Genomic DNA, 144,179 nt, shown 5'->3' with positions numbered 1-144,179 from the left:
TAATCAGAAACCCAACTCACAGCGACAGTAGTAATACATACCGACTGAGTTTGTTTACATTTTGTGAATAATACCTTACATTTATTACTGCATCGTACCAATCATATGACCAACTGCTGTCTTCCACTTAATGGCGGCCACAGGTAAACAAGGATGCGTCTTTAAAGAAATTAAAAACACTTGTGAGTGACTGACGAGGCTCAGTGGGCCACGAAGAGAGCGTCTTATCATTCCGGGTGGAGCGCTCCACGTCCAATTGTTGTGGCGCTCCGAGCGGGCCACCTGCTCTCAGACCCCACTGATCAATGAAGATGATTTTTTTTTTTTTTTTTCTTCCAGTTGTTTTTGTTTTTGAGGGGGGGGGGGGAGGTTGAGGGTGACACGACCCAAAAGAGGCCGTATTGACATTTGAGGCTCGACTGGGAATCGATAGCGAGCGGTCAAGCCGTCTGACTGAGCACATGCAATGAACGTGGAGGCCTCTTGAAGACCATTGATTGATGCTCGGCTTGGTAAATACACTCTGCGGACACTTCATTAGGTACACCTGCACCTTCTAATCACAGCCGAGACAGCAGTTCTGCCTTCAAGATAACAATGCTCATTTTTGATGAACATTTATTGTTACAATATGTTCGTAATAGTTTGCTCCGCTTTACACACACTTTCATCTATCGTGGTCTTGTATTGGATCGCATACTATTTCATGACTTTCATCTTTCTTAGTTGCCATGTTTGTAGCTGACTGACCGTTCATAGTTTACTGTATATTAAGATGTGTAGCAAAGCCTGTTTTTTTACGAAGTGGTGTCTTTATACCCGGGGTGGGCTCAATTGCTAGTGGCGGGTCAAAGGTGGTATCATGGCCATGAGGAAGGAGGTTTTTCATTCATGACGTCACGAAAAGCCAATGTTTGAGCGTCTCTTCTGTCAAAAGCGGAGCAAAAAAGAGTTGGAGATGATAGATTTTTCTTGCGTTTAGTGCTTATAAATAGGGTCTAGGGCAGGAGTATCCAAGCTTTTTCCACCGAGGTCCGCAAAGTGAAAAATCAAAGGATGCAGAGGCCAGGCAGGCAGTGGTTTGCCAGTGTGACCCCTCATGAGGAAGGCCGTGTCGTCGGGACACGCCTAGGTGCCTGGCCAAGGGGAAATTGGAGCCGAGCAGCCGCAGGACATACGCAATTGCTGCAGGAGAGCAGGTGAGCATCTTGGGCTGACGTGGAGCCAGGGGAGGAACTGGTGCCGGCTGGGGCATAGACGGGACAGAAACTGGAGACGGCTGCTCCGTGTGGGCGACGACGGGACAGTAGATGGATGGAGCAGAAACAGGAAGCGACATGGTCTGGCGTGGAGCTGAAGCAGGAAGCAACTTGTCATGGGCCTGACATGAAGGCGGCTCGTCCGCCTGGCGTGAAGGCAAAGCAGGAGGTGGCCCGTCCACCCGGAGTGAAGGCAAAGCAGGAAGCAGCTCGTCGGCCCGGCGCGAAAGCAAAGCAGGGTGTGGCTCGTCTTTGGCCCGGCATGAAGGCGGAGCAGGAGGCGGCCTTCGTCGGTCTGGTATGAAGGCGAAGCAGGAGGCAGCTTGTCGTTGGCCTGGCATGAAGCAGCAGGAGCGAGCTGTGCTAGCACCCTTTCCAACGACGGAGTCCAGACATCCTTAACTGCCAAAACTGGAACCAGGCACGAGTGGAGGCTTCGGCCTTGAACCGGCGTGGAGCAGGGGCTGACGAGGAGCAGACACAGGAGGCGTTGGAAGCTCGAGACGGCATGGAGCGGGCATCGGAGACTAACGTGGAGCGGGCACCGGGGGGCGTCGGAGACTTGATGAACAATGCTCCAACAAAGGAAAGACACCAGCTACTAAAGTGAATAATCGCACACAAATTAGCGGCAGGTGCGTAAAAGCAGAAAAGCAAAGGCAGCAGAAAACAGAACGGAACTAAACAGGAAGTATGGCAAAATAAGGGCATGAAAACCGGACCAGAGACATAAACAGAAAGAAACAAACTAACGCAGGGCGTGACATTTTGTCTTAATTAAGGTGATTTATTGGTTCCTTCTTTCATATCATATAACCAATAGCAGGGGTGCAGCGAGGAATTCTGGGCCCCCTGAAAAAATTTAAAAAAAAAAACTTTTTATTTTTTAATAATTAACTATTTTCTGGGCCCCATGGCAGTCAGGGGACCTTGGAATTGTCCTAACTTTCGCTAGGTTTTTATTCACTTCATATTTTGACTTTATTATTGTAATATTAAAACACAAGAGATGGCCAGAGGCACTTGAGCTGAATCAACGGAAGAGCCGCTTCAGTTGGGCAACCCAAAATGAAATGAACGCTGGGGTTACTAGACAAAACACAAAAATGACAGTATTAGGTAAGTAAAAAAACACATCGGGAAACTGCTACTGCTATGAGGAATACAACTACATTAACTCTAGACATGTAACTTTAGCAACGTTTAACAAAACAAGTCCCGCAAGGCATGTTGGGAAGCCAGAAGCCCTCCCTGCGACACTACAATATATTTGAATATTTATGTTGTTCCTGTTTTTGGAAAACCTAAAACTCTTTTTTGTGGAATTCGTGATTTAGCCCAGCCTCATCCAGACCTTGAGACCCCTAGTCTGGGGACACATACTACAGTTAGAACATTAAAAAGTCACTTCTGCAAAAAAAATGATATTATTAAACTATTATGCCGTTAACGGCTTTAGTTTGAATATTCCAAACCCCGACACGTGATTGGCTGCCGGTGTGTGAGCCCGTCCCGCCAACATGGCCGCCACAATATGTGACAGGTCCGATTTGGCGGTGGCGCGTGTGCTCGCTAATCAGAGTGACTCTCTGCTAAATAAAGCATGAAAAAAAGCTTTTTCCCCGTGAACAGTGTGCTGGAGCGGAAGCCATCTCGCCTGCGACGCCCCGTGATTCATCAACAGATCTCGTCCTGTGGCGTGCAATTTGCCTTCCCGCCAGTCGCTGCCTTTAGATTATTAAAATAAAGGAGCTTCATTCTAAGAGGTAATAAAAGCTCAACTGACGAACTTTTATATATATATATCTATATATATATAGATATATATATATATATTTACATATATATATATATATATGTATATTGGCAAGAGATGAGAGCTGCCAGGTAGTATCAGCACATGCTCCACATCCTGACTGTCAGCTGGCCTGCTAAATGCTGCCCAGATGTGTGTGTGTGTGTGTGTTTGATCTATGCGGGCCTGTGCATGCTACGGTGGATAGGAAGTGGTCATCCGCCGTGCTTCCTTTGAGCTAACAGAGCGTGGCAGTCGTCTCTCTGCACTCGCCAACATGCTGCACCAGTCACTGATGAAATGTAGCATGAAATGTCTGCCTTGGTTTATGTTTTTTTTGTTTAGTTTGTTTAGGACCTGCTGTGACAGGAAGTCAGCAGAAAAAAAGTAACTTTGATATGCGAATGCTCGCTTTTGATTGACAGTGTCAAATAAACGTGATGTTTTTGGGGTTTTTTTCCCGTGCTTGTGGTTTGTCTCCTAAGCCACAAACACCGCTCCAAATTTGACCAGCATTTGTGGGAAAATAAAACCGGCACATAACTCCCGATCTTTCACTGCCCTCGTGCGTGGCGTGTGGCACGGCCACAGTGCACTTAGTATGAAAGGATCAATTCGGCACACGTTTTGCTTCTTCTTTGGCTTTTTTCAGTAGAAGTAAGTTAGCTCGTGTTCAAAGCAGTAAGACTCCAGCTGCGCCTTACGCCATCCTCCCTTGTTAGCACAGTTAACATTTTATACTATTAACACTGCTTTGCGTCTTTTTACACGTTTTACACGGGTAATGTTAAAAAAAACCTGTATTTTACTCTATTAGAATATCGTAGAAGACAATAAAGTGTCAATCAAAAGTGAAGATTATTACAAAGTGAAGTAAAACAGAAATGGTCGTCATTTCTATTTTCCATGCTGTGATGCAAGTGTCCGGTCATTTCCTTGCACCTCCAAGGAAGACGTGTTCCATCAGTCTCAGGTGGCGGCAGGTGGTCCATATTTCACCTGCTGGGGGGTAAAGACAGGGTGGCGGCAAAGCGGGGACGAAGCGAAAGGGGGGAGACAAAAATGACACACGCAAAGGTGGCAGCTCTTCACACCTGGCAATAAATGGCGTGGAAAGGCGTCCCGGCTTGTTTGGATGGCCGGCGAGCGGACACGGGCCAGCAAGGTGTGATAATGTACGCAATTAGCTCATGGCACCATAAAGGACCCGGGGCCTTCGCAAGCTGGGGCGCATCTAAACTCTCCCTCTTACCAGGAAGTGTGATGAAGCCTGGACACACAATACAGCAAACACAACCTGTTTTGACACTTCACACACAATTACTGCAGCCTGGAGGCCGGCTTGTCCACAGACGCCTTGTGCTCAGGCGTGGAAGACGTGACGCGCTAGCATCGTAGCCCGTTAGCTTGTTTAGGGGTTGACGCTGCTACTTTTGCACTGCAGCTATCACCATCACTACCTCGTGTGCAACTAAACTCAGTGCTTTTTCACAATGAATACTCTTCACAACCTGAATTTTTGGCCTTTTTTTTAGACGGCCTAAAATAGTACAATTTGCACCATTATTTTTTTATACTTACTAGAATTTAAAATGCAAAGAAAGCGTGTTTTTATTAATTAAAAAACATTCTAGATAATATAGTGTAATAATAATGAAAACAATAATACCAAAAAAGGGTTCACCAATGACGCAATTGTTTTTCGCTACTAAAACTAAAAATATTTTTATTTCTAAAATTAATGTTGACAAAGAAAATAATAATTCAATTTTTTTAATTATTTTTTTTATTTTTATTGAATTTATCTCAAATGTCATAACTGCACTTTTTCACTAGAAACACGTAAATTACTAGCATTGCACACGTCCCACCTCACCTGTGAGGCAGCAGAATCATGTGACTTCGGAAAGCTCTTTTTCAAAGCTGTTGATGCACACAATCAACAAATGTATATTGTGTTAAACACAAGTACAGTACTATTGTAATTTAGCAGTAAATTTGATGGGAATAAAAAAAAACAACAACTTACTTTAATGTATGTGGACAAGACACACGACCCAGCGGGCACGTCCAGGCTGGCTTCAGGTTGGACCGTACCGGACGAGGGCGGCTGGGGAGGGTTCAGAGGTCGGGGGTGAAAAGGTAGCACCAGCGGGGATGTCGGGTCAAGCTATTTAAGTCAAGATTCCCGCCTCTGTCTGACAGCCGCGCTAACACCTTCCTGATGCATGGCCCACGCGAGGAGGTATCTCATCAGCAAGCGGCGGGAAGATGGCTGCAGGGGCGCCGGCATGCGTCCGAGGGTCCCCGCGGAGCGGCCATTACAGTCAAGGACTCTGCTGTTGTTGACCTCGCCCCGGGCCGCCAGTGTCACTAGCGTAGCCATCAATAGCTGCTTCACGTCACATTTGCACTTCAGACAACAAGGTTAGCGCCTCTCAGGCGTTTGTACACTACTTTATGCTGCTAACTGCCCTAAATAATTGTCAACGACATTGATTACACTTATTGACGGGAGAGTATTAACAATAAGCTAGCGTTGGCAGTGTTGTGATCCCATCAACAATATTAGCGTCATCAATATGCTAACAGTGACTATATTGAAGTGTGATCCATGTGCTAGCATCCACAATGTGTTAGCGTTGACAGTGTGATCGCGCCAACAATCGACTAGTGCCGACATTGGATTAGCATTGTCATGTTGTTCTATAATTTATTAGCATTTTATAATGTCGCACCGTGTTAGTCTCATCAATAGGCTAACATTGACAATATGCTAACAATGTTCTAGAACAATAGCTCCCACCCTGGCGGACAGCCGGACATGGTAAAAAAAAAAACGGTACTAGTGTGCCAAAATTGAAATCGTCAAACAACCTGCTAGCTACGTGACTGTGCTAGCATCTACAATATGATAGCTTCCGGGGATTTATTGAATGGTGATGATGTAACGTTGACATTGTACGCGTATCAGCAATGTGCTAGCATTGACAACTTGCTAGCTCATCAATGTACAACTGGCAACAATTGACGAGAGTCGACACTGTATTAGCATCATCAGGTTGTAGCATTGATATTTCTTATGCACGCACATCAACGTGCTAGCATAAACTATTGGCTACCAGTGAGAATGTTGTAGCAATTACAATTTGCTAACGTCACTGCGTTAGTATCATCAGTATGCTAACATTGACAATGTGCTAACTTCAACAGTGTTCTAGAATGATAGCTCCCAATCAGATTTACAACGGGTCGTGGTAAAGAACAGTACTAGCGTGCCAAAAATGTAATCACCAACAAGTAACTAACGATAATGTTTTAGAAAGTGCTAGCATCTCCAATATTGCAGCTTCGGGGGAATTATTGAATGGCAATGGCAACGTGCTAACATTGAGAACATGCTAGTTCGACAATGTATTAGAATCATCTAGTGCTAACACTGACAACGTGTTAGCATCAACAATTTACTCGAATCAGTGTTATGCTAGCATTGATAGTGTCTTATCTGAACAATGTACAGTAGTCAATATGGTAGGGTCAATCCCAGTGTCCCCTTCCCATCTGCTAAAATGTCCTCTATCAATATTTTAGCACATCAATTGTAAGCTGTGCTAAACACATCTCCTCCCGAAAAGTCAATTGTCAGTGGACAGTCACTGGGGACACAGCGTCTGGCCTCTTGTCAAGATGTCCTGGTGTCTATCTGGTGTTTGCTTTATCTCACACACAATGTCAATTCCATGGCAACACAATCCAGCGGAGGATTTTCCCAACTAAACAATGCCCCGGGCACTTTGTATCCTCGGGAGATGCTCAGAATTATTAACACACTGCACACAGGAGTTAGCATCCACACCGGCGCGGACAAGAACCGTGTCGCTTTTGACTTCATTTCTTGAATTCTATTGATTTGTTCCGTCAACTTTAAAGCCAACAAAAACATAACGCCTTAGCTGATGGAATGAGCTGTTTTAACAGAAAAAGTCGCATCTTTTCGAAGTATTTGGGCCGAGAAAAATAACCTGAACGAGATGCACATTTTGTCCAACGATGGATTGTGATGCAACATTTTGTACGAGACAAAACTGTTTCAGATTCGTACCATTCTTATGTTCAAGTGCGAGGTTGAAGCTAGCAGTTAGCGTGCGTAATTTAGCATCATGACAAGAAGCAGCTTGGATTGTGTCATTTTATTCATCTTGATTATTATGCTGTACTGGTAGCTTCCACAGTACATGTTAGCCTGGACCCAAAGGCATATTTTTAACTTAATCTCTTATATTTAATTAAACGCAAAGCTCTGATTTCATGAAACTAGTGTTGGGACATTTACTCAACATTCTTATAGTTGGGGGCTAACTGTCAGCGTTGCCAACTCGGCAACTTTGCCGCTAAATCTGGTGACATCTTGGTGACATATTTTCTCAAAATCGACTAGCGACAAATCTAGCTGCTTTTTCTGGCGTTGTTGGAGAGTTTTCTGGCATATGGGAACTTAAAAGGGATAGCACGTGTAGATCTGCAGTTGCTGTTCTCCCTGAACAGCAGCCGTCAGCTCCCACGGCACACTGAGAGCATAGTGGACCTCCACGCATCCATGAATCACACATGCGTGGAACGTGTGATGGGAGAACGATGTGTGATAAGTTAAACAAGTCGTCCTAACTGCTAAGATAAAATGTGGACGCTGGAGGCGAGTCCGGATGTAACTATTACTACGTCTAGACTTCGTTTATTTGTAGTTCTAACCATAATTGAGGTGTTTTTACTCACTTTGTTGCCTCTCCTACCAGGTAGTGCTTTTTTCCTACAGCATCTCTTCCAACATCATATGCAAATAATATGCAAATTAACCGATGACGCCATCTAGCGACTTCTAGGACAGCCAGTAGCTATATTTCTTATTGAGGAGTTGGCAACAGTGCTTGCTAGCTGTGAGTCCAAAGCTGGCAGTCGATTATGCAAATGATGTCGATTATGCTAGCCGTGGGCTATATTGATTTGGGAGTTGATGTATTTTGTTGGTATATTTTGTTGTTTGATTGAGTTGAACTAATGAATTCAATTAATAATCAATTTAAACGCAGGGAATACGTGCTGGCTATCGCCTGACCTTTTTTTTTTTGCTCGTCAGCTAGCAATGTTAGCATGATAACAACTAAACAGACATCTGATATTGTTCTTCGTAAGCATGTTGAAGGAATATATGAGTCAAATGCTTTCATGCTACCTCGTAATACACTTCATAAAATGAATGTATCGATTTTTCGTACCACATTTCTTCATGCTCATTATTATATCGAAACATAGGATACAACTGTGATTGCGTTACTTGGTGGCCTGCTTATCTTCATAACAGTTAAGCCTGGGCCCGTATGGTCAGGCTTAACGTCTCGCACGATACAAGCAACCGTAACACTAGGATGATAAGAGGTATTTAGAAAAACCCCAGATTCAGTCCTTTCTGAACCAGGAGAGGACACATTGCCATGGGAACCAAAGCCGTACAAAGTTGTACAACGTAGATTTTTGCTGCTTCAAATCAACCACACTGCGAAATTAATCAACGATGAGCTACTCAGAGTCTTATTACGCATATCGGTAAACGAATACGCTGAAGGGTAATTCCGGGCCTTCCAGAATCAAGCTGTTGTTTCTCACTTTAATTTATCGTGTATATGTTCATAAAAAGTAATATTTTAAGATGTATTTACATATAAAATACACATATCATTAGCTTTAGCAATTAGTGTTATTGTTTTGTTCTTCGGTAAGTGTAGAGTATCGAACTTGGTGGTGATGTTCGTCCGAGTGTAACGTTCCTACAGGCACTCTGTAGCTGTTAGCACGCACAGACGTTAGCTTCCTTCGTGTTTGTTTGCTTCTGCAAAAACAGAGCGTCTGGTTTCATACTTCTGTTTTTGTCCACTCAAAACTGACAACTGAAGTGTAAATGCTAGATTCCTTGAAGTTAAATCCTTAAACCACCACGTACACAATTGGTTTGGAGGCAAAAGCGGCAAAGATGTGGGTGACAATTACTCAGAAATATCGCGAGCAAAAACATCCTAAAAACTCCTATGAGTGTTTATGAAAAGAGTGAATCACGTCTTAGAAAAAGCATCTTGACAGCCACCAGCGAGGCTCTAATCGGCAAACGGAAACTCCTGACGCGAACCGCTGCACATGAGCCAAGTGCCGAGGGGGACGCTACCAGAAGCGGCGCCGGCCTCCAAAGTGACGCCAAACAGCGAGCAAAGGGGGGCGGAGGGGGGCTGTGACGTATACCTCGCGGCGCTTAGCTCCGACCTAGCTTCTGTCCGTCTTCAATGGAATGGAAAAAGGAAAGAAAGAAGGTGAAAAAGAAGAAGAAGAAGCACAGCCAGCTCATCCGTCATTTCTTGAAAAGGTCAAGATTTTGTTGGCGGAAAGTGAGGGGGGCGGACACGGCAAAACAGCAGGGTATTTTCCGCTGCCATGAGCAGCTAAGGAGCGCTGCTTTAGAGCACATCTGCCAGTAAACATTTTGGCCTGACTTCGGGTCATCTCTCCTGTCTGGACCAGCACGGTCGGCCGAGCGTGAACGAGTACCTGCGCTAAGACTTTCCCTTTAGCCTCAGCGCTTCCTAACTGCTCCACTTTTTACATCCCCACTTTCTACTAGGCATGGAAAGTTACACGCTCGCTCTCAGATTCAGCTTCAGATACATTTTTTGTCCCTGGAAGTTAGTCATAAACAGTCCGGATAGCCATAGCTACATGCAAAACCTGGCCAGACCAGAACTACGAGGTTCTTCTTCACTTTCAACCCCTCTAAGGGACCAAATTGCAAAAAATGCCTCCTTCAAACCAAAATGGCAGATTACCTGTGCATCTTCATGTGTTCTTTCATCGTTTCCAATGCATCCTGTCATGATGATCATGTGTACCGGATTTTATGGCACTCTAACACACTGCTGGTGGTTGCTAATACGTTACGGCCATTAAGGGGGCACTTCGGATTTCAAGGTGAATCAGCAGACTTCGCCACCAAGCCCCAACCACACTTTACAAAAAAGAAAAGGCAATTTTTGCAACTTATCCTTCGGGGTTCAATTTTGTTAGCTTGTGGAGTTATGAGAGCTTTGTGTTTCATGGTGGTTGGCACCTACAAACCAAAATGGCCGACTTCCAACATAGCTTCTTTCATGATTCTCACCACTCCGGTCATTATGATCATGTTTAGCGGGTTTTGTGTCAATCGGGTACACTAGTGACAGATGCTAATACTTTACAACCCTCCAGGTGAGAGTTTTGTGTTTCACGATGTATCAGCAAACGTTGGCTTATGGCAAAAACAATATTAGCAATATATCATTGGCCACCTGTCTAGGGTACAGGACGCCATTTTGGTGACGATGGGCTAGCTAGCTTGTGGAGTGTGTGACTAGACTGATGATAAGACTTTGGAATTTATTGAACGCCAACTTGGTTTGGTTTTGTATTTTTTTAGCATAATCCTGTTGTTGTGTTATTGTCTTACGGTATCAACTTATCTTCTCTGACGTTAAGAAAAACATTCCTAGTTAGCTAAGAAGCTAAGAAGTATAGAATATTTTTCTCGGGACGATGCAGTAGTAGCAAGAGCATCTAAACCAGGGGTGTCCAAAGTGCGGCCCACTGGCCATTTGCAGCCCGTGTCTGTTTCATTATTGTCCTGTGATACATTTTAAATATAAAAATATAATAATAGTAATTTACAAAAATACAGTTTTACAAGAATAAAAGCAAAATAGTAAAAAAATAAAGTTGGAATGTAATGAGAAAAAGTCATAATTTTATGAAAATAACGTAATATGATGAGAAAAAATATAGCATATCATTAGCATAGCATAGCATATCATAGCATATCGTTACAAAATATCGAAGTGGCCCTTGCATCCTTTCATTTTTCAGTATGTGGCCCTCGCTGGACAACGTTTGGACACCTCGATCTAAACAAACAGACCCAAAGAAGAAAAGCTTCACAGCAGCCTCATCTGGGATGAGAACGACGTAGTTGACAGAGAAAAGTTGTGAGTGAAGGAAAATGTCATCCCAAATGACACGTCATTATCCGACTTGGTTTGGGAAAATGGAGAGGAAATGGGCCAAAGAAATCAACGTCAAGGCCTGGTGACGTGGGCCCATCAGCGGCTAAGTGCCTCTTTACCTCCTTCAAACACTGCACACGGAGGGCAACCTGACCTTCTGCCATTATGGAAGGAGGGGTGGGGTTGGGGGGGGCGCAACTCATAAGTCGGGAAGCACTTTGCGTTCCAGGGAAGGATGCGTTGATGTGGATGTTCTCCCAGCGGGCTGGATGATGGCAGGTGGGACACATGTGGACTTGTGTCAGCGTCTCATCTCGGCCCCCTTTCCCCGAGCCACAACCCCCCCGGGGCACATCCAAACATCTGGACAGAATTGCCAGTGGGGCTGTTCCCGCTCCTCCAGTGAGGAAAAATAACGAATCTTTCCACGGAGATATAAACACAAATGACCATCAGCTAGCGAGCATGTTAGCATAGCTCAGCTTTCACCCGCCACGACAAACACAGACAATCTAGAAAGTGACGCGCTAGATGATGCCCACCAACCAGCCCAAACACCTGTTTAAAGGCAGTGGGATGCCAGTATTGCGTTGCTATGGTGACATACATTAAGCATGAATCGTCGCAAGGACGCAGACGGCGGCTGGGTCGGCAAGGGGACAGATCTGCAGATTGTTTAGAGCTCAGTGATTTCAGATTACCACCCCTGGGGGGTGGGCAGCCTGAGGGCATTTACTGTATATGATGAGCTTACCAAGACAGCACCATTATATCTTCAACTGGATTTAACATCAACTTTGGCCTTTATCACACAGGGAACCACATTTGGTAACTTAAGTGGGTGGGAACCATCATTTGGTAACGGTATAATATTATTTTTATGATGAAAAGTAGGGATGAGCGAGTACACCACTGCACTGCAACGTATTCAAACCTATTCAAAAAATCCTCATATTGTAGGTAGCACGCCTGTTTTATGATGACTTCATGGAAGAAGACAAAAATACATTTGAAGGAAAAAAAGCGGTCATGCTACCCCAATTGAGTTGCATAAGTGAGTGGCGCAACACAAGCCTGCACAGCGCTACACATCTTGTCAAATGCACCGCGTACGTAAGTTTACCAAGTCACTTTAGGTACAAACCCAAATAGAGGTGAGCCGAGGAAAACCTAATAAAGTGGCGGCAGCGGCCAACGCCACACGAGCCGTTTTCAACTTGCCAGTTGCGCCGTGTACGTGAAGGAGGAACCGATCAACTCCTATGTGGCTCCAGCCTGCAGGGTCCGTCTCGGCAGGTGCGGTCGCTGTGTGACTGGCCAATCATATTTTAATTTTTCTTGATGTTTTTAAAGTGTGAGAATATTTTGTCACCTTAATCAAATCTACTTTAGAGCAAGGAGTCATATTTGGTAACTTTTAAATGTGAGGGAACCATATTTGGTTCCCTAGTTAGTAATGGACCAGAGGTAGCAAAAGAAAAATGATCATAAAAGGAATATCCCGCTTCATTTTCTTGATGTTTTTTGACATGCTAGAATGGCTTGTCACTTTAATCAACTTGGGAACTTAGATGAGTGGGAACCATATTTGGCAACATCAGTTCAAAAAGGACCCCAATAACAGGCAGTAGAACCACGTTATGTTGCAATGGTTATAGCAGCATCATTTCAAAGGAGACATATTACATCTTCCAGTGGCTTTAACATCACATTATAGCTTTAGCTCACCTGGAACCATATTTGGTTACTTAAGAGGGAGACCAGAATACCTCACTGTCAACAATCTATTACTATAATGAAATACAACATAAAAATGGCAACAAATGCCATCTTAAAAGGGTGTCTTTGGTTTCCAATGGTGGTGACCTCCAACCTCAGACCGCCACCACTACACAAGACAGCCCCACCCTTTTCCCCCCAGGCCAGACTAGCCGCCCCCGAAGGACCTCTTCATTATGTGTCATTAAATGTTTTTAAGTTTGCATAATTGATCGCCTCCAATAAGTCCTCATTGATTTATGGAGGTCTGTGCTGGTTAAAAATTCATAACCTTCTCCGTGCGTCTTCCAATCCATTAGCCGCTCCCGGGCCGCGCTCCCGCCATTGATTGACCTCACGGCCACAGTCTGACGCGCTGCACGTTTGCTTGGTGGGAAGAGTTGCGCTCCGACTTTGATTTATTTTTATTTATTTATTTCCTCCTTTCCCCACGTCATCTTACGTCCGTCCGTCCGTCCAAAGTGAAGCGCCGGCTCGGAGACGATGAATAAATAAATAAAGCTCTCCATAAACAGCTTTCCGCTATTATTTAAGCTTCCAGGAGCTGACAGCCCGGCCTCCCCACCATCAAACTCAAGTGTGTAAATTTTCTAAAAGGTTCTGAATGTTTTATGATGATTTCAGGGAATGATGGAGTAATAGCTGAATAGGGAAGCTATTACTTTTAATATTTATATTGAGTGCTTTGAATCATTCATGTGACAGGATGTAAAATCAGAGCTGCGGGACGTATGTACCGCTCCAACGACCACGTTTTGGACACAAATATTTGTTTCCCTTCTCTTAACTCTTTTCATTTCAATCTTAAAGACTCTTCTTGAAAAGCTTGGACTGTAAACGACCCAATGACAACATATTTTGGAGCTTGGCTGGAGGGCGTACGGAAGCCCAGCAGGAACAAAAACAAAGAACCGGGGAGGCAAACTTTGGACACTCAAAACAGTAAAAAAAAAAAAAAAAAAGCAATATTTATGACATAAAATCATATAGTTTCAAATATATATCTAGTAATGTTTGCACAAATTTCTTAAAAATGATTAAACAATGTTTAATGAGGATATGTGCACGAGTAGTGACAAACATGCTAACATAATCACTGATAATAAAAATGAAAATAACAACAGAAATACTAATGTTTGCACAAATTCCTTAAAACTGTTTTCAAAATGCCCAATGAGTGTATGTGCAGTAGTAGTGACAAACACGCTAACATAATCACTAATAGTAACAATAATAATAATAATAGAAAACGTCATAAACACAAATAAAAATTGTGTAGTTTGCACAAATTCCTTAAAAATGATTGACATTGTTTTTAAAAAGTTCGCTGAGGGCATGTGCAGTAGTAGTGAAAAGCATGCTAACATAATCACCAATCAATAAATAAATATATATATATTTAAAATATATAGAATATTTTATAAATATATTACAAATATGTTATACTGTCCACATTGTGGAGTGTTTAGGGCAAATTAGTGTGGAGGATGTACGGAAGCCCACCAGGAACACAACCAAACCAAGTCAAAGTTTGGACACTTTTAACACCACACAGTGATAAAGTGCAATATTTCTTACACGCACCCTTACAGTTTTTGCATGTATTCAGACTTATTCACACTTTTATTGGGGAAGGCCACAATTATACGAAAGCAGAATCGCAAGGTTTTTGCGATCATAATCACAAAAAATCACAATGCATAATGCGTGAACGGCGGGAACTCATTTATTTAATTAAGTACTTTACATTTTTTTGTGTAGTAGCTTCTCTGTTCCGGAAGCACAGCGGAGCGTCCCCACACAGTCACACAGAGTCTAATGCTCGTTGAGAACTTCATTCTCACCTGAACGCATCAACAGCAGTACAAGTCCAACACCGTATTGTATGTATCTCCAACTCACACACGTCTCTAGTGCGTTCATCCTGGGAACGACACTTTCTCATTCGCATTACAAGAACGCGAGGCGCATTCAGGGACACTCCAAACATCGCAAAAACGTTTTTTATAATCCGTGTGTGTAAATAAACAGGAAGATAAAGCAAAACATTGAGTAGATATTCTTATCGCTCGCTTCGGAACTCTTAATTTGGATGTACAATTTGCTACACTTAAGTATGCTGGAAAATACACTGAAAACAAGTAAATGTACCTTAAATTACGTGATGTCTTTGAACGCAAACCCTCATTGCTCATAATAACACGGTTTAAAGTGTGAATCAAATGTTCTGCTACAATTAAGTCGCAGAATTAAGTCGACTTTTAGACTTGTGTGGTATCTTTTAGCTTGTTTGACATATTCAGTTCATTTGGAGCTGTTAATACATACAAATATACAGTACGTCATCCTCTCCCATCTCCACTCCATCCTCATTTATATTTCTGCTCATCAAAGACAGTATAAATGGGCATATTTCAGACATAGTTGCTAATGGTGATTAATCATGATTAATTCATTTTAAAACTGTGATTAATCTGTGTCAGGTTGCTGTGGATTGTGTACCTAATGAGGTGTCCTCCAGGTGTCTAAATATATGTAGATAAAGTCAAGGATGGTTTTTAAAAGGCAGGTTAGCTGCAGTGTAAAAGGTGAGAGAGTTATGTTGCTGCTGTTGTGTGTGTGTGTGTGTGTGTGTGTGTGTGTGTGTGTGTGTGTGTGTGTGTGTGTGTGTGTGCTTGAGTGTGGAGTCTTAAAGGCTTGTTTATCCTTGAGGGTCTCGGCCAGCGTTGTCCTGGGGGAGCGTCCTCTTTCATGCACACTTAGTGCACTTGACTCAGCATGGAGACGCTCTCAGATGGAAAAGCCATGTTTAGAAGATGTCTTATGAGACATTAGAGCACTACTCGTCCATTGTTTTAGCTCTTCTTAAATGTCACTTCCCTCTCCTGAGTCCGCCCGGGCCCTGGCCGTGATACGGCGTCGCGGAGAAGAGCTTTCCACTCAGCGTCCATTTGGAACGTTAGCGCTCCGCCGCAAGAACCATTATGTCCCGTCTCATATGGTTACTTGCTATGCAAAATGTATGCACCCAACAACATGACAAATCAGGCACATTGTTCCATAGCCGCCTCCCCACTAGCTAGCTCACAAATTCTAACAGCGACAATAATCACTTTTTTTCACAGACAAATGTTAATTCCCTCAGAAATTGCTCATTCGGGATGAAATATATAAAGAAATAAGACACTGAAGATAACATACACTCGTGGCTGTAAAAGGTATACGATTGATTCGACAACCGCAACAGCAACAATTCAAGTACGCAAAAATTGCTTAAAATAACAAAAACTTCAATTAGGATGTTGCACACACAAAACAGAGACAGTAACAGTAACAGACACAGGAGAGGGAAGTGACATTTAAGAAGAGCTAAAACAATGGACGAGTAGTGCTCTACTGTCTCATAAGACATCTCCTAAAACAGAGGCACTACCTCCAGTGAAAAGCATGGATATGGATGTTTTTTCTCTCTTTAAAAAAATAACAAATGAACAAATCCCTCAATTATTCTGTATGTGCATATTTATTTTAGACTGTGATGATAATAAATGTCATTGTAATCCAATCAATTCATTTGTAATTGTATGAAGTAAATGTAAATACAGCAAATTAAATGTGCACAAACCCCAGTGTTATGTAAATGCTCACTTTCTCCTTGCCTTCATAACAGTAGTAGTACTACTACTACTAATAATAAATATGATTATTTTTATTGTTAATGTTCACAATCTAATCTCTAGCATTTTTCTTTTTTAATTTAAAAACATAATTTTTGGGGGGGAAAAATGTATGATTACAAAATAATAATATACAATAATACATAATATTATTAAATAATATCAAGTAATAGAATTACAAGATTTTTATTATTATTAAATAATATAATTACGATATATTATTATTATTATTAAATAATATAATTACAATATCCATCCATCATTTTCTATGCCGCTTATCCTCACTAGGGTTGCGGGCATGCTGGAGCCTATCCCAGCTGATTTCGGGCGAGAGGCGAGGTACACCCTGGACTGGTCGCCAGCCAATGGCAGGGCACATATAGACAAACAAGCATTCACACTCACATTCATACCTATGGACAATTTAGAGTCACCAATTAACCTAACATGCATGTTTTTGGAATGTGGGAGGAAACCGGAGTACCCGGAGAAAACCCACACACGCACGGGGAGAACATGCAAACTCAGAGATGCCCAACGGAGATTTGAATCCAGGTCTTCCCTATCTCCTGGCTGCGTGGCCAACATGCTAACCACTAGGCCCTTAGTGGCCACTAGGCCACCGTGCTATTGATTACAATATATTATTTTTATTTTTATTTTTATTTTTATTTTTATTTTTATTTTTATTTTTATTTCTTTTTTGATGAAAATTTGGATCAAAACCATCTGGATCCGAAAATAAAACGATGGACAATTTTTTTGTTTATTGAATATTACAATTAACAAACTAAAAAATAAATAAATACAGTAATTATAATTATTATTATTTTTGGAAAAAAACAAAAGGAATTTTTTTTTTTTTATTAAAAAAAACCTATAAACTAATAAAAGTGCCAGGAGGGCGTAAATGTTTCCATAATAGCATGTTTACTTATAATGTAATTTATTATTATAAATATATTTTTAAATGTTTGTTTATTTTGGTAGAGAAAACAAAACATTTGGAGATACATGCTTTTCACTGGATGTTATTGACTGTTATCTGTTGATGATTATGATTATTGTTATTATTGTTCTACATGTAGAAAAAGTAACTAAATCAAAAAACAGCTTGTAACATTTCCCATAAAAATTGAAATAAAAATATTTTAAAAAGGTTTATAAACAGCTGTGACAAACATAACCACAAACAAATATAAGAATAAAAACAGAAAATATGACAAAGCAAAGATAAATCTTGCAACGCTCGCAGAAATTCCTTGAAAAAGTTGAGTGAGGCTGCGTGCAGTGGTTGTGACACGTTGTGACAAGCGTGGTGACATCATGGCAGATCTTCATCATGTTTCCATGTCAGCACTAATTTGCCTGTTTAATATTCACGTGCCGCCAACAACGCTGCGTCAACCCGCCGCCCCCCACATCGATCTGCCGCATGTGATACAGGCGGCAGGCGCCATTGCGGGGCCGCGGTCCACTGTACCCGACCACATGATTGACAGGCCGCTGTATTTCCTCAGAAGTGTGTGCAGCACAAAATCTTCTTAATAAAACATTAGAGGGCAGACCCGAGAGGCTCGCTGAAACACGTGGTGGGATGATTGGGGGGTGTAGGCCGAGGTCACGGGTGTTCAAACCGCCATACACCACCAAGGTAGCCTCAGAGCTCCCCGCCCTCCAAAGAGCATCACAGGGGGTCCATGTGGCCTCATTAACATCAAGGGGGTCACATGTTAGGACCAGAGGAGGTTCTTCTTTGTGGGAGAACACAAGGAAGCACGCCTGTGGACACCTCACACTCCCTCCTCTACGCCACATCACTTGCTTCCAATCATCTCAGCCACAATTGTAGAAGATAGACATTTGTATCATAATAATCTTATTGTAAAAAAACAATAGATGGACTTTATTTCGTTATTGATTGGTTGGTTGATTGCTTATTTTCATTTTATAATTAACAAGTAAATTCATAAATACACTACTAATAATACGCTTATACACTAATAATAATAACAATAATAATTAGGATGATGATGGTTAATATTATTGTTGTAAAAAACAAAATTAAGATATTTTTGTAATAAATTAATAACTATTATAAAATGTTAAAATAAAAATAATAATACAATAGTTGTGCAAAATAGTAATAATAATAATAATAAGAAGAAGAATACATTATTATAATAATAATTAGTATTATTAATTGAATGGTGTAATTAATAATAAGTGCTTTTTATTATTATTATTAATAATAATAATAATAATAATAATTGAGTGGTCTAATTAAAAATAATTTGTTATTATATTTTTACAAAAAATTATTTAATAGTGGTAATACTACTACTACTACTACTACTAATAATAATAATAATAATAATAATTTTATTATTATTACTCTGAATTAATAAAATACTACTATTATTATTGTTATTATTATTATTATTATTATTATTACTATCATTATTATTAAACATATAAATATAAATATATAAATCATAATTATATGCATAAATAAATATGCATATTATTATTCCTGAAAATAAAATAATATATTTATTACATAACATATTTTAAAATCGAGATTACACATTTAGGAGCAATGTAAATGCAAAAATCCCAGTATTTATTTATACTTATTATTATTATTATAAATAATAAAATATTATAAATATACAATATATAGAAATATAGGAATTATATATACTTTATTTTATTTTAATTTTTCTGTTTTTTGTTGTTTTAGTTTTTTTGGATGAAGACTATCTGGATCTGATCAAGGCTATGTTCACAGTGCAGGTTAATTCCGACTTCAAAACGACTCAGGCCTCATTCGTATGTGGATATAAATCCGATATGTATGCGATGCGACTGCAGTATGAACGGTAAAGTCGCATATATCCGTCCTATATGCCATCGAAAGTCGTTGATTGTCGCGCTTACTCGATGTAGGCAGTCATTGAAAGGCGTGGTTTATCACGCAAGACTTGGATAAACGTACTCACCAATAGGAGTGTGACAATTTCTCGATATGGCGATAAATCGCGATATTTTATCTCCCGATCGATTATCGATATGCACCCGCAAAGTATCAATAATTTTGATTTACATACGTTTGCTATAAACTGCCTCACTCATTATTAGTTCATTTTGTGCAATTCCTTGGTGGCCCGCCAGGGGGCCGCTTCGCGGGGGCAGCGGAAGAGTCGGCGAAAGTCGGCAAGCGAAGTAAACGCACAAAAAGAGAGAACATGGCGGACACGAGCGGAAAACGGTTGAAAGATGCACCGGCAGCCTACAAGTCAAAAGTGCGGATGCATTTGGGGTTTGACAGTACTGATGGTGGAACAAAGCTGGACAAGGACTTTGCTACATGCAAGAACTGTTTCACAAAAGTTACGTATACTGGAAGCACAACGCAGCCACTTGCAGCGCCATCACCCAGAGCTAGTTGCCAAAAAGTCGTTGCCACACCACCGTGGGGGCTCTACTTCAAGCAAAACTCCCTTTCAACTCCCCCAGGTCAAAGTCGATCACTCACGGCATATCTGTGTATATTTGCAAGGATCTGCAGCCATACAGTACAGTGTTGTCGAGAATGATGGGTTTCGCTTTTTGATGCGCACTTTGGAACCACGCTACGAAATATCAAGTCGAAAACATTTCACCAAAAGCTTGTTTATCAAATTTTGTTGGTTCCCTCAAAATGTGCAGGTAGGTGCCTTGCAGTAAATTTGCACTTCACAGCAGTGTTACACAAAAATGATGTCACTGTTTATAAAATAAGCTGTAGGTTTGTTACTGAAATGCTGCACTACAATAGTGACTGTGTCAGAAAGACACTCATTTGTTTACAGGAATATTGCAATAAGTGTCTTAAAAAGACATTTGTTTACAGGAATATTGCAATAAGTGTCTTAAAAAGACATTTGTTTACATGAATATTGCAATAAGTGTCCTAAAAAGACATCTGTTTACAGGAATATTGCAATAAGTGTCTTAAAAGCCATGCACGCTTCTATCTCGTCACGTCTGGACTACTGTAATGCCCTTTACTTTGGAATAAGCCATAAATTACTCTCTCGCTTACAGTTAGTCCAGAACTCTGCAGCACGGCTTTTAACAGGAACCAAAAAGAGGGAGCATATTACCCCAATTTTAGCTTCCCTGCACTGGTTGCCTGTGCATTTTAGAATTGATTTTAAGATTTTATTGTTTGTTTTTAAGGCTTTGAATGGGCTGGCCCCTCAGTACATCTTGGACCTCATCCAAATTTACACTCCAGCGCGCACTTTGAGGTCCGAAGGCCAGCTCCAATTGGTGGTGCCTAAGACCAGACTTAAGACCAGGGGAGACCGGGCCTTTTCTGTTGTCGGCCCAAAGCTGTGGAACACTCTCCCCCCTCATGTAAAAACGGCCCCCACAATTGAAAGCTTTAGGTCTCGTCTTAAAACCCACTTTTATTCTCTGGCTTTTAACTCGGCGTGAGTCATGTGGTCCTCTGTGTCTTTTATTATTTATTTAGTTTTTATTGGTTCTATTTATTTTAGTTTTTAAATTAAATTTACTTATTTATTTTTTACCTACTTCTTGGACTTTTGGCTTTTATTGTTTTTCGATTTCTTGTTTTAAATATTTTATTGTAGTACGTTTCTTTGTTTCTATTTGATCTTTTAGTTTTTATTGTCGTAATTTTTACTTATTATTTACATTTACATTCCTTTATTTACTTATTATTTATGGTTTTGCTAGTCTGTGCAGCACTTTGGAAACAGTGTTTATAAAATGTGCTATATAAATAAAGTGGATTGGATTGGATTGGATTAAAAAGACATTTGTTTACAGGAATATTGCAATAAGTGTCTTAAAAAGACATTTGTTTACAGGAATATTGCAATAAGTGTCCTAAAAAGACATTTGTTTACAGGAATATTGCAATAAGTGTCCTAAAAAGACATTTGTTTACAGGAATATTGCAATAAGTGTCCTAAAAAGACATCTGTTTACAGGAATATTGCAATAAGTGTCCTAAAAAGACATTTGTTTGTAGGAATATTGCAATAAGTGTCCTAAAAAGATATTTGTTTACAGGAATATTGCAATAAGTGTCTTAAAAAGACATTTGTTTACAGGAATATTGCAATAAGTGTCTTAAAAAGACACTTTTGTTTGCAGAAATATTGCAATAAGTGTCCTAAAAAGATATTTGTTTACAGGAATATTGCAATAAGTGTCCTAAAAAGACATTTGTTTACAGGAATATTGCAATAAGTGTCCTAAAAAGATATTTGTTTACAGGAATATTGCAATAAGTGTCCTAAAAAGACATTTGTTTACAGGAATATTGCAATAAGTGTCCTAAAAAGATATTTGTTTACAGGAATATTGCAATAAGTGTCTTAAAAAGACATTTGTTTACAGGAATATTGCAATAAGTGTCTTAAAAAGACACTTTTGTTTGCAGAAATATTGCAATAAGTGTCCTAAAAAGATATTTGTTTACAGGAATATTGCAATAAGTGTCCTAAAAAGACATTTGTTTGTAGGAATATTGCAATAAGTGTCCTAAAAAGATATTTGTTTACAGGAATATTGCAATAAGTGTCTTAAAAAGACATTTGTTTACAGGAATATTGCAATAAGTGTCTTAAAAAGACACTTTTGTTTGCAGAAATATTGCAATAAGTGTCCTAAAAAGATATTTGTTTACAGGAATATTGCAATAAGTGTCCTAAAAAGACATTTGTTTACAGGAATATTGCAATAAGTGTCCTAAAAAGATATTTGTTTACAGGAATATTGCAATAAGTGTCCTAAAAAGACATTTGTTTACAGGAATATTGCAATAAGTGTCTTAAAAAGACATTTGTTTACAGGAATATTGCAATAAGTGTCTTAAAAAGACATTTGTTTACAGGAATATTGCAATAAGTGTCCTAAAAAGACATTTGTTTGTAGGAATATTGCAATAAGTGTCCTAAAAAGGTATTTGTTTACAGGAATATTGCAATAAGTGTCTTAAAAAGACATTTGTTTACAGGAATATTGCAATAAGTGTCTTAAAAAGACATTTGTTTACAGGAATATTGCAATAAGTGTCCTAAAAAGACATTTGTTTACAGGAATATTGCAATAAGTGTCTTAAAAAGACATTTGTTTACAGGAATATTGCAATAAGTGTCTTAAAAAGACATTTGTTTACAGGAATATTGCAATAAGTGTCCTAAAAAGACATTTGTTTGTAGGAATATTGCAATAAGTGTCCTAAAAAGGTATTTGTTTACAGGAATATTGCAATAAGTGTCTTAAAAAGACATTTGTTTACAGGAATATTGCAATAAGTGTCTTAAAAAGACATTTGTTTACAGGAATATTGCAATAAGTGTCTTAAAAAGACATTTGTTTACAGGAATATTGCAATAAGTGTCCTAAAAAGACACTTTTGTTTACAGAAATGCTGCACTAAGTGTGGAAGTGATGGTGCCAAATAAACATGTTTTTTTTTCTCTTTTTAAAATATCTGTTTTTCTCTTTTAATAGTCGCATCGCAGATTTCTGTAGATTGATTTCCTGACCAATATATCGATAATCGCTGTATCGCCATATCGTGAGATAATCGTTATCGTGAGCCTTGTATCGTATCGTATCGTGAGGAACCCAGAGGTTCCCACCCCTACTCACCAATGTAGGCAAAAGTTCTTCTTCTCATCTGAAAATGACTTTTAAAAGGTGTTAGTGAAGCACTCTCGTGTCTCACCACTCCTGCCTCAGACATGCAGGTCACCCACACGCACCTTGGAACACTCATGACAGCAAGTTGTCAACAAACTGCCTTAGCCGTCATTCTTGCCCTCTTTCTTGTTCATCTCCAATCATCGGGTTGAGAAAATATTGACTCCTGTTGTACAAAATCCTTGAAATTGCCGCAGGCGCCGTAAGGAGAGCACGCTAGTAATGTTGATTCTGATATGAAAATATTGATACTTTTGATGCTTCAGATATATCATTTAGTTTTTTATGATATTGTATATCAGCTTGGCTAGATTTTTTCAAACCCCGCTACCTCAGTATTCCTACCGAAGGGCTAAAAATAAATCAATAAATTACTATGATGTCTTGTATTCTTTATGATGATTTGAAATACTGTAAACTACTTTTTAAAAAATAAAATTTACCAGACACATTTGCACACAGTATCGGATCGGTATTGCCGATACCAGCCTGAGTTTTACCCAATATCGGCTCGGAATTGAAATCAATGGTTTCGCACTTCACTAGAGTACACAACGTAGCAATCGGAAATGCGAGCAATGTCGTGCTTTTCCGCATGCACGACACTTTCCACACGCTTTGCCTTCACGTTAACAAGCCGCATATGTTTGGTAATGTGAATGACCACATAAAAAATGGAATTTAAACAAAAAATCCAAATCGGGCATCATACCCTGCAGTGTAGACATAGCCCTAGATTACACATTTAGGAGCATCGCAAACGCAACAATCCCATTTTACATGTCCAGACACTTAAATCTACATCAAATCTCATTTGATCAGGTTGTAATTTGCTGCGTTTTTTAGAATCTTATCCGCTAAAATGACAAAAACAATGTTCCAGCATGTAAAACTGGAACAGCTACATATGAAGTAGGTGACAGATATTTAATCGGGTACTTTCGAATACTTATTATGCTAGCAAAGACAGATTACTATGGTGAGAATGACGCAGGTGTGCCTAATGATGTGCCCAGATTGTCCTCCTTATGTACTGTATTAGTCCGACTATTTATTTTTCATGTTGTCGCAATCATTGACATGGCTGATTGTGTGAATAGTGTGCACGGGGGTGTCTGCTGGTGGGGGTGAGTGTGAGCTGTTAGGCCCATTTTCTGAGTCATTGCGTTTCATCTCCCGCAGCCTTTTTATTCACGCAATTCTGTTGGACATCTTCCGAGTCGCGTCTTCAAGCTTTTGCTAGCACGGTGGCGACAGTGTGGCTGTCACTGAGGTGTGTGTGTGTGCGCGTGTGCTTCAAGCTAAAGGAGCGTTGCGGCATGGCTAATGAATGCATCGCTGGTTGTAAACATTCTCAGAGAGCCGACGCCCCCTCTGGTCGCAGGTGGTACTGCTCTCACCCTCCAGGGCGTACTCTACCCAGCAAGAGGAAATGACATAATTACAGTATCTAACAAAAGTGACTACAGTTCAGTTCAAGTAAACTTGTTTATCTTTCAGAGTAGTCAGTGTACAGCTTGTGTGGAGTCGAGCGCTTACACAAGCTTGTTTGTGTGTTTATTGAAGGGGTCCAAGGGTTCGTGGTGAGTGGAGGCTCATGAAGCCCCAGCCGGTTGACTCGGGGATGCTGCACAAAGCCTGACACAGGAGGCCGGGAACAAACGTCAGGTGACAGTGATGCTACGGTATGTCACTTGCTAACACACACACACACACACACATGCATAAAGACACGACATCATGGAAGTGGCATGTGCCCTGGGAAGGGAGCGCGGCGAGAGGAGGAAGCGGCAGCAGCAGCAGCAGCAGAGAGGTAATTAGGACACGGATGCAGACTTTTAGAGGCTCTCGCACCGAAAGTCACCTCCAGCCCGCTTCCTTCCTGTCACTGCTCCTCGCCAAGATAGCCTCCAAATAAGTGCTTGCTGTGACAAGCTTACTTTAACTGTGCGTGTGTGTGTGTGTGTGTGTGGATACGTGTGAGGCATTACGTGAAAACGCCGCGCCTCCAGCTGTTAATTTCCTCATTAGCCAATTAGCACGGCGGCGTTGAAGCGCGGACGTTGACGCCTGCCGTGACAGTTAAGGCGGGTAGGCGTGCGTGTCGCGTGCTGTCCACAGGGACGTATTTTAGTTCACGTGTGACATATTTTGGAGCGCCAGGAAACATATGTGGAGGCTGCTGCGCAGAGTGCGCTTTATTTCCTTCCCAATTATGTTTGTGTCATTGCAAACGTCAAACGCAAGCATGACAACACAACATCTCCTGTTGTTTGGGGGACAAGTAGTCATTCATTCGGTTTTTTGTCCTTTTTGGGCAAATTTGGTGGTTTGACGTCTTAAACGTGGCGCTACACTGGAACCCGTTTGTGTGAAGCTTACTTAGCACTGAACAGGAAGTCGCTGTGTGCATGTTTTAATGCTGTGTAACTAGTTACGCTGTCTCACACACATAAAGAGACCCATTTTTCATATTCAGTAAACGACCCCTTTGGCTCCCAAATTTCATGTCAACAAAAGCAGTCGACCGTGTATGGTGACTTCGATTTCGTAAGAAGACCTCTCGTCACTCATCATTGCCAAAAAAAATCTTTAATAAAGATAAAAGCAATGTTAAAAGTTCACGTATGCATTTCATGCGTCATTTTTTATTATTTTGCCATTGCACTTTCCTTGTCGTATATTAAAAGTGTTTTTTTGTTATTATTTTGGGGGGTTTGAGGTATCTGGAAAAAATTGGATTTACAGCAATCCAGGGGTGCCTAAAATGCGGCCCGGGGGCCATTTGCGGCCCGCAGCTGTTTTTTTAATGGCCCTCGGCACATTCTGAAAACAAAAAACAAAAAATGGAAGACAAAAACAGTAATTTTACAAGAACAGTCAAAATGTTAGGAGCATAATAACTTTCTCACCTGTACGGGCCGATGGGGGCTTTTTTTGTGCTGATAATCCTCCTGATCAGAGCAGCCATTTGAAAGAACGGTGCAGCAACTAGCAAGTCATGTGGCCTCCTTGGACCTTTTGCCGCTGAGAGGGTCGGGATGGGTCCTTCGTCTTGATGACGCGCTTAACAGAGACACTGAACAGGAATATAACAGGAATACTGAATATAGATGAAATACATGTTTAAAAAAAAACGCAAAAGCGGAAAAATTAGCAAAAACATGCAATGTAAGACGAAACAGTTCTTATAAAAAAAATTCAAATTCACATATAACACAAAGTTTCAGATGGAGGCTGTTTTTTCTTTAAATATGTATAACATGGGTTGGTTTACTAAATGTAAAATGGCAAAGTGGACCCCGCATCCTTTGAATTTTCAGTATGCGGCCACCCCTGCAGAGCATAGAAAACCTGTTGGCGACCTTCTAAATACAGTTTGTTATATTGGAGCCCTCTAGACATATAGTCACCTTTACACTGCTAATACCCAATATAGTAAAGATAATAAGAGAAAATAAGACATTTAAGACATAAATAAGCTTGTGTGTGTTGCTGTAAATGTGTTCTGCTGACGCTCAAAGGATGTGACGTCGGGGGTTCCGAGTTTTAGCTTGGCCCATGTTAGGGATTATTGTGCCTGTTGTGAGATCATTCAAACCTGCAACAAAAGCCTGTTGTTGCGGCAATCAAGTCTGGTGCTTGTGTGTCTCACCCAACATTACAGTAACATTACTGACACCTAGTGACCGGTGTACAATACTACATATCATCACAACGTCTTTGAATGCGTCTTGCAAATGCCTTATATTTTACTTCAGTTAGCAAATTTTTATGCTTGAAAATGCTTCACTGAAGCAACAAATATATAAAATTTGCTTAAATATGAATATTTTATGACTAATAATAGGCCGTATTCAACCACAAAACAGCATGATTTCTTTATTTAAAAAAAAAAACTGTATTGGAGTGAAGCTGCGAAATTTGAAGTGTGAAGTGGTGAACGATTATTGCACTTTTTTTGTTTTTTCCTTCAGCCTTTTTGAACACATTCATGAAAACCAAGGTAAACCTGTATTTCCTTTCATGTCAAAACTATCGATATTTGGATCCATCCACCCGGTTTTTCAAATTCCGTCTAAAAGGAGTGAGCGCTCGCTGCACTATTTAAGCTCCAAGGTGCGAAGACGGCAGTCTTAACGCCTCCGACTCGAGGAAACACCTGATTAAACACCACGTACTTCTCAAAGCGGCAGCTGCGAGACGCACTTCATTTAACTCAGTGTTATTTACATTAGCGTAGCACGATAGCTAAAGTCACGTGAAGGCTGCTTGTGACAAATAACACTCACTCTTTCCCACTGCAGTGAAGGATAAACTTCACATCTAAAAGGAAGAAACCAAGATTCAGATTCATGTCCACGCGGCCACGGATATTTGAAAAAGGCAGTTTTTTTCTACGCATGTTGGCCTTTCGTCCACACATGGGTGTAGGGCAGGGGCGTCAAACCGGTTTTCACCGTGGGCCACATCGCAGTTATGGTTATCCTCAGAGGGACACTTTTTATAATTCTATTTTAGACATTTCTTAATTAATTATTACATTCATTTTTCGTTAATAACTAATAAAAAAAATAGTCATTTTACATTGGATTAGACAACAAAAAAAAAGTGTTTTTCTGTCAATATTGACAACAAATACATTTAGCAAGAAAGATTGTCTTTTTGATTTAAAAAATATACATTTTTAAGTTTTTTGTTAATAATATTTAGTTTTTACTTTAATAGATTATTTTATTATTTATAGTAAACATAACGGTAAATGTTAATTACTGTAAAAGCTATTTTTGTATATTCAAACTGTTACTTATTTAAATATATTTATATTAAGTAAAAAAATATATTAAATTACAGCATACATATAAAAATACAAAAGTGTAAATATAATTTTACAATAGTATAAAAGTAAAAGAATGAAAAATAAAGCTTAAAAAAGTAAAGACAAAATTAATATTAATAACAAAATTACAATATATATATATATATATATATATATATATATATATATATATATATATATATATATATATATATATATACAAATATATTTTTTAAAAATAATATTAAAATAAGTGTCCTTTTGACATGCATTATTTCAAAGCTTTCGCGGGCCACATACATGATATGGTGGGCCAAATCTGGCCCCCGGCCCTTGAATTTGACACCTGTGGTGTAGGGTTTTGTCTGCCTTCATTTGGTACTGTACTGCATGAGAGGGCGCTAACTTTCGTATGTGCTCTTTCTGCTCTGACGTTACAAACCACAGTCCGCGTAAGACACACGCACACGCATGTTATGTTTGTTGTCAGCTAATAACAGCAATTTGGCAAAGTTTAGCTACAAACACAAGCTATCATTGACTGTGTAGTGCAGGCGTCCAAAGTTTTTCCACTGAAAAATGAAAGGGCCACTTTGAAATTTTGTAGACAAAGCCCATTATTAGTAATATTTGCTTGGTTTTCACATATTTGCTGCTTGTTTTTTTTTTCAAATATTTTAACATTCTTGTGAAATAATGTTTGTAAATGATCTTCATGAAATATTATGACTAATATTTTGACTTCATTCCCGTAATATTATAACATTTTCCTCAACCTAATTTTCCAAAAATGACAACTTTATTTGGTTTTGTTTGTTTCTCAAACTATCACGACTTAAAAAAAAAACTTTACTATTTCAAGTCTGTGCTACTAAAATGATATTATTTTTTCTCATAATGCTACGCCTTTATTCTCGCAATATTGTGACGTTTTTCTTGTCGGAATACAACTTTTTTCGTTTAATATTTTGCCTTTGTTCCCGTAAGATTGCAGCCTTTTTTCCATTTCTGGTGTTGTTGTATTTAAGTATTTCATCTTTCTTTGTGTCATTATGACTTTATGACCATAATATTTTTACGTGATTTATGTGACATTATAACTTTTTCCACAACCTGACGTTACGAAAATGTCAACTACATTGTTTTGTTTGTTTTTCACAATATCATGACTTTTTTATATATAAAATAACATGTTTCTTTAATATTTCAACTACTAAAATGATGGGTTTTTTGGGGGTTTTTTTTAGTTTTCTTGTTCAATGATATTTTTAGGATATGCTGTGGGCCACAAATGGCCCTATTTGGCCCTATTTTTTTAGATTTTATATAGCTTTGGATACCTTTTCAAGGTATCCAAAGCGCTTCACAGCGAAGTGAAGCCATTATTCAGTCACTCCTCAGTCCCACACTGGTGGTGGTAAGCTTGCACCAAACATAGCTTTTGTCCTTTCTATGTCATTGCAACAGAAAACCTGTGCAGAAATGACCATGACCACACACCTGAGCATCTGATAGTAGGCAAAAAAGGGGTTCTATTTGACATTAGAACCATTGTGCTAAAATATGCAAATAAAAGGTTTTGTAGGATTTTTCTCTTGTTACATTGAGGGAATCAGAAGGCGAGTTGCCTTACCTGGCTGCCCTGGGGTGGTCTGACACAAACGTGGCTGCCAATTCACGCCTACGGCCTCTCCGACCACCACCAAAGAGTCTTTCACCAGTGTGTGCAGCACTGTAGGCAAGGTGGGTGAAGTGTTTGCCCAGGGACACAACAACAGTGACTGGGGGAGGGAGCAAGGATCGTACGTTTCTGGACGACCTGCTCTACCTCCTGAGCCACTGCCGCCCCGCAGAACTAAACATCCATTAGCGTTAGTATTATTGGCTATATTCTGTCATTCATGCAAGAAATAACAATACCTGATTCATATGAAGTCCACTCATCAGTAATGTTCAAATGAGTAACAATGCTAAGTTAACATTTACAATAGAAGTTAAAAACAGTAAAAAAGGTGAATACAAATGTTCCAAAAAATTGTTGTTTTAATTGTTTATGCCGCTCCAAACTGTCTGCCACTGACACCGCACAGCACATGTATTGTTGTTTGCTTTCCATCGCCGTTCAGCAGCATGATCCTGACACCGGGTCCCGCTCACCGAGGCAACATCTGTCTTTTGTGCGCCATGGAGAGACACCACATTCATTATACATGACGCCGTGTACGCCTGCCAAGGAGCCGGCCTGCACGCTCCCCGATGAGGGCGAAGGCGACGTAATAACACGCTCTTTAGCTCGTGTTTACACACCGTCGAGCAGCGCAAACACTGGATCGCATGTCACAGAGGCTCTGGTGCGCTCTGGAGTGGAGGGTGGAGTCAAGTGGGTCACTTGTGACGTCCCACCCGAGTTGTCAAAACAACACCAGCACTGCTAATGAAGCATGTTTGCACTGCTGTTCAGTTTGGATCGATAATCCATGACCAGTTTCCAATGAACACACTTTTGGAGACTCTGGCATCGCTCTTCTCAACGAACAGCGGGTCCTGCCGTGTCCCATTTTGCACCCCATCTGAAAGCACTCATAGGCGACTTGCTTCTGACATTAAAAAGAAAGTTAATGTATATTTCTAGACATATTTGTTTTGCTTTTCATGCTTTTTGGGGTTTTTTTGTAAATGTACACTCATATTCTCTTGATGTTTGCTGCTCTATGTGCACGGTGCTATGCTCCCTTTGTGGTCTAAAAGAGTACAACCTGAGTCTAAACGTGAACGTGGAAAAACATTGCGATGCATCGACACACCAGTGTCTGCGTAGATTCCTTCAGGGAGAGAGGGGGCGGGGTTAGCGATGCTGCACTCGCCATCTGCTCGGTGACTGTTGTGTTAGCAGGAGCGCTGCCAACTTCGACAAAACTCGCAGCGGGAGGTCCGAGCAGATGTTTGCTTGTTTGTGCACGCAGTGTGGCGCCCCCCACAGGTCAGCTGCGTGTTGCATCCAACACAAAACCCATGGCTTTGTTTGTTTGCTTTATCTTAACTTCAAAGACGGTAAAAGGGCGGGAACTTGCTTGTGGTCGGCAGGAGTGTCAAACGTAAGGCCTGCAGGCCAGATCTGCACTGACGGTTGTGCAGAAAATGTGCATTAAAGCCATTCATGTGCAATAGTCCAGCGGTTCTCATTTTGCGGCTTCACTCTATAACGTTTTTTAGAAAATATCTTAGTTAATAAATCATGCTGTTTGTGGGTGAATACGGCCTATTATTAATACAAAAAATATGCATATTGAAGCACACTGTATGTATTTTTTTGTAAAGTAAAGCATTTTCAAACATAAAAATGGCCAAATGAAGTCAAATACAAATATAAGGCAAATATAAGAAGACACGTTCAAAGATGTGATGATATGTAGTATTCTACACTAGTCACTAGGTGTCAGTAATGATACTGTAATGTTCAGTGAGACACACAAGCACCAGATCACCGGAACAACAGGCTTTCATTGCAGGTTCGAATGATCTCACAACAGGCACAATAAAGATAAAGCTGAAACTCAACTCTGAACGCCTGATGTCACTTCCTGTCCGTGCCGTCCCCCAATTCCACTACACATTCATAGCAAGACACACAAGCACGAGTCTTATTTATGTCTTAAATGTCTTATTTTCTCTTACTCCACTATATTAGGTAACAGGAGTGTAAAGGTGACTATGGGGTCATGTCTAGAGGGCTCTAATAATGTCAATAGCCATAATTAGAAGGTCATAAACAGGTTTTCTATGCTGTAACTACAAAAATATTCCATTTAGAAATAAGGAATCCTACTTGGCGGAAATTCACTTATCACAGTGACGCCTGGAACCAGTTAACTGTGATAAACGAGGGATTATTTTGTACTACAATTGTACATTTTTTTCATGAGCTAGTTGTATTAGCCACTTCTTCTTCTTCACGCACTAGTTTGAACCTACTTGTGCGCTCAAAAGACCAATAAGGCTGGGGCTGTGTTCCAAACTGCGCACTTCCACACTTACACTTCAGTCAGTATACTATGTACACTGCATACTTACTTTCTGAGGATGTCCCAAAATCATTCCTGTCGTTGTGCACTTACCGGAAATGACAATCGCAACGTTTATCTGCTTCTGCTTCACTCCTCTTTAATTTTGAATTGCAACCACTGAAGTTAGTCCCTCCCCTTCCACTACGTACCCAAGATGGCGTTAGTGTCCATTGCTGCACACTCACCATTTGGGGCGTGTTGAGTGCAACATCCGGGTACTGACAGTGCACTGCATTTTGCCGTACTTCTGTGAATGCACTTATGCACTCAAAATGCTAGGTGGAAGTGTGGAAGTGTGGAAGTGTGCGACTGGCAACACAGCCTGTATTTCTATTGGCGCACTTACAGTATAATGGTAACAAAGGTGAGTGTGCCTCAACAGTTGCGATCTTGGCTATGTAGTGGAAGGGGACAACTCGAGTGGTTGCAATTCACCATTAAAAAGGAGAGATTTCTGGTAAGTGTGCAATGGCAGCCATGGATTTAGGATAGCGCTACACTGTCCAAATTTACATAGTCTGCTTACTGAAGAGCACCGGTGGAAATATTCCATTTGAGACTAAGTTTGTCAGAAAGACAAAAGGCCTGCTGGGTCCAACATCAGCAGCGGTCCAACACGACGGTCCAGACGGCCCCTTGATGAAAGCCAGCACTCGTATTAATACGACGGTGAAGGAGCGGTCGGGGTGGATGGTGGTATGTAGGAGGGGGGTCCACCCCTGGGTCTCCTTCACACATGCAGCCATCACTCGGGAGCGACCTGATAAATAAATCAACTTAGCTTAGCCCAGCCAGCTTCTCTATGATGCTGAGGCATGGCGAGGTGGTGCTTGAAGGGATGGCGGGGGGGTTACGGGGGGGTTGGTGAAACTTTGACTTGTTCACGCCTCGGTCCCAGTGGGCGCGAGGACGAAAGACGGCAAGTCTGTGATTCTTTGTAACATTAAACATATTCACTTCTTCTTCTGACTTAAAAGTGTCAGGACTTTCACTCCCATTGGCTTTCCATCAGCAGCACTTTGAAAAGTCCTGCTTAATGATTGCAAGCTCTTTTAGAACTTACTTTGGGACAATTTCTCCACCGGCCCTTTTCATGTGGAGATGAGTGGAGAACATCAGGGAGTTTGGAATTATCCGACTTTAGAAAGAACACAGCTTCTTTGGGCCTAATTGGACACCAGCGACGCCAGCAGAGCTCTTTGGTTTTAATCCACTCCCCCTTTTATTTGTGCTCTGACTTATTTATCACACACGTCTTACATTTGGCTGCCAGCGTCTTTGCAGCGCAGATCTGCCGATTGATCCGGAAATGATAAACATTTCCTCGCCAATTCATCAAAATGTCGATATTTTGTCACGGGACTCCGAGCTAGTATCTATCCGTCTGACAGTTAGACGTTTTTGATACAACCATTGCTTGAAAAGAAAAAATATCAAGTTAAAGTCCACATTTGCCCTGTTGATTTGTTCAGAATTAGAATGAAATTGGCAGGAAAATATGGTTTGTTCTTGAACTTATGACATGTTTTGTATCCATTATTCCATTTGATTTGCTGAATATTAAGCCTTGTTTACACTTGCACGCTCTTTGTCCCCACTGTGGTACGCAATTTTGCATGCCAATGGCGTGCCAATGAGTACATCGGTTATTAACAGGTGTGAAGTATGCATAAACTGTGCTAGTGCGCAAAGATAATTTTAAAATGTTCAAAATTTGTGGCACACATAATTTCCGTGAACTAGTTTTGAATGCAACATGAACGCACCGCGAACGTATCAAAGCGTGCCTCTGCATGCCTCATTCACATGAATGGGCTAACTTTTTCACCACCTCTTGGAGCAAGTCGGGGGGGAATTCTCAAGGAAATTCTTTAGCATCTTGGAATTTCCTGTTCACTAATCATCACACCCAAAGCGATGTTTTCTTGTCAGCAAGTCCCTCTCCCACACTGTCCGTGTCTCCTTCCTGCTCTTTGCACATTCTTTACCTGCAGCTGCGAGACAATATACAGCGGTTTGTCACACTTAAATGTTTCAGATCATCAAACTAATTTAAATGTTAGCCAGTGACAACACAACTAAACACAAAATGCAGTTTTTAAATGAGACTTTTTATTATTAAGATAGAAAAAAATCCCAACCAATATGGCCCTGTGTGAAAAAAATGGATTGCCCCCCTTGAAGGAGAATGTCCGGCCATCTGTTGGTGACCTCAAGCTGAAACCAACTTGGGTTCTGCAGCAGGACAATGATCCAAAACACACCAGCAAGTCCACCTCTGAATGGCTGAAGAAAAACAAAATGAAGACTTTGGAGTGGTCTAGTCACAGTCCTGACCTGAATCCTATTGAGATGCTGTGGCATGACCTTAAAAACGCGCTTCATGCTGGAAAACCCTCCAATGTGGCTGAATGACAACAATTCTGCAAAGATGAGTGGACCACAATTCCTCCACAGCGCTGTAAGAGACTCATTGCAAGTTATCACAAACGCTTGATTGCAGTTGTTGCTGCTAAGGGTGGACCAACCACTTATTAGGTTTAGGGGGCGATCACTTTTTCACACAGGACCACGTAGGTTTGGATTTTTTCTCTCTCTTAATAATAAATTTTTCATTTAAAAACTGCATTTTGTGTTCGGTTGTGTTCACTTCAGTTTGTTTGATGATCTGAAACATTAAAGGGTGACAAACATGCAACAACAAAAAAATCAGGAAGGGAGAAAACACTTTTTGACACCACTGTATGTATTTCTGCTAAGATACACATTCATGTCACACTGACTTGCTATGATTATCTGCTCTTGTCTTCAAAATAAGTCCTCCTCCTTATCACCTGATTCCATTATCCTTGGGCACCTGTGTGTGTCAAAGATAGCTTTAGTCTCTAATTTTAGAGTACCCCTTCACTTGCCTAAGTACATCCTATATAGCAACATCTCTTTCAGTAGAAGTTACACATTTTCTCTAGAAGCCATTTTTTCATTTTATTAATTTATTAAATTGTACCTCTCATTATTTTCAAAGAACTTGTCTCGTCTCTTGTCTATTTGGGAACGAGCAGCAGATTTTCCCTGGACAGAAGCTGTTCCATCATATAGAATAGAGTGAAGCCATGAACCTTTGACTCACAAGTTTGTGGAAGACAAAAAGTGAGCAAAAGTCATGAAAAGCAAAACAAATATGTTTAGAAATATGAATGAACTTCCTCCTGTCTGTTTTTTAGGGGTATTTTTAATGTCACAAGCAAGTCGGCGCCGCCAAGGTGTGCTGTTAGATGGTGTGGGGGCCAAAGGACCACTACTCATCGAAAACAACGCAACGTCGTCTTATCCTCTGACAGACCAGACTATAATGTGTTTATGAGCGAGGGCAAACAGCTCTGAAATGCACTTTGCTCATTTAATTATGTGTTTTTTTAGAGTTGGGCCTTTAACGCATTCATTATGATAAATTGTGTTACAAGTGTTACAAAAAAATGTGTTTAATTGCAATTTTAATTGCACTCCAGACGACACAGAACTTTTCCAAGAGTCGCCTCTAACACAGATAACACAAGATAGATTGAGCAGGTTAATGACAACGTATATTGATAGATAAACTGCCCACACACCGCCAGATGGCACCTTTCCAAGCCGAGGTGGGATTAACTGTGATTAATTACAACAGCCCTAATTAAATAGATTAAAAAATTGTACTGATGTCCCACTACTAGCTTTAATGTACAAACATGTGCATGTTTTTGAGGAAAAAATGTATTTGCGGGGTTTCACTTACATGTCAAATGTGCTTTTCAAAAGCTCACTCAATGTTACATATTTTTGCTGAAATTAAGCATTTTTAAGCATAAAAATAGCTAAATGAAGTAAAATACAAATATAAGGCATTCAGAAAACACATTCAAAGACATAATGATAAGTAGTATTCTACACTGGTCACTAGGTGTCAGTAATGTTACTGTAATGTTGGATGAGACACACAAGCACAGAATGATATCACAACAGGCACTTTCATAGCTAAACCTCTGAATCCCAGACGTCACTTCCTGTCCGCTCCACTGGATTTACAGCAACACACACCAGCACGAGTCTCATTTACGTCTTAAATGGCTTATTTTTGCTATCATGTCTACTATATTGGGTAATATGAGTGTAAATGTGACTATATGGGTGTTAATTCATGTCTAGAGGTCTTTAATAATGTTAACAACCGTATTTAGAAGGTTGTTAACAGGTTTTCTATGCTCTAACTATGGAAATATTCCATTTATAATTAAGAAATCCTACTTCGCGGAAATTCACTTATCACGGTCACCTCTGGATCCAATTAACTGTGATAAATAAATGAGGGATTACTGTAGTGTCAGTACAGTACAGTATCTCATTAATAATTTATATATTTTCTATATATTTATATAGCTCTGGAGTGAAAATGGCCCCTGGGCCACACTTTGAGCACCCTCGATATTGATGACTGTAGTCTGGTATGCTGTGAAAAAAGTGCATCGGCCATCACATCTTCCAGTTGACAGCATTTGACGGCATCTGACAGTATTTGACGCTATTTGATGGTGTTTGCGGGCCCTCGTCAAGCTCCAATTAAGAGATTTTAAGTGTCCATTGCAACAAGCCGAGGAGGAAAACTAAACAAAAGGTGTGCAGGGAGGAGACAAAAGCAGCAATTCCCAGTGTGCTGCCTCCCAGTTAGAAACTTAATGGTTGTGTTTACCTTCACCCCCCATCTCAAGGCTCTGCTTGAACACACTGTGTTTGACTCTAGGAAACATTCTGTCTTATTTCCTCCATCACTTCCTCATTCCCTTTGTTGTCGGCGGCTGTTAAGTTTGCCGCACTTTGGCAAGTGTTGCACATTGCGAGCGGCAGACGTGTCTTTAGGCGTATCGCCGCCTGACAGAGGCTGGCGTGCACGGAGGGGTGACAGGCGGGAAACTCTGTTCTTCCTTTTGTGCCGCCTATAAGCAAGCGTGCACAACACCCCTGTGATTAAAATCTCCTTCTGATATTCCTATCAAGATCCCTATGAGGAGACACGCAGCAGCGAGGAGAGGCTGCCAAAACCGACAAGCGAGCGCGGCGTGAGACGGCAGGCGGGGGCTGGGGGGCGCCCCTCAAAAAGAAGACGATTTAAAATATTTAAGGCTAAACTGTTTGGGCATTTTAGTGTGGATGTGTTTGTTGATTGCACGCCTGAGATGACTCGTGAGCAGGGAATAGACGCCATGAGAGCTCATACGGGGTCACCCGACGTCACCCGACAACAACGACGCCCGCAGACAACAACCGTTAGCTGAAATTTCCACCTGCATCTCAAACAAAAGAGTCATTTACATTTCTTTGGGCGAGGGCTCCCCCCCTTCTGCTCTCTCGCTAACAAAAGCTTCTTTAACCCCAGGTTGGTTTACAACAGCGAGGTGATTGCCTGGCCCTTTTCCAGGCCCCCCCCTCCCTTTATCGGAGGGGCAGCCACCTTCATTAATGTATTATTAACGAGCGTGTTACAGTCCTGAGCTCTCCGCTGGGGACCTTCCTCGTCCAGCAACCGCCGTTCCTCGTCATCCTCGGCCGCGCAGCGCTGAGAGTCATCTTAGCAATTAGCTTAATTGCGTATTTGGGCTGTTAAAGACAGCAGGGTTTAATTGAAAGAGGCTCCCCCACTGCGACAACCTCTTCCACTCACAAGTGGACCATTTATCACAGAATAACACGGCAGCTATTTCGCTCACACTTGTCAAAGGTCTACTGCGTTCTTTTTACTAAAAAGTAGGGGTGTCTTTGAATATTCAACTATTCGATGATTTGATTCAGAAGAGTCTGGTTTGACTTGAAGTCATGTGATCCAGATTGTACCATTCTGACTACATGGGGACGCCCACGGCTGCTGCTGTGGATATGCTTCTACATACGATGTCTACGTTTTTGGTATAAAAAGCCTATTTTGATCTTTTTTTAAAAACTGCTTCATTTGTGTTAATAAAGATTTGAAAATGACGTGTGTTTAACAGAAGACCTATACTTATGTAAGATGGCAGCAAGTACACACAGCGAAGCCCCGTGTCTCCTCAAGATTTGCAGTCTTGTATTGATTATTTTGCTAATATTGGGTCTGTTTCCACAAAACAGCTTTGACCTAACATCTTGTACCTGTCAAGAGCTTTGCACATTGGATTTCGTAGCGCCAACGTTTTTATCACTGATCTTTGACTCATCCCTGATATGGCTAGAGTACCAGAGTCTACACACACACCAGTGCTCGCAGGCGACGTCCGGAACGTAAACAAAGGCAAGGAAGTTACGACGCCACGTCACCCACGGGAAGAGACTTTTGGACTGCAACGTCACGATTTTCACAGAAACATGGCTAAAGAGCAACAACAACAGTGAACAATTAATCGACTAAGGGCAAAATCTAACCAATCACATTCGACTATGAACTTTGGCTACGAACTTATAAAGTTCCTGCTTAATTAGACGGGGAAAACTAGGTGATGGCTAAAATAGAGTAAAGACATAAAATATTCTTTCAAAAAGATCTGAAGTGATGGAAAAACAGACAAAGGCTAAGAACGATGGCAGCAGCAGATGATGGCGCGGCCTTCAGGGCATGTAGCTAACAAGCTGTTAGCGATGAGCATAAATGGTACTGAATATAAAAGAGTATACCCTTTGCAAATTTCATAAATCTACATATTTTCCAGTTTTATCATGAAATATTCATAAACAAGGCCTGAAACAAAAAAATGTACACATCTAAGTATGTTACAATAGAAAAGATGCAAGTTTTTGAGGCTGCAAGGATTCTAGCATAATAAGTATGCTACCTGACTATGGGGTTGTGTGCTAGTAAACAACTACAGTAATCCCAAAGACACGACCTTGGTGTTTTGCTATGAGTTATTTCTTTAATTCAATTGTGTTTCTAGCCTTCTTTATTATCAAAATGCTGCCACTTGCAAAGTTCTTTGGCTCCATTTTGGCTTGTTTTGAAGCCATGATCAAAAGAAAAGTAGAGACTTGAGGTGAGAAACACTGATGAATTCAAGAAATAACTCATGGCAACACACGCAGACAGTGTTTGTGTTAATCTCACCGCTACATCGGGTCTTTGGCAACAATCACGTCTTTGATGAAGGTAAAAGGAACCTTAAATGTTCATTTATCCCTTTCATTTATCATTTATATGTACTTACATGGGTTTCAAATTGTTTTCTGCTTGTACAATTATAATTGTAAAACTATACAAACAGCTTTTATGTTAACATTTTTTGGTTTTCTAGAATGGATTACCTGGATTTACATTATTTCTTATGGGAAAAATGTATTTGATCAGAGTACACTTCGCTTTGAGTTGGACCTGGAACAAATTAACGCTAACCAAGGTTCCACTATACTTGCTTATTGTCAGCCATCTTTTTTTGTTTATATTCAACAGGAAGGCTTTATTTATATGTGTCAAGGGTTGGAGCTGTACCAAGACCCCCTGCTCATGGCGAATGCGGGGAGGCGTCCGGGAGGCATCCGGACTAGATGCCCGAGCCACCTCAACTGGCTCCTCTCGATGTGAAGGAGCAGCGGCTCTACTCAGAGCTCCTCCCGGATGACCGAGCTCCTCACCCTGTCTCTTGAGTGCGTCCAGCTACCCTACGGAGTAAACTTATTTCAGCCGCTTGTATCCACAATCTCATTCTTTCGGTCACGACCCAAAGCTCATGACCATAGGTGAGGGTGGGAACATAGATCGATGGGTAAATTGAGAGCTTCCGGCTCAGCTCTCTCTTCACCACGACAGTCCGGTACAGCGACCGCATTACTGCAGACGCTGCGCCGATCCGCCTATTGACGTCACACTCCAACCTTCCCTCACTCGTCAACAAGACCCCGAGATACTTGAACTCCTCCACCTGGGGCAGGACTTCATTCCCAACCCGGAGGGAGCAATCCACCGTTTTCGAACTGAGAACCATGGCCTCAGATTTGGAGGTGCTGAGTCTCATCCCAGAAGCTTCACACTCAGATGCAAACCGTCCCAGTAAACGCTGCAGGTCACAGCCCGATGAGGCCATCAGGACCACATCGTCTGCAAATAGCAGAGATGAGATCCTAAGGCCCCCAAACTGGACTCCTACAAATTCTGTCCATGAAAATTATGAACAGAATCGGTGACAAAGGGCAGCCTTGGTGGAGGCCAACATTCACCGGAAATAGGCTTGACTTACTGCTGGCAATGCGAGCCAGGCTCCTGCTCCGGTCGTACAAGGACTGAATGGCACGTAGTAGCGCGCCACCAATCCCGTACTCCCGGAGCACCCCCCACAGGACACCGCGAGGGACACGGTCGAATACCTTTTCCAAGTCCACAAAGCACATGTAGACCGGTTGGGCAAACTCCCATGTACCCTCCAGTACCCTTGCAAGGGTGTAGAGCTGGTCCAGTGTTCCGCGACCAGGACGAAAACCACATTGCACCTCCTGTAGCCGAGGTTCGATTAACGGTCGTACCCTTCTCTCCAGCACCCTGGAATAGACTTTCCCAGGGAGGCTGAGGAGTGTGATCCCCCTATAGTTACAACACACCCTCCGGTCACCCTTCTTGAAAAGGGGGACCACCACCCCAGTCTGCCAATCCAGAGGTACTGTTCCCGACTTCCACGCAATGTTGAAGAGACGTGTCAGCCAGGACAGTCCTTCAACATCCACAGTCTTGGGGAATTCAGGGCGAAACTCGTCCACTCCCGGAGCTTTGCCACTGGGGAGAGTTTTGACTACCCCAGATACCTCAGCCACGGTGATGGAACTGTCCGTGTTCGTGTCCTCAGACTCTGCTTCCTCTGTGGAAGGCATGTCAGTGGGATTAAGAACCGTATTTATGAATACAATGTTTGCGACTGGCTGCAACAAACAAGCAAAAGAGTCTGAAGCGGACTTCTTTTGTTGTGTGACGTCACCCTCCTACCCTCCTCCTCCTCTCTCTATTCGCTCTTCGCACCCCCGCCCGGCCGTCTAATTGACTTCATGCCCGTGCATGAGCGGGCTGGCGGCGTAACACCAAACTCTCCCGTGCTCTCACTCTATTAACGCAGACCAGAGCCAAGTTCAGCTCCCCGCTATTTACCGGCGTGCACGCTAAAATCTCATTTTCAACTCAATTTAACCCAGCCCGCATCGGGAGGGGGGCAGCCGTCTTCCGCCGGGTTTAATTAAGAACATTTTCACATTCTAGTCGTATTGTTCTGCGCGTGGTGGTAACATACTTCATTTGAGATCATAACAATGCAGCAAGGTGGTTTATTCTTCTTTAGCTTTATATACACGTAAGTTCATGGGGTGTACTTTTTGGGTACACTAATTGATGCAGCGCTAACTGAGACCTCCATTTAAACTCACCGTTAACCCCCCTACCCCTCCTATTTGATTCCCTTTCACTGATGATGAATAATTCAGTCATTTTTTATGCACTTACTTCAAGTGACCTAGTTTTTTTTTTTAATGAAGTACTCCTTTTTTTAATTTTCTACTCACTTTCAAGACGCTTTACCTGACATATGAAACCACAGGCCGCAAATATAACAGCTGAGTAGCCATGACCAACAATTTAAAGCACATGCAGAGGTAGATGAAGCTGCTGGATGCATGTAATGCAGTCCAATGCAGTAATTGCTCATTTATGGCAGTTCATTGATTCCATACCGACCATGATAAGTGAAAGTAGGATTGCTTCTTTAGAAATTGAATATTCTTGTGCACTTTTACACCCATATTACCCAATATAGTAGACATAATAATAGAAAATGAGACATGAGTTGGCATGGCGCAGGTGATGTTGGCGTCCTTGAGGATCTTGTCTGGATGTTGCTCCGAGCTCCCCTCCAGCACAAAGCCCAGATCCTCAGCAGCCGCACGGTGGATCAGTGTTATGTCGGCACACCGACACCGGGGTTTGCGTGTGATAGCGAGCCGCCTGGCAGCGACTGAGCCTCCGCTACTGGGCCATCTGTGACTAAAGTGCTGCACAGTTAGCCCACTTTTGGAGCATTACCCCCCCGGCACTTCTATGATCTTAATGAAGCCACTAGCTTTTGACTGTCAATCAATTATTGAGTAGCCAATGAGGACGCTCCTTCCAAAGCTATTTAAAGCAGCTTCTGCCTAATGGAAGCCTTCATCCACCGCACTCAATGACATACTTTAGCATATAACTGAAGACCTTTCAACATTTTCTATATTGTTAATATATTCAGACTTATCTAGGTTCTGTTTTTAAAAAAAGCGACTAGCGACAAATCTTGTGACTTTTTCTGGTCTTATTGGACACTTCAACATACGTCGCTCTTCTCAACGAGCAGCGAGTCCTGCTGTAAGCCCCGCATCTAAAAGCACTCACAGGCAGCTCTGTCTTGCTTGTGACATAAAAAAACCAACAACAACGGGATGTATGCTGTGCATTTCCTATAATGCAGCATACATGGTTGTCAGCATGTTTGTTTACGTGAAGCACTATAAATAACGACTGTGTGCCAACCTGGATGTGGATGTAAATGTTGTGGAGCATCCAAACAGAGGGTGAACACATGGTCTCAGCCGCTTCCACCCAGTCCTAATTTTCACCTCATTCGCACCCACGGGGGGGTTGTGGGATGTTCTGGGGGCGGGGTGGTTACGTGAATATTCGTAGCTGGGGTCGTAGCCCGACTCTGCTCCCTCTGTAGGTAACACCTTCAAGCATCTGTCAAGTGAGGCCCCGTGCCTATTCATGTCTCAAGGCGAGTCCACACGTGACAGTTTTCCGACGCGCGTGTTTGCGAGAGTCGTTCGGCAGTTCAGCATTGGTGGGGTGGGGGAGCAGTGGAATTGCTCAGGGCGGGGGGCTTTTACGCCATTTAAACGGAAACCTAACATCTACAATGTGGATTGGGTCGCTCGTTTGCAGGACAGCGTGTTTTGGATGCTATTTGAAGACAGGTCTGAACTTGTTTCCATGTAAACGCTGCAGCCAGTTTTAATCTTGCCACTGCGACGGTTGAAACGATTTAATTGATCAGAAACCTGGAAAAGCTGACTCCTCCCTCCCTCCATACAGGAACATATTAGATGGACCTTCATGTTTATGTTTAAAATCAGCATTCATCTAGAACGGGCGGGTCCAAACCTTTTGCAGCGAGGGCCACATCGTGAAAAATGAAAGGATGCAAGGGCTACTTTGAAATGTTGTAAAGCAACACATGTAAATATGCTAAGAAGTTATATATATTTCAAGAAAAAATACTTTTCACCTTTGTGATACAGGTGAAAAAGACTAGTACTAGTATCACCTTCACTCCCTTTTATTTCATTTCCCAAATATCTCAACAAACAAATATTTTCTTAAATAATCTTTTTAAATTTTCTTCTCATAATATTTATTCCCATAATATTATAACTTTTTCCCCAACCAAATTTTCCAAAAATTACAACTTTATTTATTTTTGTTTGTTTCTCATAATATGTCTTTAATCGTTCAACTCCATAAAAAATAAATGACATCATATTCCCTCATAACATTACAATTTATTCTCGGAAAATTCCGACTTTTTTCTCATTAGAATGAGCTTTTTTTTTCTCTTAATGTTTTGACTTTGTTTCAATTCTTGTTTGCATGCTCTTATTTTATGCTCTTAATATAATATGCTCTTATATTCGCACCTGCTGTTGATTTGTATGTTGATTATTGAGGTCAGCTGGTGGTTCTTCCGTTAGTCGGAGCATTGTTGGTGTTTGAACTTGTTAGTTTGTTGCCTTCTTTGCATTTTTGTTACACTGCAAGCTTCCTTTTTTCCTCTCTGCAGCTGAGAAAAATAAATACTTTTACCTTGGATCCCGTCTCTGCATCCTGAGGTCATCGCCGCAACACCAGCATGCCGCGCCGTACCAATTTAGACTTTATTCTTGTAAAATTACTGCTGATTTTTCTGTTTTTGCTGTTGTTTTTTTTCTTGTTAAACTATATTTTTAGAATGTGACTGGGGCCAATTCAAAAAACAGCAGCCGCAGGCTGCAAATGGACCCCAGGTCGCACGTTGAAGGGGTGATAAAGGATTACAGCAGTTTGTTGACATGATTTTCATCCATTTTTATTTAGATTCTCTTGTTTTCACATGATATTTTATACTCTTATATAACAGAGCTGCTGCAGTAATTTCGTCGCATGTCTTGACTACAATGACTTTTTGTACCGGCACAAATCTTTCTGGCTGAGAAAGATGACATGGGTGCATTTAGTTAGCTGTTGTGGTAGAATCCAAGGTAGAATAAAGTCCAGCATAAAGTCAAAATATTAAGAGAAGAAAGTGAAATATTTCGAAAATGATACAAAAAAAACAACAGCAGAATTTTTACCAGAGTAAAGTCAAAATATTGAGACAAAAAATAGACAGAACAGTTGCAATTTTATGAGAATAAACTTGTAAAATGAGGAAAAATATCATTTCAGTAACAATGTTAAAATAAATAAAAAATACATTTTTGTTTTAAAAGATATAAAGCTATAATTATGAGGAGAAAATGTACAAGAGGAAAGCTGAAATGAAATGAAATGAAATGAAATAAATAAATAAATAAATAAATAAATAAATAAATAAATAAAAAACAACAGAAATGGAAAAAAACGGCTGGAATTTTATGGGAATAAAGTCAAAATATTGAGAAAAAAAATGAAAAGCAAAAGTCGCAATTTTACAAGAATAAACTTGTATTATTATGGAAAAATCGTAGCTTTTAGTAGCATGTCACCTATATTACAAAGGTGCAGTTTTTTCTTGAGCTACATATACTGTAGCTTCTTAGCATATCTCTATGTGGTGGGTTACAAGATATCAAAGTGGCCCTTGCATCCTTTCATTTTTCACTATGTGGCCCTCGCTGGAAAATGTTTGGACACCCCTGATCTAGGCAGTGAAAAGCATGCTTTTCTGTCTTGCAAATATAAAGAATTTGTCATGTGCTGAAGAGCTGCAATGTACAGTAAAGTGTGAAGTAATGCATCAGCAATGCACGGAAGGAGACATGACAGTATGGCATCACGAAGGCAGCGTTAGCCGCCAACTCCATCTTGAGAGTTAACCACCTGTTAAAAAGTTTAACGTCACGTTAACAGCCGGTTAAAGCTAACCAAGTTTTGGACAACCAGATAACGGTGCCGTTAAAGTCAACGGTCGATTAAGTGTACTTAACCAGTGGTTAAAACACTAGCGGCCCTGGTGTACATTTCCCGATTAGCGTAAAATATGGTGCACGTCTTGTCGTGTTATTAATACACTCTGTGAGTCCAGCTGATGTATTTTTATCACAAAGCGTCCTTAGCGCGTAATACATGGAGACAGTGGCAGAGCCAGACATTTTTCATTGGTGGCCAAGGTGAGAATATTACTCATAAATGGGTGGCAATAAGTTGATACCTGAAATGTCTGGATGGCCGGTGGGTGGTCGGAGAGTGACTGGCCACCATGTAGCTCCGCCACTGGGAAGCGGAAGTCAGCTCTGTCACCCGTCTATGATGTCATCAGTGGTTGACGGTAGTTTTTTCCTTTCTATTTGTAGTGTTACAATTATAGTTTTACATGCATAAAACCACTCTAAATGCATATAAATGACGACCGAAAGGGATAAATGAACATTAAATGTTACATTTACCTTCATTGAAGATGCGATTGTTGCCAAAGACACGATGTGGCAGTGAGATCAACATGGACACCACCTTCTTTGCTGTAGAAACTACTATTTTGCTATGAGTTATTTTTTTTATTAAGTAGTGTTTCTTATCTTCATTTTCAAAACGCTGGCACTCACGGCTTTCTTTGGCCCTAGTTTAGGTTATTTTGCAGCCGTGCTCAAAAGAACAGCAGAGATTTGAGGTGAGAAACACTATGGAATTCAAGAAATAACTCATGGCAAAACAGGAAGGTGGTGTCCGTGTTGATCTCGCTGCCACATTGTGTCTTTGGCAACGATCAAGGCTTCAGTGAAGGTAAAAGTAATCCCTTATCCCTTTCATTCAACATTTATATGCATTTGTACAACTACAAAAACATGTTTTGCCTTAACATTTTTGCCTTTATAGAACAGATTAATTGGGTTTACATCATTTTTAATGGGAAAAAAATTATTCGGTTGGGTCAGAGGACCTTCTGGAAGAGATTCATGACGCACGTTGACAGAACGAAATGGAAAGTTAGCCGGGCTACCGGGGAGCCACACCTGAGGGATATCCATCTAGACGAAAGTTGAGGGAATGAAAAGGTAGATTTGGATGTTTTTGTTAAACACTTGGTCGTAATGGTTTGCAATATTACAGTGCAGCTCTTTTTTATGGCCGAGTGTTGAACATCTTGCTCATGTCTTGAAAGATGGTATCCCTCAGGTCTGGCTAACTTCCTGGTAGACTGTCAGTTTTAATTTGCAGCCCTTTCATGTTGCATTTGTTTTCTGGTGTCGGTGGTTTTGGATCCTTTCGGAATTTGGTTGTTGCTGCGCCTTTTACCGCTGTGGGCCACCGTAGTTTTTATTGGGAGGCTTCCACACGCTAGAAGAGATCTTAAAGCCCTTTGTGGCTTCATGCATTATTTACCATGAGGATTTAAATGCTGCCGCCTCATTGTGGAAGCGTTCAGCCAGGACTGACATCCTCTAAGACCCTGAACTGGTCCCGACTCGGCCGCAGCCTCTTCAGCACTTTATGAAAGTAAAGTGAGCTGATCCTGCTGGAGTCTTAATTAGTTGTAAGTGGAGAACATTCATGTTGTTATGAGGTTTGACTGACGAGGTCTCGCTCTTCATCGCTTGGAGATATTGCTTTGGACATTTGCATATTTGCAGACATATTAAAAGAGGATTAGCTTGCAGGAACACTACAAGTGGAGGTGTGTGTGTGTGTGGGGGGGCTTCATATCATAAATGACACAGGTGTGTTTGTGTGGGGGTGGGCGCAGCCTGATTAGTGCTTCTTAATTAGGACAGCTCTTCATAGCCATCCTCCTCCTCCTCGTGTTCAGTCGGAGTTTAGTCCCACGTTCAATATTTACTCTGCACTGCTGCACTTGTACCGCCACTTTTTTTTTTTTACGGCGCGCGCGGGGCGGCGGGTGGGGGGGTGGGGGGGTCGCGAGGCCGGAGCAACATTCATCACGGGAACCGCGCACCTCGCGCGCAGGTGATAGCCAATTAGCGAGCTGGCATTTGAGGAGCTTTAATTAATATTTCGTCACAGGTGAGATGTCAGTCGAGTGGTGGTGGGGTTCTCAAACAGCTGTGTACACACACACACACACACACACACACACACACACACACGCACACTTGATGGTAAAGTGAATTCAGCCTACGTTTTGGGGGGAAAAAAACAGCACAAAAAGAGTTTGAACACAAGAATTGTTGTATAGCAAGAGAGTGTCCTCCCGGGTGAGGATCTTTGGGACTTCTTCCCAGGCCGGGCCCCCCCTGCAGCTGCCTTGAGGCTTGAATACGCGCTAGCTGGCCACTAAAATGTGACACCTCGCCGTAGCTTTCTCGAGCTTGCTAGCGGGACATCGTCCAGCGCACCTTCTTGTTGCAGCAAGACAATCCATGCACCCACAAGGCGTGCTTGTAGTAGTCCAGAAGAGGGGAAGCTGTCCTAGCGACACAATCCCCAACGCCATTAGCCATTCAGTGAATCACAAAGACATTACTGCCAAATCTATCTTTGCATGCGCTTTACAGAAAAACTACACTATACATCTACTTGGAAACACATTGAGATGTTTTCCTGAATGTCTCCAAACCATTCTGCTGTGAAGTTTATGCAATACAATCTATTTTTATTGAAAGTCATCAAACGTAGGAGTAAGCGTTATCATCAACAGCTGGTATGGCGTTGAATGTTGTCGGCCACTGGTTTGAGTCGTGTATGTTGCAGACTTTTACCGCGATAATCGATGGAACGTGAAGCTTATTAGCTGTCACGAGAGGCCGCGTTTGCGATGCTAACGTGTCAGATGTAAACGTTACGAGGTGGTTTGCAGGGTTTTAAAGTTTGTACCCATTTGATTGGTGGCTTAGTTATGTGACGCGTTTTATCAATGTGGGCTTATATGAGCACCTGGCATTTAGCTGCAGCACCCCCTACAGGTCCTTCATGGTATCGACAAGAAGGTGTTAGCACTAGCAGGTTAGCATATGTGCATGCTAAGCGTGGCTTGCAGGAAGCAAAGTGTGTTTGCTCTCTGCACAGCGGTGCTGGGGAAGGGAGGGGAGGGGGGAAAAAGTCATATTAGCAAAAATAAATGTTGGTGGGTTGTTAGAGAGCCTGATTATGTGTGTCTCCGGCAAATTGGCGGTAATGAGTCAAGAGACTGCGCTGGTTCACATGCATTAAAACAGCCATCATTAGGAAATTAGGCCCAGATTAATCCTGTTAATGACACGCTGGCGCTCAAGGGAGGATAAAAAAAAGGAGAGAAAAGAAGAGACGTTCCCAGATGTCGGGATGCGGCGGCGTGATGAAGCATCCACCGCTAGCGACAGCTCCCTCCCTCTCTTCCCGCCGCTAACGCAGGGCCGCTCCCGCCACTTGAAATGCAAACGAGGCGGGCGGAGCGTGGAGGAGGATGAGGGAGGGGGGCCGGGGTGGTGGTGGTGGTGGGGGGGGGGGGGGGGGGGGGTCTACAGTCGACTGCTAATGAGAGCAGATCCTGGAGATGAGGAGCGAGAGGGGGTGAATAAATTAAAAAAAAAAGAAGAAGAAGAGGAGAAGAGCGATGTGAACTGCAGGATGAGACGCAGCAGCGGGAACTCTGATGTCCCCAATTAGGAGGGATGTCACCCCCCGTCTGGGCCGCAGTAATAAAGCCCTCACTCTGTATTCGCCATCACATGGCTCCGACACTGTTAACATTCTAATATGTCGGCCGTGCGTGCTAACATTAATTACTTGGCCATTTGGACGGCGGCGGAATCTCCTTAATGTTTGCTCCCCGATGGAAATGTGAGCCGGGGCTTAGGAGCGTTACATGAGAAAATAATAAGTCCTATTTACCCAAGCAGCACGCCTTCCTCCTATTGACTTTTGGATACAAGCACCCCGCCCGTACTAAGGCAATTATTCCGTGAATTTTAACAAGAATCTGATCCCTGGAAATGGCGTCTGCTCGTTTTTCCCCCCCCCTTCAGGCTTCTTTGGGCCCTCCAGCGTGCAAAGCTGCTGTTTGACAGGGGCCACGCCGCATTTACATTTAATGACATCTACATGCCATGATGCATTCATGGTCACCTTGTTCTGCTACAAATACTGAAGTTGGTCTTTGCGGCGGCCAAGAAGAAGAAGAAGAAGAAGAGAAGATTACAGTTACCCCCCGCCCCCACCACCACCACCACCACCCCTTCTCGCTCCATGTTGCTTGTGTTACGGCGCGGGGCCGTGCATTATTAATGCAGCGGCGATGAAGGCAGGTGGAGCGGCCCAGGAGAGAGGAGGCGAGGCGGCCTGGCAGCTGTTAGCGTTGCACGCCGAGGTGTGCAGCGCTCGGGCGAGCCTCCGTTTAATTAACAAATAATCTCCTAATTGACTCTGCTCTCATGTCGCCCCTGCCACAGTCCTCCATGCAAAAAAAAAAAAAAAACACTTTAGTGCTGGACGTGTTGGTCGGCTCCGTTTGGAAAGAATCCATTTCTGAGCAAATCTGCATTGAAATTCACGGCGTTAGGCTGACGTGCTTGCAGTGAATGATGCTCTTAAGGAAGATCACATCAATTTGACTTCAAATTGGCATTAATTTGCCTTGCTCCGGTTTGGCCTGTTTGTAAGTCACACACTGCCCCCTAGTGGGAAAGAGAGGTCACATCTGTAATAAATCAGGGCGTCCTGCGAGTGCTGACAAACTGCTGCTTTGTGCACAGCTGGGAGAACACGAGGCCTCCACATCATGGAGGGATGCTGCTCAAATCGGCGTCCCTAATGCTATGCTGTTATATGTAAATATAATATTAATCATTCATAAAAAATAGCACAAGAACAATTTATTTTTAAATATTTGTGAAAATGTTACTAAGGAGGGTTTTTTTGGGGAGGGGGTATTGAGCTGCAGATGATCCATAATGTGATGAGTGCTTTTTTTTTTCTTTTTTTTGTAAGTCGAAGCTGATGAGCTTAAATAATATGCTTTATGTTTTTATGTTTATTTGTGTGTAAGTATTAATAGACGCCCACCATTTAAATAAAATTTTAAAAAATGAGAGGAAATATAAAAAAGAGAAAAATACATAACTATAGGTTACATACAAAACAAATACATGGAAAATAGGAAATGATTGTTTATCCTGGGTGTACAAGATGCACTAATATATTCATTACCAATATTTTTTATCTTGATTTTACATGCTAATTAATTTCAATATAGGTAAATATGTATAATAAATATGTATAAATCTTTATACAGTATATATATGCTGTATATATATGCCGGTGCTGCAGGTGACAATGGTGACGGTGTACTGCAAACCCACCCTGTAAGATTAAAAAAACACTGTTTATACCGTATATGTAACTTGTAACTTATGCAAATATAACATGTTATAGGATATTGTTGTATTGCTGCATTGAATTCTGCTTTAATACTGCTAGCCCGTACTGCAGAGCACATGACAGTAGTGAAGGAATACAAAATACATAATATAATAATATAACCAATATTTATATACTTCAAACTCATTATGACAAATTGTACAAAAAAATATATCAATATATATATATAAGTAAAAAATATATAAATAAAATAAAATATATCTGAATAAAAATGTTGAAAAACATGACTAAAGTATAAATGAAAAATAGGAAATTATTGTTTAGCTTCGTCATCAGGATAAGTGTGTACAGTGTGCGACCGATATAATAATTAGGGCTGCAACAAACGATTATTTTCTTAGTTGATTAATCTGATTAATTTCAGTTAGGTCTGATATGGACCAAGTCGTTTGGCTTACAACATATCAGAAAAGAGACAAACATATTGATCACTGTTTTTCAAAGTCAAAGCACGTGTCAAATTTACAAAAGGTGACTCAAACACCAAAATAGTTGTTGATTAATTGGATAATCGATCCATCGTCGATTAATTGTTGCGGCTGTAATATTAATTACCAAATTAAAAAAAAATCTTTATCTTACATGCTACAAATGAATTGGATCAATATGTATAGATATTAGAAAAATATATTATAATATATATACTGTGCACACAGGCCATGAGACTGTTTATATAGTATATATGTGTCAAAACTGCAAACACATGCTGTGTGATAAAAAAAATAATAATTGGCCTTATATGTAAAAATAAATCAACAAAAGTAATTGTTATATTGTTGAATTTAATACTGTTGGCACACAAAAGCAATAAAATGCTGGAGGAAGATAGTTATGGATGGTATCACCCAATCAAAACAAGGCTTTGACCTGTTCCACATAATAATATTAGAATAATAACAACATGGTGTTTCTACCTGCATGTGTGCAGATGTACATTTGAATGTTTTCAAACACAGTGGCGTTGTGGTCATGTGATCATACGCCGGTGTGTTCAGGGACTTCCTGATGTATCCAGATGTGCTAAAGATAGAGTCGAAGGTGAAATTCCAGGTTGGCGCCATCCCCCTCGTCAGGATGGATTCGTCTCACGTCAGGTTACGGAGGGCACAGCTATAGCCTGTTTTCATTCGGGACGCCCTCGTCACGCTGACCCCTTTAGTCACGGAAGACTCTGTCTTTGCGGCTCCAGAAAGGGATCCCGGTGTGGGGAAAGGAATCCGGGATGAGACAGATGATGCTTGAAAGCCATCAGTGTTATGAATTAGAATGAGATGCTAATGTTTTGGGATGTGATGGATAGCCGGGATAGACATGTAATATGTTACACCTGTTAGCCGTGACGTGCGGGATTTGGACTCCGTGGAGTGATTTGAATTGTTGGAACGGCGTTCATGTAGCGGGACCTCCAGCATACGCTGTCATTAATGGATGTTCAGCAGGAGTCCATAGTTGGAACATGCTCCAGCCACGGCGACCCGTTGGGCTCATTATTACACTCCAAGGTAACTGAATGTACCTTTGCCACTGCATTGGTCTTTCAACACGGCAAAAGCAGGATGTTTCGTGACGGATATTCTAGAACCCTCTACAATGGAACTGCATACCGTCGTAATTTAAACTAAACTGCTCAGTGGAAGAAAGCCGGCAAACAATCGATACATATGGACTTTTTATGGAAGTGGCAACCCAGCTTAGTAAGCTAAGTGGAAAACTTAGCTTACTAAACTGTCGTAAGGTGCTAACACTGATTATTCGCATACCTGTCGACATTTGCATTTGAAACTAGGGGACATTTTCCAGGTAATAAGGGAAAATGAGGGAAGTTGCTGGAGGTGGAAAGACCCGACTGCCCACTGCCAAAGCACTGCACCATTGTCCTCACAGATTGCCGTAGCTCAAGCGTGGATAGCCAGGATTATGGTCTTTTCCCCGTCAAGACGATTCCCCGCCATCAGAAGTCGATTCCCCGTCAAGCAATCATTCGCCCACAGATATGGCAAGACGTTTCCCCATCAGTGTTGAGTCGTATCCCCGTCAGACTACAAGACACACATTTCTATCAATGGAACAGTATCATCATGATGTGGAGGGCTGGCACTGCCGCTTCAACAACCATCTTCTTATTACTTATTACGCCAAAGAATACTTCTAGGTCGAACTAAAATGTATAACTGTAACTTTCACACAAATAAAACCATTGTAAATATTTATGCACACTGGTTACGGCGTTGTAAGAATGTACAAACATGCGCCAATAAAGCCTCCTGTTCGATTTATATACAATTGTGTCTAGTCGTCTGACGGGGACACGCACGTCTTGCCATATTTGTGGCCGAACGCTTGACGGTGAATCGACTTCTGGTGGCGGGGAATCATCTTGACGGGGTAACGTCTTGGCAGGGAAACGGCCATATACCCCAACCCCTTTGTCACCTGCAGCTCCAGATCGTTTTTGGGGGGGATTTTTGACAGGAAACTATTTCACTACGTTTTTTTATACGAGTTTTCCGCAAAAAACAGGAGGGTTGACAGGTTATATACCTCTCCTGCTTGTGGCTACACAACTTAATCCCCTTGATAGCCAATCATGATGATTTAAATATCACATGTCATCAAACATTTAGGTGTGTTCACACTGGACCAAACAAGCGGTCTCGGTCCAATTTATGTCTGGCGCAGTTCAGTTCCGATCAGTAGAGGTTTTAACGTGGCATAGACCAAACACAGTTTACAAAAACACAACTGTGTCAAAAACAATAACAATAAAATGCTACACAAAGTAGCCTGTGGAACGCAGTGTTTCCCATACATTCATTTTTGAAATAAATTTGGCGCTACCAGTTTGCCTGTGCTCATAGACCCATTATAATGGGACTGTCTGTCAGTGTAGCTTGTCGTTGCAACTGCTTACATTAGCTGGCAGTTTAACTCTGCTTCTTAACACACCTCATCTCATCTACCATAGAATAAGAAGTCCAGGGGTGTCCAAATTTTTTCCACTTAGTGAAAAACGAAAGGACGCAAGGGCCACTTTGATATTTTGTAAAGCACCACATGCAGATATGCTAAGAAGTTATAGATATTTCAAGGAAAAACTGCATCTCAGCTTTGTGAATTTTTTTTTATATATTTCCACTTTCTTCTTAAATAATCTTCATAAATTTTCTTTTCCTAACTCTATGACTTTATTCCAATAATATTTTGACTTTATTCCCATAATATTATAACTTTTCCCCAACCTCATTTCCATGAATTCCAACTTTATTTCGTTTTATTTGTTAGTCATAATATTACTATTTCACCTCTATGCTATTAAAATGACATGACTTTTTTCCCATAATATTCCAAGTTTATTCTCATAAAATTGCAAGGTTTTTTCTTGTTAGAATGACTTTTTTCTCTCAATATTTAGACTTTCTTCTCTTAAAACTACAGCTGTTTTTCCATTTCTGCTCTTGTCGTTTTTCAAAATGTTCTTGTGAATTTTCTTTTTTATTCTTGTAATTTGGACTTTATTCCCATAATATATTCTTTATTCTCATCACATTGTAATATTTTCCGCACCCAAATTTTCCAAAAATTACAACTTTATGTGTTGTTTTCTTTGTTTGTTTTCTCATAACACTCCGACCTTCTTTAATATTTTAACTTTATGCTACTAAAAGGATGTTATTTTTTTTACGTTATTCTTGTAAAATTCCAACTTTTTCCCTTAATATTTTGACTTTATTCTTCCATTTTTGCTACTCTTGGTTATTTTGTGTTTTTCTTGCTAAATTATATTTTTATATAATAAATTAAATAATAATATAATATAATTTTAAAATGGTTTAATAATTATTTAATAATAATATAATAATTGGCCACAAGCCAATGAAAAAACAGCTGCGGGCCCAAATGGTTCCCGGGCTGCACTTTGGACACCCCTGACGTAGTAGAAGGGATCAGCGTTGCCGGTTTTCAGACCCCTCTAGTGACCAGCGACCTTTTCTATTCTTACTGGACACTTTTGGAGACGAGCATGAACGCACTTCTCGCTCTTCTCAACGAGCAGCAGGTCCTGCTGTAGGCTCCTCCCCCATCTAAAAGCACTCACCGACAGCTCTGTCTTGCTTGTGACATAAAAAAAAACATGAAAGTCCAGAGATGTATCACTCCTGTGTTACAAGAGAATGGAAAAAAACCTAAAAAAACCCCCGAAGATTTAAAAAATGGTGTTCAGAAGAGCGGAGTTTACGTTTGTGACGCTTGTTTCCGGCTTTCTTGCTGCTATGATGTCACACTACGTCTGTCGCTGTGCGGGAAGGCATTTATCGACTTGAGCTGAACCGGTGCAAACCGAGCTGAACCGGACCCCTTGGTGGAAACGTGTCGTCAAAAGTAGCGTCTATCATTTCCTGCCAGCAAAGTAAACACCGCCTTAAAACTTGTTTGGCTCACAAGTCAAAACAAAAAAGCAGCTAAAAACTTGTCATCGCCAGCTTGAGCCGAGCAAAAATAAACATTTGTCGAGTGTGAAGCCAAGAATTGATTTGTGGCTTTGGGTGGGTGAGGTGTGTGTGTGATGGGGGGTTGGCGGGTGCTAACATCGTAGCCGATGTAGCTTAGCCCCAGGCTGTAGCTTAGCGCTGCTTTTATACATAGTTTATTTCTACCTGTTCTCGGACCTGTACCGTGCCCGAGTCTGCTCCAATTCCCCAGTCTGGTCCTGGTATGTTTGAATCCAGCAGCTTGTGAATAAAACACAGCGTGGTGTATAATGCAGGACCTCGCCATTGGTCATGAATTGACAACGTACTCCACTCACCTGCTGGAAATAACCGCAGCTCGCATTGTGTGTGCGCGCACGTGGCGTCCAGCAGGGCGCTGGACTCTGGACTGACACCATGAAGCTTCTGTGGAGGATAGCTCTTTGAATATTTCATTGCCCCTCCAAGCGCTAAAAGACTACAAAAGTGACCCCGCTCGTTTTTGAGCCGAGCGAGCGCTGAAGGTCACACTGAGCCTTGTGGGGAGGAGGGGGAAAAAAAAGTGTATTATTGTGTCAAACATCGCCAATGTGTGATAACTTTGCAGCACAAACTCAACGCAGGATGCTGAGAGACAAACATTCTCGCCGATGCTGTTGTGCGGCCAAAAAAAGCACGAGTGTGTACTGAACGGTTGCCAACTCCGCAGCGAAAAGGAAAGTAGCTGTTAGCCGTCCTTTCACTTGCTAAATGTTCATTTGCGGAATGTGCGTGCAGTTCTAACGGGCCTTGGGAGGCAAAAAGTGCATGAAAAATCTGCAAAATATGTTTAAACCTACATATGAAAAAAAGGCAGTGATTTGTTTGAGTGTGATAAGTGCACATTCGTGCTTAATAAAATATTTTTTAATGTTTTTTTTGGGGGGGGGGATCTAATTCACCATAAGTCAGTAATCATTTATAAATGCAGGTGAAATGTACAGCATACATGTACCACCGTTAAATTTTTTTATTTTTTTTTCTATTATGTTTATATGTTTATGCTTCACTGATGATGTTTTTCCGTCAAGCTCTGAGATTTCCCGTTGTGTTTGGCGGCCCTTGAAGGCACCATAGTCGTGTGCTGTGGCTGGCTACGTCGTCGATCATCATTGTCATTCATTAGAGGTGAGTACCTCTGCATTTTAAACCAGGGGTGTCCAAAGTGCGGCCCGGGGGCCATTTGTGGCCCGTGGCTGTGATTTTATCGGCCCACAGCACAGTCTAAAAATGTAACTTAACAAGGAAACTGAAAAAAAAACAACAACAACAGCGGCAAAAATGGGAAAATCAATGACAAGTCAAAATATGAAGAGAAGAGTTGTAATCTAGCAAGGACAAAAAGCCATACTTTCACAAGAATAAAGGAATAGTCTGAGGAAAAATGTCATTTTAGTAGCATGGAGTTGAAATATTAAAGAAAAAATTATTATTTTTTTAACATTAAAAAAATGACTAAAGTGGTAATTTTTTTAACTTGGGTTGGGTGCAAATTTATAACATGGGAATAAAGTCAAAATATTAGGAGAAGAAAAATATACAAGAAGAAAGTTGAAATATTTGGAAAATTATACAAAAAAAAAACAACAGCAGAAATTTTACCAGAATAAAGTCAAAATATTAAGAGAAAAAAATAGAGGAAATAATTTTATGAGAATAAACTTGTAAAATGAGGAAAAATATCATTTTAGCAACAATGTAGAAATAAGGAAAGCTGAAATGAAATATTTGGAAAATAAAAAAAAAACAGCAGAATGGAAAAAAAAGCTGTAATTTTATGGGAATAAAGTAAAAATATCAAGAAAAAAAGTCTTAATCGAATGAAGAACAAAAGTCGCAATTTTACAAGAATAAACCCGAATTATTATGGAAAAAACGTCATTTTTAGTAGCATTTCCCCAATTTTACAAGGGTGAAATGGCGTTTTCTTCTTGAGCTACATGTAATATAGCTTCTTAGCGTATCTATGTGTTGGTTTACAAAATATCAAAGTGGCCCTTGCGTCCTCTCATTTTTCAGTATGTGGCCCTCGCTGGAAAAAGTTTGGACACTCCTGTTTTATACCTAAAATGTGTGGTATATTTGGGGATTTAACCTGGATTGTGCATTTTGCTTGTTAGCTGATGCACCCTCGCAATTGAAGACAGAAGGGGAGGGTTCTGGAGCCGAATCAGTCACTTTTGTTGCAAATGTTGATCCGAAATTGGAAGAGAACGTCAAGCTAGTGCATTTTGTGTGTGGAAGTGCGAGGTGGAAGGTTAGTAATTAGTCATTTTTACATGGAGGATATTTTTTGTATGCTTAAAGGATGTTTTTTTGTGAATGAAGGAATATGTTCCTTAGTATGTGTCAAACATGCTGTGTTTGTTTCCGAAGCAGGATGTATTTGTGTCATAGCTATGTTTCCTGTCTGCAAAACAAAATGCAACAGTTTGTGAAGGATGTTTTGTATTTGCAAACCACACTGAGTTTGTTTGCGAATGGTTGGGCGTGAATAAGACATGTTTTGTGTGTTTGTGAGCTTTTGCCGTGATTGTAGCGCCATATGTAGAAAAACTCCACCTCCTCACCGTTGTTTTGATTGCCGCTTGTTCGCATGATCATATCCGATTTTCATGAAACTTTGTAGAAGGGTGGGCCAGGTGCCAAGCACGAAGCCATGACATTTCGGTGAGGATAGGGATAAAGGAACAATAGGTTTTTCACCTCCTGCTGTGACAGTGTACTTGCATCGAGGCCCACCAAAGCCCCACCTAGTGGACTGGAGGTGAACAGTATCTTTGGTCTGCGCTCTACCCTTGTAGTTCATTTGAAGAGATATTTATTCTAAATAGTCTCAATGCTAACCGTCTTATCGGACTAGCATCCTCATCCCTCGGTAGATTCATGACCAGATGTGGATCAAAAGCGCTTTCTTACGACCAATCAGATTTCTCTGACGTCATCCCCAAGTTGCTCACAGTCACAAGGGGGCATGTTTGAGTTACAGTATATCTCATGGCTGCTATGATCAACCCAAATTCCCCATGCAAGCACTCGTTCTGTTCCCCCCCCCCCGACTTAAGGGAACAGAATAGCGGTGTGCCCCCACTCTCCCTCCCCCGCCATCCCTACCCCGCCATGTGTACCTTTCATGAGCAAAAGCAACCAAAATGCCAGAAAGGCACACAGATTGTAAGAAAAATACACTTGCAAAAACAAACAAATGCCTGTTCAGCTGGGGAGGAAGACGGGGGGAGGATGGCTGGTTGGTAGGGTAACGGGGGTGGTGGGGGTGTACCTGTCGTTAGCTGCTTTAGCGGCTAATGAGCCTCCTCTACACTCGGTCACATCGCATTTGTTTGCTGCCAGTCGCTTTGAACAGCTGCCAGATATTCAGCCTCCTTTTGATCACCAAATCTGTCTGAATTTCAAATCACATGTGAAACACCCCCAACAAAACCACCCACCTCCCCAACGTAGCCCCACTACACACGCACCCAACACCCCCACAATAGCTCCAGCACAAAGTGGTTGTCTTCACATCTTTACTTTTGTTTGTTTTCTACACGCAAAATGGATGGACACATGTTAACTAGCGAGTAAGCTAACATCAAGAATTTGCTAATTAGGGTAAGCTAACTTCCTGGGAGGAATTTTAATTTTAAGAGAAGAAGAATAGCTATGCTAATATAGATAAACTAGATAAATGCTAGTTTGCTAAGCTAACTAGTTAGTTGCTAACTTGCTTGCTAAGCCAATAAATAGACACTGACTTGCCTGATAAGCTAACTTGCAGAGTTTAATAGGAAAGGGATGAATGGGTGGGCAGGTATGCTAACTTGCTTGATAAGCTAACTCAACAGATACAAAGTTAATTGATTTGTATTGATTACTTGATGCTAAGTGACTTTTTTAAATAATCAAACAAGGTGCTGACTAACTTGTTGAGTTTACTCTCTGGCTAGGAATTTAATAGGAGACACGGTAACTAGCTTGATAAGCAAACTAGAAAGACACCAACTGGCAAGATAACTTGCAGGCTACTACTCCTACTACTGCGTGAACAAGATAAAGGCAAATTAGTTTTGGTCCTTCTAACTTGCGGTTGGACTGTAGATACGCTAACCAGTTTGATAAGCGGTTCAAAAATACGCTAATAAGCTAACTAGCTTGAAGAGCTAGCTTTCTTGTGAAGATAGATGAATAGATGATAAGAGAAATATCAGAAACATGCACTACTTTATGTGGCTCAGTGGTTTTTGAAGGGTTAAGTCTTAGGGGGATGGCTACGTTGTCCTCTAATGATGACCCTTGGCGTGCTGGCTGTGGCACCTGGGACTTCTGCTAGCATGAGGGAGTGTGATGAAAATTAGCCCATTCACATTTCAAACAGAATTGGGCCCGGCCCCTGATCACAGTGCCTGGACAGCCCCCTCCCCACAAGTCCCCCAACATCACCAGGGTCCTGTGGAGAGAACCACTCGAAAAGACGTCCACCGGGCGACAGGAGAGGTGAGGATGTAGTGGGGCTGTGGGGGGATGGAACGTAGTGTGATGGGTGGCTTTGATGATTGCTGACTGGGAGAAGTTGAGCAGGGGGGCAAATGATGCCGTGCGACTCGGGGACATTGGTTGGAACAGATGAAGAAGCTACAAGTCAGCAGCGTCCACTTGACCGTCCCACCTTGTGTTGAAATGTAGCACACGTCAGTCACGTGACTTTTTTTCCTATGGCGCTTTCACTTTGGGTAGGTTAGATTTATACTTCACAGGTCATGTGATTCCATATGACACATGGAAGGAAGCACAAACCCGACAAAAGGGAATACCAAAAAAGCGTTTTAGCAACCATTAAAATCTTCAATGCTTTAGTGCACTCACATCGTAGGTTTGATTCCATACGTCCGAAAGCAAAGCCACGCTTGGGACCCCACGGATTGTTCTACACATAGGCTGTGTCTTCATTTGTGCACTTTCACACTTACACGTTTACCGTTTGAGTACATAAGTGCGTTCACCCTGCGAAGTACGGCAAAGTGCAGTGCACTGTCAGCACCCGGATGTCGCACTCAGAACAGCCAAAATGGTGAGTAACCACCCTCAATAGTCTCCATCTTGGCTACGTAGCGGAAGAGGAGGGACTGAATCAAGTGGCTGCGATTCGCAGTCAACACGGGGAGAGGAAGAAGTGGGTAAAAACTGCAATCGTCATTTCCGGTAAGTGTGGAAGAGCAGTCATGGATTTTGGGCAACATTGACAGCATCAGGAACAAAGTACACAGTCCATACAGTATACTTAATGAAGTGTACTGATGGAAGTATTCCATTTCAGACAACCTCCGTGTCTGTTGGTTCTTATAACGTTTATTTCCCACTTCCTGTTTGAGCAAAGAAGCAAAACAAAGCTAAAATAAGTCAAGAAACAAGAAACTGTTGACGGTAGGCTCCATTTTCTCTGAGGTACACTGATGCCTCGTGTGAAGCTTTTGGCATGAGGGACGTGTTTTTCCCAAAGGTTTTGGTTAATTTCCGACCTTCAGGACCTTCCGAGGTTCCACTTGTTGCCTTGCACGTGTTCATCAGAACCTTCGTTATTAACGAGTGCTTTGAGCGATCAGTGAGGCGTCCCACAGGGTCAAGCCCCGTCACCTTCCTCCAGAAGCTCATCCCGATCACCGTTCCGGATGCTCTAAAGTCTTCTCCTGAGTTTCCTCGTAAATCAAATGAAGGACAACGTAAAGAGAGTGGCTTTCTATGGAATTGTTGTTTTCACTTTCTAATTTACACGTGCGGACACATTCCGGCCGGCTTGCATGAGATGACGTTGGACTGCTGAGATTCTCGCCAACAGTACCGTGCTTACGTCGGTCTAAAAGCAGTGCAAATTGAATTCTTTGCTTCGTTGCCGGCGGCGGCCACAGGTGTAAAGTGGCAGACAGAGTTGCAAGTTACCACTCCTCCTCGGGGAGGCAACCCGCCCTCGTCGCTCCTTCAAGGCTCGGCTTGGCGACGGGAAAACTAATCAATAACGCGGTCGACGTCCTGCGAGGGGTGACGAAAAAGGAGGTAAAGCTGGATGCGTTTGTCTGCTCCGACACTCACTAGTGGCGAGGAGCGATTAAACACAAAGCGCTCGTTTTCTCGCCGACTTTTCTGCAAGCGCAGCCCGGCCCCCCCAACACCTGCGGGTGAGAAGCTGGCATCAGATCACAAGGTGACTTATCACAAAGCGTGTCACACACAAAAAAAACAGGCAGTAGTGGTGGGTAAAGATGTGGGGGCGCTTCTCGTTTTTCTGCTGGGCTCCTTCTGTCGCCTCGTCGTCTTTCGGTCTCTCAGTCCTGCCATGTCGGAGCGCCATTTGATGGTGACGGCTCCCCGACAGCTCTGGATGAGGGAAGCGGTTTGCGTGGAACGAGAGGCTGCGACTCGTGATCAATGGGCAGCCTCCGACAGGCCTGGTGGAACGACAGCGTGTCGCTGATAACTTTTCCACTTTTTTGGTTAACATTCTTTTAACGCCTCGGAAAAGTACAAGACGGTGATGTCGTGCAGCGCAGGAAACTGACCTGCCAGACATCACAGAACTGTGAATTTATAAAAAGAAATGATTCTGAGTATTTAAACACGGACTATCAAAAGCCAAAAAAATGGAGTTTAGAAAAGTCTTCTATGCAGATGTTAGCATCTTGTCCCAAATGATCCCGCTGGTTTCACGCCAACCACCAAGGTCGCTAGCAACTTATTGCTTCCATCCAAACTTCCAAACATCCATCCATCTTCTATACCGCTTCTCCTCATTAGGGTCGTGGGGTGAGAGGCGGGGTACACCCTGGACTGGTGGCCAGCCAATGGCAGGGCACATATAGACAAACAAGCATTCACACTCACATTCATACCTATGGACAATTTAGAGTCTCCAATTAACCTAACATGCATGTTTTTGGAATGTGGGAGGAAACCGGAGTACCCGGAGAAAACCCCCACACACACGGGGAGAACATGCAAACTCCACACAGAGATGCCCAACGGAGATTCGAACCCAGGTCTTCCCAATCTCCAGACTGTGACTGTGTGGCCAGCATGCTAACCACCAGACCACCGTGCGGCCCTATTGCTAAACTTAACTTATTTTAAACTAAACTTATTTTGATTGATGTTCCAAACACAAGGATGTGTCTTCAAGGGAAGAGCTTGTTTGCACTATAAGCATGACTGTCAGTCCGACAGGTCTCGCTCACCTGACAAGTATTCGTGCCCGATGAGCGTAAAGGTGGCGGCATTCTGTACTCTGAAACAGGAAGTTCTGACACTGCCTTCCTTCCCACTTGTTTACTAATGAAAGATCTTGGACAATGGAAGTCAGTGAAGAACATATGGAGAGTGGTTCTGCATTTAACATCAGCAAGCATAGACGAGGCTGTTTGCGCAATATTGTTTATCATGGAAAAGGAGCAACTGAGACACTTCGCTGCTTAAAAACAAATTTTGAAAATGTCTCAAGAGCTCTAGGACAGTCCATTAATAAATGACCTTGAGCACGGGAATGGGTCCACTTTAGCTCCGCATTAAGTCAGTAAAGCACTAAGAGGAATGTTCCTGCTGTTAGCTGCGTCCCCCTGCGGAGGTGCCCGCTAATTAGCGAGGCTAATGAAGTTTACAGCTAAGACTAATGTGGCTTGTGGACCTCCTGACAGGACAAGCACAGAGCATAGCATGCTGCAGTCCAAAGAAGGACTGGATCAGGACCAAAGCTCACAAAGGTGCACAGGTGCAGGGAATATCTAATCAGTCTAATTATCTTTTATCATCTGCTATATACTGTATCTTTTGGTTTGTTGATGGTTGTGTTCATTTTACAACAACATTCTAATATGAATTTCATTTCTCCATTTCTGGATTGATTTTGTTTTTGTGCTTTTCTGAAACAATCTTCCTCGGGATTATGATACAAGTAGTAGCACCAATTGTGGTTAAAACGTGCAATGCACAGCCTGAAAATGTCTTAAAATATTCGTATAGAGTCAAAACTTGGTTTTGTAAGGTCATACCTTTTGTACGTTTCACTTTTAGACAAAAAGTTTGCCAAAATGTCACCTCGGTTTTTGTACACTGTCACGGTTATTGTATGAATTAGATTTACTTGATTTCCTATGGGAAAAATAGCTTTGGTTTTTGCAGGCTTTTGACCTTTTGGAATGATTTAATAACGAAAACTGAGGTAACACTGCATATACAGTCATGGAAAAAATGATTAGACCACCCTTGTTTCTTGAGTTTCTTGTTCATTTTAATGCCTGATACAACTAAAGGTACCTTTGTTTGGACAAATATAAAAATGACAACAAAAATAGTTCATAACAGTTACACTTTTGGCAGTACAATGCTATCGCTATTCATGTTAGAACTTAAGTGATTTTGGTTATTATCAAGAAAACCATGGAAGTTGCTAGGTATCAGCTCTTCAATTATGAGCTATATTTGTTATCGTCATCATATTTGTCCATCCAACAAAGGTACCTTTAGTTGTACCAGGCGTTAAAATGGCCCAGTAAACTGAAGAAACAAGGGTGGTCTAATCATTTCTTCCATGAGTGTATTTATACTGTCTGGAAGAACATTTACAGGCGCCGCAGCTAAGAAAACTCACTTGGATCGATGGCACTGAAAATGGCATCATTATAAAAGCACTTGTCCATCTTGGTGGTGATTATATAGCGGAGGAAGACACGCGTCATCAGCTGTCAAAGCTAGCGCTACTCGAAAAAAATGCTCAACTTCATTTGGAAGCGTATCATTTTTACCCTCACGCTAGCATCAAAAATGCACATTTCCGTAAACAAAAGGTGGCCAAAGCGGGCAAAGCGTGTCAGTGGATTTGGGGGCTTGGTGGCGGTAAATGACTTCAGCTGAAGCTGGAATGAATGTGGCTGCTAGCAAGAGAGAGAGAGACAGCCAGTATAGATCAGCATGCTATTAGCCGCGTATGACAAGTGCACACGCCAACATGACTGTCAGCAGTCACCATTAAACCACCGACATAAAGACAACACATCAAACAATGTAAAACAACACCTGTGCGGGAGAAAGGACGATCCTTATTCATGAAATAGATGTCAGAAATCAGATTTTGATTGACAAAAACAGGCTGAGTTACCGTATGGAAGGACAGTGCAGAGTGACTAGAATGGGATTTGCTTTGTTATGGATAAACATCTTTAACATTCATTCATGCATTTTCTATGCCTCTTATCCTCATTAGGGTCGCGGTATCCCAGCTGACTTCGGGTGAGAGGCGGGGTACACCCTGGACTGGTCGCCAGCCAGTCGCATATAAACAGCCATTCACACTCACATTCATACTTAGAAAACATGCAAACTCCACAGCGGAGATTCGAATCCAGGTCTTCCCCATCTCCTGACTGTGTGGCCAACATGCTAACCACTCAGCCACCGTGGTGCCCTCTTTAATTTTCATTTATTGGACAACTAGCCTACTAATAATGCTAAATAGCCAAACCACTAGCGATGTTAAAACACTAGCCTAACTGTGCTAAATAGAAAACCACTAATGATGTTAAACCACTATCGTATTGACTATGCTAAATAGTAGGGATGAGCGAGTACATCACTATCTGTATCTGTATCTGTATCTGTTCACCCATCTACATGATCTGTATCCATATCTGTACTTGAAATGGGCGGGGTATAAAACGGAAGTGGGTGGGGCTAAAATCTGTACATTATTTTAAGTCTGAAATTGACATGGATTGATCAGAAGTTGCTATATTTATTGTTTATTATTCAGCCATATGTGTACTGGGTATGTGTGTACGTGATCTGGAAGACTTTATTATTGAATGATTTTTTCATGATCTGTCTGAAGTTGGTGATTCGTGCAAGAGGGAAATAATCTGTCAGCCTTGTTCGTACTACATGCAAAGTTTTCCAACTGACTTTATATCACCAGCCAAATTAGAAGCAAGCGGACAAAAAAAAACGCCAGCTGTTCACAGCTCTGTCTCGTCAAATGCAGCGCGTACGTAACGAAACCAGTTTACCAAGTAACTTGAGATACCAGCTGAGAAAGTTTGATTGGCCAATCACAGAGCGTGATGAGTGAAGACATAAATAGTTACCCAATGAAGATTTTCTTTCATCACGATTAGAATAATGACGAGCTGTACTCGTTTCATGCTCGTGCTCGGCAAAAACGCGTTAGTCGTAGACCAGTCGCTGGCTCATCCCTACTAAATAGCCAAACCACTCGTGATGTTAAACTGCTAGCCTACTAACTATGCTAAACAACCAAACCACTAGCGAAAGCATGACTGATTGTAATCCACTAGACTACTATCTATGCTAAATAACTGGACCTTGGAAGATGCTAACATCCAGACCACTGGTGCTGTTAAACAAGGCCGCTAGCTACGCTAAGCAACCAGCCACTAGCAATGCTAAACTACAAGACTGTGAGCCGTGAGTGACGCTAAACAGTACCGCTAGCAATGATGCACAGCATTCAAACATGCACCATCACACATACTAGTATGTGTGTGTATTCATATATGTACTAGTATGTGTGTGTATTCATATATGTACTAGTATGTGAGTGTATTCATATATGTACTAATATGTGTGTGTATTCATATATGTACTAGTATGTGAGTGTATTCATATATGTACTAATATGTGTGTGTATTCATATATGTACTAGTATGTGAGTGTATTCATATATGTACTAGTATGTGAGTGTATTCATATATGTACTAGTATGTGTGTGTATTCATATATGTACTAGTATGTGAGTGTATTCATATATGTACTAGTATGTGTGTGTATTCATATATGTACTAGTATGTGTGTGTACTGATATATGTAGTAGTATGTGTGTGTATTCATATATGTACTAGTATGTGTGTGTACTGATATATGTAGTAGTATGTGTGTGTATTGATATATGTAGTAGTATGTGTGTGTACTGATATATGTAGTAGTATGTGTGTGTATTGATATATGTAGTAGTATGTGTGTGTATTGATATATGTAGTAGTATGTGTGTGTACTGATATATGTAGTAGTATGTGTGTGTATTCATATATGTAGTAGTATGTGTGTGTACTGATATATGTAGTAGTATGTGTGTGTATTCATATATGTAGTAGTATGTGTGTGTACTGATATATGTAGTAGTATGTGTGTGTGTACTGATATATGTACTAGTATGTGTGTGTATTGATATATGTAGTAGCATGTGTGTGTACTGATATATGTAGTAGTATGTGTGTGTATTGATATATGTAGTAGTATGTGTGTGTACTGATATATGTAGTAGTATGTGTGTGTATTCATATATGTAGTAGTATGTGTGTGTACTGATATATGTACTAGTATGTGTGTGTATTGATATATGTAGTAGCATGTGTGTGTACTGATATATGTAGTAGTATGTGTGTGTACTGATATATGTAGTAGTATGTGTGTGTATTCATATATGTAGTAGTATGTGTGTGTACTGATATATGTACTAGTATGTGTGTGTACTGATATATGTACTAGTATGTGTGTGTATTGATATATGTAGTAGCATGTGTGTGTACTGATATATGTACTAGTATGTGTGTGTACTGATATACGTAGTAGTATGTGTGTGTACTGATATACGTAGTAGTATGTGTGTGTATTGATATATGTAGTAGTATGTGTGTGTACTGATATATGTACTAGTATGTGTGTGTATTCATATATGTAGTAGTATGTGTGTGTATTCATATACAGTATGTACGTGTGTGAGTTGAGGAAGAGGCCAGATCAATATTGTATAAATGTATAAATGTATAAATGTATAAATGCATTTATTGTCTATTTACCCAGCAATCAAAGTAATTAAGTCTCCACAGCTGCTGGGGGGGGTGGGCAAATAAAAGGCATGAATGTTTCAGTGCGACCACTTCTCCCAGAGATTTGACAATAAATATTTCTGGAGGTCTTGGATAAATTTTTCATGGCTGAGCGGGGGGTGGGGGTGGGGTGGGATGAAAGGCGAGTGAGGGATCCGGGGGATGCCGCAGAGACGCGCATCGCCTCCAATCTTTATCAATGAAAGTCACGCGCCGCCATCGCTTTAATTGGACTCCTTTGTGGCCGCGACAAGTGAGTGGGAGGGTTTGATTTCACGCCCGCCAACCCCTTGAAGGGAGGAAATGGAACTTTAAAGTCTGTGGTGGACCACTACAGCTCACGTTTGTGCCGTTCCTCTACGTAAATAACCACTGCATGGAAAACTCCATCAATGGAGGACATTTCTTGGTCTGTGTCTGGCTCCGCTCCTTTAGGTAGCTTGGTACCACACTAGAGGAACCAGTAAGTGTTAAATCATACCAAAGTGATTCAAAGCATCGACTTGTGCTGTCTAGTCTATCATACATGTCCCATTGTATGTGTGTCACAGCATGATGCTCAGTGTGCGTGAACACTCGTCTGTTACAGCCGATGAGATGTCCTCCATCCATCACAGCCTTAAACAGCAGCACGTCTGGGGAGTAGCAGGTGGAAGCCCTTGGAAAATACGCTGTAAATCTGTTGTCCAAAGTGTGGCCCCGGGGCAATATGCGGTCCGCTGCTGTTTTTTATTGGCCCATGACACATCCATCCATCCATTTTCTGTGCCACTTATCCTCATTAGGGTCACGGGGGTATGCTGGAGCCTATCCCAGCTGACTTTGGGCGAGGGGAGGGGTACACCCCGGACTGGTTGCCAGCCATGACACATTCTTTCAAAAAAAAAAAAGAGCAAAAATGAAAAACCAGCAGTAATTTTACAAGAATAAAGTCAAAATATTAAGAGAAGAAAGTTGTAATCCAATGGCAAATACTGATAGATAGATAGATAGATAGATAGATAGATAGATAGATAGATAGATAGATAGATAGATAGATAGATAGATAGATAGATAGATAGATACAGGAATGAAGTTGTAATGTTCTGAGGAAAGGTAATGTCATCTTAGCAGCATAAGTTGAAATATGAAATAAAAAATGTTTATTTTTTTGAAAGCAAATTAAACATGAAGAGGTAAAAGTTGTATTCTAACAAGACAAACGTTGCAATTTTACAAGAATAAACTCATAATATTATGAGGAAAAATAATGTCATTTTAGTAGCATGAAATATTAAAGAAATACATTTTTTTTTTAAGTAATAATGTTATGAGAAAGAAACTAAAAAAATGAAGTTGTAATTTTTGGAAAATTAAGTTGGGGAAGTTATAATATTATGGAGTAAAATATAATGAAGTAAAACTATTACGGGAAAATTTGTAGCAGTATAGTTGGAAAATTGAAAAAAAAACCCCATCAGAAATGGAAAAAGCAGCTGCAATTTTACGAGAATAAAGTCAAAATATAAAGTTGTTATTTTTGGAAAATTAGGTTGGGGAAAAAGTGACAATATTATAGGAATTAGGTCGAAATATTCTGAGAAGAAAATTTACAAGAAGAAAATTGCAATAGTTGGAAAATGTCAAAAAAACATACACCAGGAATGGAAAAAAACAGCTGTAAAAGTATGAGAATAAAGTCCAAATATTAAGAGAAAAAGTTGCATTCTAATGAGGACTTTTTTTGCAATTTTAGGGGGAATAAACTCGTAATATCATGTCGTTTTAGAGTTGAAATATTAAAGAAAAAATGTTATTTTTTCAAGTCATAACATTATGAGAAACAAACTAAACAAAATAAAACTGTATTTTTTCAAAAATGAGGTTGGGTAAAAAGTTACAATATTATGGAAACATTTCCAAGAAAAAAGTAGAAATATTTTGAAAATAATTTTGAAAAACTACAGCAAAAATGGGGAAAAAAGAGCACAGACTGAAGTTCATAGAAGTAATAGGCTTTTTCATGTACATCGCAAAGCAGAGAAACATATGCTGTAAAACTCCTTAGCATAGCTACTGTACATGTGCTGCTTTAAAAAGTTAAAAAGTTGCATGCTTTCATTTTTCACTATGCGGCCCTCACTGGAAGGACGAATGGACACCCGTGCTGCGAATCCTCATTGCACGCCGTGTTGATGCTGTTCTATATGATCCGGGAAGAACTGCGAGAGCAAACGAGCGCTGAGCTCAGGAGGGAGGACTCGTTGTTGAATTGCGTGATATCGCAGAGGATCAATGCGCCGACTTCAAAGCGCTTGGAACATCCCGAGCAGATTGATCAGTCCTAATTGAAGTCATTAACATACAAGCTGTTGAACAAGTCAGGCCTGTGTACGGCGTGTCGGCATCAAGCCCGCCATCGATAAAGACACTCTGAGACTTTTAAGGTCTTAAAACCTCGAGTGCGCCCCTCCAGTGGATCATCTAGCGGCTAAACACTCGGTTTCAACTTTTTGCTGCGCCGCTGATGACAAATTCAGAAGGCAAACATCCTCGCTTTCGCTCTTTTCATCAACAAAAACAACTCGCTAAAAGCCAACGCCGCCTCGCTAAAAGGCCGCATTAACGGGACACCGCCGAAAGCCGGGGGGGCGGGGCTGCTCTCAATCCCGCCCCCTACACGCAGCCCCCCCCTTTCTCAAATCAAAGCAGTGAGCAGCACACTGCCTCGTTAATAATTCAGACGCTGCTGGGTTTGAATGCCCTCTTTAGCGTGGAAATATGGCGTCTCCTGACATAAGATCAGTCCCTGAGGGGGCGCGGCCTGCTGCGAACACGCCGCTGCTACTTGACGCCTTACGTTAATGCACGGGTGTCCAAAGTGTGGGCTGGGGGCCATTTGTGGCCCTCGGCACATTCTGAAAATATGATTAAAACAAGAAAACAACAGCAAAAATGGGGAAAAAAGGACTTATTTTACAAGAATAGTCATTAAAATAAAGTCAAAATATTAAGATAGATGGAAAGGTTGTGATTTTACGTCATTTAAATTTAGACGCATGTAGTTGAAATATTAAGCAAATATTTTTTTATTTAAAACAACAGCAAAAGAGGAAAAAAAAGAAAAAAAAATAATAAAGCACCGGTAGAAATGTTAGAATAAAGTCATTCTATTCAGAGGGAAAAAAGCTGTGATCCTATGAGGAAAACAGTCATAATTTTGCAAGCTTAAAATCATAATAAAATGAAAAAATAATCATTTTAGAAGCATAAAGTTGAGATATTGAAGATGTTACGTTTTAAATTTGTGATATTAGAAACACAACAAACAATAACGTAAAAATTTTGGTAAAATTAAAATAAGGTTGGGAAAAAAGTATAATATTAAGAGTAAATGTTAAATATTACGAGACACACGATATTATGAGAAAAAAACATACCAGTAGAAATGACAAACAATTCCTAAACTAAGAAAAAACAACAGCAAAAATTTCAAAGCAACAGCAAAAGAGAGAAAAAAAGTATAAACATTAGAATAAAGTCATAATACAAAGAGGAAAGAATACATTTTACTAGCATAAAGTCATAATAATATTTTTACAAAATCATTTTCGAAGCATAAAGTAAGATGTTATTTTTAAATGTGGGATACTTGAAGGAAAACAAACAATAAAGTTGTAATGTTTCAAAAATAAGGTTGGGGAAAAAGGTTGATGACGAGAATAAAGTCACACAATAATATTAGGAAGAAAAAACAGAAATTTGAAACAATAGTTCAAATAAAAAAGCAACAGCAAAAATTTTAAAACAGCAGAAAAAGGGCAAAATAAATAAACAAATAATAAAGTAGAAATATTAAAATAAAGTTATGATATTATGAGGAAAAATTTGTAATCTTACTAGAAAAAAAATGTATGAGCATAAAGTCATAATTTTATGAGGAAAAAATTAATTTTAGAAGGTTCAAGTTGAAAGATTAAAGAAAATATGTAATTTTTTTTAAGTCGTGATAGTTGCAACTGAGAATAAAGCTTTGTTGGGAAATAGTCATAATATGAAATCACGTCAAAATGTGACAATAAAGACAGAATAATACAAAAATTGCGAGCAGGAAGATTAAATATTTGTAAAATAAAAATAAAACAGCAAAAATGAAAAAATGGGCAAAAAATGACTACAAGGAGGAGAAGTTACACTTTGTCACCTATAACACGAAGCTGTTTAGTGGTACAGCGGAACCTTGGTTAGCATCATTAATTTGTTCCAGAAGGTACGACTCTAACCAAAACGGACGTTAACTGAATCGATTTTTGCCAAAAGAAATCATGGAAATCCAATGAATCCATTCCAGAAAGGCAAAATTGTTAACAGAAAAAATGTTTTTATAGTTTTACAATTATAGTTTTACATGCAGTAAACAACTCCAAACGTATAGAAATACATAGAAATGAATATAAATGAACATTTCAGGTTACTTTCATCTTCAATGAAGATGTGATTCTTGACGTGACCAAAGACACGATGAGGCAACGAGACCCCACACGGACACCACCTTCCTGTTTTGCCATGAGTTGTTTCTTGAATTCCATTGTGCTTCTCACCTCAGTAGCCCAAAATGGAGCCAAAGAAAGTAAAAGTGTCAACATTTTGATTAAAAAAAAGGTGAAAAACACCATTGAATTGAACTGATTTCAAGAAATAATTCATGCCAAAACAGAATGATGGCGTTTGTGACGTCTCTCTGCCACATCGTGTCTTCGTGTCACATCAAGCATCACGTCTTCAGTGAAGGTAAAAGTAACCTTAAATGTTCCTGTATTCCTTTCTTTCATCATTCAAATGCTTTAGAATGGTTTTATCGGTTGCCGTGTTGTAACTTGGCAAGCTAGCTTCCGTGTTTGTTTATTTATGATCAAAAATACACGAAGAACTAAGGATACTCCGATCGATTGGCCACAGATCAGTATCGGCCGATTTCCGTGAAAAAGCACGTGATGGGCATACGCCGATAAACGCCTTTCAACACAGATCACAAAAGCTGATCACTTGTGGCGAATACTGTAAGGGATAGTTCGTGTTTTTTGACATGAAGTTGTATGACATCCCCGTCAGCAACACTTCGTCCCGTGAGCCACGTTCTGGTCGGTTACGAGGAACGTAGTTCCGGTTAGTTGGTGGGACCACTTGAGTAAAGCGTCTGGCTTGTCACAACAATATGCGCTCAAAAGAGTAATGCATTTGCATCACAAAAATGCCTCCTCGGAAAAAAACGGACCTCACAATCGCTCGGCGTTACTTTCTCTCCCGTCGTATGCGCGCTACGTGTTCTACAGTGCTTTACATGCGGATGAAGACGACGGTAGTGTAAGTAAGTTTAGTGTCAGTCTGGAATACGTTGTAACCACCAAACACGTAACACAAGGAGCACCTTCACATGTCAGCGTGCCCTCCCCCTCCCCACCACCCGCTTTGGACGCCGTGTCTTAACGCCACAACCCAAAGTAGCGAATCTCCCAACGCTCGCCGTCCTGGAATGAAGAGCAAGATTGTGCGGCTGATCAATGATTGCAGTTGACCAGCAGCTTCCTGGCCTTGTGGACCAGCAGAGCTTTGTAAATATTTAAGCACGTCGGCTTATTCATATTTCATCCAGCGCCGTGCCATTTACTCGCAAAGTGTTGCGCTGCGTAATTATTCCGCTTTCTCCCTCTCCCAGCCTATTACTTCCATAAATACAGGAATCGGACTCATGGCTCCTCCGAGGGCTCATTTGAGCAACGCGGGCATTAATTAGCGGCCTGGCTGGCAGAGCGGCTGGGAGAGCTTCTGCGAGAGCGTTCGGCAGCCACGATTCTCTCCTTCAAAGGAGACGCCGACGGATTGAATCGATACGGTTAGCATGTGCGCTGCGCTACATGTAGCTTCCGTGCGGATAAGTCAACTTTCCAAGGCCGTTGGTTGCCGGTGTTTAATGTGCTGAAATATTCATGGGTCGACGTGGAGCGTGTGACTTTTAAACCTTTTGTTGCCCCCGCGCTTCCATTTGTGTGTTTGTCCATTCGCACATCCAATGTGTGGAATGATGACATCAATATTGAAGCCTTAAATATTTTAGTGCATTCTAGGAGTAAAGTGGAAGTGTTTTTCCTGACAGACCTTGTTTTTTTTCTTCATCTTCTTCTACTTCTACTACACCGCCCCCCCCCAACACCCAAACCCCCTCCCTTCCTCCTCCCGGTCCAATCCATCATGGTGCGTCTGGCGGGAGAAAAAGCACTTTCCCAGAGCGGGTGTTTTTCAGCTCTGCCAGCGTTGCTGTTTCGGCGGGCACCCGTGAGACCTCGTTGATGGACACTGTGGTCATCAGTGGCGGGGGGCTTAGGGATCCAACCCCCCCCCACCTCAGCCTTATTCGCTCACCTCATGTATTCACCGCCAACTTCCTTTGTCCCGCCAATGTTGTTGTGTGCTGCTTTTTGACAACGATGACTGCTGGAGACGTTGCAAAGTGGCTCGGCCTTCAGAGAACACACACTACACACACACACACACACACACACACACACGCACGCACCCACACGCCGCTTGGCCATGTGAAAATTCATCTGGTCCATCTGGTTCATCCATTTTCATCCTAACCAGGACCAACGGCCCCAACCGTGATGCTAATAGTAATGCTTAGCGAGTTAACAGTTAGCATCCCAACAAATATTACAGGTCGTATGCTGCATTCAAGACAGCTGCAAAATTTCCCATTTGGAGCTGACAGCGTTTGACCTCAAAGCATTCCTGTCAGTGCAACAACAACAACAACAAAAGTAGCGATAAACCAGTCCAGTTTGTGTTTGTTTTGTTTGGGTTAGCAGCTTTGATTGTTTTGTTTTTCTTTAATACATTTTATCCAATATCTCTGCGTGAAGATATGACATTTTCGGATTTTCATCCATCCATCCATTTTCTATGCCGCTTATCCTCATTAGGGTTGCGGGGGTATGCTGGAGCCTATCCCAGCTGACTTCGAGCGACAGGCGAGGTACACCCTGGACTCAGCCAATGGCAGGGCACATATAGACAAACAAGCATTCACACTCACATTCATACCTATGGACAATTTAGAATCACCAATTAACCTAACATGCATGTTTTTGGAATGTGGGAGGAAACCGGAGTACCCGGAGAAAACCTACGCACACACGGGGAGAACATGCAAACTCCACACAGAGATGCCCATGCTGTCAGCACTCTAAAGCAGGAAAATTTGTGAATTCATCGGCCTAGATGACCAACCTCTCTCAGCGGTGGAAGACATCGGGCTTGCCGACTGCTCTCTCACTTGGAGCCCCTCTGCGTGCCTGGAAGTCCTGCTAGAACGCCATCAAAGTATGTACTCTCACATCCAAAGTCTCCCTAAAGAAGGTTTCAGTGATGTATGTTCTCTTGAAAACGTAAGTCAAATATGCTTTTGTCTAAATGAAGGTGATTTTATGGTTCTCTTTTTCGTATCTTATAGCCCCCCTTTTTATTTTTTAATAATTAAAAAAATTAATTTTTTCGGGCCCATTGGCAGTCAAGGGACCTTGAAATTGTGCTAACTTCCCCCCCAGTACGGCACCCCTGGCCAACAGCACTCATCAGAAATCCATTTTTAAATTTACACTTCATCTACTGTATGTGATTGGTATCGGCAGATTTCACTCATGGATGATCGTATTGGAATTGGCAGCAAAAACCCTGATCATCCCTAATTTTAACATACTTAAGGGATATTTAGGTTTTTTTCTTGATCATTTCAACTATTTAGATTTTTTTAAATAATTTTAAAGACCACACAAAATGAAATATAAAAATACAAATATAAGTATTTACATTTTTTTCCACAATTATTCAACTACTTTTGATAATTTTTCCAATTATTTGTCACCTCTTCTATTTTTATCATATTATTATTATTATTATTATTATTATTATTATTATTATTTTATTCCAATGCTATTTTGGTATACCGTAATTTCCGGTGTATAAGCCGCTACTTTTTTCTTAAACTTTGGACTCTGTGGTCTGGCGAGACAAAAGTTGAACTTTTTGGAAGGTGTCTGTCCCATTACATCTGGCGTAAACATAACGCCACATTTCAGAAAAAGAACATCATACCAGCAGTAAAATATGGTGGTGGTAGTGTCTGGGGCTGATGGTCAGGACCTGGAAGACTTGCTGTGATAAATGGAACCATGAATTCTGCTGTTTACCACAAAATCCTGAAGGAGAATGTCCGGCCATCTGTTGGTGACCTCAAGCTGAAACCAACTTGGGTTGTGCAGCAGGACAATGATCCAAAACACACCAGCAAGTCCACCTCTGAATGGCTGAAGAAAAACAAAATGAAGACTTTGGAGTGTCCTAGTCAAAGTCCTGACCTGAATCCTATTGAGATGTTGTGACATGACCTTAAAAAGGCGCTTCATGCTGGAAAACCCTCCAATGTGGCTGAATTACAACAATTCTGCAAAGATGAGTGGGCCAAAATTCCTCCACAGCGCTGTAAGAGACTCATTGCAAGTTATTGCAAACGCTTGATTGCAGTTGTTGCTGCTAAGGGTGGACCAACCACTTATTAGGTTTAGGGGGCAATCACTTTTTCACATTACTGTATTCATATTTGTTTTTTTGTTGTTGTTTTATTTTTTTTAGAATTTCAGCTTTATCATTTTATAGTTTGTTTTTTTTAGCTCATTGAAATTTTTTGCAAATTATTAGACTACATTCGATTTTTTAAATTATTATTTGTGACTTTTTCCATTTTTTAAGAATTATGTTTTAGTGTAATTATTCTAATATAATTACACAGTTATCGTTTTTTAATCGTCTTTCTTCTTCACAAATGGACAGAGAGGAAGGAAACATCTTCCCAGCGCTGCATGCAGGTTTTCCTGCTAAGTTACCAGCTGGCACGTTTCCTTGCCTGTTGCAGGGTGAATGTATCTGGGGTCAAAGGTGAAAGTGTGACTGCGGTGTGCTTGTGTGTCGTTGTTATCGAGGTGGGTGTGCTGCTAACAATGAATATGTACAATGTGTTGACATGGAAGCCGGCTGGAGTGAGAGGTTTGATTTCCAAAATGTTGGTCTTTGCTGCACAAAGAGGCCTGCAGGGAGAAACAGGAAGTGGGCTGGAAGGCAAATCTAAGTGCAGCGTATGTTCTGCCTCTGGGTCTTGTCGGCGAGGGAGGATTTGATGAAAAATAAATAATAATAAAAAAGATCTTGCACTCAGCGTGAGCATGGCAAAGTAAGCCTGCTTCAAGTTGCTCTTCTGCCGATTCATTCCAGCAAAGCCAAGCAGGCCTCACCCAAAACACCTCCGCTTCGGGCCCGTCCGGGGCGTCCCTCGGGTGTTTGTTGAAAGGCAGAGCTCGCCGGCGCCTCCGGGGGATGTTTAACTCCATTGCAGAGGAAAAGTATTTAGAGGAAAGTCGACAAGTTTGAGCCTTGACGCCACAATCTCACTGCCAGGAGGGATTAAGTGCGGCAGGTGTGAGAGACCAGGGAACGGCCGCTTGCCCGCTTCTGACAAAACATTCTGACAACGTTAAATAACACCCCCTGGCTAACCGGCCAATAATTGAACGTACACGCTAATGTTAGAGTAGCCATGTAAAAATATGTTTAATATTGTGCTTATACAGCTGTACTCAGTCATACTGACAGCTGTTTCATGGAGCTGCATCAGACATCCACCGGTATCGTATCTTTTGCGATACATAAGTGCCAAATATGTTTGTTTTTGTGAAATATTGAATATGCAGGTGCTCAAAAAGAATACTATATGGCTCAGTATTTTATCCAGGAAGTGGTGCTCGTGAGAAAACATGAAGGTAAATGGGGAAGTATAAAAAAAGAAACTACAACTAAAAAAATATGCACAAAATATGAAACATTTTGCAGTTTTTTTTTTTTATTTTGCAGAATGAAGTAATACAATCACAGTAAAAATAAGAAAAAAGTATGCATAGTACAATATGTATGTGTTTAATTAATGTTTTTAAAATATTATAATTTTACACATTTTAATAGTATTTTTTCTCCCAAAAAAAGTACAAAAATGTTTGATGAAAATGTATTTAATATTCTGAGAAAAAAATTAATAACATAAAATAAAGAATAAACAGTCAGAATAAGTTTTTCCCCGAGAAAACTAAGTAATATATATTTTTTAAATCTCACAAGAATGATTTATTCTTTTGTATGTTATATATATTTTATATATATATATATATATATATATATATATAAAGGAGTAAAAAAGTGAGAATTATGTTTTATGGAAAAAAATCATGTATATAAGTTTCACCCATTTCCTTCTAAAAACACAACCGTATTCTTGTAAGAAAAAAAATATAATTCCTTTTTTCTTCCTTTCCTGCAACATCATGTTGTTATGTACATACTGTAACTAGTATATATAGTGTATACTAGAACATAAACTACAAACTACATTAGACTATAACTACAATATTTTCTATATGCTATAAGTAGTAGTCTGTATATACTAAATACTAGCTACAGTATATAGTATACTATATACTACTATAGGCAGTCTGTCATTAAATGTGGTTTCCTGCTTCCATTGCCACCATAAATGCTCCAAAATCACTCAAAATAACAAAAATAGACAAATAGCCCTGATTGTGTTCCATAAGTGAAGCTTTGCTGCCCCCTGTGGTCCAGTCCAGGTGTAACATGCCTGCTGAGAGGATCACTGTGTGTCTGCAGGTCACTTTGTTCCTGACTGAAAGTCTTTCTTGCCATGTTGTGTCCACCCGGAGCGCGGCGACCTTCTGTGAGGCAGCCGCCTTGTTAAAGGAGTCCATTTCAACGCTCAGATCAAAGCCTCTTCATGGATTTTACCTCCAGGGGGAGCAGTGGGGGGCTCGCTGGGTCCTTGGCAATTTTACCTGAGGAAGAAGCTAAAAGGATCCAAGTCTCCTGAGGGAGGCCTGATGGATGCGAGAGGCCGGGCCGCGCTCCTCAAGACCCGAGCCTGGATGGTCCTGTGCCAAGCTGGAGAGAAGACAGGTGGAGCATGCTGGGAAAAAACACAAGATGGAAGCCGCCAGGGGAGCTTGTTTTCAGGTACAGACATTCCCAACACTTTAAACAAATACGGAACCAGACTGGAACGCCAAGAAAATCTTGTAGAAATCCTCCCAGAAGAGTGGAAGTTGTTTATTAATGTCGTTAATTAGCATATCATTATCATACAGGGCAGTGATGTATTTTATTCACTTTGGGAAAAAACAAAGAACATGTCCAAATACTTTTGTACAACCCAATGAAAAATGGCAAGCCTTCTTGTTGGCATACGGCAGACACTGACAAGGCAGCCACTTACAGTATCTGCTCCAAAATAGTCCTCCTTAGTGGAGGCGCCCCAGAGAAACGCATTAAACAGTTTAGCAGTTCTGCGGTGTCCGTGAGGACTCTCTCAGCACCGTCCTTCCGGCTCACAGCGCTCCCAAATTCACAGCACGGTTAGGACGGGTTCATGTTTATGCCTTCTTTGCTAAGAGGAAAATCAACTGCAACACTACAGAACATGATTCTAAACTGACTTTTAAGTCATTTCAACATCATCTAGCATGCAGGCTGACTAAGTAACTAAGTAAGGGATACCCAAAGCCTAACTATTATAAAACTCTAATACAAGTACTAATCTAAAACCTAACCCTCACCCGAGCCCTAACCCCAGCTCTAACCCATGACCAAATCCCCAAAATCTAATCTGAACCCAAAACCAAACCACCAAATCTCTATCTTTAAACTTGCTGTAACGTAATCCTAACCCTTATAAAAACTCATCTAAACCCTAACCCCAACCCTAACTCAAGACCTGATCCCCAGACCCTAATCTTTATCCTTGCTCTAACCTAATCCTAACCCTTAAAGAAACCCTAATCCTAATACAAACCCTAAACCTTAGTCCCTGCACTAACACTAACCCAAACTCATAGAAGCCCTAACCATAATACAAGTCAGGAAACCAATGTTGTAATTGTGGAAACATTAGTTTATGGTATTGCATTAATCCAACGTGGCCATAGTACTCCCTATTACTTCTCCTTCAGAATACTTGTAATAATACTGCCCGTGTCCACTAGAGGGAAGCATTTGCCAGAGAATAGTTTCTTTTCAACACTACCTGAATGGTTTTAGCATGTTTGCTAATACTAAACATCAGTCGACAGAAAGTTTTTAAAAATGAATTCCAGAAGACATTCTGTTTGTTTCTTCAGCTTTAAATAAGCTAAAGTTATTTATTTAAATAGCTGACAAGCTGTCACAAACTGTCGGACACACAAAGTACAAGATTAACATGTTAATCAGAATAAAAGAGCAAAAGGAAGATAATGTAAAAAAATAAATAGTTGCCAGTGTGTTGGTCGAGTGAGTGACAAGGAGCATCAGCTGGTCCCTTTCGTGAGCGCCGGCACCACTTGTCAATGTTTGACAAGAATAGAATCAACTGGAATGCATAAGGTTACACAAACAGACACCACCCAAGCCCCCTTTAGATGCACCTTCACCTCACGCCAAGAACAATTGTTCCTCCACGTATTGTTTTTGCACATTGTGACTCGTGTGTTTCTACAGAGGCACAGCTTGAGGTACAAATCTTCCTTTACACTGATAACATTTGATCGGTTTAACAATTATTGTGGTTGTAGTAGTTAGTTTTCCAGTGCAAACTACTACCACAATAATACACATAGTATTTGAATAACGTGGGGGCGTGTGTACTACAAGTATGTATGGTGCAGGACCAGGTTAGTTGGATGAAGAGCTGGCTGAGTCGTTTCTGTTTAAAAGGAAGCAACGAGAGCACCAAAGTGACCAGAAGTTAAAACATCTAATAAATGTCCCGTAAGAAGCATTTATACTACAAAGCGCAACTACTGGATAAATATACGTCATCTCACTAATTATGCTAATGTTACCAACATTAAATGTTTAAGTTTGCAACTTTAAACCTAAATTCACAATTTGAACTTGGATTTTGACATCCTCCAATCGCAAATCAACACAAAGCAATCATGCTAGCTTGTGAGTACCAACAGCACTCAGAGTACCAGTGGTAAAAATGCGTGTCTGTTACATGCCAGCTCTGGCTGTGGCTGGGGGCTACACGGTAACCTCATCTGACAGCACAAGGACTGTAGCTTCCCAGTCCAGCAGAACCCATGAAAGTAAAGACGAGTGCAACTTGGCTTGCTTGGATGTTCCTGATCATGTTTTTTTTTTTTTGGTGAATTCTTAAGCGAGCAAAGTTGTTGCACATGAGTCAACTCTCCGTGGGTTCCTTGCTCATATTGTTTCCCAACCACAATGGAACACCTGATTGTTCCCAGAACATCTGTTGACATCACAAATGAACTGAGAAGTTGATGCACTGCACAATAGTCCTGCGCCACCATTAGATGTGTTGTGGTAGCAATGCTATGCTAATGATGAAACTGTAACTACAATTCCACTCAACAGTATGGCGTAGATTCGTAAAGCACAGACCTCCATCAAGTACAAACTTAAAGAGTGTCATGCTTGTCTGTTTGATGATGACAAGGTACGGGGAGATGCATGTAATCTGTTCTTTTTATGACAAAAGCGCTACCCTTCTACACAGTTTAGTACAATGTTATTTTTGGGTAATCCTGCTAACTGTATGTGTGCTACAATTTCCTGCAGTGAAAAAAGGGCATTAAAACAACAAAGCTAGTGGTGGCCTAAGACTTTTGCACAGCAACTGAAAGACTACCTTGAGCACCAAAACCCCAAAGCGGTGTTCCCTCACAAAGAACTACTTAAATCTTTTAAATAACTCGCCAGTTGATGTTTGGCAGGCTCGATGCTCCCTTTTGTGAAGGTTCAGCTAATGCTAAGTTGCTACATGCGTCAACAAAAGGACTAACATTAGAGACGTGACACAAACCACAAGGTTTTTCAGTGGTTTTAACCTTTTCTGTCCTGTTGGACTCATGAACTAGTGCTTTAAAAAAAATAACACAAAGCTGTCACATGACTACCGTCCATCAGTCAGACACTTGCAGCCATTTGTAAAGGCAACACCAGACTCCTGATTGATGGTTTCCTTGACCTCCAGAGGCAGCGAGTCAAAGAGGTGGTCCTCCACGATGAGGCAGCTGTGGCGCAGGTGAGAGCACTGACCCAGCTGGGCTGGAAGCCGGTCCAGGCAGTTCCCCTTCACCTCCAGGTGGCTGAGCTGCGCCAGCTGGCCGATCTTCTCTGGAATGGCGGTGATGCAATTGTGGCTGAGACACAGCGTCCTCAGTTTGGTGCACTTGAAGAGCTGCTTGGGAACCACTTCCACTTTATTGCCCGTGATGGCGAAATGTTGGAGGTTCTGCAAAAAGCCCACCTCCGGAGGTATGGTGGCAATGGAGTTGTGGCTGACGTCCAGGTGCCTCAGCTTGAGAAGGGTGAACAAAGATGTGGGTAGACATTCCAGTTTGTTGTGAGACAGGAAGAGCAACTCCAGGTTCTTGACGTGGCTGATAGAGAGTGGGATGGAGATGATCTTATTGTGCCACAGCTTGAGGCATGTCAGCCGCTTGAGGTGCTGGAAGCTGATGACCTCTTCAATGGTCCGGATGTGGTTGGACTTTAAATCCAACTCCTGAAGGTTGGTCAGACTGAAGATGGCGTGAGGGATGCGCTCCAGCTCGCAATTGAGGAGCTCCAGCTCGGCCAGGTTGATCATCTTCTTCAAACTGTTGAGTACCAGCAGCTTTGTACCGTCATTGTGGACCACCAGCTTGAGGAGATGCGGCGACAGATCCGTGATGTTGGTGGGGATCTTTGTGAGGTTGCTTTTCAGATGTAGAATCTTTAGGTGCCTCAGGTCCCGCAGAGACTCCAGTCCGATCATTTTATTGTTTTCAGAGTTGAGATTCCCAACCAGGTAGAGTTCCCTTAAATTCTTCAACAGGTACAACCAGCTGGGAATCTCAGCGACATCAGTGAACTTTACATGAAGGCACCTCAGGTGATCCCGAAGGAAAATAAAAGCAGTCTGCTCCACTTTGGCAGGACAATGGTAGAAATGGAGCTCCTGGAGGTTTATCATTTGTGAGATCTTGGCCGTGATCCTGGCGTCAGGGATTAACTCCAGTTTGACAATTTCCAAATCTGTGAGATCAAAGACAGCGTCCGGCACTCCTGACAGCATGAAGAGATGGAGTTCCAGCTTTTCTTGAACATTGCGAGTCACGTGCTGCCGAAGCTTCTCGAAAGTCCACTCATGGTTCAGGCTGATCTCTCTGAGTTTGTTCTCGCTGACTTCAGAGAGGAACACACCAAAGCGTTTGGAATAGAGCTGGTCGTACTGATCCACCATGTGCAGCAGGAAAGCAAAGTCGTTCTTCACGTCTGGAATGTCACTGAAGCTGCTCTCCTCTCTCACCTTCTCAAACGAGTACTCCTTCAGCGGACGTCGGAAAAGCCAGAAGAGCGTGTAAATGCAGATGACGCCATAGACGCATATGAGCGCGATGTAGCTCACCAGCAGCTTTTTCAGCATGAAGGCCATGTTGTGCGTGCAGTGGAACTTCTTGTATCCTGTCAGGTGCTTAATCTCAGGCTCGCACACGTGATGGAAGTCAATAGAGGCCACAAAGGTCATGGTGTAGCACAGGATCAGAATGAACTTCACCGTCTTGATGACCGTCTGAATGGCGTACAGGCGGTAGATCAAGTCACTGTCCTCCACGTGTGCACGGAACTTCCTGACCTTCTCAAAGAGCGCCTTGGCCTGCTCGCCATCTTTCTTGTCCAGTATGGTCATGGCAGGCACCTCGCTGACCAGCTTCTCAGCAGAGAAGGTGACGCCAGACTTGGTCAGCATGGGGGCTGACTGGTTGGGACTGCCCTCCTCGCTGCTAGTGGAGAGGTGCTTTAGGAAGGTGGAGGTCCCCGCCAGCCTCTGCTTGTTCTCCTCAGAGTCCTCGCACGCCGTCTCAGACAGTGCTTTCGTAGTCCAAGGCGACTCAAAGCATTTTCCCAGTGTGGACACAAAGTGCTCTATCTTGGAGCTGGTCCTTGGGTACTTGAACCAGAAGTTGCTGCTGACCATCAGTATCAGGGTGTGGATAAGCGCGAGGTAGGGGAAGTATTTTGAATACCACGGAAGGGCGACGTGGTAGCACATCTGGTTGACAAAAACATACTGCTGAAAGTCCAACTTGGTTCTGACTCCGGCGGGGGGGAGTTGCTGCGGGAGTGGAACAGCCGGATCGGCTCTGTCCGGGGGCCTCCTGGCCATCAGAGGTGCCGCCTGCTCCCCCATGGCACTCTCCTTACTCCACAGCCGGTCAGCTGCCTCTGTCGGTTGAGGACTCAGGAATTCGCCGGCCTCGTCCGGAGCTGGGTCCAGAACGGGGAGGCAGACCACTTGATCCCGCGTCAACTGCATGGTGCCGGCAAATATTGCCAGCATCAGCATGACAATACCAAGATAGTCCATGAAAACGTCCCACCATGGCTTCAGGATGCGGTACGTTGGCTGTATGTCATTCAGGGAAGCGACTTCAGTAAGGGTGAACATTCCTGCAACAGAAAAGTCAAACACAATTAAGCTGCTGTGGACATTCAGATAGGAATGTCCATACACTATACAGTATTCTCTAATGTGAGCAACCATATAAGGAAAAGGTAAGGCACATGTGACTTGCCATTCTACTCGACCACATCATGCAACTGTTTTCAACTGATCCACCGACGTCCAATTTGAGGCTCATTAACCAGGAAATACAAGCTAGTCAGGTTGTTACAGGTTGAGAAAGGTTATCCAAACACGCTGGGTGACTCATCATGTAAAACAAAACACTGCTTTTGTTTTTTTATATTTTAACCAGCACGAACACTCGCTAACGAGTCTGCCCATGTTGACTGTAAATAAAGCTAGTAGCTAGCTTAAATATACACGCACTTTCCATGAAGGTGCTATAATACAAGAGTTGTATCATAAACTAGCTAATTTAATCTGGCTATTATTATAGCTACAGTGCTTAACAAATGTATTAGAACATTTTTCTGGAACAGTCTTCCAGAAGATGTACAACAATCCTCAAGTTTGGCAATGTTGTCATCCATGCTGAAAACACTTCTATTCAACTGTGCATTTCACAACTCAAAGTATTTTATCTGCACTCTTCTTTTTTATTTGTTTGTTTGTTTTATGAAATTTTATGTAATGATTTTAGAATGATTTTATGAAGTGATTTTACCCTTCTTTTCTGTAAAGCACTTTGAATTACCTTGTGTATGAATTGTGCTCTATAAATAAACTTGCCTTCAGTTATATCTATGTATGCCACATCTACATAGCATTGACAATTACCAAAATCATTTTTGACGTTTCTGTCAAGGTTAATTGGTTAATATGTAGAAGCTTTAATTTTTTAATGCTACAATATTACTGTTGTTATCCATGCATTTTAAAATATAGATTTCTCCATTAAAAGGTCAAATTATAGTTATTTGACCTTACACTTCTGAACAAAACATTTTATTTTGCAAGGCCATAGGAGACCATGCAAAAGACTTAGCTATTTTGTTTAATTTGCCAGATAATACAAATTTTACTCTTTGCAGGTCTAAGTTATGTATGGTTTGTCGTTTTTATGGCAGTTGGTCTAATACATGCGTTAAGCATTGTACAGTGCATGAGGCGCAACATATTACTTGTAGAAGCAGCTCTCATGATGCACTGAACACTAACAAGCAGCGTAATATACACAGCGATTTAGAGTAGATCCGATTAGATATGTACTCAATTAAGTGGTTGTGAGTATTAAACATTATATATTACAATACTGTATGTGGACACAAAGTGACTTTGTCTTCAGTGGAGCTGTAAAGACGCAGGGACAATGAGGAACTAGTTGTCTGATGTCCGTGGTGTCTTTAAACGCCGCACGACTGCTTCCGTATTTCTCAGGAAAAAATGTTCTATTCCGCAATTTGGTCCAACGATAAAAACAACGGCGTCAAGACTATGAAGGTTCTAAACCGGAACCATCGGAACCAATTATGTTTACAGTAAAAAAAAATAAATCAATATATATATACATAAATATCTATAATAAGACGACGCCCATACTAACCTCCAGCAGGTCTGTTCGACGCGGTCCCGTCCTAAGTCGACGCCAGAAAAGAAGCACGTCTCTGGTCAACAGCCATGTTTAGTTTGCTCCATTCTTCCTCTTCCAGCTCCTGCCCGTGTGGAGCCGGCTCTAAGCGGCTTAGGCGACTCCCCCCCTCCCCGCCCCTAATGGTCCGGTCCTGTCCGGTCCGCCGCCGGTCGGGGGTGGCCGTGGTCTCAGCCTGGTAGAAGTTACTCAGCCTGGTGGTCTTATCTTGGTGGTCCAGCAATGGAGGCAGGTGGAAGCCTCGCGCAGTGACGCCAAAAGCCCGCCACACAACAGCAGCTTGGCTAGTCTTAGGGAGTGTTGCGCAATGACAATCTCAGCAGATACAGTACACACACTAAATATAGGGACCGTGGTACAAGTGCAAACGCAAATCGTATTCAACTTTAGACATTGTTAAAAAAAAAAAAAACAGTAGCACGACAGTTCAACATACTTGCAAATGTTTATTGTATTTAAAAATAATCTTTCTAATAATATACAGTGCTTCAATTAAGGTGTGGCTCAATGTAACATAACACGGAAACATTTTGTGGTGCCTCAGACCTGATCAGAATATGACTTTCATTTTTAGCAGCTCTAGATTATGACATAATGCACGTATTAATAAATTATATTTCTTTCTAAGGCCATTAGCAGTATTCTATGATCATAAATACATTCAACATGTAGTTTTCTTAATCTAAAAGGCAACTATAATGATTTGAGGACATCAATCCTTTTGCATACCAGTCATTCATACCAGTCACATCATTCTGCACCAGTTAAAACTGATGGTATTTAGAATCAGCCACCAACATTTACCTTAAAAAAGCCCTCTAATATCCCAAGCACCGAATTCTACATTCCCCAGTATTATATATCACAATAAACAGTCATAGGAAATCATATTGGGGCACTTCATTAAGTACAATATCTTCAGAAAACCAGTATGAAAATACATATTATGTAGTTTTCATTAACAGTAAGCATTACCACTGTGTTGTGGTTGGATTTATATAAACAGACTAATTTACCATGCAAAAACCAGAGACTATACCATACTAACCAATGATATACATTTGTACTTTCCAGTGTGCTGTGATGTCATTTTAAAGTAAATTTCATTTAGCATTTACTTCACAACAAGATAACTTGTATAAGCAGATATTTTCCTCCTCTAGCTATGTAACCAAAATAATAGAAACGCCTTTCATTATGATACAGCACAGCCCATGATAAATTTGTATATGATGTTATAGATGAGTAACTAATTAAATGACCAGTGTGGTTTGACAACTGGTTCTATAGTGGGAAAAGATAGGATGCAGGAATTTTATCTTTGGCATTTTTTCCATTGTCTATTAGTGCTTCTGTCTCCATTTTTAACAAGGGAGAATAATATCAGTTGATATTCTTGGTAACAGGATGCAGCCAGACTACGGAACTCTTAGTTCACACTTTTTGGTCCAGGTAAAACAAATGGTCCATTTGCTCTGCTAGTACAGTTCGTTTGGTCAAGTGTCCACAGTCCACCGAATCCAGAACCAGACTATACAGGTGAGCCCAAACTGCCTGAGAAGATGGGTCTTGTTGTGCATTCACATTTGCACTTCAGTACTCTTGTCGGGACCAAAAATTCTAGACACTTTTAGTGGTCACTTTTGTGTGGTCTGGTTAGTGTTTTATTATTATACAGTATTCAGCGGACCGAAAGTTAATCATATGCATAAAGTCGCTCATTGATTGGACGGTGTATGTGATGTCTACATTGTTCTACAACCTCCCAGCGGATCTCGAGGCATTCCCAGGCCAGTGGAGAGACATAGTCTCCAACGTGTCCTGGGTCTTCCCCGAGTCCTCCTACTGGTCACACATGCCCGGGGTCATGCAGACATGCTCCTCCCTAGGGAGGCGTCAGCGAGGCATCCTGAGCTACCTAGCTACCTCATCTGGCATCTCCCAATGCGGAGGAGCAGCACTTCTACTCCGAGTATCTCCCGGATAACAGTGCTTCTTACCTTATCTCTTAGGGAGAGCCTAGCCACCCTATGGAGGAAACTCACTTTGCACGCTTATACCCGCGATCCTGTCCTTGGTGGCACTATCCAAAGCTTGTGACCACAGGTTATGGTGTATTACATTATATAAAATGATCATTCTGAATAATCATATTAAATCATATAAAGATGTCAGAAAGGTTCCCGTTGATTTACCAGCATTGCTGACGACTTCAGCGAACTGTAATGATCAACACCTTAGTTGAAAAGATCCAGATATGTTTAAATAAATAGTTAACTTCTTTTAACACTTCTGGGCTTACGTTTATCTCTTATTTTTTCATGATTTCCACTCAAATCTCTGTTGGGTGTTGCTGTGCACCGCATGGTTACGCTGGCATTTGGTGACATCATATCCGCTGTTGGTGCATTGGTGCGGTCGACTTTCATACTTTCCTCACTCAGGATTGGATTCTACTTGGAAGCGGACGAAACCCATCTCTCAGGCGGCCTTGGCCCCCCTGTTTGGACTGGTCCTTTTGATGACCAAACAAACCAAACTACCAGAGCAAATGGATTGTAGATTGTGATATCTGAACCAAAAATGACAAGTGAACGCACCCCAAGTCCACCTGCAAGCCGACTCTAGTCCTGAGTGAGGGAAGTGTGAAGGCTGCACCAACGCACCGAAACACTGTATATGATGAGGAAACAGTTAACTGGCAAAATACGCACCATAGAAAGGAAAGTCCTAAGAGCGTATGTAACCCGGAAGACATCATGTTGTTTTGGATGCGTGGCTCGTCGAACAATGTACACGTCACATACGCCATCAAATCAAGGCATGACTTTATGCATACTCGTTTGCTTAACAGAGCATTATTTGGTCCACTGCCAAAAATAAAAATACATGTGTGAACGCAAATCAGACGGCACTAAAGTGACCAAGTATCCATCCATCCATTTTCTATACCGCTTCTTCCTCAATAGGGTCGCGGGGGCATGCTGGAGCCTATCCCAGCTGACTTCGGGCGAAAGGCGGGGTACACCCTGGACTGGCACATATAACATACAAACAACCATTCACACTCACATTCATACCTATGGGCAATTTAGAGTCGCCAATTAACCTCACCTGCATGTTTTTGGAATGTGGGAGGAAACCGGAGTAGCCGCGCACACGGGGAGAACATGCAAACTCCACACAGAAATGCCCAGGGAGAATCGAACCCAGGTCTTCCCAATCTCCAAGCTGTTACTGTGTTGGCCAACGTGCTAACCACTAGACCACCGTGCGGCTGTGACCAAGTATATTTAAAAAAAATTTGGCCCAGACCAGAGTACCAGACTATAAGGATGAACACACTTTAAAGACCTATAAACAATAGTGCAAGTCAGACGTGTGCTAATGAGATCGTATAACACGAGACAGCAGACACTGTGGTGGCAGGAAGGCATCTCACTCCGCCTTCATTAGCTCCCTGACATCGGAGGGCAGCGTTTCGAACAGCGCATCCTCCACGATGAGGCCGCTGCGCTTCAAGGTACGACAGAAGCCCAGTTCTGAAGGTAGAACCTCAAAGTGGTTCCCTTTGAGCTCCAAGTGCGTCAGCTGAACGAGGTAGGAAATCTTTGGCGAGAGTATAGACAGAGAGTTCTTGCCCAGCTTGAGTGTCTTCAGCTTCTTACAGAAGAAGAGCTCGTCAGGTAGATTCTCAATTTTGTTGCAGGCGACTGAGAAGTACTGCAGACTCTGAAGGACTCCGATTTCTGGAGGGATGAACCTGATGTCGTTGTGGCACAGGTCCAGGTAGCGCAGTTTGTTGCACAAGAACAAATGTGAGGGTAGAATCTCGATCTTGTTGTGGCTGAAGTAGAGGCGCTCAAGACTCCCTAGCTTCTTGATGTGCTCGGGGATGTACATTATGCCGTTGTACCAAAGCTTAAGGCAGGTGAGTTTGCGGAGATGCTGGAAACTGATGATCTCCTCGATGGAACGGAGGTTGTTCTCCTTTAGGTCAAGCTCCTGTAGGCTGGTCAGGCTAAAGATGGCATGAGGAATGCGCTCCAAGTCACAGCGCACCATCTCCAGCTCGGTCAAGTTGTTCATCTTCTTCAGGTTGTTGAGCATCACTAGCTTGGTGCCGTCGTTGTGCAGGTAGAGCCGCTGTAGATGGCTGGAGACGTCCACGATGGACTGGGGTATCTTGGTCAAGTTGCTCTTTAGAGAGAGCGTCTTCAAGCACTTCATCTCCCGCAGTGACTCCAGAACAATATTCTTGGAGGCGTCGGGGCAGAGTGACCCTGTGAGATACAGCTCTTCTAAGTTCCTCAGACCATACAGCCAGCTTGGGAACTCTCTGCTGTCATCAAACTTGACCCGAAGTACTTTGAGGTTCTCTTTGAGGAAGGAGGTCGCTGTGGTGTGCAGCTTGATGGAGCACTGGTAGAGGGACAGTTCCTGGAGGTCTGCCAGCTGGGAGACTGAGGCAGGGATGGTCACATTGTTGATGATCTCCAGTTTGAGCGACTGGAGCTCCGTCAGCTCAAAGACGGTGTCGGGCAGCCCGGGGAGCATGAAGAGCTGCAGCTCAAGAAGGTTGTTGGCATTCATTTGCAGTCTCTGACGAAGCTTGTCCGCCGTCCACTCATGGTTCAGATTGAGCTGCTTCAGCTTGTTCTCGCTGACCTCGGAGAGGAACACAGCGAATCTTTTCGAGTACAGCGGGTCGTACTGATCAATCATGTGCAGCATGAAAGCGAAGTCGTTTTTAACATCCGGGATGTCGTTGATGCCTGTCTCCTGGCGCACATACTCAAAGGAGTATTCCTTGAGGGAGCGGTAAAACAGCCAGTAGGAGGTATACAGACTGGTTAATCCATAGACGGCTACCAAGCACAGGTAGCAGTAGGAGAGCTTGGAGAAGAGGTGAGCCATGGTGTGGTTGCATTCAAAGTCTTTGTAGCCGGTCATGTCCTGTATCTCCACCTCACAGGCAACTCTGTTCCTTACTTTGTTGACCAGGGAGCTGTTGTATGCGATGATCAGCAGGAACTTAAACACCTTGAAGACCGTCTGGCGGACATACATGATGTAGAGGATGTCTCCTTCCTCCACATGCAAGCGGAACTTCTTCACTTTCTCAAAAAGAGCTTTGGCTTGTTCCCCCTCTTTTTTATCAAGAGCACTCGCTGATGGTTTGTCCACGACTATCTTATCCGGGATGGACCTGAGCGACTGTGTTTTCTCCAAACAGACGTCTCCGGGGGAAGCGACCATGTTGGACCGGGCAGTCCCGCTCTTTTTATGGTCCTTCTCTTCTGGGTTTTCTCCGGAAACCTCCGACAAAGCCCGGGTGGTCCAGGGAGAGTCAAAGCACTTGCCAAGCATGGAGATGAAGTGCTCTATTTTGGAGCTGGAACCCGGAAATTTGAACCAGAAGTTGCTGCACACCATAAAAACCAGCGTGTGTATCAGAACCAAATAAGGGAAGTACTTGGCGTACCAATGCAGGGCCTTCTCATAACACATCTGGTTGATGAAACTGTACTGCTGGAGGTCCAGGTCAGTCTTCAGGCCCGTCATCTCTCTTGGCACGGCTGAAATGTTGTAATGCACGTGTGACGGCGTCACCTCCACTTCAGTGATGTTCTCCTGAGATGTTCTGTGTGGGAGGCAGATGATCTTGTCTTGCATCACCTACCGCACAAATTGAAAACAAGGAGGATCAGCCTTGTTGTTTATGCAGTTTTATCGCGTGAAACATCTGCTTTAACATTTGACAGAACAGCCATCCAGCCAAGCACTAACTAGATCCTCAAATCACAGCCCCAAATGGTAGTCGAATGTTTTGTCCTGTTCATCCTTCAATTAAAATGACATATTTCTTATGGTATTTATTCACTTAAAGCAGAACCTCTGATGTCTAAATGCCCCCATGGTTGAACAATTAGGAATTTTAGAACAGTTTGGGGAATTTTAGAACATTTTTCAATTTGCACGTCACCCCAGACAACATATTAAATTGTTTTTACACTTACCGTTAAGAATGTTAAAACTTAAAATTTTACGACGGTCACAGCTTGACCCTGGAACAGATTATTTCTATAGTACTTCCTATGGGATATTTCTGAAATCCAGACAAATAAGAACCCTAGGCATTTTGTCCAAAATGTCTACCTAAAAGGACATCAAAGGACAAATATGTTGAATTATGTTTTATTTCTTTTTCAAAAATCAAAATCTGTCTTTTTTGGGTTTTGATAAAGTGGCAGAGAGCCTCCTCTGCTCAACCAAAAACTGATCTTGTAGAGCAGGGGTGGACAAACTTTTTGACTCGCGGGCCACATTGAGTTAACAAAATTGGCTGGGGGGCCAGACTATATATTTGATTCACGCACACTAGTTCAAGCTTATCATTTTAACAGTCCATCTGGAATTATGAGTCATATTTTATCTGTAAAAGTGTCATACAATCTGCTATATGTGCTCGTATCCCTTTTTTTTAGGAGCACTTTAACCATCAGACCACATCAAATAACACCATTTTAAATTTTACATTTTTTTTTAACTGAAGAAGACATCCGGAATATTCATGAACAAAGGATGTATGATATACAGTGCAGTATGAACTATGAACGATAAAACATTGACTATTACAGAGCATGTGATCGTCCCTCCTTTTTTACTTCCCACACAGTGCAGTGGGTAGGTTAAGTTGTGTGTCACATAGTTGTTGACTTGTTTTTGTTTGGCACCATGGATGAGGTAGTTGTCTGGATCACTGCATGTGAAAAGCTACTTACAATATCAAAAGGCTGTCTCAGATTGAATGACTCTGACTACTTGCAAGTCATGTTGCCAGCTTGTATGTTTTAAGTTTAAATTAAATACTTTGGAAGCAACTGGGGGGCTGGACTCAAACACTTGACGGGCCGAACGTGGCCCCCGGGCCGTACTTTGCCCACCTCTGTTCTAGAGGAACTAAAAATCAATTCATTTTACCCTTGGCATAACTTAGTTATCTTGGTTTATTTATTTTTTCTCAAAATGCTGTGCCTTCCCCTGAAGTCTCTGGCACGTCACGTCAAAAACATCAAAAATTCTAAATGCATTTCTGTGCCCATTTTGGCTATTAAGTACCCTACCAAAGAAATGCAGACATCAATGCATATCCTAGACCAGGGGTATCGAAAGTGCAGCCTAGGGGGCCATTTTTGTCCCACAGCTCATTTTTCATTGACCCTAGGCATGTCCTAGAAATAAATATAATTATTAATGAGATATGTTATTTGATACTACACTAATGTGCTTTGTCACGTATAACACAATGGTAAGATTCTTCATCAAACCTTTTTTTTTTTCCGTATGCGGCCCTCAGTGATAGATGAGGCATCCCTGTCCTAGTGGTACAATTTGCAGGCCATACTTGCAGGCAAATGTTATGGAAACAAGTGACTACAGTATTCAGAATGCCACTGTGTAGCGTACGTGTTGACGAACTAAATCAGTAAACAACTAACAGCCATGTGTTTACCGGTGTAGAAAAAACATACAAGCAGATGGGGTAAACACGGGGGAAAAAACAGGAAGTGGGTGCTCTCAGTCAACAGTAGCTGCCTTGAAGTGCAGACTAGTTAAGTGTAGGTGATCCCCAACAGCGTGTTCAGTAGGTGTTGCTAAAAAATGACTTTGGTCCCAAGTTTATGCTAAAAATATCAAGAAAACGCTGCCACACGCACAGAAGAAGGTCAGCTTGGAGCAGGAGGATGTCGACTAAAAGGAGCTGGGCGGGGGGGAATTTTCCACTGAGTGCTGAATGCCTCCTTTGCGGCCACGTCCAGGTTGTAAAAGCAGGAGTATTACTACATTTACATGCTGAAAAGGCGGGAACACTCCTCCGGTCACCTGACCTACTATTAGAACCTCTTTCTTATTGGACACTGACCTGAAGAGTGCATCCAAACACACCTATCATGAGCATAATGACGGACAGGTAGTCGGTGAACACGTCCCACCACGGCTTCAGGACCCGGAAGGCTGGCTGCTGCTCCGAGAACTGACGGAATTCCATCATGGGAATCATGATGCCTGCAACGGACAGATTACAACACCGATGTGAGCACAAAAATCCATACCTCCAACCTAATGCTATCTAACTCAACACAAGGTTTGTCCAGGCCGATCCACCACAAATAAAGCTGTAGTATGAGAGCTGGGGTTGCCATGGCAACAACGCAGCTGCTACATAGATGTGGCCGATGAGCGTGTACTTCAAAGAATTGTTTTAAAGAATTGTTTCAAAGTGTTTTATCTCTATCATGATGAGAAAAAAACTACTGAGGCCCTTCACTTTGTATCAGGTACTTGGAAAAATCCCATTTCCCAGGCATGAGTCAGCCATGGAGCGGTCCACGTCCTTGTCCCTTCCTGACAGGAAATGTGTCTCAATCCCACATATCCAAAAACAGACATGTTTGGAACACACCCAGGGCGTTAGGACAAAAAAGCCTTGTGTCCTTCAGGGAGCGAAGCTTCCTGCAGTGCAGAATTAAAACACACACACACTAATGGCTCATACTTTTGCAGACTTTGCTCCAAAAAAAAAGGTGAGGACATAAAAAATCAGTAGAAATATCAATAGTACAGTAGAGTGAGGATGCTGCAGCCTCAGTAAAAACTAAAACTGATGACACCAATGGTCCAAACTAACGGTCACCTCAGTGGGAGGAGCTATTGCCACAATGATGATGACGACGACAGACTTACCTGTCTTATGGACGGACGTCGTATGGACGTATTTGCTGCAGCTTCTCTCCTGGCGTAAGCGATGAGGTTCAGGATCATCATCGATGATGATGATGATGATGATGCAGAGGTTCTGCCCACCGGTCCGCCCGCTTCCATGCCGGGCCTCGCTCAGAGCGTGCGGGCGGGGACTGGCGTGGAAACCCGAGCCTTGCTCCGGCGGGAAGTTGTCATCCGTGCAACAGCAGCGGGCGTGATTGTGGCGTGTGACGTCATCGCTGCTGCTTTACTTGGGGGGAAATTACACATTTAGAGTGCAAAAAAGTTCAGTAACAAATACGTATTGCTACTGTGCTCTTATTTATAAGCATTCACATTTGTTATTTCAGTAAAAAGCGGAATTGCGTGGTGGAAAATGAGCCAAACCCAAACCCAAATTAATCACAAACCACATCATTGTGTTGTTATTCCCGATCCTGTTAGTCTCTATAGTTTACTCTGAATCAGTAAGTTTTCCTACCAAAAGTATGCATTCTTGTACAACTACAGTACTATACAAGTCTTGGCAGCTTGTGGTCACATGGTTCACCGGTGCTGCCTTCATGGCCCCATCAAAAAAAACGTAAAGTAGAGCATCCAAGCTCATCTCGGCGTACTGTATCTCTAAAAGAGGAGATTGGAGAACAGCCGGCTTGGGCTGGTGCTCTATTTTAGACACCTCACACGTTTTAAACAGTTATTATGTGTCTGATAAGATGTGATTTAATTTTGAGTGCTCAGTTGCCAATTTCCGTCGCTTGGCCCGCTCGCAAGCGGGGATAACGTGTTCTTCCTCGCTGCATTCGAAGGTGTCCTCTGCCCTGGAGGTAAGTGTGGCTGACTGGCGGACTGTTCGTATCTTTATGTACATTTGAGATTTGTGTTTTCTTGTTGAAAAAAGACAGGAGCCTGCAGATGCATTAGCGTGATGATTACACTAACAAAAGTATCCAGGCTGCTTGGTGGCCTTTAAAAGTGGCGCTAGCTGCTGGTCGGGAAAGCAAAACGTCAAACCTTCGACTCCGGTGATGTATTTAACTAATTCAATACATAATACACGCCTTGGTCCTGACATGATGATATTTGATTGGGAAGAAAGTTGACTTTATTGACCTAGCAAAGCGCAGACTGTTAGCTTTGTTGTGACTGGCTGGTGTTCTTCTTCTCTTCTATGTATATGCCCCCTAGTGCCGCTCAGTCGACGGCCATGTTACTGCAACTTCGGTATAACAATGTAGCACGCGCAATACGTGCTTTGCTTTTGGGCAGTTAAAAATGGTAATAAAATCTCCAATTTAAGGGCCGAGTTATTGATTACTGTCATTACCTATTTTGTTTAAATGAATTGCTGGTGTATTTTGTTCCCTTCAATGTCTCATGATCTTATTTTTGTTATCTCTATTAGCGACACGGTTTGTGTTTTAATTGGCCCGTGGCACATTGTACAGATACAATTAAACAAAACTGCAAAAATACATCATAACATCACAATGTAAAGATAGCAAGCTGATATGTAGATACAAAATAATATATATGTATTATACACTATTTTTGCCAGCCCATATATATATATACACACACACACACACACACACACACACACACTCATTCACTCATGGTCAAAATCTTTTAAGAGCAGTTGAAAAATTTCAAGAATTGACATTTTGCACTGCTGGATCTTCAGGAGGTTCTAAATACAGTTTCAAAATGCAAAAAGAAGAAATGGGAGCGAGACAAAAACATTTTGAGTGAGCAATTTATTGCAAACAAGCATTAAAGTGAAGCAAGGTGTTCGTCAGCTGATCAAACATTTAAGACCACAGCCCTTAAAAGTTCAACTCTTGGCAAAAGCATGGATTCAATGTCATTTTCCGTCAGGATCTGATTGGCTGTCTGTCAAGACACTGGACCATCCTCGGCCCAAATGAAGGTCGTTACTGGTGCCGAGTGCAGTCCGGTAACCATCAAACGGCATCTGCGAGAGAAGAGTTTTAAGAAGAAAAAACGTCTTCAAAAGGTTTTGTCTCCATCAACACCACAAAATCAACTGTTTGGAATTTGCACAAGAGCATCAAACATGGTACATTGAAAGGTGGAAGAAAGTTTATTCTCTGATGAGAAAAAATGTAACTTGACGGTCCTGATGGCTTCTAATGTTACTGGCCTGACAAGGAGATCCCACTTGAGATGTTTTCCACACGGCACAGTGGAGGAGGCGCCATCATGATCTGGGGTGCTTTTTCCTTCAATGGAACAATGGAGCTTCTGGTTGTGCAGGGGCGTCAAATGGCAGTTGGCTACGTGGAGATGTTGCAGGGGGCATTCCTCATGACTGAAGGCCCTCGTTTTCAGCAGGACAGCACTGCAGTTCACAATGCCCGCCTGACAAAGGACTTCTTCCAGAGGAACAACCTCACTCTTTCGAACCATCCTGCATGTTCCCCTGATCTAAATCCAATTGAGAACATTTGGAGATGGATGGCAAGACAAGTTTACAAAAACGGATCAGTAACAGAGAGTATCCACTCTCTGCCCATGTCATCCCCTTGCCATTTTCACCGACTGGATCAACATTCCCACTATCCTCCTACAAACACTGGCATCAACATGTCCAAACTAATTTTTCAGGTGACTAACAAGAATGGCCCCGCTACTCATTAGAGTCCTTTTTTTGAACATTTTATTTCTAGTTTAGGGGGCTTTATGGATTTTTGAGCTTCATCAATATGTTGTCTCACTCCCATTTCTTGTTTTTGCATTTTGAAACTTTATTTAGAAGCTTCTGAAGATCCTACAGTGCAAAATGTAAATTCACGCAATTTTTCAACTGGTCTGCGCAAGTACAATTTGCTGCATTTTACATATGCTCGGAAATCCCAAAAATACAATCTACACTAAAAACAGTGCACTCAACTTAAAAAAAAATACGTGCCGTCTTTGAGCACAACCACTCATGGCTCATAAGACGGTTAAAGGTGATTGAAATGTTCTACTATTAAAAAGACTGGTGTTTAAAGATTTTGATGTAGATGTATGTGTGGTATCTGCATCAGTGCCCTGATACAGAGCTAAATGTCAGGAGGTAGAAGGATTCATGTCAAAGAGGGGTTTAAAACAATTATCATTGTTTTAGGAACCATTCCATTGATTACAATCATGTCCATGCTGCATCTTCACCTTTGCTACACACTAATCAGAGTTGTTTTTGTGCAGAATGAGCATTGCAAGGCAGGTCCGATTCTGCTCCAGGTTTGCATTTCTTCCCGCTAGTGGTTCCTGTAGAAGGGTTTGTATTTCCCACGTAAGTCAAATATATGTACTTATTTACCATTAACAGATGTGTTAATGGTTAACGTGGTTTCAGCTGTTTTGGGACTGTAGCCCAAAAGCATTGCTGATGATGAAACTTTCATTCTTGTATTGTCTTGCAGCAGATGATGGCGTCTCGACACAGCAACTCCAAGAGGATTGAAGGACTGGACAAGAACGTGTGGTGAGAGAGATCTTCATTTATGTGGAATAAATGAACACTTAAGCAAGCTATCATGCAATTCTTATTGGCTTTGCAATGCAGGGTGGCGTTTTCCTCTGTGGCGGCAGACCCTTCCATCGTCAATCTGGGTCAAGGCTACCCTGATATTTCGCTGCCGCCCTACATCAAGGAGGCGCTGGTGGAGGCGGTGTCGGTGGACAAGATGAACCAGTACACAAGAGGCTTTGTGAGTAGAAACCGACTGGCTCTTCTGGCAACAAATCCAAAAAGAGCTGTTTATTATTGAAAATGGAAGGAAACTGTGTTGTTTGGTGGGTTTTGTCCACCTGAAATCATCTGAAAACAAGACTCAGATGCGCATGCTTTTAGTGTTTCTTTACAAAGCCAATCAGAAGAACACTTGACGAGTTGGTCCACTGGCCGACTTAAATGGTTTAGACCAGGAGTGTCTGAAGTGAAAAAGTTGTAATCCACAAAAAAAAAAAAAAAAAAAAGTCATTTCAGTAGCATAAAGTTGAAATATTAAAGAATAGAACAGACTTTTTTTTTTAGTCGTAATTCTATGAGAAACAAACAAAACAACAGATAAAGTTGTAATTTTAGGTTGGAGCAAAAAATGATAATGATACAAGAATAAAGTCAAAATATTATGGGAATAAAGTCATAATTACGAGATGCAAGTTGAAATAGTTGGAAAATTCAGAAATAACCAGCAGAAATGAGAAAAACAGCTATAATTTTCTAAGACTAAGGTCAAAGCACGGTGGTCTAGTGGTTAGCATGTTGGCCACACAGTCACAGTCAGGAGATCGGGAAGACCTGGTTTCGAATCTCCGTTGGGCATTTCTGTGTGGAGTTTGCATTTTCACCCCGTGCGTGTGTGGGTTTTCTCCGGGTACTCTGGTTTCCTCCCACATTCCAAAAACATGCATATTAGGTTAATTGGTGACTCTAAATTGTCCATAGGTATGAATGTGAGTGTGAATGCTTGTTTGTCTATATGTGCCCTGCCATTGGCTGGCGACCAGTCCAGACCAGCCTCTCTCCCGAAGTCAGCTGGGATAGGCTCCAGCATACCCCTGCGACCCTAATGAGGAGAAGCGGTATAGAAAATGGATGGATGGATGGTCAAAGTATTAAGAGAAAAAAAGTCAAGTTAGTAGCATGCAGTTGAAATATTTAAGTAAAAATACTATTTTTTTTAATTTAATATTATGAAAAACAAACAAAAAAAATTACGTTTTGAATAATTAGGTTGGGGACAAAGTTAAAAATAGTATGGGAATAAATTTATAATAATACAAAAAGAAAATTTACAAAGATTATGGAAGAAAAATGTAGAAATATTTAGAAAATTAAAAAAACAATGCAAAAATAGGAAAGAAAGAGCAAAGACTAAAGTACTACTGATACTAATATAGGCTTTTTATCACAAAGCTTTTTTATTGAAATATATATATATAACTTTTCAGAATATGTGGTTTGGACACTCCTGCTTTAGACTATATTAGAGAGCAAGAGTGGACCTAAATGCAACCTGAACAGGATTTCTGAATGGAACGAGGCATTTGCCCTAAGCTCTTCAAAATCAATGAACAAAACTGCTGTTTTGTGTTGCAGAAGCCCAACTGTGGTGTGTACATCTTGTTCTGACCCCACAGGGACACCCTGCTTTGGTGAAGGCACTCTCCCAGGTTTACGGGAAAGTGTACGGACGCCAAATTGATCCATTCAAAGAAATTCTGGTCACAGTTGGAGGCTACGGCTCCTTGTTCAGCACCATGCAGGGTCTGGTGGAGGAGGGAGACGAGGTGAGACTTTTCTTCTCACGCTTTGGTTTCTAAGACTAACCACATGTTTCATCTTCCTCCCTTCAGGTTATCATAATAGAACCTTTCTTTGATTGCTACGTGCCTATGGTCCGCATGGCGGGGGCTAAACCTGTACTCATATCACTACGTCCTGTAAGCGTGCGTGAAAGTCATGTTTCAAACCACATTTGTTGCGTCGGCCTGAAGGTGAGCTCTGTGGCAGAAATCGGACAAGGAAACCACCTCCAGTGCCGACTGGTACCTCGACCCGGAGGAACTTTCCAGCAAATTCACCTCCAAGACGAAAGCCATCATCATCAACACCCCACACAACCCCATTGGGAAGGCACGTATGGCAAGAACCCACTCAAGAGGAAAACGGGATCCAGGTTCTGAAAGGGCAACTTCCTGCAGGTTTTCACCAGAGAAGAGCTGCAGATGATCGCTGATCTGTGCGTCAAACACGACACGCTGTGCTTCAGCGACGAGGTCTACGAGTGGATGGTCTACCAAGGATGCCAGCACCTTAAGATTGGTTTGTTGGTGTACTACTTACCACCGCTTCTCACGTGATCCCAGCCTGTTCAGGTGCTAGCAAACATTCCGCATCTTCCTCTGCAGCTACTTTGCCTGGTATGTGGGATCGAACCATCACCATCGGCAGCGCAGGAAAGACATTCAGTGTCACCGGATGGAAGGTTCTTTGCACTATTTTGAACAGCTTAATAGATCTGCTGATTAACAATTGTTGGTCGTCCCTCGTGTAACGTGATTGCTGCTCCCCAGCTGGGTTGGTCCATCGGGCCAGAGCATCTGATCAGGCACCTTCAGACCGTCATGCAGAATACGCTGTACACCTGCCCAACACCTTTACAGGTAAGCTGCTCCACGCATTCAAATGAGAAAAAGAAAAGCTCGTTTTGGTAACAGTGGTCCGTTTCTCGCCAGGAGGCTGTGGCGCAGAGTTTGCTACGCAACTACGAGATGATGGGCCAGCCTGAGTGCTACTTCACCTCCCTGGCCGAGGAGCTGCAGGGGAAGAGGGACCGCTTGGCCGCCATCCTGCAGGAGGCCGGGTTGTCGCCCATCGTCCCCGAGGGAGGTTACTTCATGCTGGCAGACGTGACAGCGCTCAGTGAGTTCCTGCGCACGGTTTGGCTGCATTTTCCGCTGTGAAAGTTTTCAGTTCCAGTTTCAGGAGTGGCAGTTTTGTTCAGTGTGAAAATATTGGGGTGGAACGGTACGCCATAATCACGGTTCGGTGTGTACCTCGGTTTTAAGGTCAGGATGCGCTTCATTTTGTAGGCAAAATGCAAAACATGGAAGTGCTTTGCTTTTGCATGAACTGCTGATACATTTTGTACATTCAAGACAAAGCCTATTAGTGGAATAACTAGGGCTGTCAAAGTTAATGCAACTAAGTTGCAATACTACATATCATCACAATGTCTTTGAATGTGTCTTCTGAATGCCTTATTTTTGTTTTTTTAACTTCATTTAGCCATTCTATATGCTTGAAAATGCTTAATTTAGGCAAAAAATCTGTAGTTTGCTTAAATGTCCACACTTTTTGAATAATAGGACATTTTCAGCACTAAACAGCATGATATAATAATATATTTTGGAAAAACCGTGCTAGAGTGGCGCCGCAAAGTTCGAAGTGTTGGGGGATTACTGTATTTGTTTACCGCGTAGACGCCTGATGAGAGAAACGCTTCCTGTCCTTCACGTTAAATGTGTACCATGTGTGGAATTGGTACGCCTCTGTACCAAACCCAAGGTTCAGACTACACTAAGTCCCCAACTAACGAACACAATTGGTTCCAGATGACCGTTCTTATGTCGAATTGTTCTTAAGTAGGGGGAAAGGTAATATTACCAATGATATAGGTACTACATGTACGTGTATACATATATACAGTATATGTGTATGTATGTAAATATGAGTTTGGATGCAGTAGTAATATTAAACGAGGATAATTCATGAAAAAAACAATAATAAAAATGATATAATAATACGTAATGATAAATGTTATTTACCTTTGAAGAGGAGTGGTCGAGCACATGTCGTTGGTGGTGGAAGAGGAGGAGGCAGAGATATTGAAAAAAGGACAAATCGTCGTTAGACTCTTCTAAAAGAGCTAGTGTTCCGTGGGTGGTGTAGAATTATAAGCAGGCCTATTAACTCTTCATAAACTTTAATCACAAGCTGTGCGGGGTTGCATGTACAGCTAAAATATAGCTTTTCTTCAGTCTCCTCCCACTGGTCTTAATCGCCTGTTGGTCCCATTAGCAGTGTCACAGTGCCCTCTACTGGTCAAGCATGTGAAATATGGACTTAAATATAAATAATTATGGGCTTATAAGGCAAAACACATGAAAAAATAGACCAGTCGGCTTGTGTTCGTATCTACGAGTGTTGGCACGTCGGATGTTCGTTAGTAGGGGACTTAGTGCATGCACTGTTACATCTCAAGTGAAATTGGTTGTGCAAGTTGTGATCTGTCTCATTTAGAGCAGAACCTGTCGCACATGGCCGAAGACGAGGCCTACGACTACAAGTTTGTCAAGTGGATGATTCAAGAAAAGGTATGGTAATGCATTACCAGCTGAGACTTGGAGGTGTAACCTTCTCATTGGATGAAGCAAAAGCATTCAATCACCAAAAAAAACCACATTCTTATTGATTAATACCAAGATATCTGATGTAGAAACTGGCAGCCATTCCTGTCACGGCGTTTGTGGGGGAGGAATCCACAAAGGCATTTGAGAAATACATCCGTCTCTGCTTCATCAAGGTAAAGATACAGCAGCTGTTGAACACCATGACATGTAAACACGACACATGCATACCTGTATATGTTTTTATCTTTGTGCCCACAGAGAGACAGCACTCTGGATGCAGCAGAGATCATCCTGAAGAAGTGGAAGGACAGCCCAGCCGGAAACTGAACTGAAGGCGGGATTTGTTGTTGTTGTTTTTAAGTCATAGATTCCCATAAAAAGTGAATGGATTGCCTAAAGGTTCGGTTCTATTTTCCTGTAATCCTATTTTCTATCTATATGCTTCCACATAAACAATACATACTTGGTCACATGTACAGCCACTACACAAGTAAGTACTTTTAAAAGTCATTCAGAACCAGATGGCAGAATTTTCTACTGAACTGAATACATTGTCTGTACTCACTCATTATCTAACTATGCTTCTGTCAATCCTACACCTTTATGGGCGTGTGGAACTGTTAATTGTACGATGTGATGTATTCCAATGTACAACTCTGAAACACATTTTATCATGAACCGCCTAATGTCATGTACAAACTTTTACCAAGCCTTTTACGTTGCTCTCTTGGGTTCTTTGAAGGTGAAGTCACAGCCTGTAAGAACCTGTCACACCACTAGAGGGAGCCAAAGCACAACATAATGACAATGACAAGCACAACGAGATCAAACACTATTATTAACTATGCGTTTGCGTCGCTCGTTAAATCGATGACCTAATTTAGCACTAACAACATTATTGTTATTCAACCTGTATGAATAGATAATTTTAAATGGGCCTGCACATTTTTTAACTTTGCCTTTAAAATGATTTCAACCTGGGTGGTATGCCCATAAACACTTGGAGAGCGCTGAGCCGTACGTCAACGTCGCCGCTATATTGGATGAATCAAGGCTGCGCTGTAAATGAATACAAGTAAATGTACTTACTCTCATACTCTCGCCTTTCTACAAAGAAATTTAAGTTAATTGCTCTCGCACTAATATACTTGGGAAACAGTTAGGCACCAAAAACAATCACATTGTTTTTAGGCACCAAAAACAGTTAGGCACCAAAAACAATCACATTGTTTTTGGTGACTAACTGTTTCCCAAGTATATTAGTACGTGTGTAAAGGTATATATGAGAGGAATTGGCTTATATTTCTTTGTAGAAAGGCGCTTTATGAAAGTAACTACATTTCCTTGTATTCATTTACAGCGCAGCCTTGACACATCCAATATGGCGGCGAATTTGACGTGTCGCAGCGGTGGACAAACCCACTCAATGCGGCGTCTATGTCTGTGAGTATGCCAAACGAACAGGAAAGCTAACAACGCTACTTGCATGGATACACTGTAACATTGGAACATATCTTGCTTCAGTAGACAGCTAAAGTGATAAATGTCAATGTGATATGCAAAATGCTAAAACAGCCTGATACAGAAAGTCCACTTATGTAGTGCATTTTTTTTAAATCATGCATTTCTATGTAAATGTATGTAATTTTATATGAGGATGATGGCTAAAATTCCAACATGCTAATAGTTATGCTAGCACCTAGCAAGAAAGCACAAAGTGCTAAGGCAGTTCTATAGTGTTTATATCATGTAGATATTTGCATTTGGACAGGAGTGTGAGGAATAATAAGATGGCTAGCATTGCTATATGCAATTAGCAGCCTCGGTGCCGCATTAGAAGCTGCTACTGCTTCACATGCAGGCCCAGCATTAAAGAACTACCATATTCTAATCTATTCTGCGTCATGTTAACTTTCTATTCAACGCTTTATTGCAGCAGCAGGTACAGTCTGCTGTGGACTGTGAGCACGCTACTAGCAGGGTGGACTCGTGGTCGTACGTACTGTAGATCAGTGGTTCCTAAACGCTTCACAGTCCCGTACCCTTTCAGACATTCAACCTGAGGCCATGTACCCCTTACCCCTTCACACTTCAAAAATATGAACAACAATGAGGACACATTCATGTACTCCCATGACATTTTGCGTTTACCTGGGGGTACGCGTACCCACTTTGAGGACCTAGGTTGTAGATCATGGGTGTCCAAAGTGTGGCTCTGGGGCCATTTGCGGCCATTTGCTTTTTTTTTATTGGCCCGTGCCAAAACAAAACCCCAAACAGCAGCAAAAATGGAAAAATCAGCAGTAATGTTACAAGAATAAAGTCAAAATATTAAGAAAAAAAGTTGTAATTTTATGAGGATAATGTAATATAATTTAGCAGCATAACAATGAAATATAAAAAGAAAAAAACATGTTTTTATATTATGTGTAATATTATGAGAAACAAACCAAGTAACATTGCAATTGTTGGAAAATTAGGTTAGGTAAAAATGATAAAAATATTTTGGGATAAAGCCATAATTTTACGAGAAAAAAATTACTAGAAGAAAGTTGAAATACTTGGAAATAAATTTAAAAAAAAAACAACAGCAGAAATTTTACCAGAATAAATAATTTTATTTAGAGAAAAAAGTCAAAATTTTGTGAGAATAAACATGTTATATTATGAGGACAACGAATGTCATTTTAGTAGCATAGAGTTTAAACATTAAAGAACATTATTTTGTTAATGATTGTAATATGAGAAACAAAACAATCATTTTTGGAATCATTTAGGTGGGAGAAAAAAGTTATAATATTAGAGGAATAAAGTCAGAACATTATGGGGATATACACTGCTCAAAAAAATTAGAGGAACACCCTTTCACGTCTGTCGCATGTGCTCAGGTTGAACTTGCTCTCATCAGTGAAGAGCACAGGGCACCAGTGGTGTAGTTGCCAAATTCTGGTGGTCTATGGCAAATGCCAATCGAGCTCTACGGTGCTGGGCAGTGAGCACAGGGCCCACTACAGGACGTCAGGCCCTCAGGCCACCCTCATGGAGCCTGTTTCTGATTGTTTGGTCAGAAACATTCACACCAATGGCCTGCTGGAGGTCATTTTGTAGGGCTCTGGCAGTGCTCATCCTGTTCCTCCTTGCACAGAGGAGCCGATACCGATCCTGCTGAGGGTTGAAGGACCTTCTACGGCCCTGTCCAGCTCTCCTGGAGTAACTACCTGTCTCCTGGAATCTCCTCCACGCGTCCAGGTACCGCAGTGATGCCCTGGTCCAGATCTGGGAGGAGATCCCCCAGGACACCATCCGTAGTGTCATTAGGAGCATGCCCCGACGTTGTCAGGCATGCGTACAAGCACGTGGGGGCCACACAAACTACTGAGAATCATTTTGAGTTGCTACAATGACATTTTAGCTAAATGGACCAGTGTGCTGCATCATTTTTTCACTTTCATTTTTGGGGTGTCTTTGATTTCCCCCCTCTATAGGGTGATCATTTTCATTTCTATCAAATGATGTGGCATCATTTTGTTACTAATACATCACCCACTTATTATCAGGAAAGATATTCAACATCATTTTTCCCCCACTTTAGATCTGATGTGTTTTCGAAGTGTTCCTCTAATTTTTTTGAGCAGTATATTATGGGGAGGTGGGAGCAAAGACACAAGTGGATACTAATAATAGGCTTTTTCACCAACATCACAAAGCTGAGATGCAGTTTCTTCCTGAAATATATAGAACTTCTTTGCCTTATCTGCTGAAAAAAAATATCAAAGTGATCCATCCATTGTTTCATTTTTTACTATGTGGCTCTGGCTGGTAAAAGTATGGACACCCCTGCTGTAGATGATGTCATGGATGGAAACCTGCAGGCCGGCTGTTTATTAAAAGAATCATTTCTGTTTGTGCGTTTCAATGTCATGTGATCCTCTTTTCCTCAACATGTGGCATTAATGAGGTTACGCAGCTTTGTTGTCGTTTTCCTTTATTACGTCAAAACATGAAATCTGCTTTAATCCGTGCGGCAGATGGCCAAAAAAAAAAAAGAAAAAAAAGTATGTGACCATGACAGTTTGATACTTCTCATGCACACCCTGTCTAGTTGGAGCGTGCACATTTCTGTGCAAATGGTTTGTGTTGCATCATCAAGCCTGCTTGTCGTACTCAATGTGAACACTTCCTGTGAACCAGTGTCATCCTTCCTGTTTACTGTGTGAACCGTGACCTGCAGTCATATACAGAGAGCGCTCCATTATAGATTAACTATGAATATCGCTCAGCTTCTTCAATGATCCACCACTTCATCATGCGGTGTTGTACTTTCGCCCGCCTGAACTTGATTGCCTGACATGACCACTACGTTTGTGTCCTCGGTGGAGGTTACCATTCATAACTGTTGGGAAGTACCGTTCTTTCCACTTCTACGTTTCACGTGTGTTTCTCACGCTCGAGCGAGTGTACCGTGAACCGGCGGTATGCAGGAAGAACGAACACTTTGTGAGAGTGACACGGATACGTTTTGCACAAATGTGCTCATGCTTGAGCACGCCTAGCTTAGGCTGGGGGTGTCCAAAGTGTTGCCTGTTTTTTTTGTTTTGTTTTGGTTTTTTTATTGGCCCACAACACATTCTGAAAAACAAAAACGTAAACATTTTATAAGAATAAAGTCAAAAATATGAAAAGAAATAATTTTACGAGAATAAAGTTGTAATATTATGAGAAACAACAAAACAATAATGTTGGAAAATGAGGTTGCACAAAGAATAAAGTCACAATTATGAGAAGAAAACTTACAAAAAGAAGAAAAAAAAACTGAAACAAAACTGCCAAAAGCTGCCATTTTACGAGAATAAACTCGTAATATTATGAGGAAAAATAACAATTTTAGTAGCATAAAGCTGTAATATTAAAAAATTATAATTTCTTTAAAATTCTTAATATTATGAGAAACAACAAAGTTGTAAATTTTGGAAAATTAGGTTGTGGAAAAAGTTATAATTTTACAAAAATAAATTTAAACTATTATGGGAATAAAGTCATAATTATGGGAAGCAAATTTACAAGAAAAAAATATATATATCAGAAAAATGGAGAAAAAGCTGTAATTTTACAAGAATAAAGTCAAAATATTACAAGAAAAAGTCACATTCTGACAAGAAGAAAAGTCACAATTTTACAAGAATAAACAATATGAGGGAAAAAATGGTCATTTTAGAAGAATAGAGTTGATACATTAAAGAAAAAAATACATTAAAGTAATGAGTATTGAGAAACAAACAATAAAAGTTGTAATTTTTGGAAAATGAGGTTGGGGAAAGTTTTAATATTGTGGAAATAATGTCAAAATATTATGGAAATAAAGTTATATTAGGAGAAGAAAATGTACAAAGATTGTTTCAGAAGAAGGTTGAAACATTTGGAAAATTGGGGAAAAAAAGAGGAAAACGGAAAGCTACTACAGTCAAACCTGTCTATAGCGGCCACTGAAGGGAAACGGCAAAAGTGGCCGCTATAGACAGGTTGGCGGCCATTTTGGATTTGTGCGCACACATATTAACATGTATTCACAAAAAGACTGGAGCAAAACCAAGAGACATAGGGGAAAAGGCTCTGTTGACACATAAACAGGTAAATAGGTAAATCGAGGTAACAGCTCCGGTGAGAAAACTAGTAATATCAATAACAATGAACCAGCGCCGCACATTCGACAGCACTGGCCTTTTATCCACCACAAATGTTAATTGACCGCAGCTGCGCGGCCACCAGGCATGAAGCGGCTGCTTCTTCCTCCCCGGAGAAGGCACAGCCCGCCAAATAAGAGCGCAGGAGAGGGGACGCTCGCTCCTGTCCTGCAGAACGTCTCAAATTTCCATCTTTGATTTTTTTTAAAACACAATTTTAAAAGCAAGAAATAAAAATTTTAGTGAACGAGCCCGAGGATATATGTACAGGATACACGTAAAGCAGTCATGAATGGGTGTGTGCGTGAACAATTGAGTGCGGAGGAAGGGCGAAGATCGTCGTAAACTAACAATACCATCGCTCCTTTCTTATTGAATGGGCTTCTAATCTCTAATTAGTCGGCAATTAAGTGATATTTTAGATGTTTTATTCAGGTGTTTTGGCTATTTTAGAATCTATTCACGGCATTGCAAAGTAAGAAGATGGCTTTTTTATGTCGAACTACGACTTGGTAATTAAAGTCTACACACGATGGCTTCATTGCTTAAAAAACGAAACTTTTTCGTGCATGAAGCTTCTGCTTGAGTCGGCATTTTGGCCGCTATATGCGGTCAGCTATTGACCAAGGGATACAAAATGGGTGGCCGCCGGCCGTGTTAGACAGGTGACCGCTATACACAGGGTCATACAGGGTCGTACATTTTCTGCGGGGGATTTTTCAGTGGTCGCTATAGGCAGGTGGCCGTTCTATACAGGTGGCCACTAAGACAGGTTTGACTGTAATAGGCTTTTTCACTGATATCACAAAGCTGAGATGCAGTTTAAATATAAATATATACAGTAGATATACAGTATATATATATACACTTTATTAGCAAATTGCATGGTGTGACGTGCCTATGTTGAGCACATGTGTTCATGCATGAGCAAACAACCTTCTGTCTTTGACTTGGTGGACTATTTCATGTCTGTTCATTTATCTGATGCAAGGTGGCAGTTATCATTATTAACTGCCAGGACTACAGAACAACTGGAACCACACATGAATGTTTTTCTCTCTCTTCGTTTTGTCGGGTTTTTTTTATGTCACAAACCAGACGGAGCCGCCTGGGAGTGCTTGCACAGTAGATGGGGGAGAGGCCCACAGCAGGACCTGCTGCTCGTTGAGAAGAGCGATACGTGCTACGAGTCGCCAAAAGTCTCTTCACTAGATTTGCCGTGAGTTGCTTTCTGAAGAAGAGTATCTAGAGGGGTCCGATTACACCCTAAATAGAGTGACAAAGTCGCCGGCTGCCCCAATAAATATAGGAGAAGCACTGCATTCAGTTTGTGCGTTAGCAATAGCGCGCTCACACTAATCAAATCCCTTGTGAACATGGAGGTCAACCTCCAATAAAAGTGAAACACACTTTCAGTCATGTCATCATCTTGGTATGAGTGTGGACTTGTTAGCCCGTTATGTAAACTACTTTTACAACATCAGCGTGTTGTCGTGTGAGAACACTCTCACAGACGGGCGGGATTATGTCAGCCTTTCTCAGACACATCTAGCGTGCAGTCATCAGATCCACGTGGATTAGTCGTCTGCTGCTGCCGTAATCCCGTCATCGTTTATGTTAATTATGAACATTGTGCCAATAATCTGCTATCACTGTCCGACACTGCAGGCCAAATTAGGTTAATGTTGTCTCAAATGTCACACCGGATGTGTTATCCTGCGTCCTCTAGGGGGCGTTTGCCGATGCCGCAAGGAGTGCCAGTCTTGCCTAATAGTGTTATGGCCTTCGACAGAAGCAGTAACCGAAATTTAAACCAAATTTGGCCATTGCTTGCATAGTTACTTGTGGCTATGTGACGTTTTCCTCCATTTGTGCAAAATTTCATTTCAATTCTTGTGTTTTCATGTGATAGTCTATTTGTGTTGAGTAGCTAGACAGCACACTAATCCCTCTGACACTTTGTGCTTGGAATTTCACGGCCTCATTCGATCACAGTTTTTCAAAAATGTATTAATAAATCATGCTGTTTCGTGGTTGAGTATGGCCTATTATTAGTCCAAAAATGTTATGTATATTTTGCGTAATTGAAGCATTTTCAAGGTGACTAAATGAAGTAAAATACAGTCGTCCTTCATTTATAGCAGTTAATTGGTTCCAGACCCGACTGCGATAAATGTATTTCTCTGATATGAGATTCAATGTTAATAAATGGAATATTTTCTTAAGAGCATAGAAAACCTGTTTTGACTTTCTAAATGAGGTTTGTAACATTATTAGAGCCCCGTAGACATGAAATAACACCCATGTAGTCACCTTTACACTCCTATTATTCATTGTTTACACCAAATTGCAACTCTTATGCTGCGGGGGCTCAAGGCGGCCAGTAGCTAGCAAGCTAACAAGCTAGTGAGCTAACCAGTTAACCTCTAATTTATTTAAAGTTATTTAAAGTTAAAATCCAAAACCGTACCACTTCCACATGGCATGGAAGGATCACTTTTTTTCAATCTAACATGTCGGACATGCCATGGCTGACTTTATGCAGTGTTAAGGTAATGTCTCAAGGATTTGTGTCATTACTGCGGCCTAGTGACCAGAATACTACATATCACTTGTATTTCAATATGTTTTGACAAATAATAGACCATGGTCTACCATCAAACAGTGATGATTTATTAATGAATCAATCGCTATCTAGTGAGGGAGCGATAATCGAACCGTGATACTGGGAGGGACGACTCTATAAGGCATTCAGAAAACGCTGAGAAGATGTGTAGTATTCTATCCTGGTCACTAGGTGTCAGTAAAGTTACAATGATGAGACGAGACAATAACCACAGCAGGAAGAACTGTCCAGAAAACAGAAGTAAAAAAGGAACAACAATAAGGAACTCTCCCAATACTAATATGTGCCTGTCAGTATTACATCGTATATGTCTTATTTTCTCTTATTATGTCTCCTATACTGGGTAATAGGGAGTGTAAAGGTGACTACAGGGGTGTTATTTCACGTCTGGAGGGCTCTAGGGATGTTAAAAAACGTATTTAGAAGGTCGTAAAAAGGTTTTCTATGCTCTAACTACAAAAATATAATAATTTTATATAACATTTTATGACAAAGTCAACTTAAGCGGCCACTTTTTTAGTAATAATACGGGGACTTGATGAGCTGGTCGACATAGACGGGTTGTTGACTTAAGTGGGTTCCACTGTATATGACAACATATGCGATGCGTCTCTTGTGAGGAGGTCCGGAACACAAATATCTGTGAGAATGTGGGGATCGTAGCCACCCCGCCCCCTCCTTGCCAATAATAATGCATGTTCCCACACAGGCCATATGGCATTGTGTGCCCGCCTCTTGTTGCCAGTGCACATGGCCTAACAGCTTGGCGGACACATAATTAATTTGCTGCGGCATCTGCCTGTTTATATTCCAACCTACATTTCCTTAATTGGACTGAGGAGGTTAAAAATCAAATGAATGTCGTCGGTCCCGTTTGCCGCACGTGAGAGTTTGAGGCGGTCTCGGGACACTTTGCGTGTTTTTCTTGTGTGTTTATGGGGTTGCGCTCATTGGAGGTGGCGACATTATAGCTTTAATGAAATTGAACTTTAGACAACTAGTGCACACTTCCGATAAGGTAAATAAAAAAAAAAACAATATATATATGCCTACTAGCGTTACTAACGATACTACACCCCTTGACTCCCCCTCGAAATGCAACATTTTTAACTGGTAGTTTAACAGAAAAAATATATTGCTGCTAACAATCCCCAAAGCCCCAAACTGGGGGTGTCCAAACTTTGTCCTCCAAGGGACACATAGTGAAAAATGAAAGGATTCAAGGGCCACTTTGATATTTTGTTAACAGACATGCGAAGGTTATGTACGTATATTTCAAGAAAAAAGTGCATCTCAGTTTGTGATATGCTGTAGGTGAAAAAGCCTGTTATTAATATCAACTTTTGTCTTTTTTTTCTTATTATTTTCCAAATATTTCAACTTTCCTTATTAATAATCTTCGTCAATTTTCTTCCTATATTATGACTTTTTTGCCATATTATTTTGACTTTATTCCTATACTATTTATTTTCTTTATTCATTTTTTTCTGTATTTATTTATTCTCCAACCTCATATTAGAAAAAGAACAACTTTATTTTGTTTAGCTTGTTTCTCATAATACCACAGCTTAAAAAATTCTAGATTTCAACTGTACGCAACTAAAAATGACATCATTTTGTTTATTCTTGTAAAATTGCAACTTCTTTTCCTGTCAGAATCTGACTTTTTGTCTTCATATTTTGACTTTATTCTTTATCAATTTCAGCTGTTTTTTCCATTTCTGCTGTTGTTTCTTTAATTTTTCAATTCTAATCATGATTTTACTCTCATAACATTATGGCTTTATTCTTGTAACATTATCACCTAATTTTACAAAAAAATTGCACCTCTACAGTATTTCTTTCATACTTCAACTTTATACGTTTGATAACATTTTTCCTCATAAATTGACGATATTCTCGTAAAATTGCGACTTTTTTTTATTATCTTAATATGTTGACTTTATTCTTGTAAAAATTACTGCAGATTTTTCCATTTTTGCTGCTGTTGTAGGGTATCCTGCAGCACACCCATCAGCCACCAGAGGGAGCTCCAGCACAGTCAGTTTGTGTCAGTGGGCAGCCATCTCCAAACGAAGTGATGGCCACTAAATAAAAGAAGACTTGGGGGATGTACCGCATTTTAATATCCAGCTACCCGCTGCACAAAGGACGTTTGGCTCCTCCCAAACTTAAGAAAACCTATGATAAACTGCCACAGCGTCAACACACTTGGTAGGAATGCGGGGTACGAACGGGGTCACCGTGCAGTCTAAGATTTAAAGGAAAAGTAGACACTTGACTCGCAGGAGAATCCTAACTGCGTGCAACGGCCGCCTCATTCTGATTGTGTTGTGGCATCAAAAGGCGCTGATGAAAGTTATCAGGGTGATCAGTGAGATAGACGACGTGCATGAAGAGAAATTGTTAATTAGAAAGCCTGAATATGAATGAGGCCCTGCATTGTCTTACATTAATACGTTTAATTTTCCGCAGTCATACTGAGTAATTAGAAATGGCAGATAGCAAATAATAATAATAAAGCTAAGCCGCGTTCATTTTGGGGTGTCACGTGACCTGTTAGGGGAGGATGTGCGGTGTAAAGGTTCGTGCCGCCCACAGCGGCAACACGGAGGGCTGCTGGTACGGTGGCCGCAAACAGGGAGTCGTGTCCGGCGCGTTCATCCCCGCTGCGGTTAATCACCTGACTCCCCCCAACCCCACCTTCACCTCCTCTCCACCAACAAATGTCGCCCCCCTACCTAGGATGGCACCCCCCGGCGCTGATTTGCAAGAGCAGATTAATCAGAGCACGCAGGCCTTGATGAAATTTTGCTGTTATTGTTCCCAATTTTAGCAACATCTTTTATTGTCTTCATCAGTCATTTGCAGGAGAGGGGCAGGGGGGGCTGTGTCAATTATGCAAATGACGTCGCACACTTTTGCAAATTACTGCACTCGGCTGCTGTTGTTTGTGAGAATTTGATTATTAAATATTATTACGCTCCAGGTTCCCTCAGGTTTTTTTTTTCTTTTTTAATTGTGTTTGAGTTTGATGTGGCCCATCTGCTCCACGCCGCAATCAAAGCCGCACAATAACCAACGCGGCTTTCAAAGTCACTGCTAGCGCATTCTGACGCGCAATCCTAGCAGGCCACGTCCTCTTGCAGCAGCCGGAACTGAATTCAAGTTTACTTTCAATTACGTGGCACCTAATGATATTTTAATCTGCTTTCTTTCATTCCCAGGAAGCTGCTGTTCAAAGGTTTGCTCTGGCAGCTTGAAGAAAGAGCACAGATTGACGTTAGATCTCCACTGTGATAGCAAATTAAAGCTTTTATCGTCACAGGAGAAGCAATGTTTCCTTATTAGAGGCTTCAGTTGCTGCCGCCGCCCTCTTTCTCCACGTGCGATAAGCAGTGCATGTCAGAGAACATGAATCCTTTTCTCAAACGGATTTGCTATTTTTGGAAGTGGTCATCACAATTTGAGCTTAGAATCTTTTCATGGCTGAAAAATTCCCCCAAAACAACTTTGTGCAAAGTAGAGCTGCAACTAACGAATACAGTGGAACCTTGGTGCGTCCCGGTTATCGTGTTTTGTCCAAAATTGACAGCAAAATTTTGCCTCTGCTTGCGACATTTTCCGGTCAGCGTTAACATGGTGTTATTAATAAACCGCCTGAGTCCAACTGTATTTTTTAATCCCAAAGCATCCTTATCTTGCTCACAAAATGGCAACCTGAACCGGAAGTCAGCTATGTTGACCGTCTATGATGTCAACAGCAGTTGACTCAAAAATGTCAACACAAAACACATTTTTATAGTTTTACAATTCTAGTTTTACATGCATAAAACCATTCCAAATGCATATAAATGAGGAATGAAAGGGATAAATGAACATTTAAGGTTACCTTTGGGCTACGTTCACACTGCAGGTCCATTCCGTATTTTAGCTCATATGTGACCTGTATTCTGAGGGCATTGAATCGATCGCAACTGGACTGTTCAGGTTGTCTTAGAAGACGTTTGGCCTTTCATCCGAGCAGACTTCATCAGTTCATGCACTTCAGGTCAAGACTATGCAGTCTACAAGCAACTCAAAGAAAAAGAGCACTCTTGAGGACAAAGATGTACACATGGAAAGAGAAGACACATGGTTTGAGAGGGGGAGGTCTGCGACACCACCGTTCTCACCACATACAATGCTGCCCTTTCATCCCTTCCTAAAAGATTCAATCATTTGGCCTTGAACAAGGCACAGCCACCTTGGTTTCAGGTGGGTCCATGACCATCATCACCACCCAAATGTCCATCGTTAGTGGGAAGAGGCCCCACTCCATGTATCCTAACGGCCGTCATTTGACACCACAAAAAAGCGAACTCATTCATATCTGGACATGCCTCCTCCTTTAGAGGATAAATAGACTGGATCTCGCACCAAGTTCTCAGACTAGAGCTGTCCTATCTAGTCTGACAAGTGTTTCTCTCACCTAGTCTTTGAGCATGAACTGATGAAGCCTGCTCGGATGAGAGGCAAAACGTCTTCCAAGACAATCTGAACAGTCCAGTTGCAATCCATTCAATGCCTTGAGAATATAAAGACCTGGGTGAATGAGAATATTCCCAAGCATGTGACCTGTATCGAATTTGTTTATGTCAGTGTGAACAGTACAATTGAGAATTTTTTCAAATGCGACTCAGGCCTCGTTTGAATGTAGATATAAATCCAATCCAATCCATGTATCCGATCTACTGCACTCTGAACAGCGAGGTCGAATATCTCCAACCTAAACGTCATTGAAAGGCGTGTTTTCTTGTGCAAGACGTGGTTAAAAGGTACTCACCAATGTAGGCAAAATGACTTTTGACTACATCGGTGAGTACCTTTTATCCTTTTATCCCTTCTCATCCGTAAAGTATTTTTAAAAAAGAGTCAGTGAAGCGGCTCACGTCACCCACCACTCCTGGCTCCAACATCTATCCACGCACTCCTCGGAGCAGACGTCGCAACAAGTTCTCCACAAACTGCCACAGCCAAAAGTCTTAATCGTAATCATTTGTCTCCATGTAAGTGAGTGCTGATTTTAAAGCTAATGTACACGTCATTGTACATCTAATGAATAACTATATTGATGAACCAATGTGCTAGTGAATGAATTGATTTCAGACCATAATATTGACCAATTTTGTTCAACAGAGACCAGGTTAAACTACGTTAACTTAAATGAATCCACTATTAACTTTCACATCCCCAGAGAATCTGGTAGGGGGGGAGGAGTCGCAGCCATCTGTCACTCAACTTTACCAGTAAACCCACAACCTAAACTTCATTATCAAACATTACGAACCATCGTTCTCAGTATTTCACACCCAGCCCAGCACCTACGACTTGTTATTGTGTACCACCCCCCTGGTCCCTATTCCGAGTTTTTAACTGATTTGCTGGAGTTCCTATCAAATCGAGTAATTTGTGTAAATAAAATAATCATAGTGGGTGACTTTAACATTCGTATGGACGTAAACAATGACAGCCTAGCCTTCTCATTCACTTCACTATTAGATGCAAGTGAGTTCTCCCATGTAGTGGATGAAGCTACTCACTGTCACAATCACACACTTGATCTTGTGCTGACATATGGCATTGATGTTAAACGCTTAACAATATTTCCACAAAATCCTGTTCTGTCAGACCATTTTCTAATCCCATTTGAATTCCAAATAGTTAACTACACACCAGTAGACAAAACACTACCTAGCACTAATACATTCAAAGATGCTATCACCCCTCTCCTCAATTTACTACCCTTCAAAGAAATCTGACCCATGGTACAATCGCCATACCCGTGAGCTCAAACATCCATCTTCTATGCCGCTTATCCTCACTAGGGTCGTGGGTATGCCGCAGGCTATCCCAGCTGACTTCGGGCGAGAGGCGGGGTACACCCTGAACTGCTCGCCAGCCAATCGCAGGGCACATATAGACAAACAACCATTCACACTCACATTCACGTTCACACCACTTAAACTAACATGCATGTTTTTGGAATGTGGGAGGAAACAGGAGTACCCGGAGAAAACCCACGCACGCACGGGGAGAACATGCAAACTCCACACAGAGATGCCCAACGGAGATTTGAACTCAGATCTTCCTGATCTCCTGACTGTGTAGCCAACATGCTAACCACTAGGCCACCGTGTGGCCCCGGGCTCAAACATAACACAAAACTTAGAAAGAAAATGGCGTTCCACCCACTCACAAGAAAATCATTCAGCCTGGAAAGAGAGCCTTAAAAATGACAGAAAGGCCCTGTGTAATGCCAGAACAGCTTGCTACTCATCTTTAATTGAACAAAACAAAAATAACCACAAATTCCTCTTCAGCACTGTGGTAAGGTTAACAAAGTGTCAGAGCACCATCAACCCATCCATCCCTACCACTCTTAGCAGTGAAGATTTCCTGTCATGTTTTGACAATAAAACTGCCATTATTAGACATCAAATAAACCACCTCCCCCATAAACTGATGTTATACATCCCTCCAACACGGTGACCATAGAGGAAATGGTGATAATTGACACACACAAACAGTTTTTTGCTTCATCTACTCTTCTGAACTAGCCTCTACAATTTCCTTCTCAAACTCCTCAACTTGACAGTTAGATCCCATCCCTACTCACGTGCTCAAGGATGCTACTCCACGAGTTAACGCAGATCTCCTCAACATAATCAATATGTTGCACAATCATTCAAAGTGGCTGTAATCAAACCGACTCTAAAAAAAAAAATACATGACCAAACTACAAACCAATGTCCAACATCCCATTTTTGTCCAAGATCCTAGAGAAAGCAGTTGCTAATCAGTTACACCATTTCCTTCCAAACTATCATCTACTTGAGGTCTTTCAATCAGGATTTTGGATGCACCACAGCACAGAAGCAGCACTCGCAAAAGTTACAAACGACCTCCTCACCGCCTCAGGCAAAGGCCTCGTTTCAGTATTAGTTTTATTAGCCCTTACGGCAGCATTCGACACAACTGACCACCAAATTCTAATACAGAGATTAGAGCATGCCCTTGGCATTAGAGGAACTGCATTAAAATGGTTTCTATCCCATTTGTCAGATCGCCTGCAGGTTGTATCCATTACACGTGAAGGTCATTCATGGCATCCCACAGGGTTACGGGCTAGGGCCTGTATTGTTCAGCCATTACATGTTCCCCTTAGGCAATATCACTAGAAACCATAAACAACCAACCAACTGTCCAAACTCCAGCTGTGTCTTGAAGACATCAAGAGCTGGATGACCTCTAACTACTTACTGATAAAACTGAAATCATAATCCATGGTTCCCAGCACCTCAGAAACAAGATTGCAAATCTAGGCCAAACTTCCCTGGATGGTCTTGCACTCCACCTCCACAACACAGTCAGAAACCTTGGTGTCATCTTTCATCAGGACCTTTCCTTTAGTTCCCAAATACAACAAGTGTCAAGAACAGCATGCTTTCATTTACGGAACATAAAAAACATCTGAAAATTCCTGCCACTACCAGATGCTGAAAAACTTGTTCATGCTTTTGTGACCTCCAGGTTGGGTTATTGTAAGTCTCGGTTAATAGGTTGCCCTAAGAAATCTTTAAAGACCCTTCAGTTGGTCCAGAATACCGCCGCACAAGTCTTAACCGGATCCAGAAGAAGAGATCACGTTTCATTCGTATTAGCCTCACTGCTCTGGTTACCTGTAAAATTTAGAATGACATATAAAGCACTACATGGTCAGGCACCAGTATATCTTAAAGAGCTCCTAGTACCCTAGCAACCCAGTAGAACACTGCGCTCCGAGAATTCACGATACTTGCCACTTCTATAATTTTTAGGAGTAGAATGGCAGGTAGAACCTTTAGTTATCAAGCTCCTCTGATGGGACCATATCCCCAACTCAATCCGGGGGGCAGACACCTGCTCTCTATTTAAAAGTAAAATCAAAGCGCACCTTTTTGCTAAAGCATATAGTTAGAACTGACCCCTGATACGCTGATATGTATCAGCGACACCCCTCTATGTTCCTTGGACTAAGATAAAGACTCTCCTGTTTTCTGGCTTGGTCTATGATCTGTCCATCTACTCTAGTTTTCTTTCTCAACCCAACCAGTCGAGACAGACGGTCGCCCCACAGAGCCTGGGTTCTGCTCAAGAGTGAGACTTTCCTTGCCTCCGTCGCCAAGTGCTTAGTTTGTTCTCCTCTTTTAATTTATGAGTGACTTCATGTGTAAAGTGCCATGAGTGCCATGAGATAAATGTTGTGATTTGGCAATATATAAATGAATTGAATTGAATTAAATTGTGCCCTGCGATTGGCTGGTGACCAGTCCAGGGTGTACCCCGCCTGTCGGCCGAAGTCAGCTGGGATAGGCTCCAGCATACCCCCGCGACCCTAATGAGGAGAAACGGCATAGAAAATAGATGGATGGATGAACTGCATTGTTATAAATGCGCATTAAAGTCAGTTGTGGTTGCCTTTTCAGGTTTCTGATTGGCCAAAATGCGCATGACAGTCAGTGAATGCGGTTTTATGTGGACACACCTTTTTTTTAAACTACATTTGTTAGCATGCAACAGGCGTAAAACTGCACCGTTTTTGATTCAGGGGCAGGGAGAATGGTTGTAGCAGGAATCATATAGCAAAAACACAAAATGAGTTCCAAAGCTAACAAAAGTGACAACAATTGTTGACATCAAAGACGGACAGAACAGTACCGTTTCCATTCTGGTACTTGCTTAGTAATTGCAACACCCTCTTTACTAAGTTCCATTAAAAACGGTTGTGTAGTTTTTTGCGTGTTCTCAGCAAACTAACTAATGAAACTGTGTCTCTCGCTCACCAAGCTTTTGCACTTGGTGGACAAAATGAGGCTTGACCAATAATACCAACACAAAAAAAGCGTATTCCAAATATGGACACGCTATCACATCAAAGAAGTACTTCTGTCCAGAGGCTACCTCTGCTAAGCTAGCTACGAAGATGACAAGTGAAGCAAATGACTTGTTAGCCTCCCTCGTGGATGCTTGTGATGTGGTTTTACTGATTTGGTCACTAAGAGGTCACGAGCAAGGCAGGAGGGGAGGTGTCTCGACACTCTCTCACCGAATTTTTCTTTTGTTGCCTCGTGGGACCACTTCTATTTTTTGACAGTTGCTGGCGCACGTCGGCGTCTGGCGCCACTCGTCACGCTGGCGACGTCCGTGGCCGCGAGGAACAGCTGTGTGCGCTAACAAGGCCGCGGAGAGGCGGCCCGTGCTGAAGCGGACCCGAGCGCCACTCGGGCTCCCAAAGGCCCCAGGATACGTAAACAATGACTTAATGAGAATGGCTGCCATTACTGTAATTAACACAGTGCACGTCAAGCACTGTCAAGAGTTTCAGGAAGGTCTTGCGTTAGGAAAAGGCTGGCATGCCATGACCAAGGGCCCCCCCTACATCATTCACAACCCACCACCCTCCCCAACACCACCCACAACATAAATAGAATTAATGAACACTAAAGAACAGCAATGAAACCAGCAGGACTAAAATGCACTCTGCATAAAGGATTCATGTTAGCATTCCAGGACACCACAATGTTCTTCTTGGGGGTCTTGGCCCAACAAAGCAACCAGCAAACTAGGTGGTGAAACAAGGAATAAACGACATCTTCCACTTTCTGCTGGATATCTTTCCGTTCATTTATAAAGTCGCTTCCAGGTTGCAATTAGAAACGTTCCACTCCAGTCCTATAGGTGGCAGTGATGCATGCTATTACAAACTGGGTGTCAAACTGGGTGTCAGAACACTTGCCTGCTGTCTAACATGGGATGATTTAATGAGAGATTCAACTAGCAGGAGACCTTGGAAAAGACCTACAACATACTGCAGGGACTTGCCTGGGAACACCTCGGTGTCCTTGTAATGGAGTTGGCCAGAGGCAGGAAATCCTGGGCCTCCCTGCTCACTATGTTGCACCACACAATCCGAAACTTGCCCATGTCCATGACCGACTCCCAGCACAAAGTTCCATGAATAAAAGTTTGGTCATTTTTACCTAATCCTGCTAGCAAACACAGAAAAAGTCTCAATGCTCTTTGAGAATTGAGAAGGTTTCTTGGATGAAAGGACCAGAAAACCACAAGGCAATATTCGAGTTACCTTCCAGTCATCTTCATGGATTACCAGGACTTGGATGATGAGGGATGAACGATATAGTTCGCTTTCTCTGGTCCACATCAGAAGATGGATTTGTAAACAGATAAGTTTGAGGTTTTATCACTTTCTCCGCACAAAGAAAGGCCAAAGAGTTTAATTGGTACCGTACCAAAACCACTGGTGGGTGTGGTCCTGATTACTGTGTTCACAGCTGACCAACCAATTGCTGCGAGCATAAAAACTAAGTAGAGTTTGGTTAAAAAAAAATTAAGGGATGCCTGTGCCAACTTCCAGGTGTGACCACGCCCCCATGTGGACGGTCATGCGAAAATGAGGGTGCGTCCTCCGTCTTTTTACAGACTGTTCTAATGCTTCCAGTTTATTCAGCACAGTCCGCCTTGAGAGTGTTTTTGCAGGATGGCGACATTATTAACAGTTAATCACGGAAGCAAGCTGTCGGCAGGGGCGGGCGCCGCTTTCATAACGGCCTCATTTCTACCAATAGCAGACTAATTATCCACATTTGCAATTGCTGTGAATTACCTTTGTGATTATGCAGGAACATCTAATGTGGAGTTTATGGCTGTTTGCAAAACACCACAGGGTCCGACTGGCCCATAAAGCCCCAGCGTTAAGTGCGGCTTAATTAAGAAGGTAAATTCTTAATAGCAGCGTCTCTGCAACCTCGACATCAATTCATACGGTAATGTTTTTCATTTTCTCTTTACTTTTATCTTTTCCTAATTAATGCTACTTATCAAATATGAGTTTGTTTGTGTGTCAAATAATCTTTTAATCCCCCATTCCTTGTGGAAATATGGGCTGCACTTAAACAAGTCATTATGACTGCCTGGAAGAAACATTTTCTTCATGACGTCAACTTTTATCTTCAAAGTTTTGGAGGCGTTGTGTTTCCTGTATTTTCTTTATTATTACACTGAAATTGTGGTAGCCTGTTTCCCCAACCTGCTTATCTTTTGGTGATCCAGTTAACAAAATGATTTTTGAACATCAAAACCAGATCTCTCAAACCAGTAAGCGCCCCGGTGACACAACAAAGTGCATCTCTTGGTTGTGACCACCCGTCACATAGTCCGTCCTAGCAGAACCTAAGAGTCGGGTCAGAGTCGGAAAGCGAGCTGATAGGCGTTTGACCGATACAAGTCACAAGTCCCAGTTAGGTCTCCTCTAGAAGTCTACGGTTTTATATAAAGTCGTCCCACCAGTACCCAAGGATCTTCCTCAATAGCTTGGTACCAAAGAAATCCAGTCTAAGGTCACATGGTTAATGTCTAATGTCACAGCCATAAAGCAAGACCAGAATCAGCACTCTAACAATCTTCATCCTTGGACACAAAACACACTCGGTCGAGGACTCCAGATGTCTCTGCCAAGACAAGTGAACCTCCCACCATCCACAGACACAGGTTAAAAGTGTTGGGTTTTGTCTTGAAACAGGATGCATGCCGTCCTTGACACTCCTGAGACAAGACCTCCAGTCCGACAACAAGGACATCCATTGATTCTGCAAATATCTCAGCATCATCCGCAAAGTCAAGGTCAGTAAATCTCTCGTCACCGGCAAGATTAGTGGTCGACCTCACAGAACGCTCAAACACCTAATCCATGCACGTAGTAAACCGTGTGGGAGCGAGAGCGCATCCCTGAGGGACACCTGAATTAACCGGGAAAATGTCAGCGAAACTGCCACCAGCTGATCCAAGATATCTGAGGTAGCAGCTGTCAGAAGGTCACATCTATTGGTTTGTGATCTGCCAGTTTCCAGTGTACCACTTCTTTGGGGAGTATCACACTAGTTTTCGCAGTAGTTCTGATTTGTATTAGAGAATAGGTTCTTTAAGTCCACTAAAGCCGTTTTAACGTAGAGCCATATTGGTTCTTGTACAACCCCCATAGCAGGCAAATAGCGCTACACTGTGTCAGCGATTGATGACTCTGCAGCCCTGAAAGTGGTTGTGTATGCTCGTGTCTTTTTAATTAGCCTTGAATTATTGCCGCTCACGCAGACGCTGTTTGGTTTGGTTTCAGGGAAGGGTGGGGAGTGAGATTGAGCCACAGCAGGGGGCTGGCCTCAATTTTAGCTCCTTTCGCACAGCCCCTGTTTGTCCTTTTTTACATTGCATGAATACTTAGCGAGCAATGTAGACATGTTTATGTTAGCTGGTGTTTTATCCCATGTGTTGTTATACTAGCTAGCGATGTGGACGTGTTTATGTTCGTCAGTGATTTAAGGCCGTGCTCGTTATACTTGCTAGTAACGTAGACATGTTTATGGTAGCCTGTGGTCATTATACTAGCTAGCAACATAGACTTGTTTATGTTAGCCTTGTGTTTTGGCCTATGGTTATTTTAATAGGTGGTAACGTACAATTATTTATGTTAGCTCGTGTCTTAGCCTGTGGTCATTATACTAGCTAGTAACGTAGACAAAGCTTATGTTAGCCATTGTTACTGGCCATACACTGTATACAAGGTCAATGTACGTTTGTGGGTGTTATTAGTTAATGTTCAGTATACTAGCTAGACTTATTTATGGAAGCTAATGTTTTTAGCCTTCTGTTATCGTACTACTGAGCAGTGACATACATCACATATGATAGCATCACCAACTATGTGCATGTGCGCATCATTTTTATGGATAATGTTTTATGGATAATGGGAGACAAAAACATCTAAAAGCACTACACATTTACTTTCTTCTGTTGCTTCTGTTTGTTGTTTTTTTAAATGTCACCAACAAGATGGCGTCGCCTGTGGGTTCTTTTAGGTGTGGGATGGGCCCTCAGCATGACCCGCTGCTTGTTGAGAAGAGCGATACGTGCTTTCATCCCTCTTTTTTTGTATCTAGAAGGGTCTGAATACAGTAATCTCTTAATTGGTTGCAGACCCAACCGTGATAAGTGAATTTCCATGAAGTAGGATTCTTTTATTTCTAAATGGGATATTTTTGTAGTTAGACCATAGAAATCCTGTTTAACACCTTCTAAATACAGTTTGTTACATTATTAGAGCCCCGTAGATATGAAATAACACCCCTACTGTATAGTCACCTTTGCACTCGTATTGCCAAATATAATAGACATAATAAGAGAAAATAATAAGACATAAATAAGACTGTGTAAATGTGTTCCAGTGCTGGGGGACCTGAGTGGGGAGCAAATACAGTAGGAAGGGGCGTAAGGGGTTCAGAGTTGAGTTGAGCTTTACCTTGGAGTGGGGGTTAAGGCGGCAACAGGAGCCTGTTTTTTATTAGTTTTTTTTTTTATTAGAGATCATTGTGCTCTGTTGTGAGATCATTCAAAGCTGCAATGAAAGTTGTGTTTGTATGTCCTGGGGGTGTGGCTTGCTCACGTACATAAAGCAAGGGGATAACCGGTAGTAGTCATGTGCTAAGATGACCCTTGGGTTTATTTACTGCATACAGAGCAACAGGTGCCATATTAGTCGCCTAGCGCGTCATAAATTAGCAGCTACGGCAGCACATAAGTAACACAACAGGCGCCTGGGCTACTATGGTAACATTTCTGACACCTAGTGACTAGTGTACAATACTATATATCACAATATCTTTGAATGTGTCTTCTTAATGCCTTATATTTCTATTTTAGTTCATTTAGCAATTTTTATGTTTTTATGCTTAATTTAGTCTAAAATACGTAAAATTTGCGGAAATATGCATATTATTTTGACTAACAATAGGCCATATTCAACCACAAAACAGCATGATTTATTCTTTTTTTTTAACGCGATAGAGTGAAGCTACATAATAAAGCACTCGAAGCACGAAGTGGTGAGGGATTACTGTACTCGCTAAATACAGTCAAACCTGTCTTAGCGGCCACCTTTATAGAACGGCCACCTGCCTATAGCGGCCACTGGAAAATTTCACGAAAAAGTTTCATTTTTCAATCAATGAAGCCGTCGTGTGTAGACTTTAATTACTGAGTCCTAGCTCAGTCACAATCATTCACAAGATCCACACAAACTGTCAGTTGTTCCACATAAAAAAGCTGTCTTCTTTTGAGCTTGCTATTTCCTGGTCAAACATGTAACTTAAGAGCATTTGCACCAAAACATTACCGCAAAGTAGGCTGGGAACAGGACGTGCTCCCAGCGACGCTACAATAAAAAAAAAAAAAAACATACGCTAGCACGCATGCGGCAGCGGGAGCAAAACTGAGTTCGGTTGTACTTAATTGAAGTATTTTAGAATGTACTCACGTTATTTTTGATCAACCTCATCCACAAATCCATCAAAGTCCTCATCTTCTGTATTCGACACAAAAAAAGCCGTCTTCTTTTCCGTTCGCTACTAGTCTGTTAACTTGTCAGTGTTATTCAGCTCCGAAGCAAAGAAGGAAACTTCTCCTGTTGCTTCTGCCAACTTTATTTATTGAACGCGGCCACCAGACAGCAGCTCAGAACACACACACATCTCTCAGCATCGTCTCTCCTTCCTGCTTGCCTACAAGGCAAAGGTTAAACAAGCCCCACTACATAGCTGTCCAGTCAATGCCTGTAACAAGTGACACCGTTTATTTCCTGGTGTGAGACAATGTGCACAATGTGTGTCAATACTGTAATGCCGCTTGTTGTTGGGAAGGAGAGACTCACGTCGCCGATGCACTTTAATCGCTTTATTAACAGCGGAGAACACTGCAGGACTTTACATCCACGCCAACATAAACACACTTCCCAACTCTCTCGAAACTCACAGCTAGCACTGAGCCTAGCTCTTCTGCTCGGGACGCCCACCGTCACTTCCTGATGAACTAAAGCTGTAATGACACTCTGCCGTATAAAAAGTAAAATATTAAAAACAAGCGTAAGACATTACTAGCACAGCTTTGTTCTGTGGGTTGTGGATAATAACAAGCCTAGTAGTGCTGTACAACTTTTATCCGCAGTCCCACAGTGCCCTCTACTGGTCAACATTATTATTTTTTTTCCTCTACTGGTCAACATTCAAACTGCACGCCAACCTGTCTATAGAGGCTACCTGTCTAAAGCGGCCACTTTTGCAGTCTCCCTCTAGTGGCCGCTATAGACAAGTTTGACTGTATAGCGAGAAACACTGATCTCTACTACATCTTCTCTGTTAGACCAGGTGCGTATGAAGTGTGTTAAGAAGCAGGGTTACGATGCATACCCCCATCTACTGTAGGGAGTTGTAACGACCATTATAATGTGTTTATGAGCAAGGGCCAACAGGTAGCGCCAAGTCCAACGTTAAGTGTGTATGTATTTATGGGAAACACTTTTTTAGATGTACCTGTACATGTTAACTGTAGTTTTTATCAGTGCGGACAGCGCATTTGATACCCGGGCCTTCAGTGGGGACTTAACCGGCCAGAAAGGATTTCAAACCACGATCGCACGTGATAATTGCAGGCGACATTACCAATCCGCAATGCTGGCACTTGTAAGTAACTGCTGGGTTTCCACAATACCAGTACTGTATTGATAATAACTTACGTCCCCATATCTTTGAATACATAGTCACTAATACCGTATGCTTGATTTACATTACTGCAAGTAAATTTGCGCATTAATAACTATTTTATAATAATTCAAATAACTAATAGATCGTCAGCCTTTGGGGGCCTAACTTGGCTTGTCCAACAGTTTTTCTCTGATGACGGAAAAATGATGTCCCGAGGGGCCAGCCAGTAAACAAACAGCCCCATTGCTAATAGTGTGTAAGTGACATGGGCCAGCACTCCTGATTCTGAAGACTCTGGGCAGATTACATTGATATGGCAACACACAGAAGCTGAACTCTGGACAAATAACCTAACATACACATACAATACTGGAAGCAGTGCAGCCAAGAGACGCGCTACTAAATGAACATAACAGACTGTTACAATAATTGAATCCAATTTCATAGAACAAATACTACAATTTTAGTTGTAAATGTAGGTCAATGCCTCTGATGGTGTTTGTCGGCAGTGAGTGCTTTGCTGGCCCTGACCGTACACCACTGGTTTTTACTAACTTCAGCATATGGCTGTGATACTAACTCGCAAAAAATATGTGTTACCTTGTGGTCATTTACAAAATCGCGGCAAGTCATACAACTTCTGAAACAAGTCGTTTGTTTACTGTAAAAATCATTTGTTCACCAGTGAGTTAACTACTTTTTCTTTTTTAGATTGGGACGACATTGGTGCAACAACACATTCTTTTCCTTCTGAGAGAAAAGAAAGCAGCCTCCATATTAATGAGTCAGTGCAGCGCTGCCTTGGCTTTAATTAGCTAGTTTATATAATGAGGTGTTCATTTCTAATGGAGGACACGCTGTGAGCAGCACATCTGCAAGAAGAAGTCAGGCAATCAGCAGCAAATGAGACTTACTTAGTCACAAATGAATTATATGGCACTGCCGCCCCCCCTCAGCCCATTAATTAAATCCTCTGGCATCAAGGTCTTTTTCTTAATTTCATGTACCATTAGCATAATAAACACCATTTGAGTTAGCACAATGTGATCACTTTAATGGATGCTATTTATTTGACTTTATTATTTAAAGCTCGGCTAATGGGAGGAGAAACATAAATATATCTCCCGGGATGAAAAAAAACACCCATCAGGCTGCGGCGGTGCAAGAAAAACCGTGGAAAGGTGTTGCACGGCTCACAAGAAAACAGGTTATGTGTCACCGTTGCATCACTTTTACTCTCTTTTTCCAAGAAGACAACTGGGAGCCATGAAGGCCGGCAGCTTCATTAAAACTACACAAGACCTCGCTTAATGCGTTGTGACCTTCAAGCCCGGGCCCACAGGTGAGGTATGATTAGCGTTATTGTTGACGACAGGTACATCATTATCTCCATGTAACGCCACTCGTCCAGTTTTTGCTATGCCGACGCTCCTAGCGCTCTGGCACAAGACGTCGTAATCGCTTCTCGGGAGCATAAATTGCACTTAATCATCTCACTCTGGGTTTTTCGGAAAGTCACTAGCAGAACTCCTGGAATCAGCAGCCATCGTTTTAAGTTTAATTGACTAATGGGAGTGGAGGTGTCCTACTTTAGCAGGGAGGAGAAGTCACGCTCAAAAGACTCGGAGGGCGCTTCTCCATTTCATTCAGTGTTTCCCATACATTGGCCCGCCACACGTACATTTGGACCGCCACAAATAGATTTGGCGCTACGTGTTCGCCCTTGCTCATAAAAATGAATAAGAGAATAAGAATATTTAGCAGGCGGGATTGCTGTTTCCAACTTGCAGACTTTGTAATTGGATCCTTCTAGATCAGGGGTGTTTGTATGAAGAAGTTCTATATATTTCAAGACAAAAACTGCATCTCAATTTTGTGATACAGGTGAAAAAGCAGATCATTGGTATGAACATCGCTTTTTGCTTTTTAAAAAATGTTCCAAATATTTCAACTTTTTTCTTAAATAATCTTAAACCTTATTTGACTTTATTCCAACAATATAATATCTCCTGATATAATGTACAATATACTGTATTGTTGCTTTTTGTTATTTTCTTTTAATATTTTGACTTTATTACTGCTGATTTTTCAATTTTTGCTGTTGTTTTTTTCAGTTTTCTTGTTAGATTATACTTTTAGAATGTGCCGTGGGCCAATAAGAACACAGCTGTGGGACGGAAATGGCCCCTGGGCCGCACTTTGGAGACCCCCGCTCTAGATCAGTGATTCTCAACTGGTGGGTTGCGATCCATTGAAAGTGGGTCACTGCCTGGGTAAAAAACAACAACCAAAAAATCATACAAAAATAATGTCCGTGAATGCACCTCGCATTCTTACCTGTGCTATCTGCTTGCTACGGCACGACCAGGTGCGTGCCATGTTTCCGGCCGACAGTAAAGCTTGAGTGGGAGTGGAACGATGTGGAAAAAAAGGCGGTGAGAAGCCTGAGTAGAAAAATTCTCACAATTTGGGTGGCTACTTGTCATGAAGGAGCGACAGAGTCCCGCAGCCAAACCAGCTGAGAACCACTGCTCTAGATACTGTAGACTTTTGGCGACTGACATGAAAGCATCTTCCCCCTCTAAAAGCATTCACAGGCGGCTCAGGCTTGTTTGTGAAAGAAGAAGGCCCCGTTGTGTCTCTTAAGCATATTTGTTTTGTTTTTTTTACTCACTTTTTGCTCAAGCGCCATGGCAAATTATGCATATTTGATGGTTATGTCATACGCACCCCCCCGTGATTGGCGTAAGGACATAGGAGCTTTATGTTATTTCCTCTTAGCAAACTCAACTTTTCAAGTCACAGTTGCCTTAAAACGTAGTGATTACACAACAAAACCTGGTTTAAAAGATTCTTAACTATCAAAAACGGACTCATCACATCCACCCATACTTGTTTCCCCTCATTGACGTTCATTGTTGGGTACTTGCGTCCACAATCGTTTCTTGTTGCCTTCACACACACACACAGCAGACATTTAGTCCGATTAAGACGGAATCATGCAGCAATAAAGCAAAAGATATTTCAAGGGGATGTGTTGCAAAAATGGACTCACTGTGGACACTCAAAGAGTTATCACATTACGTTATGATGACGAGGACGCTAAAGTGAAGGACAGCGGCTGTATGTGTCAAGTCAACACATGGCAACATTCAGCAGCCAGCATCAAATGATTTCTTTAGCTTTTTCTTTGGCTTTCTGTGACACTTAATGCAAAAGAAGGAACAGGCTCAACAAGGGCTGTCAACAGAAGAAGAAGAAATTTGTTGTGTAGTTCATCCATCGTCGTCATCATCCTCGCAAGCAGATTTATTTTGGGTGAAAAGTTCAGGGGAAGATTTTAGGCGCTAAGTAACAAACAGAGCCGCTAAGAGAGTGAATAAAAAGTCATTAAAAAAAAAAGGATGCCATCTAAGCGCTCTCTTCCAGTCTGATGGAAGACGACTGTCACAAGGAGTCTATTGTCTTCCCATGCAGACTTATTATTATTATTAGCAGCGTCGCACAACAAATTGCTTGTTTCTGTAAGCGCTGCAGCTCGCATGTCGTTAGGACGGCCCGACGCAGGCGGGGTGACAGCGGATCGATGCCTTCCTCCGCCGCCAAGGCACGGCGTGATCATCTTACTGCGTCTCTTCCTGGAAACAAGCGATGCTTTGTTGCGGTGAAATGAATCCTGTGAAATTCATAACCCTACCGCCCCCTCGCTCTATTAGACCTTCAAATTGGCAGCATCCAAAATAATAAACCGCACGCTGCTTTGTCATTTCTCATGTCCGAATCCTGTCCTGCTGTCTTTTTAAACCCAAAAGAATCCATTTGAGCGTTTCTATGAAATACTCGCACGTCAACACTCGTCCTCTAGCCCGTCTGTCTCCGTCGTGACACCATCGACTTGTCTGCAATCCAAACATGATCGACATGTTGTGTCTCACCACTGAAACTCAAACTCACGAAAGTCATCCAGAGTGTCAACAGACATCTACCATGCACTCAGACTTCAGTTGTGCTCTTGTTAGCCTCGTTATTTTACTCACACTTTCATTGACGGGCATGCCGACAATATGCTCGCTGTCAATAGTGTTAGTAATCATCACCAAAAACCTTAAAGACTGGTTCAGGATTGTGACGGTAACAGGGGTAGAAATTGTCAAAATCCAGTGGAAGCAATTTGTTGCTTGTACATTTTAACTTCACAAGCAAATTGCTCATCTAAGAAGCAATTTTCAGGCAAAAAAAAAATTGTCCATTTTTTCCAATGTTTTTTCATCAGCCCTTTTAAAGCCGTCTTCAATTGGAGTTGGTTTCTTGTTTGCTTCCAAATATTTGGCGTGCCTGGTTGCTAACAACCGTTGGTGAAGTGTTGATTTAATGTGTTGCTGTATTGCCTCCTTTTTCACCCTGTTGCTACCAGTCACAAGAGCCGACCCACGATCTGAACCAGGACCATGTTCCTTGCACACCTCACACCAAATTTCGTAAACACAATTGTCGTCCTTGACTTTATAACCAATGTCCATGTTCAATTCTTTCATCCACTTCCGTACTGTTTTTAACGAGCTGGTTATGGCGACATGAGATACACCAGGCCTCCGTGGCAGCTGTCGTCCATCACTCACCGTCGGCGTCCAGGAACTGTCACTGGTGCCTGTGGAGGGTCCGGCTGAGGTTGAGGCCAACTGAGAAACCGCGGGCTTATGCAAGTCACCTGCCATTATTTTTTGTTTTTCCGGAGGGTTGTTATTGTTATTCCGCTCCGAGTGACATGAGTCCGCCTTGGCAAAATACTTAGTAATCATCGTGTTCAGTCTGCAGATCGCCAGCTAAAACAGCAGCAGGACCACCATATTTGTTTCCAACAGCAACAGACGATCTGCTGCAACACAGATCATGATTGGATGGGAATATGTCTCATGACCAATCAGAGATCTGCTTTCATAGGCACCATGGCCATAATACCGTAATACCGTACTTTCCAGCGCAATTTGGTTTTCGCAAATTATATTGCGCCCTTATTCCCGTGACCCAACTGACCCGATCAAACGCAAAATAATTCGTCTTAGATGGAAAATCTGCACGATTTTGACAGTTTTTGCACGCATTTAGCGTCTTGCGTCAGGTTAATTTTGGTCCATGGGTAAATCTGGGCATACCTTGTAGGATTTTCAAACTCTGATCGCCTTCTTCAACTGTGACAGATGACTGTCGATGACACAAGCAATTTATTTGTCAAGAGACAGGCCGGGGGCTGCCAATCTTGACAACGCCAACAAGTGACCAGCCTTAAAACCAAATCCAGAAACAATTCCTGACAGCTGACTAGACAATGACCATGGATGCCTTTCGATTCAATACACCCAGGTTCAAAGCCAGATTGAAGGTAGTCCACCTCAGTCCCCCTCTTCCTTGGGAGACTCTTGGAGATCAATAAAGTATCTATCTATTTATCCTCTTACATTATCATTCATTAGTGGTGAGTATGTAGCACTTGTATACACCGATATACTAACAATACTACAGGACCAGATCGAGGTTCAGAAGGAGTGGAATGAGAATGTGTAAATAGACCAAAGACCAAAAGTTGAAGTTTGAGCCGGCAATTTACAACAAATTTCAGAAAAAAACATACAATATAAACAGCATAAAGTGATCCAGGAAATTGAAAAGTAAATAAAAAAGACTATTTTTCCAATGTCTCTAATTTTAACTTGAGTTATTTTATCTATCAGACCGGTCTGTGAGTACTTTTCCCTGGTTAGGTTAACAGGTAAGTACTTTCTAATAATATTTATATTTTTGTGGAGTTAACTCTTTGTTTAGGAAAGCACCAACTACAAGTATGATTCAACCCAAAATCAATTTCAAAACAAATCACACTTTCACCACAAAATTGCAAAGATCTTGAAGGATACACAGCGTGATAAACTTTTCAGTCTTTTTCTACTCAGTTCAGAAGTGTATTTGCCTTCCAATCAAATGTTGAAGTGGAATCCAGATGAGGAAATCCAAAGCTTGGTTGAGATGAGGAAAGTAAAAGAGTCAATGTTCCTACCGCACTGGCAGCAATGTTCACCAAGAGGAAACGGATTCACTTGTAATCACGACGAAGGTTCTAGAACTGTAGTCCATGGATCTGGCTCGCCATCTTGTCTCCACTGTAGAGGTGTCTCCCACACTCTTACAGGTGTTTCAATCCAATGCAAAAGGTACAAAACGGAAAAACCTGACCTGCATGACAGGTCATGAAGATAATAAGTAACTACAAATACCGCACATAAATCACAAGTTCACATTTACTTATATATATTTGGATGAATATGCTTCTGCTGTTACTGGCTACATTAGCACATGCATAGAGACTGTTACCACCACCAAGTATTACAGAAAATACCCTAACCAAAAACAGTGGATGAACTGTGATGTAAGGGCTAAGCTACGTGCTCGTACGACTGCATTTGTCATGGGCACCGCTGAGGACTACAAAAAGGCCAGATATGACCTGAGGAGGTCCATACGGGAGGCCAAAAGACAGTACAGACAGAAGCTGGAGGGCTACTATTCCACCTCAGACCCTCGGCGCATGTGGGCGGGGCTCCAGCACATCACAGACTATCGACAGCAGAGTAGCGTAGCCACGTCCAGCCAAACCACACTTCCTGATGAGTTGAATGAGTTCTATGCCCGCTTTGACACCCAAACTCCTGATGAGCAGAGAGGGTGGCTGAACCTGGGGAGCACACAGGACTCACCTCTCATGGTGACATCAGCTGATGTGCGCAGGGTTCTAAACAAAACAAACCCACGAAAAGCAGCAGGGCCAGACAACATCTCAGGACGTGCACTTCGGGTTTGCTCATCAGAGCTAGCTGATGTGCTTGCTGACATATTTAACCTGTCGCTTGCACAAGCATCTGTACCGACCTGCTTTAAGTCCACCACCATAGTGCCCGTACCCAAGAAGAGCAACGTGACCTGCTTGAATGACTATCGCCCTATAGCACTCACTCCTATTGTTATGAAGTGCTTTGAAAGAATAGTCATGACCCACATCAAAAAGAGCATCCCGGTCACTGTGGACCCTCTACAGTTTGCATATCGCCAGAACCGGTCCACGGATGATGCAGTCAACATTGCCATCCACACAGCCCTTTCTCACCTACAGGGCCAGGACACATACGTCAGAATGCTATTTATAGACTATAGCTCTGCTTTTAATACAGTCTGCCCCCACAAACTCACAAATAAGCTCCTCACACTTGGCCTGTCTCCCTCCCTCTGTAACTGGGTGTTTAACTTTCTCACAGGCAGGCCCCAGTCAGTCAGAGTCCACAATCGCACATCCAGCTCAAGAATTGTGAGCACTGGGACCCCACAGGGGTGTGTGCTGAGTCCACTCCTCTACACGCTCTTCACCTACGATTGCGTGGCCTCCCAGAACAACACCAGCATCATTAAATTTGCAGATGACACTACAGTCATCGGACTGATCACTGGTGGTGTTGAAACATCATACAGAAGAGAGGTGGCGGACCTCATAGCTTGGTGTCGTGATAACAATCTCCTTCTCAATACAGATAAGACTAAAGAGATGATCATCGACCCAAGAACAAGGGAAAAGGAGCCGCATAGACCCCTGTTTATTGATGAGACTGAGGTGGAGAGGGTGAAAACCTTCAAGTTCCTTGGCACACACATCAGCGAGGACCTCACCTGGTCTCACAACACCCAACAAATTATGAAGAAGTCCCAAAGGAGACTGTACTTCCTGAGAAGACTGAGGAAATTTGGCATGTCCACCACAATCCTGAGTTGCTTCTACAGATGCACCATCGAAAGTGTCCTTACCGCCTCCATCACTGTTTGGTACGGTAACTGTACAACACGTGATAGGAAGGCACTCCAGCGGGTGATCAAGACCTCACAGAACATTGTTGGGGCAGCCCTCCCCTCACTGCAAGACATTTATAAATCTAGAGTCCTACGCAGAACACACAACCTCATCAAGGACAGCACACATCCACAACACTCATTATTCACACTCCTACCGTCAGGCAGACGCTACAGGAGTTTGAAGTCCAGGACCACAAGGCTGACAAACAGCTTTTACCCACAGGCCATCAGGCTCCTCAATGAAGCACTCGCACACGCCGCACGCAACACACGCACACACTCATAGCACTTTATTTATTTATTTGTATTATTTATTTGTATTAATGTCTCTTCTGTTGTTGTTGCTTAATTTATTGGTATATATGTTTATGTGTTTATGTTTCTTATGTTCTTACTCTTTCATTTGTTTTCTTTCTTTTCTTGGGAGAATGAACAGAATAAGATTTTCATTGCATGGTATAACTGCTGTTGTACTATGCACATGACAATAAAACTCTCTTGAATCTTGAATCTTGAATCAACACAGCTTTGACATTCACCTCAGCCTAAAATGGCGGCTAACGTTTCCATCGCGTTGGCTACGGACGATTTTAACTGGCAAAATCACTGTCATTCTCAAACCTATAGCACAAATAAACATTTTCCCACCTCACACCACATATATATACTCACACATATACAGTATATTCACATATAACATTCTCAGAAGGGCAAAATATTAACTGCGTCACAACTATTGTGCTTTGTAGCTCTCTGCACATACACACATTAGTCCTGCACTATAACTACACAGTTCAAACAAAGTTCCAAAAAACAAAACTCACCAAAAGTCAATTCTTGCTCACTAAGATGTGGTTCTGGTGGCTCATCGACCAGGTAAGTATCTTTTTAGCGATCCTTAATCACTTTACATTTCACTTTTCCTCTCGGCAGTTGGCTCTGTGCTCTCAGCTCGTCGACTGCACTGCTAGCGCTAAGAAGCCTCGCTCCCTTAAAGGGGAAGTGCTCTGTTTTGTGTCCAGGGACTTTTACTATTCTTAAAGGAACATGAAAACATTTTCTCTTTTAAGGTGACTTTTTATCAAGAATATGCACACATTTCAATATTTTAAACATATTTATGAATTTTAAGGCTCATTTGTGTAATTCAAAAGGGCATTTTACTCATTTTAATAGTTTATTATTTATAAATCTTAATCACTTGTAATTCTTAGCGCGCAATATGGTTACAGAGCCAACATTTCAACTTCTACGGCACTGATCAAAATCACGGAGGAAATCACAACTGCCATAGACAACAGAAGATGTGCTGCAGCTGTATTCATGGATCTGACAAAAGCTTTCGATACAATTAATCACAATATCTTATTTTCAAAATTAGAAAGGTACGGAATAAGAGGATTAGTTTTGAATTGGGTTAAAAGCTATCTAGCAAAGAGGAAACAATTTGTAAAACTAGGAGAATACAGGGAGTTTATATACCACATGTGGAGTACCCCAGGGGTCCATATTGGGACCAAAACTGTTCAATTTGTATATCAACAACACTTGTAAAGTAACAAAGGATGTAAAATTGGTGTTATCTGCGGATGATACCACCGCTTTTGTTGTGGGGAAAGCACACAGGAACTCATTAAAAAAGGTCAAGGATGAAATGGTCATATTAAACTCTTAGTTTGACAGGAACAGATTATCCCTGAACTTAAGTAAAACTAAAATAATGCTATTTGGAAATAGCAGAAGGGAGATGTACGACTAAATACAGATTAATGGAGTGGACATTGAAAATGTGGAAGAATATAAATTCCTCGGGGTTATAATAAACGAAAAAAGGAGTTGGAAATCTCATATTAAATATATACAACAAAAGGTGGCGAGAAATATCTCTATATTGAATAAAGCAAAATATGTTCTCGATCAAAAATCACTCCACACTCTGTACTGTTCCTTAGTATTACCATATTTAATGTATTGTGTGGAGACATGGGGAAATAATTACAAAAGCAGTAACAACTCGTTGCCAAAAAACGTCATACAGTATTTCTCAATCAGAGAGGGGAAATACGATCTTAGAGGAAAATTAAACTTAAAACATTTATACGCGAGAACTACGCTGAAAACCCACAGCATTTCTGTATATGGCATTAAATTATGGAACGGATTGAGTAAGGAACTCAAACAATGTACAGAGATGAGCAAATTCAAAAAACAATACAAGCAGTTGATGTTTGCTAAATACAAGGCAGAAGAGTCTTGATCATCACAATGATGTTCCGTCAGGTTCGTTATTTTTTTTTTTTTTGGGGGGGGGGGGGGGGGGGGGTTGGGTTTTTTTAAGGAAAAATAAAATCTGTTTCTATATTCATATTTATTTATATATACTTTTTTTTTGGTCTTACTGTCATCTATTATGTATTATTATCCTGATTATCACAGAAAACATGACATGGAATGCAGGAAGTGAACAACAAGTGTTGTAATAAATGTGGAATACTTGCAAACGGGGGGTACGATTAAATAAGCTTTGCTTCTTCCTACTCCTTTTGGACATGTGGAACTGTGAAAAAATGATTCAAGAGATGTATTCCATTGTAACCTTCATGTTCAAATAAACTAATACTAATACCAATTACTGATCACATGGGTTAGACTTCTTCTTTTAAATGTGGGTTACAAGTACCTATACATTTTATACCTCAAATGTGATTAATAAGCGTGTGAGGCATACTTAGGGTTTAAACCTGGATTGCGTTGCGAGTGAACAATAGCAATAGAGATGGGGAGTGCTCTGGTTGTTGGCATTTTTATGGCCGTACCAATGTTTTTTTTGCCATTCGCTGTTGGCTCTGGGACGTAACCCCAGCGAAAGCAGGGATGTACTTGATCTTGTTTCTATCCACTTGCATCCAAACTGGGGTCCAATCCATTCCTGTTGGAGGTGAGTCGCATGTTTCTTCGAGGTTCTAGCAGTTAAGTGACACGGCAACAATGAGGCAAGCTTGCAGGCTGAATTAAAGATGGAGTCGCTACATTAGATTAGCCGCAAGCTGTAATCTGTCACTTTGCTGGTTGGACTGATGTGAGGCGGCACCGCCGTGCGGGCCCACAAAGCGCTGAGCGTAATGGGGATTCATTGATCCGCTGGTCTTTAGCTGATTGAGTCGGATAATTAAAAAGCTCTCTTGTATCGCTTCCATTACGGATTGTTTGTCTGGACGCTTTCTGCTCTGTCTTGTTCCTGTGGAGTGCTTTTAACCCCATAGATGTTTACCAACATGGTGGAGGTACTTATTTCGTTTTTCAGAGGACACTGCATGAAGTCAGAATAACAATTCTAGAGCTTTTAAAAGATGACCGAGACGCTTGAATTCTCTTAATAAGCAGCAGTACGTGTTATCATCTCATAAACGACCGTAAATCAAAGACCACCTCCGCCAGGCCGAGTGTCCTCTGTTGTCCCCGCGAGCCTCAACAGGCTGGCTTGGCGACATCGGCGCTGAAAATAGCCATGCTGAGCTCATTAGCAGACTGAGGTGTTGCCATGAACGTTTGCGGTCGGAGCTTGGCGGCGGCTTGATATTCTTCTTCCTCCAGGACACCAGTTGCAGCTGATTGACATGCTGGTGAGGTGGTGGGGGGTGGGGGGTGGGGGTGGGGGGGGTATCTTTTTTACATTGTGCAAGAATGTACTCCTCTGAATGCTCCCACTCTTACTGTTCTAACCGACAACACAAGCTGGAGCAGGCTCTTAATGTGAAAGTCTGCCTTCTGCCCAGGAAGCTTCCTCTCACTGGGCCGTCACGGCGTCGTCCCACATGGAGGCTGACAGCGTCACAACACATTCGTAGACTCAAAGGTCACATTTTGATCCCCCACTAAGTCGGAGATGTGCTGGCGCTCTCCTCACTGAGATGTGAAACAATCGGCTCTCCCATTTATTTGGCAATGACCACCACCAAGGACCTTTAGAGATCTGCATGAAGATACAAATCTAAGAAATTATTTTAATCAATCATTACAGTAGATCCCCATTTTTCACTGGGGTTACCTTTCCAGGACCACCAGTGAACAGTGAAAAAACGCTCATAAAAATGTCTATTTTTGACACACAGTGTTATACAACAAGTGTGCATGTCTGACGATGCTCACAGAGGTCCAACGAATGCTCAGGTCGTTCATGTGTACGCTCAGACACTGGAAAAATTGGTGGGAACATTGCCAAGACAAACAAATGACAGCACAACATGTAACAGGTAAGCAAAGACACACAGGGCAACTACTACTTGTCATTATTATTAAAATATAGTTTCTATAAACCTCGATCACCATTCCTTCTCAGTTAGTCGAGGCATCATTTCACGTCATCCAGGAGGAGCTCCTCGCCAGAACAGCAGGAGATTGGGTAGAAGTCACAGAAGAAGAAGAAATAATAATGGTAATGGTGGACTCGGCCAGCCAAGTTAAATGGAAAGATATGCCAGCATAGTTAAAATCAGAAGTGTGGACTCACTTTGGCTTCTATAGCACGGAGAAAAGTGTGCCTAGTAAGAGAAATGTTGATTTTTCTATTCAAATGCAACATGTTGTGTTATTCAAGCAAGACATGTGTGTTTAGTTTACGCTTTACATCGTCGTGCTGTTCGACCTTTTCCAGTCATTCGCTGGCTCTTTCCGATGAATACGCCACTGCTACCATGCTACACTAACTACTGCTTCTACTTTACAGCGTTGATCTACTTGAGAGACATGTGATGTTGTGTTTTCTGAATGAATTACAAATAGCTTTACTGTTTGTCAGACTCCTTAAAATCCTGAAATCCTGTTTACACTTACGTATGTTGCACTAAAGCAGTATCATTCTTTTTGCAGCATTGCCGCTTGTATTCTGGTTAAAATATGCTGCAAAATATCCACCCATTTTTGATACCGCTTGCCCTCATTCATGTCAACGGTAAGCTGGAGCCTATCCCAGCTGAATGCAGCAAAAATACAAACTATGAAATTATTTATATATTTATTTGGCTTGCTCCATCACCGTATCAAGATATTATTGTTATTGTGAGCCATATATCGCGTATGGTATCGTGAGGTACCCTGAGATTCCCAGCTCTACTCCCAATACTACCCAGCCTCACCCAGACTCTTCCTCCAGCGGCGGCCAGGTAAATTGAGTTTGAGAACTCTGGTGTAGACTTTATATATAAGTTTCACTTCTACGTCTCACAGTAACTATGGTGCATTTAAGGACTGCTGAACAAAGTACGAAATTTCAGCGCTTGAGAAAAAAAAACATTATCATTGACACACAAAGACATGGGCTAACAATGGTACATGTATACTGTGCATTTTATCTGTATTATCATCTGTTTATCAATCATTACCGACTTACGGTGACTGAGATGCGTTTTCTCTGGAGAAATTGCATATTTTTCAGAGGGGAAAAAAATATTTTGACCAAAAATCAGCAAACTGTATCATTCATAAATCCATTGTATTTGTTTAGGTTCGGCAAGTAGTATATTCATTCCAGAGGAAATCGAAATTTATCTTCCTTTTTTTTGTATTGGTCTGGTTGCTGCCACCTACAGGACCAGGGTGGAATTGTTATCCACTTATGACCATTACGGCCATTCAAGCAGACTTCTTTTTTTTTTTTGTTAACTTATAATAATATTAGAGCAAGTATATAAAAAAATGTCTTTGGCACACTTTTGATTTTGGTTATACTTAAGAAAAGAGCCGTGCGGAAATCTGCTGGAGAGACCGTGTGTGACTTTATACTCGTGCGGCGTCTGCTCCCAAACTGCAGGGGGCAGCGTATAACGCGTCTACCACGGTACTAAACTACAGCGGAAGAAGTTTGCCATTGTTTACTTAACTTCCAACATGGAGACACTTGCGCATCCACTTCTTGAAGAAGAGGAATTGTGTTGTACTTGTTTGGAAGAGAAGGTGGTCCACTAGTCCTTTAAATAGAAGTGCTGCAATCGCAGCTCGTCATTCTTCTCACCACAGGGACTTGTAGCCCAGCAGGAGAATGGCAAGCTGAACACAGCAAAAGAAAATACGGAAAACAACTTGACTTAAAACACGACTTGTTTCAGTGTTTCTTTATACTTGAACTACTGTGCGTCAGGGTAGGCTGCCTCATAACTGCTGGTATTTCTGTACTTCCGCTGCGAGGATCTCCTGCTCGTCTGCCATTTTTTTCTGCGTGTCTCCGTCCGCACGGACCTCATGGATGCGGAAAGCATAAAACAGGCTTTACTCAGCTAGTTGCTAAGCTAAGAACAAGGAAAGTAAACAAAATTGCATGAAAGCTCTTTATGAAGTAGTACTGTACTGCATTTAAAAATTGCACTTTTTTTTTCAAAATCGATCATTACTAATTATTACAGTGTGCATAGGCGACAAACACAAACTTTTAAGTGTTTATCGTTTTTATTTTAGGGCTGTCAAAAATAGCACGTTAACGGCGGTAACTAATTTATTTCATTGATTGTGTTGAAATCCATCCATCTTCTATGCCGCTTATCCTCACTCGGGTCACTAGCCTATCCCAGCTGACTTCGGGCAAGAGGCGGGGTACATATAGACAAACAACCATTCACACTCACATTCATACCTATGGACAATTTAGAGTCGCCAATTAACCTAACATGCATGTTTTTGGAATGTGGGAGGAAACCGGAGTACCCGGACAAAACCCACACACGGGGAGAACATGCAAACTCCACACAGAGATGCCCAACGAATCCAAATCTTCCCGACCTTCCTGACTCTGGGGCCAACATGCTAACTACTAGGCCACCGTGCCACCCTCGTTGAAATGTTTAGCATTAATGCATGCACATCATGTCAAGCCATACCTCTCTGTTGCGACTGCAGATGGAAGCAGGGTGGTGTCCTCACACAGTCACACCAAGTCTGACGTCTTTTATAACTTTATCCTGACTGAACATATCAACAGCAGTACAATTCCAACACCATATACACGTATCTCCAACTCACAAAACACGTCTCTCATCCTCCTCTGAACCAGAACCACACTTCCTCATTGCCAGGAGACTGGCTCAAGATGCATTCATGGACACTCCAAAAATTACAATACTGTCTTAACTATGTGCGTATGTGCGGTCTAAATAAACGACAAGAAGAACAATAAATGGATATTCTTATCACTCACTAACATAAGTCTTACTGCGGAAGTACATTTTGATGCATTTAATTATGCTCGGAAATCCCAGAAAATACACCTACACTCAAAACGTGAATTCAACTTAAAATACTTGGCGTCTTTGAACGCAACTCTTCATGGCCTATAATAACACAGTTAACATGTGATTCAAATGTTGTGCTACCATTAAAGAGACTAGTGTTACGCACATAGATTTTCAAACGTGCGCTATCTTTTAGCTTGAGTTCATTTTTTAGTTCATTTGGAGCTGTTTAAGTTTTTGTTAATAAAAAACAGTAAAAATTGGCATATTTCACACATAGTTACAAATGGTGATTAATGACGATTAATTAAGTGGAAAACTGTGATTAATTTGATTAAAATGCTTAATCACTTGACAGCCCTAATTAATATCTAAAATCTACTTTTTGGACATAAAATAAAAACATAGAATTCTAAAATTAAAATTTGTACAACAGTGCATTTTATTTGGTACAAAATATTGTTAATTTGCTATTAGAACAGGGGGTTTAATCTAAAACTCCTTACTTTAGATTCCGATGAAAAATGTATTGCATTTTCCAAATGTTTTGTCTGTTGATTTTGGGATAAAAAGGAAATAGCTCACAACATGTGGAGATACACAAGTGATAAAAAAGCAAATGAGCCATCATGCACTCTTCCCTAAACCTCAGTACATTGCACATTTACATTCTGAGGTGAAATCACTCCACGCTAGCTTTTATGCTTTGATAAATGCGTACGTCTCGGTCCTAATGGAATAACGGGAGCAGCGGGCTTTAACGCCACTGGCCGCCATCGCCTGTGTACAAACAGTCGTGATGGCGACAAACAGAGGCGTTTCTTTCAAAGGCAGCGAGGCTAATGACCCATGAGCAATAAGCTAGCCAGCAGTGTGGACTCCTCGCCTTTAAGGAGGAACATATCAATATTTTAAAGGCTCCTTTTGCCCCCTCCCAGCAGGCGGGGGGCCACTCAAAGTGGTGTGACAGCGTGCAGTTAGCGAGCGTCCATTTGCTTTGTCTATCATGTGACGCTCCCCTGGTAGCCCGCTTGGCGCCTGTTATATTTCATAATTTGTTTTGCTATCAGGCCTGATTTGTAAAAGTGCAAATTCTAATTAGCCACCGCCCTCTTCTGTCTAATGTATTAAATATTAAATTATTCCTGTGCTCGCCAGCCCCTTGATGAAACTTGGTGCTATGCAAATGCAATCTCCTCCTCTCTCACATGTCAGTGCCTTTTTTTTTCTTTTAAACGGTGAGGCCATTTCACACCGTTTGTTGTGATTCCCCCGCCTCTCTTCTCTTTAACTTCACATTTATTCATCCGGCCGCTTTGTTTATCCCCATTAAGGCTTGTCCTATAATAGCACGGTCTGGTGGCACAAGGAGATGTGAGTTAAGTGAGAGTGCAGCATGTTTTTGTTTTTTTTCTTTCCCCTTTAAGTCGTCAACACAGCGCGATGCGTGAATACGACCATAAAGCAGCCTTAAAAGTGCGCTTCTATCAAGGCTTTTCATGCTCACAAAGACACTGAAGATGTTTACATCCACTCTGTGCTGATGCCGCAGATGATGCGTGCGCCACATTAAAGCCACGTGACGACTTTGGTAAATGTACGTCAAATGCACAAGCAAAACAATTTTGCTGACATTTTTTCCTCAGAGAGTCAACGTCATCGGAAAGCCAGTTAACAGTTTAATTTGTGCCGACCGTAAAGCATGAACTGTGCTTCTTCGTCGTCACTATGCCGTCCCCTCCGGCGCCGTCTTCATCCTTCTATAGCTGACGTGTAATTCTCAACCGTAATGCTAGGAGCGCTGTTTTCAAGAAGTCGACCATTTAGCTTCCTTCTTCTTCAAGATTCAAGAGATTCAAGAGAGTTTTTATTGTCATGTGCATAGTAAAACAGCAGTAATACCATGCAATGAAAATCTTATTCTGTTCATTCTCCCAAGAAAAGAAAGAAAACACAAGAAAGAATAAGAACATAAGAAACATAAACATATATACCAATAAATTAAGCAGCAACAAAAAGAAGAGACATTCATACAAATAAATATACAAATAAATAAGTAATAAATAAATAAAGTGCTATGAGTGTGTTTTGCGTGCGCCGTGTGTGAGTGCTTCGTTGAGAAGCCTGATGGCCTGTGGGTAAAAGCTGTTTGCCAGCCTTGTGGTCCTGGACTTCAAACTCCTGTAGCGTCTGCCTGACGGTAGGAGTGTGAATAATGAGTGTTGTGGATGTGTGCTGTCCTTGATGAGGTTGTGTGTTCTTCGCAGGACTCTAGATTTATAAATGTCTTGCAGTGAGGGGAGGGCTGCCCCAACAATGTTCTGTGAGGTCTTGATCACCCGCTGGAGTGCCTTCCTATCACGTGTTGTACAGTTACCGTACCAAACAGTGATGGAGGCGGTAAGGACACTTTCGATAGTGCAAACAATGGCAATTGAAGAGAGAAGGGGAGTGCTACTGGAGCTGGAACTAACCGATATATTATAAATGTCCACAAAAGTGAGCCGCATGCCCTCTAAACGAGTTGTGTACACAGGAAAAAATGTACAGTGGAATCTCGGTTAGGGTGTTTTTTGGTTACTGTAACGTCTTTCCTTGTTAGAATCCTATTAGCTAGCAAACAAAATGGCATGGTTAGCGTCTGTTTTGATAAGAGGCCGACCTTCCAGAACGAATTAATGATGCTAACTAAGATCACAGCTTTGCGATCTGTGAGAGTGGAGGAGCACGTCAAGCTTAAGGTTGTCCAAACGTTTTCTAGCGAGGGCCACATAAAATGAAAGGATGCATCTTTGCCCCTTTGATATTTTGTAAAGCAACACATGTAGATATGCTAGGAAGGTATATATTTCAAGAAAAAAGTGCATCTCACCTTTGTGATATAGGTGAAAAAAAACTATTATTAGTATCAACTTCACGCTTTGCTTTTTCCCCCATTTTGCTGTTGTTTTAATTTTCCAAATATTTCTTCAATAATCTTTGTAAATGTTCTCCCCGTAATATTTTGACTTTATTCCCATATTTTTCTATAATATTATTCTGCAACTCTTTCCCCAACA

At 41.6% G+C, this 144,179-nt stretch overlaps 4 protein-coding genes across 13 annotated transcripts; 2 read left to right on the top strand and 2 right to left on the bottom strand.

The window, feature by feature from the left end:
- Window positions 1-79,049: 79,049 nt before the first annotated feature.
- lrrc8db (leucine rich repeat containing 8 VRAC subunit Db) lies at window positions 79,050-85,615 on the bottom strand. The gene is made up of 2 exons (XM_054788718.1): window positions 85,338-85,615; window positions 79,050-83,778 (listed from the first exon to the last, which is right to left on the bottom strand). Exon 2 carries the CDS (start codon window positions 83,774-83,776, stop codon window positions 81,236-81,238), a length of 2,541 nt encoding a protein of 846 aa, XP_054644693.1. The 5' UTR covers window positions 83,777-83,778; window positions 85,338-85,615; the 3' UTR covers window positions 79,050-81,235.
- A 129-nt stretch (window positions 85,616-85,744) lies between these two features.
- Window positions 85,745-135,022, bottom strand: lrrc8c (leucine rich repeat containing 8 VRAC subunit C). Of its 2 annotated transcripts, none has more exons than XM_054788717.1 (4): window positions 134,725-135,022; window positions 94,131-96,123; window positions 93,310-93,452; window positions 85,745-91,061 (listed from the first exon to the last, which is right to left on the bottom strand). In XM_054788717.1, exons 3-4 carry the CDS (start codon window positions 93,445-93,447, stop codon window positions 88,821-88,823), a joined length of 2,379 nt encoding a protein of 792 aa, XP_054644692.1. In that variant the 5' UTR covers window positions 93,448-93,452; window positions 94,131-96,123; window positions 134,725-135,022; the 3' UTR covers window positions 85,745-88,820. The 2 variants fall into 2 exon arrangements, with proteins under 2 accessions (XP_054644692.1, XP_054644690.1); XM_054788715.1 differs by lacking the exon at window positions 134,725-135,022 and adding an exon at window positions 102,306-103,136 and having other exon boundaries at window positions 94,131-94,393.
- LOC129188357 (kynurenine--oxoglutarate transaminase 3-like) lies at window positions 94,720-103,150 on the top strand. 9 transcript variants are annotated; one of them, XM_054788723.1, is made up of 15 exons: window positions 94,721-94,975; window positions 95,050-95,173; window positions 97,362-97,449; window positions 97,580-97,641; window positions 97,723-97,867; window positions 99,303-99,452; window positions 99,519-99,605; window positions 99,676-99,798; window positions 99,867-99,987; window positions 100,074-100,150; window positions 100,239-100,328; window positions 100,401-100,587; window positions 101,968-102,041; window positions 102,164-102,250; window positions 102,336-103,149. In XM_054788723.1, exons 3-15 carry the CDS (start codon window positions 97,363-97,365, stop codon window positions 102,402-102,404), a joined length of 1,359 nt encoding a protein of 452 aa, XP_054644698.1. In that variant the 5' UTR covers window positions 94,721-94,975; window positions 95,050-95,173; window position 97,362; the 3' UTR covers window positions 102,405-103,149. The 9 variants fall into 9 exon arrangements, with proteins under 9 accessions (XP_054644702.1, XP_054644700.1, XP_054644699.1 ...); XM_054788727.1 differs by lacking the exon at window positions 95,050-95,173 and having other exon boundaries at window positions 94,720-94,975; window positions 97,583-97,641; XM_054788725.1 differs by having other exon boundaries at window positions 94,720-95,173; window positions 97,583-97,641.
- Window positions 115,511-116,185, top strand: LOC129188895 (uncharacterized; the record flags this gene model as incomplete). The annotated part of the gene is made up of 1 exon (XM_054790024.1): window positions 115,511-116,185. A coding segment is annotated over one exon (675 nt), but the record flags the coding sequence as incomplete, so codon positions are not given.
- Window positions 135,023-144,179: the final 9,157 nt, after the last annotated feature.

The sequence above is a fragment of the Dunckerocampus dactyliophorus genome, chromosome 10 (assembly GCF_027744805.1).
Source record: "Dunckerocampus dactyliophorus isolate RoL2022-P2 chromosome 10, RoL_Ddac_1.1, whole genome shotgun sequence".
NCBI lineage: Eukaryota > Metazoa > Chordata > Actinopteri > Syngnathiformes > Syngnathidae > Dunckerocampus > Dunckerocampus dactyliophorus.
Note: the sequence above shows the minus strand (reverse complement) of the source record. Positions and strands in the feature narration are given on the sequence as shown.

What these genes read in the sequence shown, in the direction of transcription:
- LOC129188357 (XM_054788723.1), top strand. Translation starts at nt 97,363, where the DNA reads ATGAGCATTGCAAGGCAGGTCCGATTCTGCTCCAGGTTTGCATTTCTT. An exon ending in TACTCATATCACTACGTCCT is followed by an intron (nt 99,606 to 99,675) that starts GTAAGCGTGCGT and finishes GCTCTGTGGCAG; the next exon opens with AAATCGGACAAGGAAACCAC. An exon ending in AGTGGATGATTCAAGAAAAG is followed by an intron (nt 102,042 to 102,163) that starts GTATGGTAATGC and finishes TATCTGATGTAG; the next exon opens with AAACTGGCAGCCATTCCTGT.
- lrrc8db (XM_054788718.1), bottom strand. Translation starts at nt 83,776, where the DNA reads ATGTTCACCCTTACTGAAGTCGCTTCCCTGAATGACATACAGCCAACG.
- lrrc8c (XM_054788715.1), bottom strand. Translation starts at nt 102,367, where the DNA reads ATGATCTCTGCTGCATCCAGAGTGCTGTCTCTCTGTGGGCACAAAGAT. An exon ending in GACGTCCGTCCATAAGACAG is followed by an intron (nt 93,453 to 94,130) that starts GTAAGTCTGTCG and finishes TGTCCGTTGCAG; the next exon opens with GCATCATGATTCCCATGATG. An exon ending in TGTTTGGATGCACTCTTCAG is followed by an intron (nt 91,062 to 93,309) that starts GTCAGTGTCCAA and finishes TTTGTGCGGTAG; the next exon opens with GTGATGCAAGACAAGATCAT.